The 130,543-nt window shown below is 40.1% G+C and overlaps 6 protein-coding genes across 8 annotated transcripts in view; 1 reads left to right on the forward strand and 5 right to left on the reverse strand.

Annotated features, from left to right (window-relative positions):
• Window positions 1-18,174, reverse strand: part of chd1 (chromodomain helicase DNA binding protein 1) — a 20,799-nt gene extending 2,625 nt beyond the window's left edge. The window contains exons 1-33 of the mRNA XM_070850203.1: window positions 17,831-18,174; window positions 16,062-16,180; window positions 14,520-14,727; window positions 14,162-14,293; window positions 13,789-13,985; window positions 13,335-13,609; window positions 12,785-13,010; window positions 11,373-11,473; window positions 11,087-11,265; window positions 10,774-10,898; window positions 10,324-10,540; window positions 10,041-10,130; window positions 9,710-9,900; window positions 8,447-8,635; window positions 7,869-8,028; window positions 6,941-7,093; window positions 6,768-6,839; window positions 6,525-6,674; window positions 5,514-5,662; window positions 5,110-5,206; window positions 4,923-5,018; window positions 4,627-4,803; window positions 4,325-4,485; window positions 4,183-4,224; window positions 3,962-4,095; window positions 2,431-2,569; window positions 2,154-2,304; window positions 1,653-1,775; window positions 1,379-1,522; window positions 968-1,273; window positions 658-792; window positions 231-409; window positions 1-83 (exon numbers count right to left, since the gene is read on the reverse strand). The exon at window positions 1-83 is cut by the window's left edge and continues 17 nt beyond it. Of these exons, the coding sequence (XP_070706304.1) occupies window positions 1-83; window positions 231-409; window positions 658-792; window positions 968-1,273; window positions 1,379-1,522; window positions 1,653-1,775; window positions 2,154-2,304; window positions 2,431-2,569; window positions 3,962-4,095; window positions 4,183-4,224; window positions 4,325-4,485; window positions 4,627-4,803; window positions 4,923-5,018; window positions 5,110-5,206; window positions 5,514-5,662; window positions 6,525-6,674; window positions 6,768-6,839; window positions 6,941-7,093; window positions 7,869-8,028; window positions 8,447-8,635; window positions 9,710-9,900; window positions 10,041-10,130; window positions 10,324-10,540; window positions 10,774-10,898; window positions 11,087-11,265; window positions 11,373-11,473; window positions 12,785-13,010; window positions 13,335-13,609; window positions 13,789-13,985; window positions 14,162-14,293; window positions 14,520-14,727; window positions 16,062-16,114 (4,834 nt within the window). The 5' untranslated portion in view covers window positions 16,115-16,180; window positions 17,831-18,174. The remainder of the gene's footprint in view (window positions 84-230; window positions 410-657; window positions 793-967; window positions 1,274-1,378; window positions 1,523-1,652; window positions 1,776-2,153; window positions 2,305-2,430; window positions 2,570-3,961; window positions 4,096-4,182; window positions 4,225-4,324; window positions 4,486-4,626; window positions 4,804-4,922; window positions 5,019-5,109; window positions 5,207-5,513; window positions 5,663-6,524; window positions 6,675-6,767; window positions 6,840-6,940; window positions 7,094-7,868; window positions 8,029-8,446; window positions 8,636-9,709; window positions 9,901-10,040; window positions 10,131-10,323; window positions 10,541-10,773; window positions 10,899-11,086; window positions 11,266-11,372; window positions 11,474-12,784; window positions 13,011-13,334; window positions 13,610-13,788; window positions 13,986-14,161; window positions 14,294-14,519; window positions 14,728-16,061; window positions 16,181-17,830) is intronic.
• Window positions 18,175-26,484: 8,310 nt separating this feature from the next.
• syk (spleen tyrosine kinase) lies at window positions 26,485-48,719 on the forward strand. Of its 2 annotated transcripts, XM_070850819.1 has the most exons (14): window positions 26,485-26,673; window positions 29,857-30,315; window positions 31,289-31,449; window positions 35,421-35,559; window positions 36,964-37,045; window positions 37,194-37,240; window positions 38,565-38,627; window positions 43,141-43,222; window positions 43,635-43,794; window positions 44,557-44,766; window positions 46,267-46,456; window positions 47,550-47,690; window positions 48,087-48,199; window positions 48,341-48,719. In XM_070850819.1, exons 2-14 carry the CDS (start codon window positions 29,914-29,916, stop codon window positions 48,411-48,413), a joined length of 1,863 nt encoding a protein of 620 aa, XP_070706920.1. In that variant the 5' UTR covers window positions 26,485-26,673; window positions 29,857-29,913; the 3' UTR covers window positions 48,414-48,719. The 2 variants fall into 2 exon arrangements, with proteins under 2 accessions (XP_070706920.1, XP_070706921.1); XM_070850820.1 differs by lacking the exon at window positions 38,565-38,627 and having other exon boundaries at window positions 48,341-48,718.
• Window positions 48,720-55,141: 6,422 nt separating this feature from the next.
• Window positions 55,142-63,837, reverse strand: auh (AU RNA binding protein/enoyl-CoA hydratase). The gene is made up of 10 exons (XM_070850903.1): window positions 63,595-63,837; window positions 62,310-62,377; window positions 61,624-61,711; window positions 61,323-61,409; window positions 61,002-61,094; window positions 60,452-60,508; window positions 59,787-59,974; window positions 59,498-59,548; window positions 57,641-57,688; window positions 55,142-57,028 (listed from the first exon to the last, which is right to left on the reverse strand). Exons 1-10 carry the CDS (start codon window positions 63,815-63,817, stop codon window positions 56,951-56,953), a joined length of 981 nt encoding a protein of 326 aa, XP_070707004.1. The 5' UTR covers window positions 63,818-63,837; the 3' UTR covers window positions 55,142-56,950.
• Window positions 63,838-66,617: 2,780 nt separating this feature from the next.
• On the reverse strand, window positions 66,618-73,252 carry nfil3 (nuclear factor, interleukin 3 regulated). Its single transcript, XM_070850600.1, has 2 exons — window positions 73,090-73,252; window positions 66,618-68,957 (listed from the first exon to the last, which is right to left on the reverse strand). Exon 2 carries the CDS (start codon window positions 68,846-68,848, stop codon window positions 67,475-67,477), a length of 1,374 nt encoding a protein of 457 aa, XP_070706701.1. The 5' UTR covers window positions 68,849-68,957; window positions 73,090-73,252; the 3' UTR covers window positions 66,618-67,474.
• Window positions 73,253-77,853: 4,601 nt separating this feature from the next.
• ror2 (receptor tyrosine kinase-like orphan receptor 2) lies at window positions 77,854-121,041 on the reverse strand. Its single transcript, XM_070850257.1, has 9 exons — window positions 120,778-121,041; window positions 100,531-100,602; window positions 91,955-92,242; window positions 91,547-91,577; window positions 83,836-83,957; window positions 83,366-83,680; window positions 82,497-82,751; window positions 81,421-81,626; window positions 77,854-80,365 (listed from the first exon to the last, which is right to left on the reverse strand). The coding sequence occupies exons 1-9, from the start codon at window positions 120,839-120,841 to the stop codon at window positions 78,908-78,910; spliced, it is 2,811 nt and encodes a 936-aa protein (XP_070706358.1). The 5' UTR covers window positions 120,842-121,041; the 3' UTR covers window positions 77,854-78,907.
• Window positions 121,042-124,957: 3,916 nt separating this feature from the next.
• Window positions 124,958-130,543, reverse strand: part of sptlc1 (serine palmitoyltransferase, long chain base subunit 1) — a 9,663-nt gene continuing 4,077 nt past the window's right edge. For both annotated transcript variants that reach the window (XM_070850445.1, XM_070850446.1), the window contains exons 7-15: window positions 130,539-130,543; window positions 130,372-130,461; window positions 129,167-129,274; window positions 128,890-128,985; window positions 128,053-128,149; window positions 127,793-127,847; window positions 126,181-126,298; window positions 125,813-125,886; window positions 124,958-125,232 (exon numbers count right to left, since the gene is read on the reverse strand). The exon at window positions 130,539-130,543 is cut by the window's right edge and continues 125 nt beyond it. In XM_070850445.1, coding sequence (XP_070706546.1) covers window positions 125,139-125,232; window positions 125,813-125,886; window positions 126,181-126,298; window positions 127,793-127,847; window positions 128,053-128,149; window positions 128,890-128,985; window positions 129,167-129,274; window positions 130,372-130,461; window positions 130,539-130,543 — 737 coding nt within the window. In that variant the 3' untranslated portion in view covers window positions 124,958-125,138. The remainder of the gene's footprint in view (window positions 125,233-125,812; window positions 125,887-126,180; window positions 126,299-127,792; window positions 127,848-128,052; window positions 128,150-128,889; window positions 128,986-129,166; window positions 129,275-130,371; window positions 130,462-130,538) is intronic.

Consider the following 130,543-nt stretch of genomic DNA (forward strand, 5'->3'; position numbering starts at 1 on the left):
TTTTCTTGATTGCATGCTTATACAGTTTATGTAGTTTCCTGGCATCAAATTCCGTGAATTTGGAAACGAATATCCATAGGTTTCTGTAAAAGACAAACCATCGTAACATATGGAGCATACAAACAAAGATCCAAGTCTTAAACCCCATTCAAACTGACACAGTGACCCAGGTCATCTGTGCAGTATAGAACTGATAAATGGAAGAGTATCAGGAGACAAAGTGTACTAACTTCCGCCACTGTTTGATCTGGTCAGGATTTGAATACTCCTTCAGACACTCAGTGATGTGGTCTCCGATCTTTATGAGACACTGCCTTGTGTGTTCAAGCTGCTCACGCTCTGACAGCCCTTTCTCTGGCCTGTCCAGCTGCTTCAGGGCTGCTTTCACTGGCCGCATCCTCTCTTTACACTGCAGGTTTCAAACAAAAAGTCAATTCCAGCACCTCCAATCCTCAACTTTATAAAACCTTCGGGATACAACATGTTGAACCTACTAGGATCTAATGTTAGTCTGTTTTAATGGTGCTGGCATTCCATCAGTCAGTGTCATAATATTAGACATGCTAAGACAATTTGAGCCAAACTTAATCACAGTATAACTTTACAATTTGACTATGCATTTTTTTATCTGAAGATGTATTTATCGCTTTAATTTACCACACTGAAGGTCCTCTGGTCCAGTTCCTCAGACTCCTCAGATACTGGTACATTCTCTCCACTTGCTGTTATATGGACCGGTACATCAGAGGCTTTCTTTGTTCGTTCTCGTACCTCAGTCTTTACTTCATTCTGCTGCAAAGGATTTCAGAATTAATTCCTAACCAAACAGTTTTTCTTTTATCCATTTACATTGCCAGCATAATTATCAATTAATGTTAATTGATTCCTTAATTGACTCCAATTAAGGAATCCAGACTGTGGTTGATCGCAATAAAAGAATGTGTTAGGTATAGAATTATTATTTCACCTTTTCCACGCTCTCCTCTTGTTTATGTACTGCCTCCAGGGGCTTGGTTTCTTTTTTATCTTTTGGCTCCTTTGTCTCTTTAATGTCCCAACTTTCCTCCTTCTTCTCCTTTTTGCCTTCTTTTTTTATCTCTTTTCCCTTGACCTCCCTCTCCCCTGATGAAGAAGCCTCCTCCTGCTCAGGCTCCTCATCGTCATCGTCGTCGTCGTCATCATCGTCGTCGTCATCGTCCTCCTCCTCCTCCTCCTTCACCACCACCCTGTCTGCTCGGCCCCGTCTGTTCAGTGCCTTTGCTGGTGCCACCACCTGAGGGTGTCAAAGTATGATACACAATCAACTCTCAGCTGAAAACCGGAAACTCTTACTTCATGCTGCAGCGAGCAGAACAGTACAGCTAGTATCTAAATGTACCTTTTCCTCCTCCATTTCATCCTCATCATCTGACCTCTTGTCTGATGAGGGATCTGAGGACGTGCTCTTCATCACTTCATCCGTCTTTGTTGGCTTCAGAGTTTTGCTCTTTTTACTTCTTGGTTTCCTCTTCCGTGAATTAGCCTACATATATACAGAGAGGCATGGTAGATACTGGTAGACAGACATGTTTAATCGTTCCATATCAAATTTGAAAGCATTCCGGTTGGCCATCCATAGGAAGCTTGACATGTAAAGTTACCCAAAGACTTACTGTCCCTGCTTGTTTCTGTGCTTCTTTTTTGGCCAGGTCCTTGCTCAGTAACTTGATGAGGTAGTCTGCTCTGGTCTGTAGCTGTTTGGCCTGTGGCTTCTTGTCAGGGTCGTCTGGTAGGAGCTGATCAACAATGGACACAGTACTTATGTGAAACACCATCTACATTTGTCAGTACTTACTAATTTTCATGGAAGAAGATGACAGTGCTGTGAGTGATTAAGGAGTAATAAGTAAAAAGTAAATAGTAAATGAGGCAATAATAAAGGCTGACAGATGTATTGTGTTGAGTTATAACAAATGAGGAGCTAAGAATTCATTTGTGGTGGTCAAAGCCCTGAAATCCAATATTTGAGTTGGCCGCAGCGTAACACAGAAGCTGCATTCATATTTTCTTATGTCATTCGCAGTATGGTGTACGTGTGCTATCAAAAACTAGACAATAGGACAACGTACATAATGCTCTGTAGATCACACAAAGAGATGAGCACCTGAACTCACCTTATGTGTGAGGTTGAGGTCTGGGTCCATCTTGATCATCTCCCAGCTGCCATAACCGTACTCATAGATTCCTATGAGGAGGCTGGAGTCATCCTCCTTCCCCCACTCAATGTCAAAGTGTGCTGCCTTCGAGTGGCATGGAATTATATACCTATTAAGAAGTAGACATACAAATATATTTGGGTATGTCATATATGGTCATGCTTGATACAGAAGAAATCAACTTATTGGATCTCACAAAAACCTATCATATCATATAGAGTATTGGGAGCCATACTTCTTTCTCTCCTCAGGATCAGCAGGAATGGCCTTATGGAGTGGAGCCAGCTCTTCCTCGTGGGAGATGACAAGCTTGGCATTCACCTGGACTCCGGAGATCCTGAATGTGGGGCCTTTCACCTTCCCTCTTCTGCCTCCTGATGATCAAACCAGTTGAAAAATAAGCGGTTTTAATTCATCTTCATGGTTTATTATAGTTCACATGTTCATGTTGCACTATTAGTGAGCAAATTACACTGCGTATTACGACCTATAGCCTTACCAGTATGAGTATGGAGAATATTTGATTTGCTGTCTGGAAAACTGGTTTCACTCATAGAACAGGAAGCAGTACTAGGGTGAGCACTCTATTTTCCCAAGCAGTATTTAAGTAATCTTTGAAAAAGGCCAAACTATTTCCTGGTTCCAGCTTCTTTAGGGTTTCCACTTTGTGGATTTTTTTTTGTTTTATATCATTGCCAGTTGAATGTTGGGGTTTTGGACTGTTGACTGAGTCAATTCTTGTGAAAATGTCATCTTGGGCTCTGAGAAATCGAATTGAATTTCCCACAATTATCTGACATTTAATAGATGGATGAATGGGAAATAATGCAAATAGAATCTAATAATATCTGTCACTAACATACAGTATAGCTTATGGGAACCTTATGACTCAATTTAAAAACAACATTCCACAACATTGGGCATTTGAAAAGTATGAGCATGTTATAATTTAACACATTATATAACCTATAAAGCTGAGTCTAGCCTGAATGTAGGTCGCTGCATTTGGGCTCAAAAGTTCACTGAGGCTGCAGTTCACTGTGAATGGGACCTGACAGTAGAACCCGGTGCCACCCGCTGAACTACAGAGACCCCAAAGGCACCCAAAACATCTCATTTTTATGATGAACGACAACAACAACAGGTACAACGTGAGATTCATAAAGGATGTTAGTGTGGTGCTGCTTGACTGTACTTTACTTGTACAGAGAAAATGCTAATATGCTTCTTAATAACAGGTTCTTCAGAGTGCTGAAGAAATCAATAATGTTAATAATGAGTATTACTGATAATTAATCAACTAATTGTTGCAGCTCTAATAAAAAATACAAGAATACAAAACTCATAACCAAGTATAGAAAAATGAAGAAAACAAAAAAGGGGGCTTTTGACAGTTTTGCAGTGAATGTGTTAACGGGGGGGTTCCATTTTTTTTTATAATATTGTACTTTCAACTGTGTTTATTATTATTATTATTATTTTTTTTTTAATTGTAAAAAGGAGACCCTTGGGCTACAAAATGATCATAGCATATGGTGTGCATTTGTACTCCCACATACACGGCTGCTCAGGTTTCTGCACTAGTGTCTTCATGGGCTAATTGTATGATTGTAAAGTTGCTCCAATTTCAAATGGGTCCTAGATTAAACATCATCATCATCATCATCATCTCCTCATTAATTAATTACACCTTTAACTGTATACCAATATGCAAAGACCAGTGTTTCCCCATCATGAGCTGAAGGAATGTTTTAATGTTTGGTTACCTGAGGTCTTCTCTGGTCCACAGGGGTTTTCTCGTAGTGTTCTCACGCAGCCATTGTGGACCGTCTCTGCTAAGCGTTTCAGGTCATGCTCAGATTTATCAACCAGTTCAGCATCACGAGCAATAGCATCCAACCTGAGTGAAGAAAACACATGTTGAGCAGACTGTGTGGCATGTTGTTGTCAATTGCTGAAAACAATAAGAAAATCTGAGGTGGCTTGCCTTTCCAGGGGTCCTCCAAATTTTTTGTAACTCTTGACAAACCTGTAAGTAGTTTACAGAGATGTTAACCAGAATATGTGAGGGATGGTAGATAAATATCAAAACTGAGTTAATATTAATATAAACTTGTTAATATTATCACCTTCGGATCTCAGCGTCGCTGAAGCCCTTGATATTTTCTCGTGGAATGGTCCGAGGCCGTCCTCGTTTCTTCGGCCGCTTTCGGTCTGAGGGGGAGTCGCTGTCGGACCCAGAGTACCTCCTGTTTCTGCTTTGCCGACCCTCACTAGCGTTAAAGCTTATCTGTTAACACGAAACCAACAAAAATCATCTGGAATAGTTAATTAAGAACCCCAAAACACTGAAAAGCATACAAATTCCATTACACATTTTTTCTGAAGACTAAAAACTTGATGAATTTATTTGGCATGACTGCTTGTGTACCTGTTTGGCACAATTCCTCATGCGTGGCAGCATATAAATTTCCTCCAGCTCCTTCTGTCTCTCCTCCTCTTCCATCCTCCTCCTCTGCTCCCCTGGAATGATATCGTCCCAACTCCGCTGACTGCGCTCAGAGTCTAAGTCTATTTCTTCATCCTCCATCATGGAAAAGTTGGCCACCTACACAGGTCAAGTCAAACAGACAACTGTAAATGTTAATTTGTTGAAAGTATATACAGAGCATGCCAATTTTAGACAGTGTTTAACCAGTTCCTGAAATAACAAACTGATTTTTTAACCTTGAACTGTGACAGTAGTTCTTCTCCCACTGTGGAAGGTCCAGGGTCGTTTTCCCTGGTCTCAGCTCTTTTAAGGATCTCATCAATGTCCATTTCCTACAGAGCAGAACAGGCCATGACATGCTACCCCAATATATTTCACAAAAAAAGTGATTATGTATGTACAACACAGTATATAACTTCATACCTGGGGCTCCTGCTCCTCGCCCTCTGGCTCTTTGAAAAGCTCCTCAGCACCAAACTTCAGGATGGCAGACAGCTCCTCCTTGTTGAATGGTGCTGAACTGTACGTAATAAAACACACAAGTGAGATAACATCAAATGGGGCCGCAACATTTAAGACTACATTACACTAGTGATGGAATCCTCGTTTCATTTTTTGGTTGAAAAAGTTTGAGGACAACAGAAAAGCTACATATTTTCTGTTGCAGACTGAAAATGGGTCTGTTCAGACTACACCTTAGCCCATGAATGTGAAAAAAGGTTTCTCTATCTCTTGATGTTTCCATGTGCAGAACTTGAAGCAGTTCATCTTATTTTGATGAAGTTGATGTACTTGGAGTCAGTAAAATAGCAGAATGTGTTGCTTGCCTGGAGGGAGCAGCACCGGTATGGAGAACCGTTTTCCCCGTGGTGTCCATCCTTTGAATGACAAGGTGGTCCAGCACCATTTTCTTTTTTGCCCTTTCAATGATGTCCTCTTCCACTGAGCCCTTTGTCACCAGACGGTAGATATTCACCTGTCCAAAGCAGTGAGATATAGAGTATACTGTGTATATCAACAGAAAAGCATTTAAACATGTTCTGGCTGTGCATAATTTATACACAAACATAATTTATGTCTCCTAGAGATGCTCTACAAAGTTTATCACATTGTCACAGTATCATTGTGGTAATTTGATAACCGAAGTGTTGCAATGTAATTAAGCACTTTGAGGGATTCCTTCTATGCTACTTTATACTTATATTATTCTATGTTTGCCAGCTATTCTGTTAGTTTACAGTTCCTTGTCATACAAACATGTCTCATTATCGCATAAATGTGATGCATTTTAGAGATGAAAATGTCCATCAAGTTAAAGTTTGATACATCTCAGCCAACTGAGATAGTGCACCAATAATAAAATAAACCTGAAATTGGACTTTGCATACTTAAAGCACGTTTTGTTTTCAAGATGGCTGTACTTTGAGGACACATTTTAAATGCAGGAGTTTTACGTGTAATCATTTTAAAACCCTGTATTGCTAATCTCACTTAAGGATCTATGGCCTTCCTCCACCAATGGATAATTGTCTATCATTGCTGTCGTCACCTCCTTTTTCCTGTAATCTTGACCAAATAATGATCTCTTTCAGTAATGAGGTAAAACTAACAGTAAAGATCTCACTTTTCTCAGCTGCTCCCAGTGAAGCTGCAGTATTTGTTAATGCCACTGTAATAGTTCTTGTTGCTGCTTTACAATTTCAGTGTTCCACTGGCCAATTATTCTAAGGCCTTTATTGTGAAGCAGCTATAGCCTATAGGTGACAGCTGTTTATTTGAGGCAAAATACATAATTCAAACAAAGAAATGGGTCAAGGGTTAAGACACTTGTTGCTTACCTGTCTTTTCTGTCCAATCCTGTGGGCCCTGGCCTGGGCTTGTAGATCGTTCTGTGGGTTCCAGTCTGAGTCAAAGATGACTACTGTGTCAGCTGATGCCAGATTGATACCCAGACCACCCGCACGAGTTGATAACAGGAAGCAGAAATCCTGGGCGCACGAGAGGAAGTTTACTCCATTTTACAGTCCTGGTTATTTCAAATTAAGCACAAACATTGACTAAATCCAGGGCATAAAACTTACCTCTGAGCCCTCAGCATTAAAATGATCCAGTGCTTGCTTCCTCATCTCCCCTTTGATGGAGCCATCTAATCTCTACACAAATTTGAAATTTAGAGAGTAATAAGACAAATGTAGATGGTGTTTCATCTTATGTATGTGCAGTACATGGTCATGTCAGAACAGCATGTACCAACCTGAAAGAGGAACTGTCGGCTCCTCAGGTATTCAGCCAGAATATCCAGCATCCGTACCATCTGGGAGAAGATGAGAACTCTGTGGCCTCGCTCCTTCAAACGCACCAGCAATTTGTCCAACAGAACCAACTTCCCACTGCTGCGAATTAGTTGCTGGAAGATAAAAACAGGGGGCAAACAGTTACTGGTCCATCCTCTCCAACTACTGTCATGAAATCAATGTTTAATCAAATATGTTCATCTGGTATAGTGGAAGTAACCGCATTCACCAAGTTATTCCCAACATACACCCACTTAACATACAATACATACATTGTGAGGCTCATAGTGATGAACCTGCAGCTCTTCTTGGCTTTATAGTGAGTATCAGCTCATTGTGGCCGGTTGCCTTTATGTTTTGATGTTTTAGTTCATTCTCAGAGTTGATTCTAGTCACAGAAGGCAGCTGTTTTCAGTGAGACTACAGACTAGTTGGTGAGCACAGTGGAGCGTTTAAGAGCTAGATATCACCCTCAGAAGTTGTGAGATACCAAAAACAGAGACATGGGCAGGTTTCATCTATTGAACCTGAGATTATCTTGCATGTGTTTTTGTACCTGTGATAGAGCAGTCCAAGGTGACTCATTGCCTGCCTTAAATTTACTTGACAGTCCTTTCACAAACCTTACTCAGTACATTCTTACCCTGGTTTTCACTATCATTTGGCATATTATTAGCTCATTCACATCCCTGTAAACAAGATGGTAATATATATGATATCTGGGTTTCTCGAATCCAGGCAAGTATGTTTACATGCGCTAACACATACTAGGCTAACTCCAAAATGATCCTAAGTGGAAATTATAAACTATAGCCTAAACCTAAAACAAACCTTTAACTGGGACCCTGATGTTGCAGTACAATGACAATGGCAGTAAAACAAACAGACCTGTAAAGCTTCAGCTCTGTTGAGGAACTCGTTGTCGTCTGGCTTGATAAGGTAACAGTGGTTACAACACTTCTTCAGCTCCATCATGATGTTCAGAAAGCCTGATGTGCTGCCTTTGGTACCTTTACTCAGAGCCTTGTAGTTTCTGGTCAGGATCCATCTGAAGGAACACACACACACTCTATAAATGATGTAAAAATGGCACATCCAAAGGCATTGGGCAAGGTAAGGCTGTGTTCGGACTCAATATCTCTGCGTCAAAAACTTCAGTAAGGCATTGAAAGTTGTGACTGAACAGGCTTCAACCTGGGCTTCCTGGTTAATACTTCATGTTCTCATCAGCTCCATATCCACACCACAAGTGCTTCAATGGGTAACTATTTTTGGTCTGATCATGGCCTTTACCCCCACCCCCAACTTGGCAAATATAAGATCCTCATGTCTTCATAATAAAAATGGTTATATACCAAAGTTGTCTACACAATGCTACTTGCCAGCCACCACACAGCACCAAATATCTACTGTACAGATATATATTTTTAATTTCCTCAATTTAAAAGGTAATGACCGGCACTTACTTGTAATACTGCTTCTGGATGGCACTCATCTCCACTCGGAGGATCTGCTCTACTTTGGCGGGAAGAGATTTCTCAACGTCCTTCTTGACTCTGCGCAGTAGAAAAGGTTCCAGCTCTTTGTGCAAGCTGGTGTAGCCCGAGTCCCTGCCTTTGCCATGCTCCTCCTCAAAAAGTTCCCAAGAGTGAAACCTTTAGATACCAGACATACAACACACATCAGTGGGGATGTAGAAATACAGTAAACTCATGGTAAGAGATACAGAAGAAAAATCCTTATTACCCATTAGAAGCAAAAAGTGCATTAACTGGTTGGGTTTCATTATTCTTACTTGGTACAGTCTTATTGGTTTGTTCATATCATTTAAGGTTGCATAATATCTTGTTATCCCAGTTTATCAGGACCTGCTTCCTGCGCTTTTTTGTCAAAAAGGCTTTGATATTTTGGAGTGTCCCCTTAAACTGAAGCAGTGTGTTTACTGGTGACCCCTGTATAATGTTGCATATGTCTAAGAGTTTCTCCATGGCTCTTCTTAGATTGCTTCATTTGAATTGCATCTTAAAGAATAAACCTATCCAATGTTTCACAGGAAATAAATAAAAGCTCTGCGATTTAAAGGCTTGTTAACAAGGCTTTTATTTGATTGGCCATTATCAGAGGACATTATCAAAGAGAAACTCAGTGTAGAAAGATAGGCAGGCTGGCTGGCAGCGCTGCAGCAGCCATGCCGACTGTGTTGGCACCGCAAGCACGCAAGCTGCAGCAGTTCAGTGAGGTAACCATCATGAACAGGGAGAGGTAGGCAGTGTGGCCCCAGCGTTATGCTAGTAACGAGTCATGTAGCCTCAACCAGAGAAGGAGCGAGCTACAGAGGTCTGGTAAGCTCACTTCCTTTTAACTCCACACCACCAGTCTGCCTCATTTGAGATGATTCACTAGACTTCATACATTTTATACAACTGTTTTCACAAATGCAGTGATGTTCCCCAAGATCTGCAGACATACTTTGATGTGTAAAATCAGTTGGATTCTTCTTAAATACCAAACTGACAAGCATTATTTCAATGACCTCTTCTGATAAAATTTCAAAGTCTAGTGCACAACATTACTGTTTGCTCTGATGAAAAGTGTGCCCACCTGCACATGTAACCACACCTGACAGTGTAATGAAGGAGTACTGAACATACTCAAAGAATACTTCTGAATCACTGCAGCGCGGAGAAAAATTAAGTTAGTCTTTGAGCGTAACAATTTACATGACCTACTTCTCTGGCATAATGAAGTGCAGCAAGGACCAGAGCTCTTTCAGGGAGTTCTGCAGTGGTGTTCCTGTGATCAGAAGTCTGTGATTGGATTTGAAGTCCATCATGGTCTTGTAGAGGAGGGAGTCATCATTCTTCAGTCTGTGCGCCTCATCCACACCAATGAAGGCCCAGTTAACATTGCCCAAAAATGACTGGAGAAATGCACATTTGTTAGATTTTGCATATGCTAACATCATAGTACACAGCTTTAGAACTGACTTTTATCATTTCTCTGTATCATACATAAAAGAGATAAAGTGAGCAAGACCATGACCCATGAATAGCCTCTGACCTTGTCTTTGAGGAGAATCTCATACGTTGTGAGGAGGATGTTAAATTTCATTCTCTTGCTATGGACATGCATCCACTCATGTGTCCGGATCTATTAAATGAAAACACAGAAGAAAAGGAAACATCTAAAATGTTAAGACAATCAGTAACAAACTGAAGTCCTTGCTGCTTGCATTCACACATCTTGAGCTTTAATTAGAGGAAATGGATCTTCATCATGTGATTATTTTTCTCAAATATGACCTGGTGCACAGCCACTGCCGCACTGTGTGCAGTGTGCTTACCATGTTCCTGCTGCCGATGTCTCCCAGATAGACCACAACATTCATCTGAGGAGCCCAGAGATGGATTTCTCTCTGCCAGGAGGTTAGTGTAGAGAGGGGTACCACCAGCAAGAAGGGCCCATATAGCTGGTGCTCATTAAACATGTAGTTGAGGAAGGAGATGGTCTGGATGGTCTTTCCTAAACCCATCTCATCAGCAAGGATGCAGCTGTTGCCTCTATGAATGACGACAGAGTAGAAGAGTGCAACAGCAAAAGATCAGATTGTGAGCCCACTACACACTACAGTAAGGGAACATCCAACATATCACATTTATATATTAGGGGCCATGATCACTTTGTAGGGACCCAGAGAAACCCTGAATTCTATGGTAACCCCCCCCCCCCCCCCCCATAAACAGAAAATGGACTTTTGGACAATCGTAGCATTTAAGGATTGTTTGAGTCATACTTGCACCAGGAGTGGGCCATCCAGTTCAAACTGTCCAACTGGTAGTCTCGGAGTTCCAGTCCATCACCTCCTATGTAAGCTGGCGCCTTTTTCATAGGCACAAACCTGGGTCTCTGCTTCAGCACCTATAGAACAGAACAACAGCTGGTGAGGTCAGTGTTTGACCCAAAACTCACAGTTGAGTTTATTTCAGATTGCAAACACATGAGAAATGACACCAAGCTGGCTGAAGGGCAGAACTCTACCACTCTACCAAGGTCTGACACATTACCAACATACAACCACTGCCAGTACAGACTTGGCCGTGAGTTACCTTGCAGTCCCTGGATGGAATGGTCTTGGACTGGTTTCTGCTCATGTAGTCATCGATGCATTTCTGGAACTTTTTACTAATCAGAGCACCATCTTCCCAGCTACACTCCGAGTATGGTAAACCCTGCCACTTACACAAGTAGTCTGGGTAACCAGCTGCTGACGTCTGGTTTGAATGCCCTGTTCAAAAGGAATTCAGAGACCAATTTAGTTACAAAAATGCAGGTGCAAATATATTTAAAGAAAACTGTTAGATACAAACTAGCTATTCACTGTAGAAAGTGTACCTATGATTCGCTCTACAAGCTGGTACTGGGAATGCAGGTCAGCCATCAATTCTTCCTGACAATTGAAATACTCTATATCCTCCGGTGATGCTGCCTTTAACCTGCAGAGACAAAAAAATCCATTAGAAAGTAAACATTAGCCTGTATTTCATTTCTATTCTGGGCCAAACCAAGATCTCTTTTTCAAAGTAAATGCTAGTAAATTAAATAAAATATATTGAATTTGACCATTTTTAATTTGCAGAAGATCATCAGGTTGAATCCCTGTAGAGACACTGACAGCACTGCAGCAAAGTATGACCCAGGGTAATGCTTTTGTCTCTCATTGCAATTTAACCAATGACAGTGGACAAACCCGTCATCAGTCACATGGGGCAGAAGTTAGCTGAAGACTACTCTAGAGTTACAGAGTGGTTTCATCTTGAGCAATGACAGTTAATTACACTATCGGTAATACGAAAGACAGGTTCTACTGGATGACACACAAATATACACAGGTCAGCAGCATAGGCCTTAAAGCTCGTCCCCTCAGTTAGAGGATGGGACATGAGCCAAACTAACTAAGTACACATCGAATACATTTTTCACAAAGATCTGCATTATATGCTATCTGGCGGGTGTATTTGAAGCCCTAGTCTGTGCAGTAATGATCGGGGACTGGATTCAAATGTCATGAGTGCAAGACTGCAGCAACTGTACCCGGATTATTTTATTTTCATTTTTGTATAATGGTAGGAAGTGGAGATGCATTGTCAATTTTTTTGTACAGTGTAAGAATATGAGAAATGGTAAATGGTCTAGCGCCTTTCTAGTCATTTCTATGACTGAAAGTGCTTTTACATCACACCCTCATTCACACATCAATCATTCAGGAGGAATCTGTTCTTTCACACACTTTCATACACACTGAAGCTATGCTTCAGGAGCAAGTTGGGGTTCAGAGTCTTGCCCAAGGACATTTCGAAATGCGACCAGGGATCGAACCGCCGATCTTCCGATTGATGGAGGAACCGCTCTACCTCGAAGCAAATACTATTTTTGCTTGAAATGCACTTCCGTTTTATGTCAATGAGCAATGAAAGGTTTAGGGGCTTAAGGGGTGAGCAATTGCAGTGACAGAGTAGGCCACATCAACTAGGACTGTGGTGAAGGCTATGGTGGAAAAACCCAGGAAACGAAAAATCTGAGATGGTTGGTACCCACATCTTTACAGAAAGCTGGCTTGACTGCAACACCCTGGATCAAGCCACTGTTCCAGACAGGTGTACTACCAGGCGCGCCAGGAAAAGGAAAATATTTTCAAAACAAGACGATAGTCCCATAAACTAATCAATTTTTCATTGTTTAATGACAATATTAAGAAAATCATGACCTATCCCTATTGTATTTGTCCTTGTAGAGTATTTTCTCACCATCTCTTTTTCTCCTGGTCCTTCTTCTTGAAATTGTCCAGTTTCTTCATGCCCTTGACATTCTGTAACTTGAGTGTCTCCTCTGTCTCCCAGGTGTTGTGGATATGGGCCCAGTTCTTCCACTTTATCAAATATTGTATTTCACCAGCCTCTTTATTGGGATTATAGGTGGCATTGGGGTCCCCATCTGCTTCTACAGCGTACACAGTGGTTACACTTCCTGTTGCTGTAAGGGGGAAAAAAATGAAGGTATGTGTAACATATTTCTTTATTCATGATTGGAACCAGGCTAAAATATTGTTTGTGTAGGTGAATAGAAGGAAGCAATATGAAGTTCATTCTGGTTTGGCCACACAGAAGTTACTTGTAACTGTGTCTTCTATGTTTCCCAGGTATCTCCTGGCTTCCCCTGAAAAACCATCCAGTTTCCTTCTTTTCCTTATTATTCTTAAAACTGAATAGTAATCCTGACATTTCAAACCTAGATAAATTCCTGTCAATAGTGGCAGTTAAATCACATTGGATTCCAATCTCAGTACAGCGTTCTTACCTCTTTTTCTTCCTATTCTGCTATCCATCACTCTCTCCAGTGTTTCAAACTCATCTTCCTCAGGCTGTGGTACATCTTCACCGAGAACTTCCACCAGGTCATCTGAGTCAGTCTTCAGCTCCTCGTCCTCCTTATAGCTGATGTTGACTGTGGCCTGCCGCCGTGGACCCGCAGACGCCACCTTCTTGTAGTTATCATCCTCGTCATCAGAAGAAGAACACTTCTGGGATTTCTTCCTCTGGGTGCTGCTCTTCTTCCCATTCCGAAAATTCATCCTGAGACAGTAGAAGAGCCAATGCATATGGTGAGTTATACTCAAACCACTCTTTGTATTCCTTTAAACATCATGGGACTTCTGATCAGTACCTAAACGGCTGTGGTGACTGACCACTCTAAAAATAAATATTTAAGAGAATAATGTAACCCTGCAGCCGTTGAGCAGCTGTACACTTACTTTGTTGGAGGTTTTCTGCTTTTGATTTTATGACTGGGCTCATAGTCTGATGCCGTTTCATCACTGTTGCCCTCTGCTGATGAGTCTGATCCAGAACCACTCCCAGATCCGGAACCTGATCCAGAGTTAGACGAGCCTGAATTTCTCCTTCTTTTGGATCCACTTGATGAGTCAGACTCATCGCTACTTGACGAGTCCTAAAAAAGATGATCAAAGGCAGAGTGTTCATGAATATTTAGTGAGTGCTAATTCATTGTGCACCTCCAATTACAGACGTTAAACTTAATCACATTATTGATATATCCAAATGGTGTTGATTAGTTCCCAGTCAAACAGCCTATAGAAAGTGTATTGGGGTCAGTTTAAAACAAACCTCATCAGATCCACTATTTGAGGAGCTTTGTCTCTGTTGTTGCTGTTGCTGTTGCTGCTGCTGCTGAAGCTGTTGTTTCCTGAGCATAGCAGATCTTTGCACTGCAAGGATACTTGGGTTGGACTTCCAGAACTGCAATCAATGAGTGCAGTGGAAGGTTAGCCAAAAATATGTGAAAAGGTTCAAAAGGTTTCATGTGACAGTCAACCACAATGCTAAACACCCAAAAAGACATAATGATAGAATATATTGTAAGAATAATTTCATTTTCTCCCCCTGTCCAGATGGAGTAACAAATAGGAGCCCATCTTTGATCATTTAAAAACATATACATAAAAAGAAAATCCCTTCTCTTTACCTCAGCTCCGTCGATATTTGACTTATTTGGCGGTTCCATCTTCTCCTTAGATTTCTCTGTGTCAGAATCTGACTGGCTGCCAGAGTCTGAGCCACTACCTGAGTCACTGCTCCCTGATTGGCTGCTGCTGCTGGAGGAACTGGAACTGGAGCCTGAGCCGGACCCTGATGCTGAGCCCGATCCAGAACCGGATTCATCATCAGAATTACTATCACATATGAGAAAAAAGAAAATCACAAAATACATATTTTTGCATTATCAATTCACATAGACATGTCAAACTCAAGGCCCGCGGACCACATCCGGCCTGCAATACAATTATATACAGCCCGCGAGATAATTTCATGTGACTATTAACAATGGCCTGTCGGTAAATAGCATTCCCCGATCAGCGGACCAATGCATTGGTCAGCGCTTTTATAACGACACTTAAGCTAGCCCCCAAAACAAATGGCTAAACAAAAAGAGGACTTTGAAAACAGGGACTTTCCCAGCAGGTGGGAAGCAGAGTTTTACCTGTTTGTCAATATCAGAGGTAAACCTGTGTTTGTGGAGCTAACCATAATTAAAGAATATAACATAAGATGGCACTATGAGACAAAACATCATGATAAGTACAAAAATGAAAAAAGAAAAACATTTTTTAATTCTATTTATTTTATTGAGGAAAAGTTGTTGAAGTTTGGCTGTTTAAATTCCTATTTCTGAATAAAATATATATTATTATATTATATACTATAATAAAATAGTCACTATTAGACTCTTCAATAAATGTTGAACCCGTTTGGCCCGCGACCGTGTTTTAAATTCTGGCTTCTTTGATTGAGTTTGACACCCCTGAATGAACAGATGAACCAACCACTAATCAATCATACTGGACTCATTCAAGGTATTTTTATACCAGTCGCACTCCAACAACAACTAATATAACAACTCTCTTTTCCAAGTAGCAACATGTTGTTCAAGATTTAAAAAATGAATTCTGGCCTACACAGACAAACATGATGCCATGCGGAAACAATGGCAGGGAAGCTGCTTATCATTGCACAACTTTTACCACATAACAATCCAGTGTCATCTGGTAATGCCATATGTTAGTCACTTAATACAAGCAAGTGTACATTTGAGTTGAATCATCATAATTAATCAGAAATCAATAATTAACTAATTATCACTACTATCACAACTTCCCTGAATTGTATTATCCAGCCTCAATGCAGTATATACTGCTGTGTAGTGTGAACAGACTTGTGCAAAAACATTGTAAACAATGGTGGCATGCCACTAGACATCGGTCTGCATTTTCATAAAATTACACATTCCAATATAAACAAACTGGAGATGACAGCGTCACAAAGACAGAAATGGCAGACAAGAGGTATTTTGCTCCAGTCTACTGTAAGAATAAGGTATCAGATATACACTTATTGTTATCAGTATATTATTGGTATCACCTGAAGCACAAATAAAAACAAAAGATGTTCATCACTATCAACAAAACTACTTTGACGTCCTTTCATGGGAGATGAGAAAATAATTTACCTTGATTCTCCACTGCTGTTGCTTACACTTTCATCCTCACTGCGTCCAGCCATGTTTAAGTCCAAAAATACAGACTTCCCCCCCTGACAACCTACAGTATTATGTTCCACGTGGTTAACCTGTAAGAGAAGACACACATTAACAACATTAGAAATACTGTAGAAATGCCTGGCCTGTGCCTTCAACAAAGATGACTAATTTCAGTAACATCATGAAATAAGACAGCTTTATTAATACAGAAGGGAGCAGAAGGGAAGGGAAGAGAATGCTGAAAAATTACAACATCAGAATAAAAGCAATAGAGTAATAATAAATGTTATAAGTTAAATGTTAACACCAGTGCCTAAAGGAATAATAATAAATAGATACATTTAGAAAAAATTGTTGATTTAAAAAGAAAAACAATATTGCAAACTGAAACTGTGCTTATTAAAATGTGACACAACATGGCAAAATTCTAAACTGCAGGTACAAATCCTCATGCTCGACACGGAAAACTCATCTGCAGCTCAGCACACCATCCCTGTCAACCAACGATAGAACTCCTGCATCAACATTTAGCCAATGAGCGGTCCCTGTGGAGCTGTCAGTACGGTTTCCCATGCGACTTTTCGTAAAAAATGTTAACATTTTAGAAGTAATGTATACTGGTCCGAGAAGAGTTAATTGTATCCATAGCGTCCCAAAACACTTATTTTTATTGACATCTTCAGTTAAGAGCAAAACAGATGGAGCTGTGCGGATGGCTGTGGCTACATAGAACTTAGCACCGAGGCCTATCAGGCCTGCGCAGCAACAGCAGCGTGTTTTCACATCCACACAAAGCTCCGTGGGCAATCTAAGAACTGGATAACCGCACTAACCTTAGCTAAGGCCATAGAAAAACTCTTTTAGTCTCATGCCAACCTTGGCGTCATCGATTCGGGGTGCCATTTAGACTTATGGTGGCTTCAGTTTAGCTTGTAGCCAACTAGCTCATACCGGCTAATGACGCCAACATTAGCTATTGGCGGGGTATGTTAGCAGTAATGTATGCAGACACAGCCAACGCGCCAGCCAGTTATTCATCTCCAAATCAATAAAGAGAACAATACCCCATAACAATCAGCATGATCGTAACTTAGTTAATGCTAGCCACATTACTGCTACACTATAATGACTGTCCACATTGTGTAGCCAATTATTGTTTGCTAGCTCTTAAATGTTATGCTAGTTTGATCATTTCTGGGTTTTGAAATCATAACACTTGTAAAACAATTAAAGCATCACATGGTGTTATAATTTTACTACGTGTGCCACAATTATGTGGGTTGAACGTTTAACGTTCAACGTGGGTTGAAGAAACATGAAGTGAGGGGGATGATACCCAGCGTTTACCGAGGTTGTCAAGGAACGTAGGGCTAGCTAACGTTGAGAAGCACGAGGCTAGCACAGGAGCTAACAAAAATGACAAAACTTTGCGCTAGTTCATCTTAGCATGGAACCGCTGGAATGTTCACTTTCCGGTTATAGCTGACACTCAGTGTTAAACAGTCAACGACATTTAACTATGCAAATATCTGTGCAAGTAGTGAACCACAGCAGTGCGCTAAAACTTATTTAGTATTCATCATTAAACCCACAAACCCAAATTAGCTAACCTAACTTCACACTCTTCCATCTTGTTTTCATTCGCCGCTCACTTCTCGCGGCTTTTACCACATCAACATGCAACGTTAGCTTACTTTCTCGCTGAACTAAGGGATAAGTAACTCCAAGCTGTATGTTACCTGGGTGTTGTTTTATGTTACCTGGGAAACTCCACTGAAACACTTGTCTAAATCCGCCGTTTCACTTCAGAGGTCCTTTCTTCTTTTATTTAACTAGTGAGCTAGCAGCCACTGATAGCTAACGCTACCTTATGCTAGCTAGCTATCTCCCAGTTAGGGAGAGCAGCCCCGAACGATTCAGTTCGATAAAATGTATATAATGTTGGTTTTCCTCTCCCTCGAAAAATCAGGTAAGTCCCCTTTCCCGTTTCGGATTTAAGCGAAGTTTAATGCTCGTCGGTCAACTGCGATTGTAGAAAGCTAGCATTTCAATCCAGGGTCTTCCGACAACCGGCCTCCGCCATGACGCCGTAGGGTTCACTTCTCTAGGAAACCCCGGACAGTGACGTAACGACTGTGCTCCTCTATACAGTGCAGGAGCAGCAAACATCTGGCAACGCATATTTTTAGACAAGACATTCTTCTTCTAGACAAATGCAGTTATCCGCCAATATATCAACTTCACCCGCGGTCCCAACAACGGTGCTGTGAAATGTGAGGGATTTGCACGAGTGCAGATGGAGGCGTCTTTTAGACCAGTGAATGTCTGAAGATGAAAGATTGGAATGAAGTATGATGGAAGAATAATCCAGCATGGAATATCACTGTGGGTCGGAAGCCCAGACAAAATGATAAAAACAGTTGAAAACTATGTTCATACGATAGTTAAGGACTCACATAGGGATATACTTAGTTTTCTTCTTTTACAGTTAATGTTACTAGTTATCTGATGAGCATATACTAATGTCACAACATTTTGAGTGTCCACCGCAATCCTGTTTTAATGTGCTATATATCAGTATGTGTTACACGATTCATTGCTCTTCAAATAGGCTAGTTGTCCTTTTCCTTAAAAAGTTCAAATTCAACTTTACTTGAGGGGGCTGATTTATTGTCGGGATGAAAACATTTACTGGGAACAAGCTTACTCAAATTGAAACGTCTAATCTTGTAATTGCGATAAGATAAGAGATACTTTATTTATCCCACACTGGGGAAATTCACTTGTTACGGCAACAGAAAGGATATATTAAAAAAAATGTAAATATATACAAATATAAAAATATGAGAAAAAAGATAAAACATTTACATGTGTGTATTGCACACGATCTTGCAAATATGGCACTGTAGTAATGATGGGTGATGGGGAACATAGTGCCGCTTATCAAGGTTGTGATGTGCAAAACAGAGCAAAAGAAATTCAAAGATATGAAGTGCCAGACAAAGTATGATATACTGACGCAGCAAAGCAAGTGTTTCAAGATAGGACAGCAAACCCGCATTCATTCACGTCAGACATTGATTCTGTATTCCAGAATTACCACAGGTGCAGAATTTGAGTCCCATGAAGTGTTCACATTAGTAAAAGTTGATTTCACTGTAGAAATGTTACATCAGATGCTAATTCACTGTAATAGCTTATTTTAATGTATTAGTGTGTGTGTATGTATTTCAATGTGATGGGTATCATGGTTTACCTCAGTTTAACAATAGAATACCATGAAGCTATATTGCCAATGGACAAGTTTAAGAAATGTACACAACAGTTAAATGATAAATCAAATATTTGCATCCAAGAGCCCTGGCAAGAGCAAGTGGTCTAGTCCACATCATTGGCAGTGACTATTATTCAACTGCCCTGAAGTTTGATATGAATGATGTGGTTCAGCTAGATGGAAATATGACATGGAATTTTGGTAAAGCTGATTGGCAAAATTGTACTTATTGCTGTGATTCTGAATTTGAAGGGATAGATAAGTCAGGACATATAGATTAAATAAATGACAATATTCATTCGCTCTGTAATAAAGGGGACATGTCAAACAAGCAACAATCTTGCTTTTGAGACTATGGAGAAGGTAGAGCCAAGAACTTTGTCTAAATCTTCAGATAATTTAAGTAAGATTAGAAGGCAGCAAATGTTTGATAGACATTCTAATCTATATGAGAAAACAAATGTGACTCAGAGTAATCCAGATGTACCTTCTACCATTCATGTGTTGAGAAGGGTCCTGAATGAGTGTGTAAAATAAAATTAAGATTATGTTTGCTATATAGTGTGGGAAAGGCCTTACCAGTACAGATAAGGATAGGACTGTAGCTTTAACATCACATATGCTCAAGACCAAGGAAATGTGACTTATTGTCACCATGATAGAGTGGAATTAGAAGAGGGCATGGTATAGGCCTATTGGTATGCCTAGAGTCTGACATCAGGAAAGCCCAAGCAAATTAGACAATGGATTTATAAGTTGGTAGGTCTATTCAAGTTCGTGGTCGGAATTCATTTTCAGAGTATCCAGTTGGAATAGAACTCAGTAGAACTCCTCAAGGTACTGTAATAGTCCTCTTTCATTTTTGATTATGATAGATTATGTATATAAACAAACTGGTCCAGATGTTGTTGAGTCACATATTGCAAATGATGGGGCAAATTAAAAAAGATAGAATAAGATAGAAGGACACAGATAGGCCTATTCCCATCTATTTGTGGTTTCTCAATTGAAAACAAAGCACAACAGGGGATTGTTTTAGATGATTACAATATAGTTTTTTTTGTCACTGACTCACTTCAAAACTTCAATATTTCTAAAAGCTTGTTGTAAGAATGGAGGAACTAATGACATGTATACCAACACTCAAACACACCTCTAAAGGCACCAAACTGATTGCAGTAGCAATCCAGATGTTATTATCTTTTTACTCAGCATCATGTGCACCTCTCTTTCAGTTCAAACCTAAAACTTTGAAACATGTAACCTGAGAAGTGAAGTGAAAAATGGAAAAGGGAAAAAGAGTCATATTATTCTATTCGTTTGTCTGCCGTCTGGAGCTCAGAGAGCTGAGGACTGGAGCGAAGTGTGCACCGCTCATCTCTGTACTCTGCACCGCTTCTGTGGCAGCGTCGCCATCTGCTGGGGAGTAGTATTTAACGCATAATATTCTAAATCTGATATTGTCTGATAAAAATGTCATATTCACGTGCCTTGACCACAGTGAATTCGTAATAAATAGATAACCACAGAAATACAAACAACAAACTAAATAGAGCATATTAAGCCTAGTTTAAATATTGCTCTTCACTGATTGGTCGGCTGGCTGAGCTGAGCTCGTTGTTTATAGTTATGGACCAATAGGAAGTGACGCCGGAGTGCTGGACTCCGGGCGGAAGCACTTACTGAGATAGGATGGTACCGCTGAGGCGTGAGGACACCCCCGGTGCTGATGGCAGCACAGACTCACACTCATGGGGCGTAAAGGACGTCAAAGTTCCAGGCTGGCTTTCTGATGAACAACAATGGGGTGACAGAGAGGACTGGCTGGGATAAAGAGACTGCACTCCGGAAGGGTGAGTATGTGACCGCTAGTGTCCCACAGCGCTCTGAGACACAGAGAGAGCATCCGGCAGATAGCGTTCATTCAGTGTTTTAGAGGAAAACAGAGACAGACAGTGTCAGGACATTTATAGAGAGAAATGAAATGACGTTCTTAATGCGGAGGAAATAATGAGAGAAAGCAGCGACCGCCACAGACATGATCCCACTGCTCTCTGTGCAGGTTACAACATACTGTGCATGTACACACAGATCTACACATGGAACAAATACAGTCTAATGCAGGAGCCCTGCAATATATTCCCCCCTCAGGAAGGTTGCAGTTTTTGCTGAAACTGCTTTATGGAGGTTCAGATTATACTGCAGGTGTTTCTATTATTTTGTCAAACCCATTTCTATCAATGAGGGTAGGCTAAACAACAGAAACACCTCTCTGTGTGCTGCATTACACTTCAATAGCACACAAACTCCCATCCTCCAGTGACCACAGAGTTGAAACAGTTTCAACACAAACTGAACACTATGACCTCAATGAAGGGAGGATTTATTGTGGGGCTGTTGCACTGAGCAGTCAAACTGTATTTCTCTCTTTAACCAGCAGTTACATGATTTTATTGGAACAGTTCAATGAATATGAGCTTGAAATTGTGTTGAATTAACCTGCTAGGGGCCCCAGGGGCATTACATATGAGGCATATGGTAAGAACTCTGCTGCTTTTAGGTATTAGATACAGAGAACAAAGCCGACTACACGCGACAGCTTCTAATGTGTCACATTGTTATTTTGCACCTGCAATATGTATGCTATACTCGGCTCCTGGTTTGGAAACTGATTGAACATATATCTTTTTTAAAAGTACAAGACAGGCCCTCAAGACCAGGTATAATGCAGGGGGGTAAGTGTAGGTAATTGCACTGTGATGTTTTATACCCACATCTGGTTCAGATGATTCAGATGGATGGCTGTAATTTTTGTGAAACCAGTAACAAGGAGTAGAAACTTGGATGCTATTGTCATTAAGTGGCAGAACAATACTTAAGCTTACAAATTAAATATTTGTTTTACTATTAAGTCGACTTATTTATTTATGCAGAAATGAAAGTGTCAGTGTACAGAATGTCACACACATACATACAGCATGCTCCTGGTTTGTCAGAGATAATTTGTAATGGTCCTACCCCTTAACATTGATTTACTCATTTATCTGCCTTTACCATTTCACACTTTTATTTCACACTTTCACCCCCCCCCACACTTTTCCATTTTGCTTTTTCACATAATTCACAGAGTTTGAATTGACCTTGATGTGTCAACATTTAAGAAGTAGAGACCGTCGACAAGAAGGCAAGTGGAAATATTCACAGTGCCTTTAATCATAAAACATATTTAGCAGTTTCAGTCTGATGCATGGTAATACATTAGCTTGTTATAACAGCAATGCTTTGCCATTCACTGTGTATATTGGTCTTTATGCACATGCCTGATGACATGCATCAGTTTAGTAATTGTCCAGCACTGTTTGTAAAGCAGAAGTGTGAGTTCAATAAAATGTGAACAGTGAAACTGATATTACTCGTCATTTGTCATTTTTAATTTTGTCACACTGATTACCTCTTTGTTTTTGTCTCTTTTCATGAAATATTTCATAAGTCCTAACAGGCTTATGAAATGTTGTGTCTTTTATGGCCTCTACAGCCTGTATGTTCTGTGCTTTGACATTTTTCATGTTTACAAAGAAATGAATTGCATATGTTTAGTGTTAAAGCCAGTTGATAAGATCATAGAATGAGTGAGAATAAAATCCTTCCCACTTTCTGCTCTTGAGCTGAAATGAAATATAAAATGTAATGCTGAATGATGATAATTTAAGAATGCAACAGGAAAGGAAAGATAACAAGGAAAAGATAAGATAATATATTACTTTAATCCCACGACGGGAAGACAAAAAACTATGTACAGTTTAGAAAGAGAGGAATTTCTATAAGGCATGCATCAAGACAACATTATGATGATTTTTTTGTCCAAAGTAATGATGTTTCTGTTTTTTGTGAACACACACCAATAACAGAACAAACAGGTCAGCATAACACTGGACTACAGTATCAGCATGAATAACATAGCAACAGTCAGATATATACAATAGAAAAAACATTAACAGTACAATGCATAGATGTTTTTTAAAACAAAAACCAAGATATGATAATAAAATATCAGATGACAAAGGGGGTATTACAATCCCAGTGTTATAAGCAAGGTACAAAAGGAGGTGTAATTAGTTAAGGAGAATACTTGCAAGTGCTGAAACCACTGTGGAATTGCAAAAATGCTGATGGAGTTCATATGTTCATGAAGTGTCCCTTTGAAGAAAGGCGGACAGGTCAAGTATTCAAGAGTAAAAGTCGTTCATTAATCCATTGCCATGAAGATGTTCCTCTTTATATGCAAGGTTGTCATAAAGTCTGCCAGGACTAGCACCAACAATTACATCTTGACTTTAGGAGCAAGAGCAAAGAGAAAGGGCTCATTATGCAAAACCACACCAAATGTTTTTTCCATAATGTGAATGCGGTATGCTTGGATTTTAGGATTGGACCACACAAAGGGAGTGTATGCCTTTATGGAGATTTTATATTTTGGGCACAAAGGTGAAGCTGGGGCTCTTTTTATACTTATATTACATTATCCATCCATTGTCTTTACAATGAGGGTACCTTGAGAGTGGCAGGGGGGCTGGAGCCAGTCCAAACTGACTGACTTTTTCAATCACAGAGCCAACTCACAAACACTGCATGTTTTTGGACTGTGGGAAGAAGCCGGAGAAAACCCATGCAAGCACGAGGAGAACATGCAAACACAGGAAGGTTCTAGGTGAAGCTCCACCAAGCGAACTAACATTTATTTGATCAAATTAAAATATTTCACTAAGAACTGATTATGGTAGGTCAGTTTATAATGAAAAGAAGAGAGCTTCTCTGCCCATGCTAACTGCGTGTCTACATGACGCTACATTGGTAGAAAACACACACACACACACACACACACACACACACACACACACACACAGGGACTGGAATTGCTTTAGATAGGTGATTGAATTCCCTGTAAGGTCATTTTTATACTAGCCATGACTATCCATCAGAACGTCAGCGGTTGACTGAAGATTATTTTCCTATTGATTGTGATAGTTCTGTTGTTCCACAAGATGGGGCTATAGATAGTACATTTGTGGGTAAACAAACTTTGCCAGTAGTGTAGTTTTTTTTAATCAGTGAAATTCTGATAACTTTTTGGGAAGTTTTGGAGTACAGAAATACGTACGCAACAAAAACCCCATCCCTTCAGTTCTTGCTGAAAGTAACACTAATCAAGATGTAAATCCGTCTTATGAGATCTGTGCATATGATGGGACTTATCAAAGTCCAATATTTGTACTAGCTGCTGTTGATTGTTCTAAATAAATAAATGTGACACAGATAATTGTTAAATTTTTTTTGAAAACTTGAGAAATACATAACCTTTGAAGGCGTTATTTCCACTGAAGTAAGAGCAGTTGATGAAGGCAGTTCACGTCTGAGGAGATGTCCAACATGGTTACAATGAGGTGACAGTACAAAGACCACAGAGTGTAAAGCAAACATCATATGGTGAGATTTTCCATTTCTCAGTGCATCAACTCCAAACAAACTTGAACCAACACACTTTGAAGATGAGCTAAAGTCTGCATGTAGTCTCTTTAGATTGAAATGTCACAGTATTGCACAATCTTATATGTTGTGCTGTAGATAGTGTATGTTGACAGTCAACTGTTCTCCTTTTCACTTTTACTCTGACACAGATGACTGCAGTAGGTTCGAGACTTGATTCAAACTTTTTTTTGTATTATTTGCTTGTTTAAAGAAAATACATTTTGATGGAGAAATAAGAGACTTAGAAGGATTTTCACATGTTAATAAAAAACAGAAAAAGCATGCTAAAATTAGAGAAGCATTAGAGAAGAAAATGTGTGTGATTGCTGTGCATATATATGCAGATTGATGTCTATTGGTTTAGTTATACAAGTATGAATGGGTGATTTAAAACAGTTATGCATTAGCCTTTATGTATGACCAGAGTGTAATATAGAAGATTTTGAGATTGGAATGGAGTTTGTTCTATACATGCTAGCTGAGATATAGATACAATATCTCAACAATTTTATATGGGATTGTTTCATAACTTAATGATTAAACAAAATTTAATTGATAAGTCAATAGAAAATTATACACAATTTGATGTATTTATTGTCTACCAATGAAATCATATAAGATGTGTGGCTTGAGACTCAATTTTTCAGGTGAAGCTAATATGGAAACAAATAAATAAAAGGTAAAATAAGTATTCAGGACAAGATAAGCGTGATCACACTAGTGTAGCGAATACATGTGTGAAATGTTGGTGCCGGAGAACTATAACTGCCAACCCCCTAACCCTAAACTAAACCACTGCAACTACCTAACCCAACCCTTAACCAACCCTTCAAGCCAGGGTTTAACCCCCCTCAAACAGCCCCTTGAGGAAGTGACACGTGGACAAAATGGCCTCACTTTCCAAACACAAGTTCTGAAAAATTAGTACACAACTGTCAATCAGCAAAAAGCTGCAGCTTCTGTGCATTTGTGTGAAACACAGCAAGTCAAGCTGGCACTTCCTGAGTGGTAAACATGTTGCTGCCCAACACACACACACATATGTATATATATATATGTGTGTGTGTATATATACATATATATATATATATAAATGCAATTTCAACAAAACATTTTTACTACTAAACAGATAAAAAAATTGAACGTTGAAAAACAGTGCATTAGAATAATCATAATGACTTATAGTTAGTAATAAAGTTCTAATAATTGAATAATCATACTAACATTTGATATCACAGGTCAGAGCTTTATCTTTAGAGAATAGAAATAAAGTTAGCTAAAACACAAAAAAGACAAACACAAGGTTCAGTTTCTAGCTTTCTCTGGAGCTCTTCACTGTTCTCACAGTCTTCTTCAGCAGATGGTTTTCTCTTTTATTTTTCTTGAGATATTTTTTTGCCCAACTACTGTTTCCAGTGTCCATACATGCCATTATTTAAGTCATTACCTATGTCACTGCAGTTGTCACATCATTTCCTGCATGCAGCGCACTCGTTGGTCAGTGTTCAGATAAAAAAAAGGAAGTGAAAGAATTAAATTCAAGGACGTTGAAATGAGGAAGCTTCACACCACCTCACAGTGTCAATTCACAGGCTGACTTTTCATTTGCTCTGGCTGGGATCGACTCTGAGTGACTGTTTTCATGTGGTTTTGACAGCAAATTTGTTTGCTCCGTCAGGAGCTGGCTATAAGATGACCTGTTCACATGCTGAAGGACTGATAGAACCCAACTAAAGGAGGATTAGCAACCTGGAGCTACTTGACCATACTGTATAGCCTACAGTAAGTGCAATATTAGCATTTTCTTTTTTCCCTGGTTAAGATTACAGCATAGAATCATTCAGAAGTATTAGCCCTGCTATTCTTTTATTACATTAGCCAACTAATAGAGTTTTCTGAAAAATAAAATCAATAGTTTAGGATTCAGAAAGATGTTATGCGTTTATGCAGTTTATGATGATTTAGCATAATCTTCCTCTGCAGATGGAATTGGCATGACATAATGACTGTTCACATATTCATTTTTCTGCATGTTGTTGGTTTTGGACAGTTGTTGTCCAGTTTAGAAACATCAAAGTGTTGAAGCCTATATGAATGTTATTTTTTTGTGTTTTTTATCATTTATGTTTTATAATCTAATTCATAAAAAACTGTGTGACTGCATCAAAACCTTGAGTGTAATCTGACTATGTTAAATTAAACGGTGAAGTGAAAAGACATATTGTGCTGCTCTCTACAATTAAATTAAGATGAATCTGATAGCATTACATTAAAATAAAGTGAAGATTTAATTATGTGGGCAGATGTGCAGCCCGGCTTAGATGCCAAGTCTGTTTGAATTTGTGTGTTGTGCATAGGTGAATGAGAGGCTCTGTTACGTGGTTTGTGCTTTTCTCACATTGAAAAGTTCTGTAAGTGTAATCCTTTTATCATTTTTGGCTAGACTGCAGCAAAGTGGGCCCAGCCCTGTAAACATGAAAGTCTGTCCCTGACTGAGTCAGTGAAGTTACACTATTGGTCAGTTGAGTGTTGGAGTTTCTCCACTGGCTCTTTTAAAATGAATATACACTTGAGTATGGACACTGGACAACGGAGGGGAGATTGAACATGGTGGGGGCCTTTCCCAGCAGTAGGTAACAAGACTATAGCAAGTAAAAACTACATTTTGGACTAATCCCCTGCACTTTACGTGGAAAGAATAACCCTCACAGTAGATAATGTATCAGACTTGGAGCACTTTATTAATCATATAGATATTGATCATGGACTCCACAGAAGCACATCCACTAAGAAAAAAACAAGATCCATCTACAGACACAGGGAATATACAAATGACAGAGAGCAAAGTTATTGTCCTGAAAAACCAAATTTTTCCCCTGTCGATTCACACGGGAAAAAAGTAGCTTGGAATTTACCTACAATCACACCGCATTCATCAAAAAAGTAAACAGCAGTAATCATCATTAAAACTCTAACCAAACAGACTGAAAACGTCACTAAAGAAACAAAATCGTGGACCAGCAAACTAGAAGAATGTGAGATGAATTCATCTTCTCCACTATTCCTGAAACTGCAGTAACAACCTTGAGACAAAGATTAAAGACCTCATGAAAATTCACCTTCACCTTTCACTGGTCACTTTAAACAACATAATGAGTTTCACTGTGCGCACTGTATCAGTGCAACGTGGACAACAGGAGAAGAGAAAAAACGAATTCATCATAAGCAAAGGCAATGAATTAAAAGGAACAAAACTCTGTCTTGATGACCAGTTTCTGCTTAAAGTAAATGAGCATCACAAAGAACTGAACCCCAACGCTAATTGATGAATGTGTAGTGCGATTTACACAGATTTACGCACTTTACGCAGTGCGGTCTGCAGTCCACAGAAGACAAGGAGTAGGCTATGGCTTCTCCAAATCACATCTCTCCAGTTCAGGCTGGAGCATCTGGTGCCACTCTCTCACCAACACTCACCAATTGTATGTGAAAGTAATTTCCACTGGCAAATGGGTCTTTACTCTACTCCCAGTATCGATGCTTTAAAATCTCAATCTCTGGGATTGAGCTCACACTGCTCTCGTTTTTGATGTCACTGATACAACCAAAGTGTTGATGGTAACCAACTGATGGCATCAACTGATGACAGGAGCTAAAAGTCGGGGAGGAGATGGCCTCAGAGTTTTATGGAATTTGAAGCAGAAGTCGGAAACTTGGAATCATAGAGAGCAGTTTTAGCACTAGACAAAGAGGAAGAGAGAACAGAGGACAGAGATTGGAAGTTGAGATGCTCTGCCAAGACTTTGCTTCTTCTCCATGTATGCTCAGCTACTCTCAAGCTACATTGCAGACTATAGTGAGTCAGGCAGCTGAGGTGCACATGGAGATGGCCTTGCAGGCCTGGAGATAAGTGGTCAGAGGTGGTCCAGCTATGGTATCTAGCAGATTCGGTGGGGGTGGGGGGGAAGGTCTCACAGGAGGGCAGAGATGACAAAACAAAGGAAGAAAGCGCAGCTGGGAGAAGAGAGTGCAGGTTTCAGTGAATAGAGATGTGTGGGTGGGTTGTGAGGAGACAGAGGAGAAGGTGCTGGAGAGGGACACAACGTGGTGATCAGAAAAACGATCAGAGTAGTCTGTGGGTCTGTAGTGGAGCAGTGTTAGGTCAGCCATGTGAGTGTTGGAAGAGGGGCATTAAGATTCAAACGTGACGCAGTGTTGAGGAAGTGTACCATGACACTTGTTTGTACCCAGGGGCTCACTGTCATTGCAAAAACAGATCAGTCCACTGGTAACAAATCAATGACACTTAATCCTTGAAAATGATCAAAATTAGTTGATTTGCATTGGAAACATTACATCATTGGCTGCAGTTCAGAGAAACAGGTGTGTGATCGGACCTTCAGGATGAAAGTAGAATAATTCTCATTAAACTATGCCCTCTAGCATGACATGTGAATGGACCTGCTAGCTGCGTAACAAATCGGACTGTAGTTGTACTGGGAGACCTCCAGCTGTGTGGATGAAGAGTGTAAGACCAAGTCATCTTGCTTTTGTAAAAACTGAACAGCAGCTGCTGCTGTTATGTGAATATGTCATGTGATCATCTCAGGATGATCAGCTGGTGATCAGTTGGTCTCTGGGCAGTGCGAATGTCATCATGTTCCTGTCTGGCCCTAAGCCCCATTTTCATTGGACACTGAGGAGTACACAAGTGTGAATGTGTATCTGTGTAAATGCCCTGTACACCATTTACTTCATTACACTAGTGGCAGGGTCTGATAAATTATCCAACACTTCCTCTCGATACTCAATATTTAGTGACTCCATTTGTCATTCTTTAGGATACATATTACTGATTTCTGTAAAATGCAAAAGAAATGTCAGGCAAGTCAGTTTTTTGTGATTGAGTATTTTTATAAAATAAATTAATCTTGATTTTTACTTGGTTCATCATTTGACTTTTAGGTTAATTGCATCCTGGTGACTGAACCTGTTGAGGGGAGCCATCATCCAGAAGCCAACATGGCTGACAAAGTGAACACATTGCCATTCTTCTATGGCAACATCACCAGGGAGGACGCAGAGGACTACCTGCGCCAGGCAGGCATGAGCAATGGCTCATACCTGCTACGGCAAAGCCGAAACTATCTCGGAGGCTTTGCACTGTCGGTGTTGTATTCAGGCCGCTGCTACCACTACACCATTGAAAGAGAACCCAATGATACATATGCTATCGCTGGTGGTAAGAGCCACAGGAACCCTGTGGATGTGATTGACTACCACTCCCAAGAGATGGACGGCCTTGTGTGTCTGCTAAAGAAGCCTTGCAACAGGCCCAAGAACATGCAGCCAAAAGTGGGGCCGTTTGAAGACCTGAAGGAAAAATTGATCCGGCAGTATGTAAAGCAGACCTGGAACCTGCAGGTTAGTTTCAGCTCTATGCTATAAGTATAAGGAAGGTAATTTAGAACATCTAAAATGTGAAGTCAGTAGATTAAGAATATCAGCATCAATCACAGTCAGACTGCTATTTTTCTTTAAAAGAAAGAAAAACAGCTTTATTTTTCAATCTCTGACCATTGGTCTATCAGTTATGATATCATTGTGCTCACTAAAATGGTTACTAAACATTGGTCAAATGGGGTCAGACTGGCTGCAAAACAAGCTGACAAAAGTTTGCCAGGTTATCAAAACTACTTTATTCAGAGGCAGTGCAGAAGTTGGAAGAGGAAAAAAGTTTAATAATAATTTTATATATATATATATATAATATTATATTTTTTGACCTACACATACGTAGACGAAAGGCTGCATTGTAGTGTTCATGTACCTGCCTACTTTGCGTGAATCTGGAGGATTTAAAAGTATTTCCTCTGGGGGGCAGATCAAGGCTGAATCCTGCTTTGAGGCAGAAAAAGTTCTATTAGTTTTCCTTAAAACCTTTTGCTAGTCAGGTGAGGTTTCACTCAAGAAACTACACCTGTTGATTTGTAACTAAACAATTTCACCGTTTACTAACCAGGTTATCACTGTCTTATTGGTCAAAATGGAAATTGAACACGTCAGCATCTAGCTGCTGGTTAAATGGTTAATACTGAATGTACAGACAAACACTGAGTGTTCGCTTTTACAAAGTGAGGTTGTCTGTCACCACTATTGTTGTGATTTGTGTAGAGGCTGCTGATCTTATTTAACTCCCTGGTATATGGCCACCACCATTCATCTGCTCAATTAAGCATCTTGCATGCACATGACCAATGCTCCCAAGAAAGGCAGCATACACCATCTTTGTAGCCAAAGTTAAAAGCCAATAGGTTGCTATCCAGCCACAGACCTGGCTCAGCATGCATATTCTTCTTATCATAGTCTTGGGCTCATAGCTAAGGTGTGTTTGCAGGGAGCAGCTCTGGAGCAGGCCATCATCAGCCAGAGGCCTCAGCTGGAGAAACTCATTGCCACCACTGCACATGAAAAAATGCCCTGGTTCCATGGAGCGATAACACGCGAAGACTCTGAACCCAGGCTTCAAAATGGCTCTCAAAAAAGTGGGAAATTCCTGTAAGTATTTCACAAGTGTCTCTGTATGGCTTTTGGCTGTGTTTATGGTAAATGGTATAGAATTATTTGTAACAAATACATCTAAATTTGACCACTTGTGTCACTGTTTGAGAGAATCTTGCAAAGTTCTTCAGAGCCTCAGAGCAGAATTAGTTTTACAATGATGAAAACATGATATAGCCTCTGATTGGATGCAATATAGTTATCCGTTGCAGATTAAGGCAAAATAAAGGTAAGTAGACCCACCTCCTAAACATTAAAGGCCTGATATGAACACAATGTCAGACTGAAAGTGAAAATGTAAAGAAATGGCAGTCAGTGTAAATATCAAGCTACGCACTAGAAACATGCTTTCATTTATATGTACAACTGACATTACATTACTCAATTACAACAAATGGAGCTGCATTGGAATGACTGACACTTCTGATCTTATCAGAAACTAACTCTAAATAACCAAAAGCAGTGCAGCTAAACACTGCATGCATGTTTGTTAGTAGAATACGTATTAAAGGTGTTCCTAGGACCTCAAATTATGAGGGAAGGGATGGAAATAGTGGTTGGTAGACAGACAACAATGGAAAAAGTAACTGAAGGAAGTACCAGGAATTTGCATCAGTTCTGAGCAGCAGGCACTTTTTCTTTTCCTTTTAAATTGTAGCACATAGAGAATGTAGTCAGAGGCAGCTCCACCCATTGGTGAGCCAAACAGCTACTTTTAGTTAATAATTAGCTTTTTGTGAGTTAATTCTTATTGACATACTTTATTGTTTGTCTTGACTGTTTTAGCTTTCTTTTCACAAAAATATAACTTTACATAATTTTATACTGTTATGTTTGTGCTGACGGCAGTGGATTCCTGTCTAGGGCCACAGAAACCTCTCAACTCTACCAGTACAGTGTCAGGTTCCCCCAGTGCTGTCACATAGATCTACTTTGTTACAGTGTCAGTTGGGAAATGGATGGAAATGCTGCAACTGCCTAAATCAACAATCACGTCAGCGCAACATTGCTTTATATTGTATTTATTTCAATATATTTAATGTTTAAAACGTTTCTTTTGCTTTGCTACATTTGAACAAAGTAAGTGTAGAGTATTTATAGCAGCTGAACGTTCAGTTGAGAGACAGCGGTCTCGACTAAAGAAACACAGAGGAACACACACATGCACACACTGTGGTTTCCGCTCTGGCAGTTTGCAAAGGACTTCCTGAAGTAGCCAAACAAGAGGAAGAATGACAGCAGGGCGAGATGTGACTATTCTGTCCCTTTTCTTCTGAAACGTCTTGAAAAGTGTTTCCACTGAAAAAGCCTTATCTTACAATTAGAACTTCAGATGATTTTTCATGAGTGCTGTGCTGACACTCTGGACCCATGGCTAGAGCATTCGGGAGTCACTTAAAGGTTTAGACTCTGGCTTCCAAGAGCTAACAAAACACCATTACATTGGTTATGCTATATAGATATTTTTTATTTTCTATGATGTTTGGGGATTTTGCACGTTATTTGAATATAGTTGTAAGGGACCAGTGCAGTTATAAATAATGTCATGCATGCAATCTATTTAAGTTCCTGTTTAGTTCCTGTAACTGAGCTTCCCTTTATTACTGTAATGTCAATGCTGGTTACAGTTGATTTAATGTTTGGTAAAAGGTGGGTTTAAAAACTATTAAAAGCTTTCCCTGGTGGCAAGTGGCAACAAGTAAAATAGAAAAATATGAAAAAATATCTGAATATTTGTTTCAAAGCATTGTTTCAAGGTGCTCTGCAGAATTATATTTAAATAGAAATAAATAAATATTTGAAATATTTCAAGACTAATGCAATAGGAGTAGACAAATACGATAAAAGCAAGAATTGAAGCATACGAGACAGATTATAAAGTATATCAAATTGCTCTGTTTAATTGTTCAAAAATATTTTTGAAGGTCTAAATGCAGCTTCAAATTCAGCTTATACTAAACTCCACTTTATAAAACTATGACAGGTTGAGACAGGTATAGATATTTAATACAAAAATACCAAAGTCACCCACCAATTAAGAGAGACCCAACGAGTCAAGAATTCAAAATTTAGGAATCAAGAATCCCCACATGAGCAAGCATCAGATATTGTATTAGACAACAGTGGCAGTTTGCCAAAGAAGCAAGAATGAATTCATTGAATCATCTACTACTCAGGAGACAAGACAACACACATATTTACATATACATCATATTTATTACAATACACACATACTCATTTATATCGAGCTTCACATTTTGTATGGCATGTGCTTGCCACATGACAAATAACCTTGTAAAAAAGCACATGTGACATTTATGATTTTACATGTTGAATATAAATATGATTTCATATGAGAAATGTCCAAAAACTACTTAGGCCATTACAGTGTGAGACATCGGCATATCACTGTGCTTATATGTTTCTATATATCTGTCTTACATGTTATATGTGATAATATCTTAAAATCACATGCAATTATACACTGTTGCCCATAAAGTTGGAATAATTGTTCAATACCCCCAATTTTGTTAAAGCCTGAATACACAGTTTGCAAAGGTTAATTGTGGTTTAAGTTTCACTGTGATAGGTTTGGAAGAGTTTGATCAATAACGTTGAGAAGATATACACTTTCTTTATCAAGAATAAATCACATTGTCACAATCATTTCATGAGAAGAGGTAAAAAATATTTTGTGCTGCTACTACTACCAACAATAATATATAACAACATGTACACTCAGAGTGAGAAGATGTATTATATAATACTAATAATACTACCACTACTACTACATTATTTATGGTCAACAGTGTATCAACACCTTTAATATGTTCCATTTGGCAATTTCACATGTGCTTTTTTGATATGTATTTGAAGTGTTATTATTACTTTGGATCATATTTTACTGTAAAAACATATATCTGACCTGACCATAAGTCTGTAACCATAAGTTTATCATTTTGCTCAGCCTTACTTGGTAAAACCTGGAAAGTTTGCATTTGACACATTTTTTGAAGTGATTATTAGCAAAATATTTGTAAAAAGATGAAGATAGAAAATACATAAATGACAAAATAAATGTATACCTGAATTATTTTTTAGCATTGTGTGACACAAAAACGTGCACAGAAATAGGATTTGTTAGAAAATGTAAGATGTGTTTAGGTTTGGTGTAAAGAAGAGTTAAATACATTAATTTAAAGTTTAAAATCTGCTCTTGCTGAGGGTCGTAGCCAATTCTGTGTATGTGTTCCAAAAAATAATTTGTAACAATATGAGGGAAAGCTGTTACTGAAAGCTGTCACTGCAAAGGTTAAAATAAAATCTTACATGGGTTCATTAAAACTATAAACTATATGCATTGATAAGCTGTACACAGGTTGTGAAGTCAGGAAAAAGAGGAGATATAAATAATGTTCTTCTTCAAAGTGACACTTACTACATGTATACCCTGCAAGCTCTTCAAATCAAGTAAAGCTTTTATTGTAACCTCAATTTATTTCCTGTATGGTTTGCTCTTGATAGTTCTGATGCAGCTGATCTGATGGATGACTGTTTTTAGAATGCATTGATCACTGTTCATCTTTCAGGAATGTGTTTGCCCTGGACAGAATAACACACACACAATAGCTGTAACTCAGGGCGTGTGGTAATAGCGTTGACACCTTCAGATGAAACTGTTGCATTGACGGATAGAAACACAGATCTCTAACTTGCAGTTTGCATTTCTCGCTGCTCAAAAAAACATCACTCACATCTATGAAAGTAGAGTATAGAATCTGTAGTGAACATAGAAGTACCATCTATACTATAGATGGTACTTCTATGTTCACTTCAGAGAGAAGAGATTTCACCACACTGGCTATGCAAGCAAAACAACAGCAAATGTCCTCTACTAACCAACATCCTCCTACTTTGTGACTTTTGTGCTGTTTCTTCTCTTCATTTTTCCTCTCTTGTGTGTGCAGGATCCGACAGAGAGATACGAAGGGATCCTATGCTCTGTGTTTACTACATGAAGGACAAGTCATGCATTATCGCATTGACAGGGACCGGGCCGGCAAGCTCTCTATTCCAGATGGCAAGAAATTTGATACCCTGTGGCAGGTTAGTACAATTACTTTCATACTTCTGGTTATTTTCATGTTGGTCTTTAACTATAACTCTCAGGAAAAGGTCGAGGTGTCCCAGCAGGTGTCAGAAGTGCTCTTCAGTAACTGTCTCCCATTTTATTCTTTCAGAAATAATATCAAAATGTATTTCGTGGTTGTTGTAGTTAGGCCTACGTAGACATCGCTCATGGACTCTTGGGCCAGAAAAGTAGAAACTCAGCAGACTAGATTCACCAAAAATCATTGATTTGTTTAACTGTTTAATTGTTTTTTTTTTAGTAAATGTTATCCCACCCACATTATAGCCTTAATGCTGTTTCAAAGCTTTCTTTACATTTCACGAATATACAGTATATCTGGTGGAGAAATACCAAGTCTATCATTTTACTAAATCATCAATTATTTTTGTCTAGAAATAGTCAAATGAAAAGATGCTAAAAAATAGAATAATCACAGTCTACTTTGAAAAGCACCACATGTGCATGTAAACCCCTCCTTAGACACTAAAAAGAATAGTAGTAACAATTTCTTGACAAATAATGGTGTATCCATCTGCCTAGAACATTAGTGCAGCATCTCTGGCTATAGGACAGGTAGCCACATAGGATGGATGACCACAGCGTTTGGTTTGGTCCCTGTACAGGAATGATGGTGATGATGGTACCACACATGGTAACCTAACTATACTGACAAAGATGCTGCAGTAGCCTTCTGAAGGTTTGGGTGGCTCTCTGAAGGACCCAGCTGCTGTTTCATCAAGAACTAGTTCCTAGCTCCCCCTGAAACCACAAATTGTCCTTCTTACATTTCAGTTAGTGTACATATTAAAGTGGGTGGCTCATAGGTAGAGTGGGTCGTCCATCAGTCGAAAGGTTGGTAGTTCGATCCCCGGCTCCTATGAGTCAGCGTGTGTCTTTGTCCTTGTGCGTCCTTGAGCAACCCCAACTTGACCCCCAACTTGCTCCTGAAGCAGCTTCAGTGTGTGAAAGAATAGTCTCCTCCAACTTAGATTCCTCCTGAATGAATGACATGTGAATGGGTGAATGAGGATGTAATGGAGTGGTTGAAATGACTAGAGAGGCGCTATACAAATACAGACCATTTAAACAAACAAGATACATATTAGTGAGCTTCAGGGGTGAGTTTGAGTTGACTTTGGAGAGACCTAAGCAAGTTGTTTTCCCAGCAGTCTTTATGCTAAGCTAAGCTAACTACATAATATTTCCTAAAATGGGGATCAGAGGACCTTTCCTCTGGGGTACAATGAACATTTTGGCATCTGAAGAATGTTTGAAAGACTTAAGACTCATACTCTTGCATGCTTATTGACATGTTTACAGTATATAGTCCTGAGCATTGTGATGAGTGTCTAACATGTGAACTTCTTTCTTTACCACAGCTGGTGGAGCACTACTCATACAAACCAGACGGCCTGCTGCGAGTGCTAACGGAGCCGTGTCCAAGACCTGACGGAGAAAGTGGTAAAAGTGCACACATGTAATCAAAACATATCTAAAGCAAGACTTTCAATCAAACTTGAGTCTCTTAGTAATTAATATCTAACAACCAAAGGAATATATTCAAACCTGATCTAAATTTTGTCATATGCTGTGTTCATGTGGCTGATAGGACGGCCTCTGCTCCCACGGGACCATCCTGGATTAAGTTCTGCTTTAGTAAGTTCTGTGTGTGTGTGTGTGTGTGTGTGTGTGTGTGCATTAGTGCATACAGTATGTGTGCGTGCATGTCGGTGTGCTGTTATTAATGCGTGTCTGTATCGTCATGGTCCTGTGTCTATGTCCAAAAAACAGGAAGTAAAACCTTCCACTTACTTACATGTCTCATCAGCTAAAGGAAATGAGGACGCTGCTAACCTGCCAACACTGATGTTATTTTATATCCTTAGATGTTTTGTTAATTAACAGCTTTGTGTTTGAAGTGGGTATAGATTATTCAATTGAAGTGATTTAATCATTAAAATTGTCTGAATTGAAACATGTCTGCTCACCCTCGTGCATATGGATGGTTATGACTTAAACCTCATTAAAAGAAAACATAACAAAACAAAAAAAAGTCCTTTTCTCACTTCCTTCTAGTGGTATCTATTTATGCACATGGGTTTGGTTTTGTTTGTCCAGCCTTTTAGACCATGAAGAAAAATAAAACTAATTTGTATGCACAAATTCATAAAGCATACAGGTATTGGAATTACTTTGTTTGACCTCTATCAATTATTATTTGTGCTTTTGAATCAATCATTCGTGCACACAAATTAAGAGAGTGTGACATTAGACGCTAGTTGATGCTTTAACACATTTAAGATAACACAACATTGTTTAACAGACTAAAGGTGGAGTCATTTGTATGCACTTATTATTACTTTGAGCACCCAAATTAGTCATTATTGCTAGCAAATGTATTAATTCATGCACACAAATTTTTTTTCCCTTCTCCAGTTTTTGTTCCGCACAATACAATGGAGGTGAATTTTTGTGGTGCTCAAAGTATTGATGACCATAGAATCATCGTGGTTATAGAATATAAATGGATACAAAAAGCAAGCTCTCTTTCCCAATTCTAGTACTCTGGGTTTTCCACATTTTTTTCAGTGGAACCACCAAAGAAATAGTTAGATATCTCAAATCCTAGGTGAATAAAGCCTACATGGATAGATACCACTAGAGGGGGTCCAGAAAATATGTTTTTTCATAATTTGGGTGAACCGACCCTTTTATTTTCGTCTTCCTCCTGACAAGCTTACTGTACAGTAAGAGATGAAATGTTGTATACTGTATGAACAAAGTGTCTTGCTACTTCCTGTAGTTTACAGTTGAATGAGCCAACAAGATGACTCAGTGTATGCTCTAAGAGATAAACTTGACACATCCCTATTTGGAGCTAACCTTTCCTCTGAATCTGTGTCTACTGTAATGAGCACATGCATGACCGTAACATCACCAGGTCACCCTCTGATAACCTCTCTGACATTTTGGTTTCTAGCAAAATGCGGCAGGTGGAATTCTCTCCAGACTCAGAACTGTTCCCATACCTGGCATAAAAAAGGTGCACTAACACTCCTCTTGCCTCCTCATAAAGCTACTGGTCACAGTAGTGTGCACCCTCCTCCCTTAACTCTTCCCCCTTGTTCAACTTCGCTACAGAGTGGATTGCTTCTTACTAACACACCTCAGAGTCTTCCCTGTGCTCACGATCCTTTGCTTTATTACATGCCTTCTCCATGTCTCTGACCGAAGCAGAGTGGTGGTAGCTTCACAGCTTCATCAGACTGCATGCACAAACTCTTTTTACAGTTTGTGTGGCATCCTACCAGTTGCCCTTGTGTTTACAAACTAACACCATCCAGAGGCTACTCGCTGCAATTACATCCTGAACCACAGCCAGCAGTTTTATGCTGTGTCCCATTCAGTGGCTCCCTCCTACCACTTGTGCACGTTAAGACCATGTCATAATGTCTGACCTGTTGCAGACATGTTCTTTTGACCGACACACAACTGGTGCATCCTTTTAAGACTCTTTTACCCCAATATCAACAATGCATTAGTCACTTGGTTTAGTTTAATTTGCTGGGAAAATGTTAATTTTATAATTTCTTGCTAATTCATGGTGAACTGTCTTGGAATGCCTTATCTAACTTGAAACTAATTATGAAGTGAATAGACACAGACAGTATGTATGCAGTATACAAGTCCCCATGTATTTGTTTTGAGTTTTTAACCATGCTAGTGGTGTGGGTTTAAGGGTGGTAACAGCCTGTCTGTGATCCCTGACTTTTCCGGCTACCAGCAGGTCATGGATTTTCCCTTCTCCAGTGAAATAGTTTTTCATCTGCAAGATTTCATAGTAGTTTAGCTTACAAACTTATGCTAAATCATGTACAAGCTGAACAAAGTAAACACACATTTAAACTCTACCTTGTTAATATATAAATATGTCTAAAAATATAGATGTAAAATGTAAAAGAATGTGAAGTAGTGCAATGATGCAGACTGCAAAGGTGCTGGAATAAATATGAAATAACTACGTATAGGTTCCGTTATATACATGAGGTGGGTAGGATATGGGTGTACACAGTATAGTAATAGTGCGCTGACCTGAACTGTTTTCTGTACATACAGTGTAACAGAATTATTGCATGGGGATTTGTTTCTGACACTGTGGTAGATTTAGTTCAATAGTGCAGTGGCCTGTGGGTAGACGCTGTTTTCGTGTCTAGTTGTTTTGGCGTGCAGTGACTTGGAACAGGTTGTGTCCAGGGCGTGATGGGTCTGAAGTGATGTTTGCTGCTCGTTTCCTGACTCTGGATGTGTATAAGTCCTGGGTGGAGGGCAGGTTGATGATTTCAGTCCTGCAGTCCTGACAGTCCTGTAGTCTGCTCCTGTCCTTCTGGGTGGCCGATCTAAACCAGACAGTGATGGAAGTACAGAGAGCAGACTGGAGGACTGCAGAGTAGAACTGGATCAGCAGCTCCCGAGGCAGGTTGAACTTCCTGAGCTGGAGGAAGTCTTTGATCCACTGGCTTCTAGGGTGATGGTGTTGAATGCCAAGCTGAAGTCCACAAACACGATCCTGGCACAATGACCCCACCAAGTCAAGGTGTTGCAGGATGTAGTTCAGTCCCACGTTGACTCCATCATCCACTGACCTGTTTGCTCGGTAGGCAGACTGAGTCCTTAGTGAGTCCTTCGGGTGTTTCAAGGGCGATGGGCTTGTAGTTATTTAATCGTGTGATGGAGGCTTTCTTGGGGTCCAGGATGATTGTGGAGTGTTTGAAGCAGGAGGGGACTTCACACAGCTCCAGTGATCTGTTGAAGATCTGCATGAAGATGGGGGCCAGCTGGTCAGTGCAGACTTTCAGACAGGAGGGGGACACAGTACTTCCAGCTTTGCCTCGTCGGTCCATCACAGGCTTTGTAGATTTTAGTTTCTGCCTGTAATTCTGGAGAAGAATAACCGGAAAGTGATCCCAAAGCTGCACGGGACACAGAGCGGTAGGTGTCCTTCCCTGTGGTGCAGAGGTGGTCCAGGGTGTTTGTATCTCTGGTTGTACACCTGATGTGCTGTTTGTATTATGGAAGTTCATGGCTGAGGTTTTTTCTGTTTCAGTCACCCAGAACAATGAGCAGGGAGTCTGGATGTTTTTGCTCCATGGTAGTTATCTGATCAGCCAAGAGCTGTAATGCCTCACAAACACAGGCCTTAGGAGGGATGTAAACAGCAACCAGAATAAATGAGGAGAACTCCCCTGGAGATTAAAAGGCTCTACACTCAGTGAAATGGGTTTCTAAATGAGGGCTGCATGCTTTCGTCAACACTGTGACATCTGTACACCAACCTTTGTTCATGAAAAAGCACAAGCCACCACCCCTCCTTAAGCCCGGCAGGTGAAGGATCACCAAGCCAGGTTTCTGTGAAGCACAGGGCGGCGAATCTGTTGAGGTCCGTGTTGGTTCTGTTTAAAAGAAGCAGCTCGTCCATCCTGGCCAGTGAGCGCACACTGGCCGGGTGGATAGACGGGGGCGCTCGGGGGTGACCTGTGACTGCTCCAGCTAAAAGTTCAGAAAAACTGTCTGGCTCGATGGAAAGCGGTGGAAAAATGTGTCCAGTGGTTATGCAGCGTAGCGTACCAGTCAAAAGTTGGGACACACCCTCTCATTCAGTGGTTTGCCCTTTATTTTTATTTTTACTATTTTCTACATTGTAGATTAATATTGAAGACATCAATTTTGTTTACTACATAATTCCATATTATTATTATTCCATGTTCCTTCATAGTTTTGATGTCTTCAATATTACTCTACAATGTAGAAAAAAACAACCATAAAGAAAAACCACTGAATGAGAAGGCGTGTCCAAACTTCTGACTGGTTCTGTAGTTGGGTGGATTTTATAAGCAGTTAATTGAAATGAGTGTGTTAGTGTGTGGCTAGAGATCACAGTTAGAAATTACAGGTCACAAGTGGCTGAGTGGTCGAAAAGACTGGACCAGTGTTGCACAAAAAAATGATAATCAGTGTCATCGCTTATCATTAATATATTCCACACTGTCATAAAAAAACACCCCCCAGTCTATTAAATATATAAAGTATATTAAAAATATCTAAATTATGATATAGTTTTTAATAGAAAATTGTGGTATCATCACAAAAACTGAAATGGTTAAAATTCTGAATATTCTGAATTCTGATAATTAGGACTGAAGTTGGTTAAAAGATTTAACTCTGTGAAAGTGGAAAACAATATAATATTTTCATGGCAGTCTTATTTAACATGGACACTCTTGTCCTTTAATAACATCAGTGCAACGTTTTCAAAAGTAAGGCACCAAGGTTTGGTCAAACAGTCTGGACCACTGGTGAATTTCGTTAGTACCAGATAATTCTAAACATGAGGAAATTGGTGAATTCTGTAAGTTCTATTAAGTCACTTACATGTGCCACTTATAAACCAATGTGTTTGTATGATTCTTGCACCATCGCCCATTGTTTCTGTCTGTTATTTACAGAAACCCTCCTACAAGGTTTCTACAAGGAACTGATATACAAATGTAATTTATTACTGGGACCAATAGTTTGTTAAGTTTGTTAAGGCTAACTGTTGACTGAGGGATACTGAGGGTATTTTAAGATGCATTGTTGTGTCCTGTTGGGCAAAAGAAGGGGACGATCCTCAGAGAGGCCTTTGGTTTTGAATAACCTTGTTAGCCTGATATGAGGTATTGGACCCTGACATGTGGAAATGAAAGGAGGGGCCCCTGTAGGGCCAGGTGGCTCTGGTGACTCACCTTCTTGTTGGCTGTGGTCTTTGAGGCAGCCCCTGAAATGAATTCTCCCTGACACTTGACTTTGTGATCTAGTTTTCTAACTCTGGAGCTTTTCGCACCTCCCTCCCCTCCTTTCTTTGTGTTCTGAGTTCAACATTTCCAACTTTTCTTTTATGCAACTGCTGAAATGTACTAATAGAATGATGAGTCTTGTAATGGTTGTGACTGTCAAGTCACTGATGCAAGGGATTCCAAACGGGTTCTTGGATGTGAACATGCATTGATATGTTCACATAATTTTTAAAGCAGGGGTATGGGACATGCTGCCTGTTTCAAAGTGGTCCGAAGAACATTTAGACAGTAAATCAGTAACTAAACATGTTCCATATCCCTCCTTTGAATGCATGTGAATAAAGATGAGAACCCCATACATTTATTCTCTTCCTCTAAAACCCTTGTATGGAAAATCATCCAACTCCTTTTATTATGGACACCATGTATTACCGTGATATGAACACATGGCTAATAGACACCTGATGGAAAAAAAAACACATTCCAGAAACCCAAATGTGCTAACCTTTTCCCAGTGGATTTTTTTTCGGAATGTCAAAGTCTGTCACTGTAATACAGGTTCCATATAGAGTGTGCTCCTGCTACATAAGAACGCTGAGTATTCAATTAATTCACTCATTGCAGATTACATTTGTGCGCTGCACCCTGTGAAAATGTGCTTCATGTGTGTTTTCACTCTGTATGCTCTAGCAAACATTATCTTCTCTGATAAACTGATAACAGGGCAGGGGATCTCGACACAACAACACAGATACTCTGAATCCTTATGAAACCAGGGTGCCCAATAATCAAGCAGCCAGCAAAGGTAAGCCATTTAAAATATAGACATGTACAAACACCTTGTGTTCAGCAGAAAGTTGAGTATTCTCTCTTTGTGTTCCACAATACAATGTTTCTTTGCTGTGTTGCAGTGGAGGGAGGGAAAAACAGGGAGTCATCTTTGAATTGAGGGAATGATTACAGAGAGAAAAATCTGTTTCACTGCTCATATGTTGAGACTTTAAAAGGACAGACATTAAAAATGTGAACATATCCTGTAACCTGAACAATGGCACATCAGAGAAAACTCATTGGGGCATGTTGAGAACTTGTTGAAAAAGAAAACAGATATCTATGTCTCAATTTGTTCATATACAAGTTCACATACTGTGAACATGCTGATGTGTCAATCACTCCATCACCATTCCTCTAATGTGACATGGTCATTTCTCCACCAGAGGCTATGCCAATGGACACAGAGGTATATGAGAGTCCGTACGCTGACCCAGATGAACTGAGGAGTTCCACAGTTGATCGCAACCAGCTCTACCTGGAGGACGGAGAACTGGGCTCTGGGAACTTCGGTACAGTCATGAAGGGCATCTACAAGATGAGGAAGTATGTTAAAGTCCATCACAACACATTACACCTGCATACAAACATTAGCTCTCTACCACTTTAATCACCCAATGCACACTTTACTGCCCTCATCAGAAATCAGACTTGTCACTTGCAGTAGTATTTTGAGCTTACTAGTAAAAAGGAGAAAAAACTACAATCTCCCAAGATCCTAAAATAAAAGATCCTAGTTCCAGAGATTCCATTTTTTTTTTTTAGAAAAGTCTTGCTTCCTAAACTGAACTGAAACCAAACATAAAAACCATTAACAACATGAGGAACTAACAAAGCACTCAAAATGCTATGCATGCTTCATAAAATGCAGAAAACAGTCTGACAGAATCAGTGGGTCATGTCTCTTTGCTGAGATTTAAACAGCTAGACTAGGATGGTCACCATGACTGTAGCTTCCATCAGAAAAAACTCAAATGTATCTGATATTACAACTTCATCACTCATCACAAAATGCCATTGATATACGCTGCAAAGTCAATAAAAAGTCTCCAAAGACTCAGGACTGTACCCCTCAAGAGAACAACTATAACCACTAAAAGATAGGTTCCCATTTAGATTTTTAAACTCACAAGCTACATACAGACACACAATGTCAATACTTCAATACACTATAAAATGTAAATCTGCTTAAATGAGCTTAAAGGTTACTTGCACCCACTGTACTTGTCTGGAATGTGCATTTGTGGTGAGTGTCAATACGAAGGAGGTGGCACAGTCAACCCAGTACTAACCATCCCTATGTATTAGGACAGAGAAGCCAGTTGCTGTCAAAATCCTGAAGAATGATGACAACAATCCGTCAGTGCGTGAGGAGATGCTGAGAGAAGCCAATGTCATGCAGCAACTGGACAATCCTTACATTGTCCGGATGATTGGTATCTGTGAGGCAGAGAACCTCATGCTGGTCATGGAGCTGGCCGAGCTGGGACCGCTCAACAAGTTCCTGCAGAAAAACAAGTATGTACAGCAGCTGGACCCTGGTCATTCTGTGGAATGAGACATTCTACTGACATTTGACATGAGTACTGGGGACATGATGATAGACACCATCATGTTAAATATGACCTATCCTACTTACAGATTTAGAATCTAAACTTTTTCTTAGCGTCCAACGATAACTGTGGTGATTTGAAATGTAAGAAATGTCAGCAGTTGCAAGATATGGTAAATGGTAAATGGCCTGTATTTGTATAGCGCCTTTCTAGTTATTTCAACTACTCAAAGCACTTTACATGACATCCTCATTCACCCATTCACACATCATTCATACAGGAGGGATCTAATTTGGAGGAGACTATTCTTTCATACTCATTCACACACTGAAGCCATGCTTCAGGAGCAAGTTGGGGTTCAGTGTCTTGCCCAAGGACACTTCAACATGTTGACCCATAGGAGCTGGGGATCAAACCCCCAACCTTCTGATTGAGGGACAACCCACTCTACCACTGAGCCACAGCCGCCCCAAGTAGTTCTGATCTCTGTTCTGTCTGTTTTTATTTTTGTTCTGAGCCCAGATAGAACTGTGCATGGTTCAGCCTACTGTGGTTCCAGTGTAGCGATGCGCTTTGGAAGTGGTTTAGCTGGTTAGCACATTTGCCTTACAGCAACAGGCGCTCTGGTCTCCTCCTATAGTCCTAAAGGCAGATCGAGTAAATCAGCAACTAGAAATGAGCTGTAGGTGGGAATGTGGGGGTCTCTCTATGCGTATTAGACCTGTTATAGACTGATGGCATATCCATGTCCAATGGACCCCTCAGCGGGTCAACGGCAGAGTTAGCAGTGACAACCTGGATGAGAACAAGGGAAACTCACAGAAATTGATTTTCAAAACATCCATCCATCCATCCATTTTCTATACCGCTTATCCGTCAGGGTCGCGGGGGGAGCTGGAGCCTATCCCAGCTGACTTCGGGCGAGAGGCGGGGTACACCCTGGACTGGTTGCCAGCCAATCGCAGGGCCACATACAGACAGACAACCACTCACTCTCACAGTCACACCTACGGGCAATTTAGAGTTACCAATTAACCTAATGTGCATGTCTTTGGATTGTGGGAGGAAGCCGGAGTACCCGGAGAGAACCCACGCTAGCATGGGGAGAACATGCAAACTCCACACAGAAAGACCCCGAGTTCAAACCGGGATTCGAACCCGGGACCTTCTTGCTGTGAGGCAACAGTGCTAACCACAGCACCACCATGCTGCCCTTTTCAAAACATGTTTGATCAAATTTTAGTTCAATTTAATGCAAATATTTGAACTATTATGTTATATTCTCACTTAACTGCAACTCATTTTTCCAGTTTAAAGGCTGATCATTGTGAAACATTGTTCAGTATTTAGAGCATCTTGATTGCTGATTGTTTATGATTAGACATCTATACCATAGAGGTTTGCAGTTAAAATAACTAGAAAAACAGTTACTGTCATAGTCAAATTAACATTTGATCATCTACAGGCAAACAACCATAAAGAACATCACAGAGCTGGTCCACCAGGTATCTATGGGGATGAAGTACCTTGAGGAGCATAACTTTGTCCACAGGGACCTTGCTGCAAGGAACGTGCTGCTGGTCACGCAGCACTATGCCAAGATCAGCGACTTCGGCCTCTCCAAAGCTGTCGCTGAGGACCAAAACTACTACAAGGTGAGTGCTGACAGGGACAAACAGTAATGGATACAGCTTATTTGTTGTAGATCAAGCATCCAGGCCCATGGTGCACAGGTGAAATGTGCATATTCCATGGCTGAAAATAAGCCATGCAATATGCAACTTTCACCATTCACAGAGAAATGGAGTGGGGCAATATGGCTCAAGAGTGTCACAATATACACTGTTGCCCATAAAGTTGGAATAATTGCTCAATACCCCCAATTTTGTTAAAGCCTGAATACACAGTTTGCAAAAGTTAATTGTGGTTTAAGTTTCACTGTGATATGTTTGGAAGAGTTTGATCAATAAAGTTGAGAAGATCTACACTTTATCTATCAAGAATAAATCACATTGTCACAATCATTCCATGAGAAGAGGTAAAAAACATTTTATTCCAACTTTATGGGCAAGAGTGTATATTATTATTTTTAATTTAATTAATATGAACCAGCATTATTTCATTCAAAATGTAAAGTTGTTTTGACAACGTTTTTGAAAAAAAGAATAAAAGTAAAAATGTATTGTCACAATAACCAGGTTCTGGCTAAAATGTCTCTGTAGCACTGCAGCATACTGCGTACACACATAACAAGCTGGTAAAGATCAGAACATGGAGCTCATCTCTGACCATGGTGTTTCCCAACGTGTTCTCTCATTCTCCAAGCACACTGACATTATGATTATTATGATTATGACTACTGCCGTGCCTGTAAACTGTATCTGCATCTCACATTGGTGATTTTTTAATGCTTTTAGGAAAAATTTTTATCATAAGAACTATATAAATCATCTGATAAAAAAAATAGAAGGCATGATGTGTTCTTGCCTTTGCAGAAACACTGAAACAATGAACCGATATATGAGTTTAGTTTCCAGTTTATTATAATCTTGGGGAAGATTAGATCAAACTCCTTTCACTCCAACACGACGTACACTAAAGGTCTTTCATTTGTGCATAAAAGTAAATAAATGTAATGAGGCAGACTGCAATGTGATGTTTCAAAATGACCAACAAAACATGAAATCACACCCGCTGATGTTTTGTGTGTGTGTGTGTGTGTGTGTGTGTGTGTGCGTCCTTCTCCAGGCCAAGGGTCATGGGAAGTGGCCAGTCAAATGGTACGCGCCTGAGTGTATAAACTACTTCAAATTCTCGTCCAAAAGTGATGTGTGGAGCTTCGGGGTGCTCATGTGGGAGGCCTACTCCTACGGCCAGAAACCATACAAGGTATGACCAATCTCTAAGCAACCTGAGACCTGCGATCTGTGAACACAGAATTTCACACATCAGTTCTTTCACGCAATCACTCAAGCACAAACGTATAGGTTGATGCATTACATCTTGTGCTATTTTGTAAAATCTTTCTCCTACTTAGACAACTTTGGTCCACAATTGTATTAACTTATTGTATCACAATGTGTCATAATCCTATAGCATGAGCTTGATTATCTCTCAAGGGGGAATATTATAAAACCAACTGCCACTATACTTACACTAATACTCACTATTTATATGAAAAATGTCAATGAAACTATTTTGTATCATTCTCAATTCCCTTCAGAGGTTCTGAGCAGTGTCTGCCTGGTGTTATCACCTTTAATCTGAACGTCTCGCTGTTCACAGGGGATGAAAGGAAATGATGTCATGCAGATGATTGAAGGTGGAAATCGTATGGAAGCCCCAGTGAACTGTCCACCGGAGATGTATGACCTCATGAGGAAATGCTGGACATACAAGTAGGTGGCAAGCTGTCTCTAAGTCATCACAACATAATGGAGGGTTCTTCACCCATGGGTCTTTACCCAGACAGGAATAATAAGGGCGGTGCTTATTAGGGGACCTTTTTGATATTGACGTGTTGTTTCCATGTCTTACAGGGGGGATGAAAGGCCTGGATTTTCCGTTGTTGAGCCAAGACTACGAGAGTATTATTATGACATTGCACAATGATTCTTCACATGGATGTTATGAGACTATGCAAACTATTAGTTGATGAGAAAAAAGGCATTTAATCATGTATGAATTTACTGGAGATGGTTATGAATGATCAATTGTTGCAAAATATTGACTTCAATTGTATTTAGATTTATTCTAACTTTTAAACATAAAGCATAAGTATGCAAATTACATTTATTTTATTACTTTTCTTTTTCCTTCCTAAATGTAAACCATATGAAAGTTGTAATAAATAGATACAAGTCTGCCTTATTCTATGGACAAACATTGTTGTTACAGCTAACAAACCACACAACTGATGAATTTGGTATATGTGTTTCATGCTGTAAGTTCATTATATGTGTATAATGGCTGCAGCACTGCAATGTCCTCATAGTTAAACCAAAAATCCTTAATTCTTTGAGTGAAGGTCTGATTGTTTCAGTGTAATAGAGAGACAGGCCTGAGTTTATCAGCAGTGGGGGCTTCTGTACTCACTGTGACTCATAATTCATGCTAGAACCTGGCAGTATAACACAATATATTGACAAAGTTAGTATCCAGCAGATCCACTGATATTCAAAACATATAATAGTAGAGTTACTTCAAAAAAGGAAAGAGGCATTGTTACGTTTCAGGCTTTTAGCTGTACTCATAAACCATCATCTTTAGCTTGAAGAGGTGTCAGGAAACATCAGCTAACGAAATGGATTCTTTCTTTTGCAACCCTCTGGGAACCTTTAGACGGACTGCTGACCAAAAAAATGGCAACCAAAATCCTAAAAAGATCTCTGTAAGAAATTAGGAAGAAGTTCATCTTAATGAGAATCCTCTTCAAAAATAGTTTTCTTTCAAAAATGTTCTCCTTTAAAAGTTTTGTAAAACATTGGCCAAAAGTAAAAAACACAAACATCTGTTTGTGTTGTTTGATATGAACTCTGTGGAGTAGTGTTTAAGATTGCCTATTCTAGTCTGATTTGATCCCGTTTTTGTGTATATTTTATTCTACCTTTACTTTTCCTCATTCATTGTACGCTGCCCTAGAGTGCAGAGAAAGGCGCCTTTAAATAAAATGTATTATGATTATTATTATTATTATTATTATTACCCCTCTTTGGATGTTTTAAAGATTCTAAACACTGTTCCAGAGAACTGCAGCAGGATGTAAGAATATATATATATATATATATATATATATATATATATATATATATATATATATATATTTTTTTTTTTTTTTTTTTTTTACCACATAACCCTTCTTCATTCAACTGTGAACTGAGATTTAAAAGTGTTCTGAATCCAGTTGTTGGGAGGTAATTTAGATAAAACCATATCCATGCGTGGTGTGGAAGAGTCTGATACCAGCAGATGGCAGCAGAGTCAAATAGTTTTCCCAAAATGAGTTTAATTGTCCACATACAGAAAAAGACCACACCTGCAGACTGATTTATTAATAGAAAAGTTATTGATATGCAATAATGAGAACAATGTCCCAGGACAGCCCCACAAGTTGTGCATTTTGGACTGAGTGTCTCATTAACATTCATCTACCTGTAAGGCAGGACTGTCACTGAGCCAATGGCTACAGCATGATGCCTACAAAAGGATTTAGAGCATGAAATGTTTTGATCCAACATGACAATGCCACAGAGATTTCCCACATACAAATGTATGTATATACAAATGCCTTTCCAAATGTACATCACCAAGTACAGAAGACCAAAACTATTTTGCTGCATGAAATGTGACATAATTCAAAACCTGTCTGATAGTCTTGTTGCTGCATGGTTTATTCTGAATATCACTATCTGCAATAACTGGGCTTCTAGAGCCAAAAATGTTTGTTTCAAAGTTTGTCCATGAGATTAAATTCCTTAAAAACCAAGGAAACCTATCCTGTTTTTTTTAAAGGTATATCGAATATGCCACAACAATGCTCCTATTTTTGTTTTGATCTACTTTAATCTATCCTGCTGTTAAACCATAACCATTAACAGTGACTTGTGTACATATGACATGTCCATGTTGTTCCAGACGTATCTTTGTGGGGTGTCATTTATATGCAATGGCTAAAAAGGATAAAAAGCTCTTTGAAAGTTAGCTATTTAACTTTAATGTCCACATAGCACCTTTTTTCGTAGCTTTTATTGAACATGAGAGTGGGCCTTAAGGTAAGGTAAGGTGTAACTTTTTACTTTTTGATTTTGTAATGACACGAAATATCCCTGTACATGAATATTCAGCTGACGTGCAAATTAAACTGTTGGCTCCATGTCTCTTAGTATTTGTGTGCTGATATAAAAGTTAGCTTTGGGAAAAGGAAAGAAAAATCATACATGTGGCTGCTGTTGTTCATGAGTTAGTCACCATGCAGTTGCACCTAGAATTATCCAACCCCCATTGCAAATTAGGTGTATTGGCAAAATGTACAAACTTTCAGCTGTGTTCAATGAACAACACTCACATCAATATTAAACTTTTAATGACTACTGCAGTCTCAAAATTATTCAACCTCCTGAATAGAATCCCTCATAAGAGACTCATTTGCAAATCAGCTGTTGTCTCAAGCACGGCTGATGTGACTAATCAAGGGCTTCATTAGTTGCATCAGGTGAGCTTGAGATAGAACACATCACATACTCAGACTGGCTAGAGGTTTGTTCACAGTGATGTTTGGTTGCATGTTACAAATATGGGTAAGTCAAGAGAATTGTCCAAAAGTTAAGAGAGGAGATCATTGTCTTGCACAAACAAGAATAGTTCACAAGTTCAAAGCTAAAGGAACACTGGCTGCACTACCTGGACGTGGCAGAAAGAGGAAGTTATCAACGACTGCCACCAGATTTCTGAGGAGGCAGTAGGACAAAAACCCTTGAGTGACCTGCAGCAAGACTTGGTGGCAGCAGGCACTGAGGTTTCAGTTTCTACAGTAAGGAGCACACTAAACACTGAAGGCCTCCATGACTGAACTCCAACACATTCACCACCACTGACCCAAAAGCACAAGACAAGTGGGCTCCAATATGCTAGAATCCATATAAATAAGCCACAGAAGTTTTGGGATTCTGTTCTGTGGAGCAGAGCAACAAAAGTGGAACTTTTCAGGTCTGTGGATCAGCAGTATGTCTGGAGGAGGAAGAATGAGGCAGACGCTGAAAAGAACATCCTGCTACAGTGAAGCATGGCGGTGGCTCAGTGATGCTCTGGGGCTGCTTTGCTTCTTCTGGCTCTGGAAACCTGCAGCGTTTGGAGGGCAAGATGGATTCAATCAAGTATCAGGAGATCGTAGAAGAAAATGTCAGGCCGTCTGTGAGGAAGCTGAAGCTTTGGTGTCATTGGACCTTCCAACAGGACAATGATCCCAAGCACACCTCACAGTCCATCAAGGCTGGGCTTCAGAAAAAGTCCTGGAAGATACTAGAGTGGCCGTCACAGTCACCTGACTTGAATCCCACAGAAAATCTCAGGTGGGATTTGAAGAAGGTGGTTGCAGCACACAAACCCAAGAGGTTTAGAGAGCTGGAGGCTGTTGTCCATGAGGAATGGACTCAGATTCTTCAGGATGTCAGAACCTGGTGTCTGGCTATGCATCACGTTTGCATCAGGTCATAACAGCGAAAGGGTGCTCTACTAAGAACTAAAGATGCTGATGTCAAGAAGGGGTTGAATCATTTTGAGATTAAGTGGCATCTTGAATTTGGAGAAACCACCTGTAATGTGTGTGTGTGTGTGTGTGTGTGTTGAGCTATTTCAGTTGTTCTTCTTAAAGTTGTTCATTGAACACAGCTTTGCAATTTTTTGTTGAATAGTGGCCCAAAACAAGATGTTAAAGAGAGTTTCATTGTAAACAAAAGGTATGTTTAGATTCCTTGTTTCTCACCAAAATCTATTGTGTGTGAGTGCATGTCCTTCCTCATAAAACATTTAGAAAGCCAATTTTTAGGTATGTTAAATCCAGCTTTTCATACATCCACGTACACACCTTGCAGTCTTTTCTGCATGATCTTTGGTGGCACACTGCTGCATATTGTGGTGTTACTGGCACCTGTTGCTCAGTGGAATAGTGTGACACTAATGATAAGACATGTACACCATGTGTGTCCTCATATGAGTGCATGACCCACTGACAGATACCCTGCTCCATGGTGCTACTAGAGGTCCAAAGCTGCACAGGAACTCTTAAATAGTAGGTTTGCACACTTTTAACCTGTGCCTTGAAGACAATCTCTGGATTACTCTAGTACTCTAGTAGCTGAGGATGTGGATCTTAAATCCTATGGAGTCAGTGTAAGACAAGAGTCCAACAGTTTATGAAATAAATCTATTAAAGCAATGATGAATGTTAGATATATTGTTGTCAGGATTTATTCATTGTACGTAACAGCTTTATGAAGGCTTAATTAGTCATTCACCAATGTTTATAGAATAGATACAAGATATCATTGTGAACAAAGTGGGGGTGCAAGGTTGGGAACCATCTCTCTAGCTGGTGTTAAATGTCCGTCATCCGTCATATTACCATCTATACTTTTTAAATAACGATTAGTTAACTTTTGCTGTTGATTTATTGTAGAATGACAGACTTTATTAATATTTTACTACCCTTTATTAATGTCTTTGGGCCGGCTGTGGCTCAGAGGTAGAGTGGGTCGTCCTGCAATCGGAAGGTCACTGAACTCCAACTTGCTGTTGTGTGAACCTGTGCTTCAACTTAGATACCTCCTGAATGAATGATGTGTGAATGGGTGAATGAGGATGTGATGTACAGTAAAAAGCACTTTGAGTGGTTGAACTAAACCATTTGTGCAGCAGTTTATTTCACCCAAACTTAAAAAATAATCTTACCTCCTTGTCATGTAATCAAAAACAGTGCAGATAGTGTGGATTTAGTCCGGGTGCTCTGCTTTCCTCCCACAGTCCAAACACATGCAAGATCAGGTTAATTAGCTTCTCTAAATTGCCTGTAGGTGTTTATGTGAGTGTGATAATGAGAGAGCCACTGCTGGTGTTAACAGTAACATTTTCGGTGAAGGGAATTGGGGGTGAAGAGATAGTTTGTACCACTGAACTGAAGCCAACATTACAACGTTTTTTTAACTGCCGTATACTGTAGACCTATATATGCTGTTGAAACAACCTCCAGTGGCATGTAAGGCTCAAAACCACCTGTTGAGAAACAGTTAAAAAAGAGACAGCCCCTGTGCACGACTAGGGAGGAAAAGCCATGTGTCCACTGACCTGTGGTGACAATAACTGTTCCTAAGAAAATAAAGACAAACTAAAAAATGCCTTGAAGGATGCTGTTATAGTTACCCCTTCAACGTTTCCCAGTAGAAGTGGCTGGGGCGCAGGCCTCCAGTATTGGGGAACCGGTCTTTCTTTACGCAACCTTATGTTGTGGTGGGATTCCCCCGGCTTATTGCTGGGACATCTGCCGGAAGGAGGCCAGCCACAGTGGGGATGTGCAGCCTGATGTCAGGCTCTGTGCAGCAGCATGAAGCCACAGGGCAGGTCTGCATGCAACCGCTGGCCAGGGCCTCAACAGTCTGTTCACAGGTTCTCACACAACTTATATCCTCATGATAACCCTGACCCTACCATCACCACTGCATGTGTAACTTCAGCTTGACACAATCCTGATTCTGCCCTGAACACTAAATGCTAAATCAGAGAGTGCCTCCATAATGTTACCTACAGGTCGACTGAGGATTGGATGCAGATATGCATAGATACATATACAATATATAAGCACACACTGAGACATTGAACCACATACACTCACTGAATCAAAACATTATGAATCAAAAAATAGAGCACGATGAATTATTCTGAAGTCAAAGTTAACTTAGCTCTTGGCCTTCATACTGTATCTCATGGTCAACCAAAACAATCTGCATGGTTAGATTTCACTAGTCTAGAGGGACTTAACTGATCCTTTAACTACTGAAACTGCAAAAGTGGCATAAATGTTGACACTAAAAACATGACCCAGTGGTGTTGATTTTAAAACTACATGCCACAACACTTAATACTTCTAACTGATTCCATTCATTTCAGACAATGCAAATGTAATTTGTTCTTTCTCATTTCATGGCGCTGATGAAGGCCACAAGCTGACACACTTTGGTCTGGCAATAAAGTTCTTCTGTATACTACAAATGTTGCTGTTTTAACCTCTTCAGACACTTGGAATTCTCCCCTCACTATGGAAGTAGGTGAAGTTACGCCGGAAACCTCCAATCTGCTTCTACTGTCTTTACATCATAATAGCAACTGACTCACTGCTCAGTTCAATGACACTAGCATTTTTTCTCCCTAAGTATACAATAGCCCCAATATTACAATTACAGTATGTAAATGTAATCCTCATCAGTTTCATGAAATGTTTCATGTTGTTTTGTGTACCATAACACTTTGCTTACATTCTATTAGAATTTATAAGCAGTGTATAATCAATAAATTTAGAACTGCTTCATAATAAATCATAGTCAGTCATTACTCACATTCCAAAAGTTCCAAAAATTAGACCTCTAGATTCTAAAATATAACAAGACTACTCAGTTCCTTTCTTTTTTGTTCCACCAGCTCTACCAGTACTAGAGCTCACTGCATGCAAGGACTCCAATCCTTTCTGAACATGGCCCAAATAATGTAACTGCCAGGCACCATAGCACTACAAGTGGAGACAGTATGACAACCTGATGTCATCAAGTAATTATGTGCACTTAAAACACTACAAATGGGGGCAAAGAAGCATTTCTGTGTGACAAGTTTTATTATTCACCTGCGTGACATGGTCTCATGCCTTGTGGCCTGTCCACTGTGAAGAAGGCTCACAGGCTCATTTCACTTACTAAAATAACACATCTTCACTGGGCCTGACTCATTCATCAACAGTTCCATAAAAGCAGTTTGAGGCTTGGTTTACAAAAAAGATTCTGACAGCTGAATCAACGAAGACACAAACACATGTAGTACAGAGGGAAAGGCAACTTGAAATGAATTGAAGTGCTTCCTAACTGATGACCGTTTCCATCTGTATGGATACAGCAATGACTGTACTCCAGGCCACCTCAGGGTGCCTGTGAGAGTCACTGCTGCGTGGTTAGAACATCTGACCAGGTGTGGAAAGGGGTCCCAAAAACACATTTCAATACATAAGGCATTGGGAAAATAAGTGCATGTTAAAATGTTATGCATGTTTACACTTTCTGGTGTCAATTTTTGTCATATAATGAAAAATACAGTCTCTTCAGTCCTAAAAGAGATTTTTTTTTAAATCTTGTGCACACAAATGTTAAAGTATATTGGGAGCTCTGTAGAAAAGATGTCTTTAAAAAATGAACTCGAGCTTTTTCCAGTGCCTTCATCAGTAGATAAAGCTTACTCTATATGAGCAAACTATCAATACAGTACCAGCTGAACAAGCACCTTCCACTGACTAAAACTTTTCCAAAGCTGAGAATGAACTTCCAATCTCAAAATAATGATTTTGCAAAATGGCAATATAATTAAAAACTATTTCCTTTTAAGAGGATGCAAACACGCGCCTCTGAAGCATCTTTTGAAGTGTATATCAAGTGTTTGTGGCGTCTTAGTCTTAGTGACAGTAGTGATGGGCACCTGGATGATTTTCAGCTCATAGTGAATGGCATCCCTCCGCATCTCCAGTGTTCAAGTCTGACATGTCTCATATCTAGTGTAAATTTAGTGTTACAGAATCACATTAAAAACCGCTAAGCAGGATGAGAATTAGCCTTTATTTCATTTAGAGCCACCACATGTAGAATGTTTCTGATTACAACATCTTTAAAATTATTCTGATTTAAGTTTGTGTTTGCAGTGTGTGTTGTTGTAGTGTTAACATTAATCCATTGGCATAAGCTCTGATTCGTAGAAAAATAAAACAATTCCGTTGATACATGGTTTAGCCTATGTGTTGTTCGTTTGGGTAACTGTCATTTTTGTTACTAATACAGGGAGGCAGAACCAGAATTCGTTAAATCCTACACATAGTAGCATTAAGAGTTGAATCCAAATGCCAACCATAGTTTCATGCAGAAACCTTGAGTTATTCATTGTTACGAAGACAGTGGTACATTTCTAACACAGTAAAAAAAACAATAAACCTTCTGATGCAGCATCCATGTGCAGAATTGACAGAACCTTGTGGAAATTTCAATGGCTCTCTGATTGGTTTCACAGTCCAAAGAGGCTACGGTTTGGGATCTGCCAATCACACTGCAGTACTTGATGTTATAGATTGCAGAAGTTTGAAGTATTGTAAGCAGTGGCTTGGTTAGTTTGCTTGGTTTCTCCGAATCCTAAAGTGTTAGTTGACACATCCAGCAAGTGCTTGACAGCTGAACAAGTCACTGGCAAAAACACCAGCCGGGATGGACCCTGATGTCCTGCAGTCAAACAGGCGTCCTCTGGGGACTGTACAGGTTAATGCGTTGACATGTACAGTTTCACCCATAAATATGTTGGAAGCAGTGGAACGGTAGGAGAGCTGAAGACAGAACTCTGTTGCTGGGAGGAGTGTGGCCTCATTCCCCCCTGAATTGAGGACGCCTCTTCTCCTTGAATGCAGCCAAACCCTCCAACCGATCTTTAGTTGGTATCACCTGGAAAACAAATGTCCACACTAAAATGCACCGTTTTACCTGTAGATATCTCAGGCCTATATATATTATCTCCATTAATCAATTTTCAGTGGGAGACTCTGCAGGGAGGTGTTTGTCATATTTCATCACCCCATTTTATAGAAGATATAAAAAGCAGTACTCTGTATAATCTAATTCAGCACCAGCACAAACTACAGCCTTTAAATTCAGCATGAAGCTGAAGCTTTCCAACAATATATCTGTAATCTCAGATATATGTAATATCTCAGATATGTAATATCTATAATCTGTTAGATTATATTATATTATGCACCATTCATGTCATATCATTTAGACCGTTACTACAAGCCATTGAGTTAGAAAAATGTTACAGTGAGCCACAATGTTGGAGTTGACAATATTTCCCACTTGGTCAGTATCAATAACAGGTGGGCATAATGTGTCGACCCCCACAAGTTGGAGTAAAACAAGGTTTTCCCGTTCATAAAGTCTGGCCGACAATTTATGAAAGCAGTACAAGTCTTAGCTTGGCTGACCTAATGAACTGCCAACCAAAGGTAGATTTCATACAGCAGGGTAAAAAATTGTGAATTGAATTGTTAAATTACTCACCTGGGCATAGCATGCCTCTTCAATTGCCAGACCTGTAGATAAATCGACCTGAAGAGGAAAGTGGCACATCTTAGTGCAGCTGAAAATGTCTACATTCTAATTTTCTTTATGATTGACTACGTTTGTCGGTTACACCGTGCGAAGAACAAGCAACTGCATTTAAATCCTCCGATAAGAACTTTCAGGTTCAGTCTTAGTAGGAAATATTTGCACAAGATGTGCAGGGCCCAGGACAGGAGGCAGCGGGTGCAGCTGGTGATCAAAGCCACCCAGAGCATCACTGGTACCCGTCTACAGAGCATCAGCTATATCAGTGAGGGGTCTGCACAGAGCCCAGAGGATGCTAAAAAAAAAAACCCACCCATTCCAGCACCAGTCTGTTCACCCAGCTGCAAGACACAGAAGTATCCACTGTCGTACACTACAGACTACAGAGCAGACTCCCCCCACCCCACTTCACCAGAAGTACAAGGGACTGCACATACTGTACATACTTTACTGCAGGTTATTGTTTTTACTTTATTTTATTCTAAATGTAATCATCTGTATATACTGTATGTTCTAGGGCAGCATGGTGGTGCTGTGGTTAGCACTGTTGCCTCACAGCAAGAAGGGTAAACTGGGATTGGCTCCAGCCCCCCCCGCGACCCTGACGGATAAGCGGTTGGATAGATGGATGGATGGATGGATGTTCTACGTGTGCAACACGAAAGGGCTACAACTTGCATTTCACATCAGCTATTAATTTGGTGAATACTAAAATAAAAGCGGAGGTGTGATATGTTGAAATTATCCTTTAACCATCAGCCAAAAATGTCAGAAATATTCTTGGCCCCAACTTTTTTTTTTCCTTTTTAACTATATGAGAGGCTGCTACATATACATACATATGTGAAAAACACATTCAGGAGTTTTGACTGCAAACAGAGTTGAGTTTTTTCTACTTATTTTGGAGTTGTCTGTATTCATTTTGCTAGAGGTCTTTCATTTGTTAACACTTAGCATATTTGTGAGAGCAGGTAGTGGACCACCAGACTCCTACAGATTTGCAGTATTTAGCTCTTTACATTAACAGTTTTGTAAACTGAAATTCTGTTGTAAAAACTGACCCAAAGAGCAGCTTCTTCCTTCTTTGCTCATCCTCTACACTCCCCCATAGAAAGCAGCTTTTTTATCCTCATGTAGCAACTGGGTCTAAAATGTACATGTCTTGCGCAACCCTGTATTGTAGAATGACAAATGAACCTTGTACCGTGTACCTTACGTTTAAGCATGAAAGGGTGTACCTATATACAAAGTGCAAAATCATTAATCACTAAATACAGTCGCATTTGGCAGTGTTCAGTTGTTATACTAGACATACAAACACTGGCTAGATGAAACACATTGCAGCATAACCTTGTTAAAAGTCACTGCCATGGTTGCAACATCACTTGACACAGAGAAGCAGTTGATGTGCAGGGACTGCTTGACACATGAATGCTTGTGTGCCTTTATTTCAAGCAATGGTGTTAAGGCCCAAGGTCCCACTCTGGAGCCATACAACTCTGCCTTTGCTGAACTTTCTTGATCGTCTGTATAACTGTTTTATGAATCACAAACATTATTTTTCAATGTCTGGGACAATGTACATTTCCATCATGTGTTGGCTGTATGAGACTGTAAGCCCACCGGCAGCCAATTAAAGAGTCAAGGCCAAGGATGAGGAATCATCCCAGTGCCAGTTGTGGAGATGACATTCTAAAAGGCTCAAAACATGTTAGGAGTTTTGCTAATTGAAACACTGTTGAGAACAATTGCACCAGAGCAATCATAAAATACTGTAAATGCAGCCCTGCACAGAACTTTAACACTTACCTCTATCCCCTGGTTGATCGCCAGTTTTGCCATCCTCACTGCAATTGGACCCTGTGGAGCCAAAAATCCCAGAGTGACTGCCTTTTTAAAAGGTGGTAAGGTTTCATCTGAGTGATATAAATTACTCTTGTAAGCAGTCATGAATAAATACAATAACATAAGGCAACTATTCATGGCCTGTTTATCTAGTTGTGACATTAATCACTCATTAACCTTTATGCTTTTCTCTCAGTGTACAATTTCCTGGATACACAGCTCCGTCTGCCTGTCAGTGAAACGCTCTTGTTACCTGAGGGTTGATCTCACGAGCAAGCTCCAGTGCCCGAAGGTAGGCAGCATCTCCACTCTTGTTCTGCTCCACACTGTGATTGACGAGACCTAGACGACACGCCTCTGCTCCATCCACCACCCGGGCAGCAAAGATCAGCTCCTTCGCAAGAGAGACCCCGATCACCCTGGGGAGACGCTGTGTACCACCTGCACAGTAGAGGTACATGGTTTTGGCCACAGACACCTATTGTCCCTCTCCAATAGAAGCAAAAATGCCTGAACAATACTTTTCAAAGAGACAAAGGAGAGTGCCTTTCATATGGTAAACTGGAGTTCCTGTAAGCTTGTAAATCAAGTGGTCTGAGTTGTCACAAAATCAGTATGGTAATTCAGCCAGGGACATTTTACACTCTAAAGGGGATTGCTAATATCTATAGCAGACCTCATGGCACAAAGCCATTCTCATAACTTGTTCTGCACCACACTGTTGGACAGATCAGTGCAATTTACCATTGTTCGCCTCTAAAGTAGCCATTAAGAACGACCACCTTACTGTGAAGTTTGCTCTTTTCATATAGAGTTCCCCAAGTGTTGCAGTCCCTTGAAGTGTAGACATGTGCAAACATAAAAATTTAACCGGAACTTATGAAATGAAAAAAAAAAAAAATAATAATCCAGCCTTACCTGCTCCAGGAATAATTGCCAGTTTGGTTTCCACTAGTCCCATTTTTGCAGTATTAGCTAGAGAGATCAAAGAGCAGTGTTACTGCTACACATATATACTACTACTACTACTGCTGCTACCACCACCGCTACCAATACAGCTGCATTTGACAAGATAAAATAAAAAGAAGTAAATATTATGTTCATTAATAACTAATACAAGTTCTAAAATCACTGGGTATACACTCACTGCTCAGTGACAGAAAAACACATATTCCATTCATTTTGTAGATTTAGAACTTTATTTCTAACTGGACTAATCAAATATGCCGCTGTGTTCCTAAAATACAAGGAAATACAAGTCGTTACACTGGCAAATTCAGCAATGAATTACTGCAAGTATTCCAGTTTGTACCGTAGAAAAAGGAGTTTGTCAATGTTTGTTATGAATCGGTTAATGATTCTACTGCTCTGTTAAACTTCAACCAAAACCTTTTGCACTGCTAATAAAAACTAGTGTTTCCCACATAGACCAGAGGCAGACTTATTTGTAACCTCAAAATAGTCTTACAGGCAATTCTGATGTCACATGAAAGGGCCATCTCCAAGCCTCCTCCTAAGGCAGCTCCATCAATGGCAGCAATCGTTGGTACCGGCAGGTTACCTGGAAAAGAAAAGACAACAAGGTACGAGTCAAGAGACACGTACAAAATGTACTTATTATGTACACATTAAATAAACTGCACTACTCAACTACAAATCAAACCACATTGTTGGAAACTGTTATTGCTTCACTTATTACGGAGTGACAGGAACTTCCGTGCCAGTACTTTCATTTAGAATATCGTGATCTAGAGAAACCATAAAGTCCATCATTTTTTACAGTCTTTACCCAGTTCTGTGATAAGGGCTCTTGCTTTGGACACAAACGGTCCCACTTCACTCTGATGCATCTTGGCCCTCTCCTTCAAGTCTGCACCTGCACACAGACACAAAACCTTGGTATCAAGCCAGAGACCCATGGCTTCCTGAAAAATACAGCAGGAGGACACTGTGGTCCATCACTCAGAGCTTTGGCACCTAACAAAGCTTCATTACCAAGATTTTGGAATATCATGCCGAATACAGAATGTTCTAGACATTCCAGACAGTCAAACATACCTCGATAACAACGATAACCAAGGAGACTGTACCTGCACAGAAGATCCCAGGAGCCAAACTGCATAAAATGACACTGCGCACTTTATTATTCTTCTTGATATCCTCCACAGTTTCAAACATCTGAAAGACAAAATAACGATGAAATATAAACCTAAAACATCTCTCAAAATGATCTAAATGTAAAACTCACTTGATATTACCCAACAAAAATAATAAAATGGAGCATATTTCAAGACAAACTCAGACATCAGAAATGATAAGAAAACTAAACCCGAGTGCTTGAAGCCAGTTAAGAGGTTCAGGAGCATCAGTATTTTTTAAAGATGCACTGACTACTTTCTATACACTGCCTAGTCATCATTGTTAAGCTGGAATGAGCCTTCTGAGGGTGCACATAAACGTTTCTGCAAATTCACTCATAAAGGTGGTAACCACAGGTTGCTGAGACTCCAGTGGAGCCGATGTGCACACCTTCCATAATTCAACAGTGTGCCATTCGGCTCTGCACATCAAGCAAGTTGATTAGTTGACTCAACTCGTGTCTGGAGGCGAGTTTCAGGGAAACAGCCACATGAACGTCTCTGAGAGACCTCCACGCACACAAGCCTGAGTGCAACCCACAGAAACAGAATTCCAGCTATACTTGTGTAACCAATCATTGGCTTAGTCATCTTTAATATGTTCAAATAAATATTAAAAGGGAAATAGCAATACATACCATTTTGACCAGATTTTTGCTTATGGCATTTTTGGCTTTTGGTCGATTGATCCCAACCACAACAATACCTGAAAGACAATCACATCATGCTGATCAGCAACAGCACACAGATATCTTTACTTTCACAAAGAGCAACGTGTTCGAATAGCACCAAGATTTCACAACTGGAGATCACAAGCACGTCCATCAAGACTGAACCATGAAAACTGAAATGATGAGTCCTGGTTACATCCTACATAAAGTAGATGTATAGAGGATCTACACCAATACTTACAATTTATCATACAATTTATATGAATAGGATATCATACAATATTTTGCAAGAGGTGTCAGACGTCAACCAAACTGACAGTTACAGGAAAATATTTTCACAGAAAAATTAAGTCTCTTTATTTTTCTGCGGCATTCCTTCAGCTGTTTCAGCTGCCATAATTCCTTTTTATTTCTTTCCAGCTGTGAGGAGCTCCTCCTTTTCCTTCGCCCATTGAAGGAGAATAACATTTATGAAAAGCACAGTCAAAAAAAACCTTAGTGTAAATACTTTCTTTTGTTACTTTAACAATGTGAACACACACGCCAAGAATCCATCCATCAATGACATGACATTTACGGTTTTCTTTCATTTAATCACAGCAGCTACCAACTCAGTTTTTAGAGCCCCAGGAATCCTTAACCTTGTACTTCCTGATATGAATGAGTTCCACGCTGTGAGGAATACAGATTTCCAGATTCTGAATTTGGGAAAGAGAGGACTAATATCAAATCAAGAGTCAGTATCAGCACGGATTCTGATGCCTAACAGTGGAACGAGTGTTTGATTAGTTAAGATGCGATTCAGCATTTGTTATTTTATTTCCTGCCTCCAGAGACATCTCCAAACCTGGGTGATTAAAACTACCTGCACGGAGACTTAAAGATTAAATGGTTGTTTTCATTAGCAGTTATTATATTAAACCATCTCTCAGATCTGCACCTTAGACCTGTCCATGAAGTCTGTGGTCTGCGCCTGTGCACAGGAACAAGGTGCTCTACTGTCAGGAAGTCTATTTCCCCACCGTGGTGGGGTCACGTAAGAAAATGACGTCAATGCGTAACTTCACTGTGGTGATGGGCGGGGCTTCTTTCCTGTTAGCACCTACAGTGGACTGTGCCTCTACACCACTGCACCTGTACAGCCAGCTCACGGTAGCTGGAATGCAAACAGGACTTCCTCAAAGAGAAACCGAACCAGTTTTCTATCCAAAAACTTGATTTTGAATTGGCGCCGGTTATGACCGGAACTTACCGGCGTCTTCTCCCTCTAGGTACCTCACGCGCAGGTCATCCTTAGAGTCGGAGCTGTAACGTCGTATAGCTGCGGCCCCGTGAGCGTTCAGACGAGGACAAGCCGAGGCGTTGGCGGTGAAAACATGGTGGCTGGAGCAAGAAGAGGCAGCTGCCAGCCCGCTGTCCGCTGTTAGCCCGCGGAAGGCTTGCCACAGGACTCTACGTCCCAGCAGGACCGCCATGCTGAGGAGCCGCAGTGCTGTTTGACTTTCAACTGTGAACCCAGTCACGTGCTGGCGTCACGTGATTTATATGCAGTCTGAACAGGAGCTGCGAGACAAATACTAGAATTCCAGGATCATCACTCAATTACGAAAAGTATCACATACATGTTACCCTGCACGTCCTTTTATTATGAATAACAATTGAAATCATTTCTAATGCACAAACTTTACAAAAGTGATGCTCCACTTCAAATTATGGAGTCAATGTGATGGAAAAAAGAGTCATTATAGTGAGAAACCTTCACGAAATGATGATTATGTATCTCGAGATAATGACTTAGTATGATTTAAGAACGTTCTTAAACTGTGCACAACTTAGGCTTGTGCAAAATTTGGAGAATTGTGAGATACCAAGTCATTATTTTGAGACACTAAGTCATTATTTCAAGAAAGGCTCATTACAATGACTTTCAGGATCTTTTGTTTTCACCACAATGGACTTCCATATTCGACAATGCTACAATGTTTGTTCATAAGGGAAAACTATGCCAAGATGTCTTCAGCTTATCTTGACAACAAACACAAAGTGTAATTTGTCTTTGTTTTACCATAATCTGCTGTTATGGTCCCATCAGGTTCCATAGATCTAAAGAGAAGTCATCATATCTGGTCAAAGTCGGTTCTGGTCAGCAGAGGCTATGTCATATTCACAAGTGCCTATAACAAGAGCACCGACACAACTTTGTTTCCAGTGTTTCTGAAGAAGTAGACAAGCACAAGAAGAGTCCTGAAACTGGACTCCAGGTTGGACCAGAGCCTTGGTTTTAATTATTAATCGTACCTGTATGTTTAATCCTATTGGAAGTCAAAATGTCAGCTGTAACAGAACTGTTTCAACAGCAGGCCCCAAATCAGCTCTTACAGACTATTTTGATTTAAGGGATCAGTTCACCCATATTGCTAGAAACTGTTTGCTGCAACTTGAATTAACAAGGTTAGGAGGTTTCTGCCTCTTTACAATTCCTCCACCACTGTAATCCAAAGAGGCTCAGTGGTCCTCCATTAACCTGGATGGATTTCATCAGTCCAATTCAACAACATAGGAGATGCATTTTAGATAAACATAAATCTCTTAACATTATATCACTGGGTTTAAATATCTACTTTTAAATCTCTAGGTCTCATGCCTCCCCTGGCTGTTTTAATTGATTGGGAAACAACTGGACAAAGCTTTAGACTTCAGACTTAAGTCGGTCAGACTTGGACTGTGAAAATGAGAACTTGAAATCCACTCTCGAAGACATGATTTCAAACTAAGACCAAAATGGATATCAGCCAAAATATCACTATTTTTGAGAAAAGCAATGTTTTCTCTGAGGTCACATTATCTTAAACTGTAGTTATTTTGCAGTTAAACTTATTTTTCTGGAAATCATGTTTAGATTTGTATAATATAAAAAAAGAAAAAAACCAAACATGATTCAGTGACAAGACTTTTATTGTAAACAAAAATTCACCATTACAATAAATCTTGAGAAAAGTGTTCAGATACAGGTAGTTGGACTTCAGACTGCTGTCAAAATGGAGTTATCACCACCATCAAGATATTCCAAGCTAGGACAACAAATGCTCACACCATTCTTTGAAATGAATTGCATAGTCACAATTCTCCAGCCAGTGTCACACACTTTCTCGGTTTAACCAGCGGTCTGGAGGGTTTAAATAATCAACAAAAATCCACAAAAAACAAACAAAAGCGAAGCCTATTTAAAAGTTACGCTAAACTTATGTTAAAGCCAAAATCTGTAACTTTCTGCTTTTTAAACTACAGCAGAGTCAAAGGAGCATGTCGCGTGGTGGCTGTGAAGTTGTTTCAACATGTACAAAAAATACAGCGTTGGTTGCTGCAGTGATGAAAGTAAGCAGCATTAACATAGTCAACAAGGACGAGAGAGAAATTATGTAAATTATGGTTTGAGAAATTATGTAAATTATGGTCTGTAATTTTCTCATAGATTCCAGTCAAATCAGTTTTCTGAAAAGAGCTATGTAATTGAGTATTGATTACAGTGAAACTAGGGATGTCCTATAAAAAAAGCTCAATTTAAACCCATGTAAACATCAATTTGCTATTTATTGTTGCAAAGTATTCTCCATCTATTGTCAAATATATATTTGTCTTTGGACAAATTTGACATTTTTGCATACTTAACTGACCTACTGTGCAATGAAAGAATCTCTGGGTTACAATTAGCATTTATCTAGAAGTATTTGGATGTGTACCAATTAAACATCTATTTTTCCCAGTGTTAGTACCAAATTACATAGTTCTCTCCAGGAAATGTCCTGGAAATTAGTGATAATCATTCAGAAAATCATTAAAATAAAGCACTACTGAACATTCCTCTAAAGCTGAAGTATGGACTGCGTCTCCAACTACTGTTATTCTGTCGTCACACCAAGATACAAATGGATATAATAACCATACATTAATGAAAAACCTTGTGGATTCCATTTGCTAGTGCCCCTGAGCCGAACATTTAACAACAATGGCAGCAGTGCAGGCTGGAGTCAGCCTTTACTACCTGGGGCTCCACGGCTCCACAGAATCAAGGCAGAACAGTAGTCAGTGACAGTAGGTCTATACTGATGGCCGGAGCCCAGTGACAGCAGTCATGAGTAATTTGGCAAAAGAAAAATAAAAGCTTCACACATAACAATGTCCTGTACATTAATGATGTCTGTCACACACCACTGACTAAAGAATTACTGTTAATTCAGTGTAACAGTGTCCAGAAATTCTTTATTTCCTCCAGCTCTACTGCAGCGAGAACAAGGTGTTTATTTGAAACAGGTTCATATAAAAGGGACAGGCATATTTCTGATCTCCTGTTTTACATTTGATCATACTTTATTAAAAAGCTTCACTGTCATCTGGATCTGCTCCTGTTTTAATTTGCCGTTAAACGCATGTTTACCTGTTAAACGTGGAGAAACGTTACACTTAACATGATACTGAATGAACTCAGTATAATGTACATTTCAGCACAAACTTGCTCAAGAGTCATGTCATACACACCACTCAATTTTTTTTCTGACAGAAATATTGTATTCAATCACCAATTATTCTAGTCCCTTTCCATTTCCATTTCTTTGATCCCTGATCAAGCTTCTGAAATGCAACATTTCCTGCAGATTTTCCACATTACAAGCCTTCAATCTTTCTTAAAGGACACATTTCTGCCAGTTGCTGGGGTGCTTTTAATTAAAAAATAATGCAAGACAACTTTCATTGATGGTGCCTTTACAGTGGTTAAAAAACACAGTAGAATTTCAAATTCTATTAATGAGTAAAGTTAAAAGTATTTGTGCAGCAGACTGGTGAGCGTAACATGACTCTGTTGTAGTGATGGAATTAATACTGTGGTATTGTACATTATACTGTAGTTACTATATGAACTATTACAATCCAGGTAATTCCGCCTCTTTTCAATGTTTTTAATTTGCCTCTATTAGGAAACAGCCTTTGTTCATGCTCCCACAGCTATTACTTGGGATTGCCACTATTTCAACATCTTTCATGTGAAAATTGACGGTAATCGAGACATTGTTTAACCCTAGTATCAACCACACAGTGCAACAGCAAATACAGTGGAACTGCAAAACATACAAAGGTCATTCAGAGGAACATCCTTTTGATAATGACTCATGATGATCAGTGGTGCTTTGGGGTGACTCTATCACAGACCCTTGTTGTGAAGTCATCAGTCTTTTCAGAGAGGCCACTTTTGCAGACAGGTCAGCAAGGCTCTGTTTAAGATACAAGTCCTCAGCATCTGAGTGTGCATTGGACAGTTCTTTTACATCCACACCTGCTTTGCTTGAGGCGGGGCTTGGGGTTAGCCTGCTACTCTTGCAGTCATTCTGCAGTACCTCTGTGCTGCTTTCATGCCACTGCTCAGACCGGTGGGTCCAGTCTTGCATGTTGGTGACCTGTAAAGACAAAGCGCATGGGGACGACTGGATGTACTCTGAAGTGTCCTGAGTGGTCTGGTAGCATCCTCCCTCTGAAACGCTGACGGGAGAGGAGGACTTTCCAGAAGACTCGTATTCTGGGTCAACGGCCTCCACTTTGATTTGGATGGTTCTGGCTTTGATCCGCAGTTTATGGGGCAAAGCTGAAGAACTGGCATCTGGCACTTTGTGTGTGGAGACGATGACGCTTCTTGGGTCAGCTACAGATGGCATTAACCCTTTTGGGACCTGCTGCTCATCCTCACCATCTGATGATTTGTTTACAGCACCATCATCTGAGCTCCTGGGGGAGTTACTGGTTGACCTGGTGATCTGCAGGAATGACGCAGGCTGGGAGTAGACTCCAGACAATGGGCTGGCCATGTAGTTCCTGTAGAGTTCATAGGGACTACTCCTCTCCTGTGCATAGCTGCCATTTTCGGCTGGTTCTTGCTTAACCTCTGCGGTCCTGCAGATTCCAAAACTACCTGAAGATGCAGTACATGTCTCGGGCATGTGAGGTGAATGCTTGATGACTGATATACAGCTGCTTTGCAGTCGAAGAGGCTCCAAATCCCTGTTGGACCCTTGGCCAGCACTGGGTGGAACAAACTCCTGGTAGAAGTTGCCAGTGCTGGAGCTGGATAACTTCTGAACTTCTTGGGCATATGCTGTTGAGCTCACAAGGCCAAACTTAAGCTTCAACGACAGCAGCTCAGCCTTGAGGGAGGCATTTTCTTCTCCAAGGGCCATAAGCTTGTTCTCAAGCACCATGTCATTTATGCGCCGCTTCTCCCTGGAGCGTTTGGCTGCCTCATTGTTCTTGCGACGCCTCTCCCAGTAAATGGTGTCTTTCTTCTCCTCTGGGATAAACTCCCTTTTCCTGCGACAGTTACTTTTAGCCTTGAATGGAATTGCAGAGATTTTGTGGCCTCTCAGGTCTTTGTTAGCCCCTTGCAAGGCCACAGCCAGGACCAGGGCATCCTCTCCACTGTAGGACTCACTGGAGTCAACCTCTTGCTTGATTGATTGCATATTATGACTGGTGGCTAATGTCAATACTCTCAAAGGTCTTTAACCATAATGTTCGCATGCAGCAGTAGTAACTGCCACATTTGCTCAATCCACTGAATGTTGAGGAAATCTGTAAAAAACAGACAATGAAAGGGTTAGTTGTACTGTAATTGTTTCTGATAAGTTTTATTGAAAGTACTGAAACTATAAAAAAAAAGGTAATGTTGTGTTAATGTAATTTAGTAAGTGTACAGTTATTGTCAATAATAAAAAAACGAGGCGTATGATGCAGAGACATGATGCTGATGAGCTCAGAAAGTTTGCCCTGAGCTAGATACTGTAACCATTAACGTTAACATTAAGTTAGCAAGCAATCTACTTCAGAGCATGGCTAAATTTAGCTACCTACCTTGTTATTGGTTAGTTAATGGTACCGACACTAGTTGAGTTCATCGTGTTGTACACTGCGATAGCTGTGGTTAAGCACCATAATGTATCATTTGTCCAAAATTTGGGTGCTTTCACAAATAAATCTCATATAAATCTCAATAAATCTCAGATTCATAAATCTATCTGCTGATTGAGAGCTGTTCAGGAAGTGATTGATCATAACTGATCTGTAGAAGCAATGCAGTCATTTGGTTTTTCTGTATCTGTATGTAGGTTGTTCATAGAAAAAGAAAAAGTTATCCTAGATTGTGTACCAATGACTTTTTTTGCTGTGGTATCAGAGAGGTATCGAAGATCATTTTTTAAATACTAGTATTGTATCACAGTTTAAAATTCTGGTATCATGACAACATTACTTTAGACAATTGAGCAGTCAACCTCCCACTTCTTTCATGCAGATATTTTTTCAGGAGGTGAATACAGTAGTAACATTTGGCTAGCCAGCTAACCACTACCCATAAACATAAACTAATCAATACATTGTATTTATGAACTACGAGCGAGTCAAAAGTTTTATTGTATTCATGGGATCTAACTAATGCACTCTCACCCACACAGCTCATTCAATGGTTACACTGATCAGGTATCAGATGAACTCTAGGATCGATGATTGTATGTGTGGAAATCGCCATAACTGTATTTCTTTGTTGCCTCAATGAGACTGAGAACAAAGGCTAATATTAGTGTTAGCTGCTGCGATCACAAGGACATAGGAGGCGGATCTGGGTGTGTTAAGAAAATCAGATGATGAGTGGCCATTTCCACTGACTGTTTACTGACCAGGTTGCACACACACACACACACAGTTACTATGAATGCATGTAAATGTAGCTGTTTCAGAACTGCTGAGATCACTAACTCTAGTTCAAAAGGAACTTAACCCTCCAGAGTCTTGGGGTAAAATGGCTGTTTTTTTACTACTTTTCATTTTACCTTTGTGTTTCCCATTAAAACTGTTTAGCTAGCTTTCTTTGTGTTTGTGTCTTTGACGCCGACGGGTGGTCCGAGACTCTGAAGAGTTAAAATGGAAGGATAGGAATATGACAGAATGAGTTCCTCTTTTAATCAAGTAGGTAAACCAGATGAGATTCTTAAAAAGTCAGACAAATCTTTTTTTGTCAAGATTAAAAAACACATCTTAAACGTCTTAACTTAAGGAATATTTGTTGAGTGATCTGGTGGAGACAGAATCTGTATCGGTATGGAATATTTTTGTTCAATCTCATGTTGCGTAATATTGACCAATACCACTTTTTTAAAATGCCTTACTGGCAAATACATTAGTGTATCGTACAACTGGTGTCGCTTAAAGGGTGTAATGTTAAGATGGGGCAAATGTGTTACATTTCTTGATTAATATATGCTTTGATGATTTATTTATCCTGTTTAAATGCCTGTACAAAAGGTCAAAAAAGCATGTGATGAATGTATATGTGTTTTAGAGCTGAAACAATTGTCAGTTCATTTGTTGATCTACAAAAAACTATTTTGATAATCAATCAATTGTTTATGTCAAAGCTTTTTCTTGTATTATACCACAGTAAACTGAACATCTTCAGTTTATTGATAAGTGGTCAGACAAATAACTCTTATTTATTTCAAGACACCTCGAGCTCTGGGAAACTTGTGATGGGCACTTTTACTATTTTTCACATTTTATGGATGATCAATGAATTGATTGATTGGTAAAATAATATAGATAAATCAATAATGAAAACAACAGATGAAGCCCCAGTGTGCTTAAAAGAAGCTTCAGTCGGCGGTATATGCTATGGGTAGGTATGCACTAAATGCCAAGGGGTGTCAAACATTAAGAGTTAGCAAATTCCAAACACTAAGCATCCATTCTGTTGTAAAGCAATTCCTTCTTCTTAAAGCTCCATTTAAGTGCTGATCTTGGTAGACAGATATTATTAAAGTGGTATTATTAAAGTGATAATTATTATAACTATAACCCACTATCACCTCATGAGTAACATCTGAGTAAAGATTTAATCTTTACGTGACTTATAGCTGTTACAAAATAATAGTTTGAATGCTGTATTATTTGAATAGCCTGTTTTGGGCTTCCAAGCTTCCATCCATCCATAGAGGAAGGAAGGAACAAAGGACTACAGACAGCTGTAATCATAGCACGTGGCCCGGCAGAGGCTCAAACACAGAAGCACACAGCCTGTAACCTGAGGCCTACATCACATCCAGTCATCCTAACACACTCACATAATTAATGTGATTTCTGACTGCTGCGGAAAGAGGTCAGTTCATAGAAATAAAGAGGGTCAGGGGTGTGGTAATTTCACAACAAATGTATCCCTTGACTTTGTGTCCTCACATTATCCTTAGCATTATCCTTAACATTTAGGAAGTACACGATAAAGGGAGAAACATGAATAATAAATGACTAATGTATAGCCGAGTGCCTTTGCTTTCCTCTGGAAGAAACTTGGGGGTTAATGAGATTTAATATGATGTGAAACAAGCCTAATGTCAGTAATTTGTACTCTACTTGCAATCCTGTGAATGGTTCATGCCTAATTGTATCATTTGAAACCATCCACATGGAGTAATCCACTCTAAAGATGTCTGTCTGTTTTCTGAGACCAGTGATGAAAAACGGTCAGGGTTATGCGGGGATGATCATTCCCTTTTGTCTTTTCTAACGAGGCAACATATGACATCGAGACTAAATTTGGATCACACGTGATAAAAATGGGTGGTAATATTACCGCAACATGAGCTCGGATGGGGGGGTCACCATCGGTTCAGGGCCGACGGACGTACAGTGGGACCGGCCGGGACCGGCCCGGCCCGCAGCGGCCCGTCAGACGTGCTATTGCCCCAGATTCCTTCATTGTGTCCGTATTACACAATAAACTTAACGCACCCCCCCCCCCACACACACACACACATGCCCCCCACCCCCCGCGGCCTCCGACTGCCAGCAATTTCTATGGCTGCAGACATTATGCAATACATAACAATACGGGCCTATATCTGTCCTGCTGTGTGTGTGCGTGCAATTAAAATCACTTAATACTAAATAACACATATGTTAGATTATGAAGGCTATATATATATATATATATATGTGTGTGTGTGTGTGTGTGTGTGTGTGTGTGTATATATAGATATATATTACATACATGTGTAACAGGCTGCGCTGAGACAATGTGGGCATTCACTCTGTTACATGACATCATTGCCTTGCTTACTCATGACACTGGCGGCTGAAGCGTGGGGTCTATCTACGCCCTGAAAGTAGTCTGCTATAACGCGAGCACAAACTACATCAAGTACACTATAGAAAACGTTGCTCTGTTAACATTACGTTAACGGATTAATAATTGACTGACTGAATACGGCTATACACCGACTGAAGCCGTTAAGGCTTTGACCAACGGTACTGCCAGCCACATCAAATTCAGAGTTAACGTAACGACACTGTGTCGCACTCCGTAAACTCCTGCTGCTGGTAGGCCATCGTACCTGTAACAGTTAAATACATGACTCTTACACCGGCCGCTCTACTTTTATACCTCTACCAGCTATGTAACATTACAAAAGAACTGCTAATACAGTGCAGTCGTATTTACCATATAGTACTTGCATTTCACACGCAATGTGAATCCTGACGTGGCTATTCTAAATTTGAAATGGTTTTACAAACACAGAGGTTAGTCACTTGGTGCATTAATATATAATATAGCTAGCTAGCTAACTGTTAAGCGCCGCTGTGATTCTGGGGCTGTAAACACAACACCACCCCGCACGGCTACGGTTGGCTTACTGTTAACATCAAATCAAAACTGTACCTTATCTAGCCCTTTGTTGGAGGACTTGCTCTGGTTTTCCACCGCGTATCAAACACAGGTAAGAAGTTCAGGTTTCCCATAGGCAAAGGAGGAAATTACTCAATAAAATCCTACAAGTTGCAAAGTACCTAGCTTTCCTCCCTTTGCTTTTTCCTCTCAAGGTTGCTACTGACTCACAGATCTGTGTTAGTAGGTCACTGGTTAAGTGTATTGGCAGCGTGAAATCAAATGACAGCTCCTGTAGCCAATCGGAATGCAGCATTTTCTAACTTTAGCCAATGACTCTTGGCCTCAGCTGAGAGCTCAAATCTCATATAAAGCGTATGTCGTCATCCACAGTGCGTGTGGGGCATTTAGGTGCGTCAGTTCAGTACAGTGTTTTACAATGAAATCTTCCACGCATATTTTATATACACTTTAACAGCAGCTTTCTAAACAAGGTAGCAAAGTGCTTCACAAAGCGCTTTACACAGTTTATACAGTGCAGCTATTGAATGAAAGCTCTTCGTTATATATTTATATATGTTTATTTGTAAGGCAAATCCAGATGTTTTATCATTTAAATCGAAAATGTCAAGTGCTGTTTGATCATTGTGTTAAATGAATAGACCAGCCAAAATACAAACTTAATGTGACAAATACTTATGTAGCTAGCTGTTACTGCTACCACTACTACTACCACTAATAACAACAATAATAATGATCATTCCAATTATCATGAGTATAAGTTAGATATAGTTTAACATATTGATATTAAATAAATACTTCATACAGATATTCAATGGAGGCAGAAGCATTCAGATTCTTTATTTAATTACTATTTAATCACCGTAATTACAAGTAATTACATAATCAAGTAAGTACATGTAAGTAAGTAATATCAATAGAATATATTCTAGCTTGAAATAGAATATTTTACCTGGTTTGATGAAATTTGAATGAAGACTATGAAAAATATAAAACGTGCAAGTGCTAAACAGAAACAAACTGAAAAAGAGCTCAAGACAAGAAATTAAGAGAATACTTATTGATAAAAAAAAGTTTCAATAATTTCGTCTTTCGTCTTACAATAATTTTATATACATTGCATCATAAATGGAACTATAAGTTTTAAATCTACTTTTTGTGCATTGTGTAACTTACATGGAGTGGTTAAAGGATCTGTTAGCGTTCACTGTGTGGTGTTGCGTCACTATATTTGCTCATACCGCTGAAGCCCTCTAGGGGTCCCTGTTGAACAGCTAGTGTAAATTTTGAACGCTGCTTGTACCTGGAGGTCCATAGTTAAGATGGCTGCTGCGTACCAGTTTCTACTCAAATATGTGTTCCTGAGAGGTTCACATGCCTGTTGGAATGTGAGCACCGTTTCTGAAGCTATTACTGTTCCATATTACACTTACACATAGCTAAAAACAATGCAAGCCATCATTATATGAGCTCATATAGGGGAATTAGCACTGGACTTAAAGAACAATTTGAAGGCTGCACACAGAACCGAATCAATATGGAGAGAAATGATAGAAACCAGAAAAAAATGTCAACCAGATGTAACAGACCAAAAGGGAGAGAGGTGAAACTTAACACTCTTAACCATCATTTTACTCCAATGGAGCTTAAAAATGATGATATTGGATGACAAAAACTGCATGTTTGAGGCTTTATTCAGACTCAGAAGATACTTTATCTACTTTACTAGATATTTTTATGGGCTTAGCCAGCCATTAAATGGGTATACGCTAGTCTTGTGCATCATTTTTTATAAATTTTTCCAAATTTCTGGTGGTGTATGTAGTATTTTGGTAAGTTTAGGATCTCAACTATAGAACAAAACACGGAGCTTTGTTATGGTAAGAGCTGAGCTAACTGTTTTAAAGGCCCCACGCTCCGTTTAGCTTTGGCACCCCTTATGATGTCACAAGGGGATCTGCAGATCATGTGACCTCCTCCAGCCCTTCAGCAGACGGACTATCCTTGGCCACAGAAAACCTCTTGAATCCATCTCATTATTTTTCTTCACTAACACCAGCTCCCAGAAACATGAAGGCTAGAGCAAAGCAGCTGATTGTTCCTGTTCTTCCATGTACCATGTAAACCTGTTCTGGTAGGACCTCTACCAGTATGAACTTCACAGTGTTCATCAAAGTTTGTTGTTTACTTTCTGATTGACTCTACAAGGCTCTTGATCTTACCAGAGAGTGTCCCATTACTGTGCACTGTATAGACTACATCTTATTAAAAAGACTGTCTGAACAAACAAACAAACAGAAAAGCTTTAATGTAGTATGTGACTGATATTTGTATCTTGGGCTTCAACGTTTTTCTGGTTGTGGCTGAACACCAAAATGACACTGAGTAGATAACCTTGGTAACTTGGTATTTCAATGTTTAAAGGATAAACAGTACAATATCTGTTTAAGATATCTGTGTTTAAAGAATGCTGATACACCAGTATTTGCTAGTGGCCAATACTAGCTTATCATAGACATACTGGTATTTGCCTGTATGACAAGTGACAAGAAATGTAAACACAGAAATACCAAAGATATGTTTGCAGTAGTTTTCTTCTTTTCCCTGAGGTTATGTAGATATATACAACTGTGCTTTAATATATTTCATGTCAGGGATAACGTACAGCAAGCCAGTCATTATTGCAAAACAAACCCAAACAGGGTAGTGCAGGCTCATCATGAAGCAAAGGAGAGAAAGGAAAGAAATACTAATATTGCATGTACACGTTATGCACATGTTACTGTGTTGTATGAAATATTAAAAGACAAAAACAATATAATATTTACTCTATATGCTTTATTTTCTCAAATATTGACCAGGGCCTATAACCCATGCTGCTGAGGGCATCAGGTCTTTATTTGAGGCAGGGCTATATTTCTTATTCTCTCTGTTTACTAGTAGTTGAAATTTCCCCATTGTGGGATAAATAAAGGAATATCTTATCTTATATTTGGTCTCTGTATATGCAGAGAAGAGATTGGGTGCATGGATTCCTCGTTGTTCCCACTGTTTAGGGGGTGGTATTGACATTTCTGATGTCTGGGCTCCAGTAGGTTGGGACTTTGTTTGTTTGTTTGTGATGCCTAAGGTTTTATTTGGTATTCAGCCAAGTGAAGAGTGTGTCCTGGGTCAAGGGAGTCCCTGAGAATGGCCTGTACTTTGTTCCTGCAGTGGTTGGTTTGTTATGCTTATGAGACGTGTGAAAGTTCTTTCTGCAATTTAGAATACTATGATGACCTCATGCTATGCTTCATTGCATTCTATACAAGATGCCGTGTCTGTTACATTCTGTCTGTCTGTCCTTCCTCTTAGCCATAGTTCCTGTTTTTCAGGCCTCTTCAGTGTGCATCTGTCCACCAGGGGCCCTCCAACTTTCAGCATCAGTCACCTTGTCACTACCTAGGTGTGTCCCTTCAAAGCCCCAGTCTTCTGGAGTGTAGAAGTTAATACTTGATCTTATTAGTTGTGGTTTGACAAAATGATCTAACTCATGGTCCAATTGCTAGCTTTTCTAGGGCTTCAATCACACACCTGGTCTTCCTCAGTCGACTGGAGTTGTACTTAGAGGAGTTACTCGAGCAACAGCCCTGAGTCACCCATCGCCCTTATTGTAGCTATCCTGTACATGGACCACAGTGAGCAAGACAAGGGGAGTCGGAGTCTGTGTTTACATCAATGATGCTTGATGCTCACGTTGATGGACAATGTTTCCCAGATGAAGACCATATTATTAACATTATCCTGTTGCTGCCGTTTACATTAGCCCAGTTGCAAATTCAATGCGTGTGTGTGCATGCATGCATGTATGTCCGTGCATAGTGTTTGTGTGTAAATACACTGTTGCCCATAAAGTTGGAATAAAATGTTTTTTACCTCTTATGAAATGACTGTGACAATGTGACTTATTCTTGATAAATAAAGTGTATATCTTCTCAACTTTATTGATCAAACTCTTCCAAACATATCACAGTGAAACTTAAACCACAATTAACTTTTGCAAACTGTGTATTCAGGCTTTAACAAAATTGGGGGTATTGAACAATTATTCCAACTTTATGGGCAACAGTGTATATAAAAATTTGATTGTAGATGTATGAAAATTACACAGTGGATATCAGAAATTTAAAGCCCAATACAAATGAATGGCAAAAATGACATCATTATTTTGAGGAAAAATGACAGTGTGGATATCTGAAAAGTTATTTTTTTTCTAGAAAAAACTGAATTATATCTGTAACAAATATCCAATCTAGCTATTAAATGTTAAAATGTGGACCTATAAAGAGCGCAAATCAGTGAGAAGGAGAATATGGAGAGGAAAGTACAGCAGGACACTGTGCAGCACTCTGGGCCAACGGGTAGGGCCAGTCCCAAAGTTCATCTTTGGACAAGGACAGAGGTCGCACTCATACATTTTTGCATGGTATGGAACAACTTAGTCAACTCCCTGAATTAAGCCAACAACCCTATTCTCTTATGAAGACTATAAAATGTGGTTGTGAAAAGTCCATGATATTTAATTAAATGAAAGTATAATCTGTACAAGCTAATATAATAAGTATTTGTAAATGTCAATATGAATCCCAAACTGAAAGGTACAGTAGGTACTCTCTTAGGTTCTTTTATTAGTATATTTTTGGCCTAATGTGACTTGACTGTGCAGTGTACCACATGTTTAACTTTCTGCACATCAAATAAAAGATGATGACAAAATCAAAGGAATCAAGGAATGGAATAGCACATGATTTACTACTCTTAAGAAGGGAAAATACACAATTTTATTCATATGACTTTATGTGGACATTATATGATAAGCAAAAAACTGCTTAAACAAAGCAAACATGGTGGGACACAGTATTAACATCAGACTTAGCACTCTTCACCAATAAAGAAAAGATATAAACAAATAAAATGTTCAAACCAATGTACATGTTGATGTTCAAAATATCAACCTTGTAAGAACAAGATGTTTTGTTCTTATTCTTTATATTGTTTGATGGACACAAGTTCAAAAATGCATCTCAGTGAGTATAATTATAAACAAAGTTACCCATAGACTGCGTCTTTCAAACTCCTACAACATTTCTATTCATCATACTTTTTATTCTATGATTGTGGCTTTCACAAACCATAGCTTAATAACCTCAAAAATAACATTACCTTGTCTTAGAGGGGGAGTAGAAGAGTTGTGAATAAACAAAACAGTTGTCTACCACTACAGAAACCTGGGTTCAGTTCTGGCTGGGTGGAAATACTTGGTCTTGCATTCCAACAAACACAATTGGGTTGTGTGGGTGAGAAAAGGGTGAGGGATCATCACTTTTTTCCAGTTTAGCAAATCCTAATGGTAGGCTGGGGTGCCTGTATAGAGGAGTGGGGCATTGGGGGAATAAATACCGCCCTTATTGCGGTAAGTAAGTAAAATGAAGTAGTACCACATGCATCAGAGAAGGCAAAAGTTCTGTCAAGGCGACCTCTAAAGTACTTGTGGATAAGAAAATGTGTTTGTGTTGCACAGCAACGGCAAGAACATAAATTCTTCTAAATGGCTACGTTATAAAAGCAATGTCTTTAGAGGTTTGCACAATTGATTTTGCGTGATCATTGACACAGGAGTTTGAGAGGTACACAAATGAGATACACTTGACATTCAAATGCATCAGTACTATCTAAGAAGCTCATACAAAAACAACCAGTCACTGTTCCGCAAAACTGCTCACTTCAACTTATGCTGCTTATTGATTTTTTGGCAAGCACAGGTCACAGAATATTTCAGCTGTTCTTCACTGTTCTCCAAACAGTCCCACACTTATGTGTCTGACATGTGCATCACCAGTTTGTCAGTCTGTGGAGGGTCATTGTCACCTAGCAATTCTGTTTCAGGCACTGACAAGTCCTTGTTTTGGTCTAGCTCTTCCTGGGATGTCCTGTCAGCCAAGTTGTCATCAATGGTCTTGGAGTCCTCATTAAGCAAAGCTACTCGCTCTGTGACAGAAGTGTTGGAAGGGGCAGTGGTGACATAGCCTGTAGATGTGGATCCACTGCCACTGTGGTGAGAACCAGCTTTGGGAATCATCTGTGGTGGATGGTGCATCTGCTGGTGGGGCATGGGCATTGGTATTTGCATGGAGTAAAAGTTCTGCAGATATGGGTAAGCTGGCATGGGGTGATATCCATTGACAGGGATGTAAAGCTGTGGGGGCACCATTGGCCGATGGATTTGACCTTTCATGGGCACGAACTGGGGCTGATGGAATGGTGAGCTCTTTTTAGGACTAGTGTAGCGTGATGCATTTGCTGTGCTCATGCTGATGTTGCTCACAGGGCTGGTGCTGAGCGAGCTAGTCTGGGTAGTATTGCTGGTGCCAGAAGTCTGAGCCGAGCTGTTATAGTTGGACAGGCTCTCCCAGGAGCGCAGACGTGTGTGGATGTCCTTGAAGCGAGGCCTTCTTGCTGGGAATTCACTCCAACACTCCAGCATAAGGGTGTAAATCCAGGCCGGGCAATCATCTGGACAAGGCAGTAGCTGGTGGCTGCGCACCATCTCAATCACATCCTGATTGGAATAACCACAATATGGCTGCAGACCATAACTGAAAGTCTCCCACAGCAAGACACCATAAGACCAGATATCAGAATCAGTGGAGAACTTGCCATACATAATAGCTTCTGGCGACATCCAACGAATTGGAAAAGGGCTTGTGCCCATGAGATTGTAGTAATCAGCAGAGTAGACATCTCTGAACAGACCCAGCTCCAGGATTTTGATGCTGAGTTTGTCAAAGACCAGAATATTTCGTGCAGCCAGGTCTTTGCTGACTATTTGCTGGCTGGACAGGTACTCCATTCCAGCAGCAATCTGGGTGATAATGTGAAGGAAATCTGCCTGCTCAAGTGTGGATTTGACGGTCTTGTCATCATCTGAGCTGCCAACATCTGAGTTGGGGGAACGCATCACCAGATATTCATGCAGGTCACCGAGGCTGGAGTAGGTGAATATCATGCTCATTGGATTCTCTTTGGTTACCACACCCAGCAAACAAACAATATTTTGGTGCTGTAGGTGGGAGCGGAGCATGGCTTCGTGGCGGAATTCTTCACAAAGAGTTGCATCAACCTTGTCTTTTAATGTCTTGATGGCCACCACCTGGGTCTGCTCACCAGGTGCTGTACCATACAGGTGGCCCTTGTAAACCTTGCCAAATCGATCCTCGCCGAGCTCCTCCATAAATCGTACTGCTGACATGTTAATCTCCCGCAGCTTGGCCTGCAGCCACAGAGCAATAAATATAAATATATGTTATCAAAGTGTATGGCCAACAATAAAAGCAACTGTAATACTATAGCACTGGAATGCAACAGTTCAAATGCAACAGTTCACCTGAATGGAATGCATTCAGGTGCACAGAACTCTCTTTCTTTCTTATTACTTAGTGTTCAGAACAAAACCAGCACTGCATTAAAAAAAAGGAGAAGCATCTGTGTTGGTGGAGATATGCTGCTTCAGGCACCAATAAATTAATGTAAGAGGACCCAGGAATTGGAGTTTTAGTAATAGATAACGTTTTTTTCCCTTATATTTAATAGAGACGGAGAGAGGCAGACAGAAAATAGGGGAGAGAGAGGGTTACGACATGCAACAAAGGTCGCTGTCTAGAATCAAACTGGCGATGGTTGCGGTTGACCGTGCGATCATATCGCATATAACAACTCAGCTACCAAGGCACTCCTTGTCCATGAGTTCTAAGGTTTAGCAAACACCAAAACACTGCATAGTGGCTTATAATGCTACGAAAAAGGATTTTTACAACTTATCACAGCAGCAGTCATTTTATACTCCTATTTGTTTTACAAGTAGCCCCGAATGTATGCTTGCATGTATTTGACTGACAAATAAAATGCAAATGATCACTATGTGCTTTGTTGTAATGTAAAACTTTGTTTGGTTATTAGAATTGGCTTTAGTATGGGTACACACTTTAAGTATCTGTACATTTACATGCTGTATGTACCACTGAAGGCTCAGCAATGCACTGATATAACCAGGGCCTTCAGTTGACACCTGCATTATTAAATAATCTTGATGCCCCATAGAGCGGGCCCAAGTTTAAGAGCCTTTATTATTTCAATTTATCATGTGCTTTTCCTTTTGTGTGAATTTGTGCTTTGTCATATATTTTAGCAGAATCCTCAGTTAAAATGAATGAGGGGTTGTCTTTTCTATTCAGTGCTAATGTTGGTCTGAACACGGCCATGCATCAGAAAGAATGGAAATAAAATACACCTACATCAGTGAGCCCTGGTACAGTGTGTGTACTTTACCTGGTGCTTTTGTTGATTGAGAAGAGACAGCTCCATGTCTTGGCTTGGAGAGCCGCTGAGCTGACAGCGAGGTGGGGTGTCAATCGATTCTTTTTGCTTATTGCGACACATGCAAACCAGAAAAAAGAGGCAAGCAATGACCAATGGGATGGCAATTGCAGGGATTAGAATGAACAGGATCTCCTTCCTGGGGCTTTCCGGAGGCTCTGAAAATAGCAAGATAATAGAGATAGTAGCAAGTGAAGTTTTCTGATTTGTAATGCATAAATACACAAAACATTTTCAGAATGTTATGTTTTTGTCATACGAAGTTTGTCCAACAGGCTAATCCTGCAATGATTGCTTTACATTCTTACTATCTTTTCTTTAGTCTTTTTCAGAGATAGAGTCTGTAACACTCCTGGCTTTATTTACCTGTATCTGTTAAAATAATAGCAAGGCATCTCTTACGTAAACAGCCACAATGCTCTGTGATATTTCTCATCTCTTTCACAGAGGGAGCGGCGTCACAGCTGACACAGCAGTGTTTTCTGTTCTCTCACAAGCTGCATCACTAATGGATTTTGGAGTAACTATTTTTGGTCTGAAATACTGATTAATGTAGTAATGATTCGTGAATATGGGGGATCCCCTCAACAGCGAATATTTAAATAAGATTTCTTTTTAATTCCCTATTTATTAAAGACTTTTTTTTTAAGTCCAACCATACACATTGGATGGATTGCCATGAAATTTGGTTCAGACATCAGTCATGAGACTGACACGTAAAACTGCTATCCCATGTCTATGAGAGGTTCATGTCTGTAAGAGGCTTAATTGTTACTCCAAACATACATTGTGGTGCTGACATATAACACTAAAATGAGACTGGTCATTGATATATGCCAGTGGAGGATGGTATCTGTAAGTGGAAAACGTGTCACATATACAATATATTCCAGGCAAAAGGTATGTACACCAATTTGGATCATTTGTCTAACCCCTTTCATTTCAACATGTGTTATCTTAGAATAACCTGTAAATGCTAACAATCCAAGTAAAAATGAACAGTGCAGTTATCATATTCTAGTACTTACTGCAGGGCTGAATGTCACACAGGTCGACCCTGACATGAGGGTCCAGGGTGAAGCACCAAGGTGCCTGCATCTGGCCTCCTGGGTTACGACAGAAGTTGTTACTTCCCCAGAGCTCGGGGTATTCCTGGGACAGGTGGTGACTGTGAGGGTACTGAGCACTCCATGGCTGGCAGTGATGACCAGATTTAGTGATGCTGACTGTGCCCCTGTAGTCAGCCCCACTTCCATTGTAGCAGCTGTGGTCTGGAGGGGAATCTGTAGAGCAGACAGTGATTCAGTATGAATGCTCCTACAAACAAGTCACAGGTGACATTTGCGCGTTTACATAATGACTGCATATCCAGTACTGTGTTATTAACATGTCAGGTTAAAACCCTGTGGTTACGTTGGCATGGCCAACATGGTCTCAAATTTTAACGGATTTGTTCTAATGCTGTTTATTATATTCTGTTATGTTGTTTTCATATTTCACATTTTAGAGCTTAATGTACGGAACAATAATTACTACTTTGCATGGAATAATACAGTTTGGGAAATATAGTTATATTCTTTCTTTCTGGGAGTGACATGAGAAGTGAGGACGTACGCAGGGTAAAAGGCTAGCCTGGCTCTTTGCAGCTTATCCACAACAGTGTATCAGTGTCAGGTGGAATCACTCAACACAAAAGCTGAGAACATACTTTTACAGACTTGTAATGATTTGATGTGATTCCTTCATACTTTTAAGTGAATTCAACTGAAAAACTAAATTTTTCGTTTATCCATCCACTTATTATTACAGTGTTATACTTATGGCTGTAGATTTTTTTAATCATTTTTTTCAATTGTTTCATGAGCAGAGTGGTTTTACATCAATAGCTTCTACCTACATGGACCCAGTTTTTCTGGAGGCACTCCTATCCTCATACAGGAAGCAGCATCAGGCGTGCCCGGCCGTGGCAGCAGGTGGCAGCTAGGGAGCTCCAGCTGCATAAGGATTATGGGATTGGATCGGGCGACGCTGTACTCGGTGTGGCACAGGTCGTTCTCCAGGGCCTCGCATTCATCTCGACAGAGCTGACGCCGCCGAGGGGCCCGAGAGCTCTCGTCACATAGAGGGAAGACGTAGTAGCAGAAAGAGGGAATGGCAAACGTGGAGCACTGATCCGATAGGTGGATGGAGGTGCCGATCATAGTGAAGGCAGCTTGGAGGGAGGAAAAAAAGAGACACGTGTGTGAATTGTTTCTCATATGTGTATGTCATATGTGTAATCAGATATTTTAGTGGTTACAATTGTACCCAGTTGTATATTGATAATAGTGTAATAGGTCAGCTAAGGATTGCTAAGGATTTTCTTACCTGTGATGCTGTTTTCACTCTCCCCCTGCATCTGCAGTGACTCAACATAGATGCTCTGGTTGCCGATAAAGCGAGCACAGGCAATACCTCTGTATGGCTGGCAGAAACCTTTTTCACGTGAGCTAATGGGGAAAAAAATGATGATTTAGGTACAAATGTTTAAAAAGAAAGAAGATAAGAAGAAGAAGGAGCACAAACAAGAGAAAACAAATAAGCTAAGCCACTTTATTGATTCCAGGAGGTAGGCTATCATAGCTATGCACTGTAATGCTGACCGGGCTAATATACAATGGGCTAAGTTTTGCTTATTGCAGACAATTAATTGAAATTTCAGTTCAGAAATTTGAACATTTTTTTCAAAGTCATTTCAAAAAACCCTTTACTAGTTTATCCACCATATGATTTGTTAGAGTTGTTAGTGGGCAGTGTAGTCTCTGCCCTCTGTGCAGTGGATGTGTCCATTCTCCTCAAAGATCCTGTCAGTGCTCACAGCAGATGGGACATAACAACTTCAATATTGGTATGGATTTAGGGGGCTGCTGGGGGTATGGAATCATGGGGTCATGGGGCAGAGGCCCACATGCTCTTGGTAGTCCAGCCCTGGGTCCACAAGAATCACAAGTTTATTTTTAAACTACAATAACCTGCTTAGTAAAAATCTTGGTCTAAGGGAACTTTGTTAACCGTAGAACACTAACCAAACAGTTAGTAACACCATCACTAACGTCGGGTCTATTTTACCCGATATAATATACCCGATAAAAAAATACTCATCAAATTGCAGTACTCCCTTTCCCATTTCCCCTATACAACATCTCATAAAACGAAAAAAAAGGTATCATGGGGGGAGCCTTAAAAAAGGCTCTAAAATGAGTGATAAATTAGGGAATCGTTAAGGAAAAATTCCTTTAAAAAACACAATGAAACACAATGAAAGCCAGTAAGGACAATAACACTCAAATGTTTTGGAGGACGCACATGTGATGGGAAAGCTTTCACTGTAATGAACAAGCCACCATATTTGGATTTCTCAACCATTTGTTTGAAACATCCCGGTCTGCAACTCATCTAGCACACACACACTGATGTCAACAGTTCCTGACTGGTTGATTGCATATGACTAGTTGGATCAGCCCTTCCTGGAAAAGATTAAATCGATTTTTTTCCTTTTACTCCTCATATCTCATTATAAGGACTTCAAAACATTATGTAATGGAAAAGTCATTACCAAAAACTGACCTCTAGCATTCCTTCTATGAAGAGAGGAAGGTCCCCTGGAAGTGATAGGCTTACTGTAGAGCTCTGCGTGTACTGCATTTAACTTACTAAGGGACTGTTACTAGAAATGTTGAATGAGTGAAGAACCAATGGATGATTTAAACGGCCAAAGATAATTTTTGGGAACACTACTATGAAAAATAATCTTAACTCAAGGTCAATTTATTAGCTAATCTATTAGTCCACTTGCAAACCACTACTAAAGATCAGTGGTGAGGACACTCTTACACCAAACACACCTTATCGGTGAGGAGAAGGACAGAGAGAGGGAGGTGCAGCAGATCTAGTGGATCCAGTGGATGCAATGGATCCACCAACCCCAGACCGGGACAGACACTGCACAATCAACTGGGACCGCCAGAATCATCCCAGTGGCACTCCCTGACCTGCCTGGACTTCTATCCAGAGTGTCAAGGAGCCAGCATCTACAACAAACACCTTAAGATTTCTGCTGGAACATCCTAACGACAGGCCAGGGGAAAGTTGCCTTGGGTACCAACTGTGCTTTGTCTGACCCCAATCAGACACCCCGATGTCTGATGCTGGCAAAAGAGACCAGAGGGTCAAAATAGAACTATTTAAACAATTTAAAGCAATATAAGACAATAATATCTCTCTGTGAACCAGAGAGTATATATTTGGGCATTAGTAAGATAATATTGTTATTCTACTGCTAACATGGCAACAACATGACATTTTCATCTAAATGTAAAATGTGATGAATACATGGATACAAGAGAAACACGGGTTCAGATTTGATTCAGATTGGGTGTTTTGCCTGAATACTCTGAATGATTAGTAGACCCTGTGCAGAATTTGACCCCCATTATAACCCCTCTAGTTTCTCAGTACAAAAAACATGCATTGTGCAGTTACAACACAGCCTGAGTAAATCAAATACTTTCATGTAACAAGTAAATTACTTCCATTGATTGTTGCTTCATATCATTATACAGCCTGCAGCACTAAAAGATAACTGTCATTAGACATGGTTGTATACTGAAAAGGAAGACAGAATATAGGTCAACTATTACATTTTATGTGAACTAACATCTCTGGCACACAGAAGAAAATGTGTATGTTGATCACTGGGCACTAGAGATCCAGTACCCTGTTCATTTTCTCACAGCATGTGTTGAGCTGCCTGGTCAGAGTTGGTGCTGTACAGGAAGTTGTGTTAGTTCAACCAACTGATGTGAACATGTTTTCAAACCTGGCTCTTTGCTAAGGTCATTCTTGTGTTATGTTTGTGCTGGGCTTAGTCTCCCCGGCCGTCTTAATCTTAGTCGCGGCAGTCTTAATCCACAAAACAAACAGTGGGGGATATAGGCACGGTAAAAACCAGCATGCTCACTAAAATTAGACTCTCACTCAAAGCTGGATGATGGCAGATGATGTGCTTGTTGCCATGCCGTGTTCTGCGAACCCAGGATACTGGATGGCTTTTGCTTTTGATTACCTACAATCAGATTTACACAGCACAGGTAATTTCATTGAGCTGCTAAGTGTGGGAAGAAACACTGACAATGACTCGTGTTGTCCACACAGTTCTATTCCTACCAGCAGAGTACTATTTGAATTCACACTTCACACTAGTGATACAGAATAATCCTATTGGTGCTTTTGATCCACCACATCTTATTGCATACCACCACTTACTAATAAATGAAGGTAGCCCATGTTGTACTTATTTTAAGTATCAGGCTCTGATCCCTTCCTTTCCTGTCCAAACAGGTCTGGAGAGGAGCTGGAAACGTGTTCAATGTGTTCTTGTCACTTAGCTCCAATAATTGTAGACCACAGCCACCAAAATATATGATATCAGTGCCCTACCCAGATCACATGATGAACCTGGAATGACACTAGGAATGTTTTTAAATAGGATATATGCTGACTCCTTAAGTTCTATTGTAATAGTCAAAAGTACAGGTTTGTGGGTATTTAGACAACATTGCATTAAAATAATGCAAGGGGCTGTGTTGGTGGGGGCATGTTGTTTCAGGTACTGGACTGCATTTATATAGTGTCTGAAAATCTTAGTCACACACACACTTACACACCAATAGCACAAATACGGAATCAATTTGGGGTTCAGAGGAGCTGAAGATTGAGTCACCAGTCTTCCCAATAGTGAACAAGCCTCTCTACCTATGAAGCCACAGCCGCTCCAGCCCAGGTAAATTAAACGACATCCAGGAGTAGCAGATCCATGAGTGGTTTATAATATGCAGAGACAGGATTTTAATAACTATTTTCAGCAGAAATACAGCATTCATGCCAACAGGTCATCTAGCAGGAATGTGTCTGGTTGTGTTTTCTCTAATAGGGCTCATTTCTGTCTTCACATGACCTTACAGCTGTATCAAAATGAAGTGAACCATTTTGACAGAATTTGGAATTTTAATAAATAACTGCTGCAGTAGCAGGTATAGTCCGCTCTATATATCAGCACGGCCAAGGCTTCATTAAAAACTAATGGCAAAACGGAAAACTACCCAGGATCCCCAGGGATCACTAAAGTCCTAGGTTCACTGTGTTTTGAGGTTTTGGTCATTAATTAGAAAGAAGTGTGAGGCTCTGTTTTACAGGCGGGGGGGGCTTGTGTGAAAATATAATTTTAAGACATTAATTATTTCAGCTTATAGTCTCCACAAGGTTGCATATTCATTGATAAGGTTGCATTTAATCAAATAACTGATGAATAAAAAATCTATTATATGTATTGATCATCTTGGCTACCTTACTCTATACGTGCTGCCAACACAACTAAAATCCGGGACGGGTGGATTGAGGCTTGGATTGGCTCTGTGCCCTCCCAAGAGGTTGCCCACTGGCTATTACTCAGTTTGAGCACCATGGAAGTAAGTGACAGAATTCCTGAAAAATGGGTACAGAGGTTAAAAAAGTTCACAGTGTTCAGAATTTTAGAATGTGATGGTGACCTCAGTACATGAAGCTGTTCTTTGGCAGCTGACCAGTGTCTCTCTCAGTGCTCAGCAGTGTGGTCGTCCTTAGTGTTGTATGACCGTTTCTACTCTCCACTGGAGTTAAACTGGAAAAACACAGTCTGCCTTGACAATGAGCTGGCAGAGTAATGGCCTCATTTCTGCTTCTCTTCTTATATGGACTTTCTCCTATTTCTCAGTGTGTGAGTCGCTCTGTGAGAGAACACAGCAAATATGTGTTCATACACGCTATAATTAACCTATAGAGTGTGTATCAGTACTGTGTGCTAGCTGCATGTTTCTTTCCCATCCCCTTATATCGACAGCATGCATCAATCTGTGTACTAGTGTATGACATAACATTTTTGCAGCTTTTGCCATAATAAACTTTTCGCGAACAAAAAATAAACTTTGAACACATAAACGTTTGAAGCAAATAGTGTAGTAATATACCATGATGGATCTTATGAAGCTCTCTGTTAATGTAAAAGTGCCAGATAGCATATGTAATCTTTGGTTTGTTGTTTTGGACACTGAAAATCCAAGGATCCAGAGGGTTTGCAACATGAAACCTACCCCTCAAAAATCTTTCTCTTTTTTCTGTAATAGTCACTTGTGTGCACACAACACAGAGTGATTTTAACCTTTCCAAGGTTCTAGCCTGGTAAACAACAAGGAGGCTTAACAGAGGATGATAGACACCTCATTCAAGCAAGACCTCTGCATGATCTTAACCAGAATGAGCCCTTTGTATGTGAAAAAGGGGTCCCATCAGGAACACTCACCACAGCCTACGACTACTGCTTAAGTCTCTTTGTTCCTTCTCTCTGCATGTACATGTGTAGTGTGTTTGCACATTATGTTTCTGATGTTTGTCCATATTAAGGGTTTCTTTCTACAACGGTGTTATATTGTGTGGTTATATGAAAAATGTGTACAGATAATCTACTAGCTGCCTTATGGTGTTTACAGTGTATAGCTCATAGTTGATAATTATCATGCGCCTGTCACTTTTATGTGTAGCAATAAAGTAGAGCTTATTTGGTAAGCTTTTAAACAAAAACGTCAAACATTTCCTGGTTCCAGATTCTCAAAAGTGGTGAGTTGTTGCTTTTCTCTGTCTATGCATGATAAAAAAAAATGAATATCTGATTCATATTTTTTTTTTTCACCACACAAAGCTAGATACCTGAAGACATCGCCGAGAGCTTTGGCCTTTTTTTTTTTTACTATTTTCTGACATTTTATAGATAAAACCACTGATTGATTAATAATCTTTAGTTGTAGCCCTAAGCACAACAACAACAGTCGGTCTACTACTTACTTTTAAAGGGTCTTAATAATTTTCCTGTTACAAAGGACAACTATAGTCTCATGCTGATGTCATGACACACTAAAACGACCTAATCCTTGTATTTTGACTTTTCTGGTTAACTAACACTAACAAGAAATGTAAATGTGTACTAACTATAGCTTAAATAGACCAAAACGTCTTCATCTCCTCCCCAGTGGCCCCCAAAATGAACACTCCCCCGTCCCCCAGCTCTAGATAAAGGGCATTAAAGGAGTCATATTGTTGGCTGATGAGATAAGTTCCTTGGAGGAGGCATTCAGAAACAGTTGGTCTGACTGAGGACATGAATCAGCATTCTTTCCAGTTCAGAATAGGCCTGTCCAAACCACCGGCTAGTGTCTGACTGCTGGTCCAGGAATCTATTCTGAGCCCCGTCCTGGTGAGTCAAACCCACAAGAGAGAGAGAGAGAGAGAGAGAGAGAGAGAGAGGGAAGAAAAGCTGCGTGTCCTGCTACCCTCCTGGTTTGGTTGCATCAATCAGTGCAGCATAGCACAAAGTCTTCATCATTTCTAATAGCCAGTCAAAGCCATGGCGGAAAGAGTGCTAGCTGACATGTCTTTGCACGCCCGTTTTAGCTTTGGGCAGGCACTCCTAACACCACAAACTCATACATTTGCACTTTTACACTTCTGAGAATATTTATTAACTACAGACATTTCCTAAATACCAACCTTTGAATCCATTGTACAAACCTTTAGTTAGTCTAAGGGGTTGTTAGCTGTGGTCATTTCTAAATCTAATCTGAACTTTAATCCTTAGTGATGTTTGGACCATACTGTCGTCGGCACATTAGCTTCCCCTCAGAAGTTAAGAAGAGAAAACTGGAGTTAAGAGCAGCAGAGGTAAGAATTTATCAGATTCCAAAGGAACAACCATGACTCCTTATGTTACTACTACAACTACTACTCTTCCAAGTGCTAGTGCAATCACCACTGCTGTATGTACTATTATTTTCTATTATTTGGATCCACAATTATACTGTCACGATCATTACAACTATAACTACAACTACAGCTACAGCAGTGTTGCTGATATCAGTATATTGTGTTTCTTGTGGTAATTTTAAGCCCTCTGGTATTTGTAAAAGTGACTAAACAGAACAATATAGCACACCGAGTTTCCAACACGTCACTAGGGGTTTAAAGAGCTACTTTAGTTTATGTTTTGTGCTGTGTTTATCGATAATTATCGATAAATACCAAGTAGTCACAGTCCAGAACATAAAAATGTGGTCTGTGGATCGCTTTGGTATACTAACATTTGATCACCAATAAAGAAGATCGATCAAAAAGCAGGGACCAACTATGTTTGGTTATGGTTGGTTTTGATTATTCAACTCCCATTGCAAATTAGGTGTATTGGCAAACTTTACAAACTTTCAGCTGTGTTCAATGAGCAACTCAAAGAAGAACAATTGAAATAGCTTCTACAAATTTATTTAATATTAATTTAATATGCTACTTTTAATGACTACTGCAGTCTCAAAATTATTCACCCTCTTCTTGACAAACAAATCTTTTGTTTGCATTTTGTGTTGAATTCGGAGAAACCACCTGCAATATTATCTAAAGCTATCTAAAATGTTCTTGTTTGAGTTGTTCATGGGGGTTGAATAATTATGAGTGCAACTGTATCAAAGGTGAAGCAAAAGTCATGGAGGTGAAGCAGTCAGTCCAAAGATTCTGTCTTTTGTGGTCATAGTGGACTTGAGTAAGGACAGAACCAGATTCACTAGGTCATACCTGCTCCGTTCTCCATTGTGACCTTTTGTGAACTATTTGGCTTCAGTGTCGCACTGACATATTCTGTTCCTTGATTCTGAGAGAAGCAGCATGACTAGGCTTATTTTAACTAAAGTCACGGATGGGTAGTGGAGAAGTGGGTTACACAGCAGTGGTGGTTTGAGTAGTTTCACATTTGAAAACTAATTACACTGAAATGCATTCTTACTGCTGTCAAGCTGACCGGGTGCTATTCTCTGAAGTGGAGCTACAAATACTTCACGGACAACTTTTTATAGTTTTTACTTTCATAGCCACATTTAAGGCTTACATGGTACGAGTGGTCTTTTCTTTCTGTCTGATTTACTCACATGCATTCAAACACACTAATACATAGAGGACATTCACTTACGGTTCATCTGGGCCATGTGTGGGCATCTGTCCTGTGAATGCAAAATAAAAGCATCAATAAAATATTACAAACCGTGTTATCAAGCACATAAAGTGTACCTAATAATGTCTATAGCTGTATGACTCTGTGAACTACATGCATTCAGGATGAAATGAGAAGTTTTCATTTGCGTACTGGTCTGGTGATGCCAGACGGCATGACATCATTTGTCAAAAGAAAAAGCATCCTCTTGGCACGTTACTGATCTCACTGACACTTTGTTGACAAATGTTGATCAAAATACTATAAATATAAATTATAGTATAAATTATAAACTTGACATTCAAAATTCCATATGATTCCATAAAGTCCATATAGTTTAGGACTAAATAACTTAAGTCAGTGTGTGAATATAAATGCGAACCCTACCTAGTTTGACGTACAAGACGCCTGTGGCAGAGATAACCTTGAGTGAGTTGGAGGCAACACACTGATAATAACCAGTGTCTGTTGTGTCCAGATCCTGGATGCGGAGCTTGGATCCTGCCTCCGTCTTCCGGATCGTTATACGTCCCTGCTCCTGGACCACAGGGGCATCGTTCTTCAGCCAGCGGATGGTCGGTCGTGGGTTTCCTGCCACTTTGCAATGTAGTGTGGCTGTCTGCCCCTGGAAGTGAGTGATGTTGTTGACTGGCTCTTGGAACTCCAGAAAATAACCTTTAGGAGATGAAACGCAGAGGGTTAAAGGTTAAGGAAGCATTAAAACTGACAAACAGGCTAAATGGGATCTATGGGAACAACAATGTTCACTACTGCAACTGCCTTTATCACCTCCAGCTATCCTTATGTGCTATACTGTTGGTACTGTTGATTTAACTAAGAACTAATGTTCATGTTGTTGAGGGGTGATTAGTTTGTTGATTCTTTGAGAGCTCCCTCAAAGAACAGAACCTTTTTCACCAAATCATAAGTCAGAGTCATTGCTTAGCCAGAAATGTGCAGTTTATAATGTCCACCAAACAAAAGACAATGCAGTCTAATACAAAATTACTGCAAAAATCCTCCTTTTGTGAAGATTAGAATTGACAAATGGAAAGGGATTTTGTGGGATCATAGTCTGGTGTATGATAAACCAAATATACCAAACAAGTGCTAATGATCATCAATGTCATATGTAGGTGGAAACACAGTCATTAACTGAAACAGAAAGAAAGGAACAGCCAACCTCTGCTACCAAGGTGAGGCTGTGGAAGACAGTTTCATGTCACAGGTCAAACACCATGACTGAGCACAGCGACAAGAGACAAGGTGGTTCTAATGCATCAGCAAGGTCTCTGCCAGCCAAAGATTTGATGGAAACATGGCCAAGTGGCTCAACTATGCACGAAAACAGGAACTGGGGTGAATTAAATAAATTGTTTTCCTAAAACAGGAAACTATTTGTGGGGGTTTTTAAAGATGAAGATTGTGCTAAGAGACGGACTAACACATTGTCGGCTACAGAGTTTTCATGGCATTTTTGACAATTAACAGAAACTGAATATATCTCATCATTTAGTCCTTCTTTTTTTTATCATAGTTGCTCACTGTTACTCTGTAACAAAACTTTTACAAGAGTCGAAATCTATTTATGGACACAAAGGCATACAGTATAGTTATAGGCTGCATCTGTGCTTGGGCTTGCCTTGTCCTATTTATCATGGTGTCCGTCTCATATATTTAAAGTTACTATTAATGTTATTGTTGGAACTCTGACATTGACTTCCAGTTTCTCTCCCAGTTTCTCTTGAACTTCTCGTGTAGATTTATTACCATGTAGTGAGCTCATTAAAGTCGGAATTAAAAAGCAGATTGTGAGTCCTCCTTCAGATTTCTTTATTCTATTTCCCATTCCCTTACCGTCTATGTTCTCTGCATGAGAACACAGAAATAAACGAGGACTGACTGTCCAAGACCGAACGCACATTTATCTTTGGGGGTCAAGGAGTGTGGATTATGGAAAGCAGACATCCATGATGAAACAGTTTTCTTCCTGTTTCCCTCATGACCAGAGATTTTGTCTGGTTTGGAAAAACTGATGGTAAAGAATGTTTGTTTGAATCCAGTAGGACCTAAGACACTGGAAGGCAGTGCTCCCTGTCTGCAGTGGCAGCGTAGTGCCTTTCAGGTGGTGCACGCATTGGATTGTTGAAATATGTACATCACACACTTGAAAGGCAGCATCAGGATAATGTCTGCCGCTGTGCTGGCTGTTGGATGTTATGTCGTATCTAGATCGCTCACACATGTGCAGTGTGGTCTGTGCATACAATCTGTGTAGTCATAGATTATGTGGCCATGAGCAGATGTCTGTGTTAACCCTCACAGACATACAGTAAGCAGATCACAACTCTGTGAGGTGAGCTTAACGTTAGTTTGTTTTTTTAGTAGTGATATGTGCTTAATCACTGCAGGGAACAGGGGATTATACACTGCAGAATGGAAATTACTCAAAATGCACTATATAGTGTTCAGTTAGCTCCCTTTGTATGTTGGTGTTCATGTAAACTAGAAACGCAACAGCTGTGCATGTGGCTCAGGAGAGAGAGGGAGACAGAGAGAGAGAGAGAGAGAGAGACAGACAGAGAGAGAGACAAAGACAGACAGAGAGAGAGACATATAGAGAGAGACAGACAGACAGACAGAGAGAGAGAGAGAGAAACAGATGGAGAGAGAGAGAGAGAGGGAGAGAGAGAGAAACAGAGACAGAGAGACAGACAGACAGAGAAAGAGAGACAGACAGACAGACAGACAGACAGACAGAGAGAAACAGACAGAAAGAGAGAGAGAGACAGAGAGAGAGAGAGAGAGAGAGAGAGAGAGAGAGAGAGAGAGAGAGAGAGAAACAGAGAGACAGAGACCCCATTACAATAATTGCGTCCTAAGGGATCCAACAAAATCTCAACAACTAGATCCGTCCCCACCCCTGCACCCTTACAGGAAAAAGGAAAGGAAAAGAAATGATAGGAATAATTTCACATCAACACATATTTGAACATTAAATCTTAATAGTCAACACAAAAACTATGCTTTGCACAGTGCCGAATGGATGTACCAGAGCCACACCAAAACTGATTAGACACCACACGCTTTAGTTGTGCAGTAAGAGGATAGACTCCAAGTGTGGCTGAGAGCAGATGAAATAAAGCTGCATAAATGGCCTTTGGTCATGGAAAGAAAAAGTCAAGGGCAGAGGAATAAAAAAAACAAAGGTAAACGAGGACAAAAGCAAAAACATTAGCAGGATAGTATGAGCAGGCTGTGAGCCATTCAGATTCCAGTTGAAAAACGACTCCTGCACTGTTTCCTGTTTCTGGAGGTCTGAGAGGTTGCTGGCTGCTCACCAACTGTTGATTCAAACAATTCTGCCTTTAACAGCCTTGCAGGCAGACAGATACAGGGTTCTTGTTATTTTCAAAACACTGGCAATCCTTTTGTTTCTCATTTAGACTGATGATGAGCAGAGGTGTGACAGGGAGGAGCAACTTTACCAAAATGGAGCAATGGGTTTGGTTATGTTTATTTTGCATTTAAAGCAGGATTCAATTATGGCAGAACCACTGTATGTGCACACAGCTACAGTCAGTGCAGTAGGTCATTGCCGAAGTGGATCTGCAAAATGTGCATATTATTGTGCAAATGTGCTATAAAAGTTATTATTAAGGGGCGTAACAAATTTTTTCATGTTTTCGGTGCAGCGTGAAAAAAGACACAAAACATTAAATCTTTTTCTCCCTTTTTAAAAGATGAATCAGTGGTTTACTGACCAAATTATGGCTCCTCCTTAGATTAAAAACAAAAAAAGTACTGCTGCGACCAGCTGCAACGAACAAATAACAAAACTAAATTTACTTAAAAATCATTCAAAATAAACATTCTCTTCAATATATAGACATTATAATAAAATAAATATCAATTACAATGCATTTAGCAGCTTAAGTGTAATGTAGCTCAGTTGTATTAACTTTAGTGGCTTTCAGCCTCACAACAGGACTCAGTCTCAGCTTAACTGAGATTCATTGTATTTTCATGTTTTTGTGCCAAAGGCAGTACATGAGCAGAGTTCTACTTCCTTTTTGGTAAACTATTTGCCAAATTGTTTCCCTATAAAGTCTTCTGTTGAGCCAGTGTGACAGTGTGGGATAGTCAGTGAGACGTGAGCTTTGAATGAGGCTTGCCGAAGACGCTTAAAGCAGCTCGGCGATCAGCCAAACTAAACATCAGAGTTAAATGCCAGTGTCACTTTTAAGAATGACATACTGGGATCCACCAAACATAATGAATGCAGTGGACTCTTCAGTCAGTCAGAGTCACAGTGCTGATCAAAGTGTTTCGACAGGACCTCACCTTGTTAGTTAGTTAGTTAGACAGGATCCTTGTTAGTTATGCATATTACTGTATAAGGAAAGAAAAAGGAATGGTTGGCTGCAGACACACTGATAAACACACACACTCAGAAGTTCTCTGGCTCTTAGTACCATCTGCATTTTGAGTTTACGCAATGGAAAAACACAGACGTGTGTCCAGCTTCCCATTCTGGCCACAGCAGAGCTCTCCACAGAGCAGGCTACAGATGAGTGATGTCACCACCCAGCTCTTTAATTATAGCGTACTCACCCATTATTTAAGGATGTGCTGCAACTCTACATGAATGAATTAGAGTGTGAGGCAGGGCATTGGTGTGTGAGGGCAGGAAAGAGGAGACAGCTGACATGCAGGTCCAAAACGGCTTGAATGTTTCTTGTAGTGGTGATTGAAAGGCTCAAAACAAACATTGTGGTCTGACCCCTCCGACCTTCGCTAATCACTGATGCTTTGCATTTAGGCAATGTCATGATAGTATGACCACAAAAAATGAACAGAGGTTGTGAGGATGAACTGTGTTGTATGCTGTGCAGATTCTAAAGCCCTTTGAGGCAAATTTGAGATATAAATTGACATTACTAAATGTGGCATTCCACAGCCTTGAATGACTTGGCTGTTCCTCTGTCAGGCGAACACCTAATGTGTAAAAATGGACGTTCAACTTCTGATTAAAAAGAATGGTGTTATTTATATATAAAGTTAGAATCAGTAGCTAATTTAGTAACAAGCAGAGCTCATGCCACAAGGATGAACCTGAAATCATTTCAATACGGACGAGAGGTACACATCAGTAGCTATTGCAATATTTATTTATTTATATTTCTTTAGACATTACCTTTGTGGTGTACTGTAGAGAGAATTGTTCACCAAGCTAATAGATATAGATGCTGCTGAGGTTGCCTGTGGATATGTGCTACTATTTTCAGGCATGTTAACACCCGAGCAATGACATTATTGGCATCACACAGCCTACATTGCTCTTATTTTAATATCTGAATTCTGAGAAACAAAAAAAAAAAACGTGCTGTTGCGAGGACATTTTTCTTCTGTGCCCTCTTCCTTTCTTTTATCTCTCTGTCCCTCTGTTTGTTTGTCCCACAATCACATCTCTCTCTCTCTCTCTCTCTCTCTCTCTCTCTCTCTCTCTCTCTATGTTTTTTCCTTGCTGTGTGCTGAACTCTTGTCTTCTGAGTCTCTTCCAGGTCTCCGTGGTGCAGAGGTCATATGCTCAGATCTGATCTGTTCGGTGACACCTGAATTAGCTCGACATCCTCGCGGATCTATTCTTCATATTAAGATTCTACAATTCCATATTTAATGTTTTAGATTGAGAGGGGTCCCACCTCTGTTCCTTTTCCTCTGGTTTCTCTCGTCTTTTCCCAAAGGAAATTTTTCTTTTAGTTTTTCCTTATCTGAATAGGGGGTCCAAGGATTGAGGGTGTCATATATGCTGAACAGACTGTGATGCCCCTTGAGGCAAGTTTGTGATTTGTGATATTGGGCTATATAAATAAAATTGACCTCACTTACTTAATCTACTCTGTTTATGCTCTTATGCATGTGATATTTGAGAACTGTGGCGTATTTTAAAAATGTAAAAAACCTTAAAAAGTAAACATGTTTATTTTCTTCAGAGTGAGGTATTAGAAAAAGCATGAGAAGTGCAGAGGTAAGAGCCAGGATGCCATCATTATCTTCCATCTATCCATACTCTACATCCTCATTATAATCGAGTGTACTTGAGAAGACAGACTGCATTACAAACCTCTTTGAACACCCACTAGTTAACTGAGTGACATATAAGTTGTGCACATTGAAACTACACCTAAATAATGATTATAACAAGGAAAGAACAATTACATAGAAAGGTCTGCAGAGCTTCTTTTCTGTTCTAAAGAATGACTCCAAAATGTTGATGAAAACTATTACTGCTCAGTGTTCCCTCCGGTCCCTGGAGATCTGACGGTCAGTGCAAACAGTCCTCACATTGTACCATTCCATTTCCCTACCCTGGTATTAAACAGACCCTGCTGCAGCAGTGCTGAAGCTTCCCCTGAAATTATAACATGATTGATGGTCACAGGCCAGGAGGCCGCACTGAACACCCACCATGCAGCATGACAGAGCTAAGGGGCTTAACATCCAGAAGGCACAAGCATTAACAAAGCTGTTTCTACTCATTAATGAACTCTTTAGTACAGCAGAGGGGCCTGGTTGTTGCCACAAGTTCACTAAATCTGACTTCTGGAGGAGGACTGGCTTTGAAAATAGTAACAACTGAAACTTGTCTGACTGAATGTTGAATGGTGCTAATTCCAGATCTCTAAACCCTCAATTACACAAATAAGACTGTATTTGTAATGCCCCAGAATTACATTTGAACGCATAAGACTGGTGTTATTCTTTTACTGTGAACAAAAAAGACCAAAACCAGCTATATATTTTGCCAGGTTCAGATTACACAATATTGTGTCTGTCACTGTGCCAGATGAGGTGATTATAGAGTCATAAATTCTTACCAGCACTCAGCCAAGAAACACTAAAGACCACACGTTGGTCCCCAACCAATCCCAGCCTGGCAGCTTTCACAACCACAATTTAAACAAACTACAGCATCAGATGCAGTGTGTATGATACTAGCTGTCTTGTGTTTGGAAAAGCCTTAAAAAAATGACCGTGACCTTACTCTGTCTCACAGTTTCACCTCACAGTACAAACAACATCATTCCTCTTGGCTTTGACATATTTACTGTCGTGCTCTGTGCTCCGACTGGTCAACGTCATTGCCTACGTTGTGGTATTTGTCATACTAGATGAGAGAAAACAAAAGAATTCGGACACGCTGTCCATAATGATACACTACACGAGACTAAATGATCAATTGTTGTTCCTTACACCCCATGTCTGTCAGGGGGTGCTACTATCGGGCTGATGTTGTGTCGTCTGAATATGGCATTGGTCTCTCAGATTCTCAACACTTTCTTACTTCCCCACACTGTCTGTGGCCCATGAGCTCCTACTGGAAACATAACACCACCTAAGATTAAGTCGGTTTGAGGTATCCAATAGGAACTGACAAGACAGACGCTGATAGCCATGATACAAGAGGGTTCTCCCTCAAGAGGGAAACTTCATCTGGAAGAGCAGAACATCTAGGCAACAACTAGTATTTATCCCCCCTGACAACACATACAAATAAATACAATCTTTGCAGTTTTATAAACTGTTCTAATATAAACTGTTAATGCTTTACTATTTAGGAAGCATGTTAATACTCACATGTTAATATTTCGTCATGTGTGGACTGTTAGTACAATACATGAGTGTTTGCCATCATTAATGGCAAAATAATGTTAACAGTTCCTACAGTTAATGAACTAAAATAATTTATTCAGATTAGCAGTGGAAACTCCACAGCAGCAGACACTATAAACAGCAACTCACAGACACCTGTAGGATTTACACTGGCAACAGTAGGGCATGCGATCTGCACATCCCTACAGTCACATCATATTTAACCACAATCTGCATGTACAAAAATGGGCACATCTCTTAAACAAAGAGAAATTAATGAGGTGTGTGAAGATTATACCATAAACAGCTTGATAAGACTGTGTTAAACATGAAAAGCCTGGTTAAAGACAAATGAACCACATCCATGTTCTAATGATGTTGTCCCTGGCCCGGCCTAGTATTTTCACCTCTGGTTAACCTGAGCAGCAGCCATCATGGCTTAACAGTCATAAATAGTTGTCATGAATCCAAAAGCCACATTGTTTCGCAATGGGCAGTCTCCGGGGAGACCAGTAAGACCTCAAACATGGTTCATGCAAGTATGGAAATGCAAATGACAGTGCCTGGCCCAGACGGCACGAATCTGTGACCCACAGTGCACATACTCAACGTACGCTGCAGCCGAGGAATATTAGACCACACCATCAAAATCCTTGGCCGCTGGTCATCACAAGCTTACCACATCTACACTCAGAGCAACCTTAACACTGTCTGGGTTTGCATACTTGCATGGACCATGTTTGGGGCCTAAGGTATAACTACAGAACCGGAGCTGGGAGGTGGTTAGCTTAGCTTAGCATTAACACTGAAAACAGGGGAAACAGTTGGCCTGGTTGGTTGAATATGTCTGCCAACTAATATACACAATGTATCTGATTTGCTTAATCTATATATATATACACACACAAATGTAAAATCATGTGTAAAAATGTAAAAATTTTTTGGGTTGAACACCAGTTTATCCATCCACCCAGTTCGTCTGAGCACCGTCTCCAGCTATAGTGCTGCCTGTCAGATACCGCTGATGAGCACAGATTTGTGTTTTGGCCTCTGTAAAAGCATAAAAGTGCCAAACCTGGCAACCTCAGTGTGATGACAAGAACTCCACGACAGCTAACATATTCAGTATTCAGTTTGGATATAGTTCTAGCATGTAGCTCCCTCTAAAATATTTCTTCATCTTTGTTTTTGTATGGATTAAACAACCAAGATTGAACATTTTGATTGGTGAGCTTTAGAGGTGCTGGTAGGTGATTTTTTTTTTTGGACTGATTGCACACACTGATAACAAGAAGTATTTATCTTACCTTCAGCTGTGGGTGCAGCTCCACTCTGAGCTTCAGCCATGCCATCTGTATCCACTGACAGACCTAGATCAGCTGCAGAAATAGAGAGGATACAAAAGTTATAACTTAAGCCAAAATAAAACAAGACAGATCCAACTCAATGGTGGTGGTCCGTAGAGGCTGCAGAGTTTATTATAAACAATATAAAAAAACGTTGGACAAAAGGAACTACATGAGGAACTAGTCATAGAGGCTTGGCAGTAGTGAAACTAAAAAATGTTGCCCTGAGGATGATGCTTGAAATGGCTACTGTGACATTATTATTAAGAGTTCATCCTCTTGGGAGCAGAAATGAGCTCAATAATATTCAGTACTAACTCTCTTTTGTTTTGAGACTTTAGTGTGCTTCATGGTGAACTTTACTTTCAGTTTTTTTGTTTCAAGGGCTGCTTTACCCATATTTGGTTGTTTTAGCCATATTACCAAAGTAACATTTTGTTTGTTTATTTGAAGCATCCTGAGACCTTTAGGTCACCCCACTGACAAAAATACAAAGAACAAGTACAGGCAATAATGCAGCAACAGAAGAAAACAAAAGACATAAACTGGCTGAAATCATATTTACTGGATGCTTTTATTATGACACTTTATTGTCTTTAGAGGATACTAGCCACTTTACTACAATAGTGGAACAATGGCAATCATTGGAAAGTCTGAATATTTCAATATTCACAGCCACTTCTCTCAGTTTAGCTGTAAGGCAAACAGTTTTTTCTCTAATATACACAATACATATGTTTGTTTTTTATGTGGAATATGTGTAATGGATACTCTGTCTGCTGTGTATGATTGGGCCTGGCTCTCCCTTACAGCTAATCAGGATCAGGTGCATGTGAGCAGACACAACGTATGGTTCCGTTATTAGCTCGACTTGACTTGGCATTGGCTCCTGCCTTCCCTCTGATACAGAGCATGTGCTTGACAGATGTGGGTGGTGGAGGAAATTAGTGGTTGCCGAGGACTTCGGCGAACAAAACCATACAGCATTCTTTTGAGGAGCCACACTCCCTCGATAGATAGTTCAATCCAGCCATGGATGTAGGGACACATGGAGCTGACTCCAGGATGACAAGGAAGGCTTGTTTAGCACAATATTTTTCCATCAGATGCAGATGCTTTTATTAACTCTGTCTTTGTCATGCCCTGGAGATCATTTCTAGTCTTTTTATCTAGCCAAGACATGTCACATGTCCTCTGAACTACTAGGGAAAATATATGTACGTGGGACCAACCTTAATTTTTTAGATATTCTTGCAATGTCTTTTAAACATTATAGCAGTTATGATCGCAGTATAAGGACGAAGCACAAGCATCAACGTGAAATGCTAGTCTTTGTTTGATATTTCCCTTGATCATACACAGCCTTCTGCTCCCATCTGTTACGGATCTACTGCAGAAGTCACCAACGAAAAAACTAATGGAAACAAGAGAGGGTGATTTCTTTTTGAAAGAACAAGCAATAACAGTGAGAACAGCTAAACACTCTCACTAACTTGTCTGGGTAAACTTGTGATACAGGCAAACTACCGAGGTTCAGATATTTAAGGTGCACTCCACTGATTCAGTATTGCATCTTCATAAAGTTGGGGGACTGGTGAGAGAGAAATTTAAAAAAGAATTGTCATGAAGCAGCAGAAGCTGAGATATCCTGACATTTAGTCTTTAGTGTGAGTCAAGTTTGAAAAAACGCAAGATACTACATTTCCCACAATGCACTAAATAGCATCTTTTCTTTAAATCTGGTGAACGCCCACATTTGTCCAGACCTCTGTTATCAATTTGTACAGAGCCCAAGCTCGGAAAACTCTGTCAGGGTTGGGTTCAATAGTATGTTTTATTTTGGATCCCGTTGCTGGGCGATAAAATATATTAATATTATAAATATATTGCCAATGCTCACAGAATCTCTCCCCAGATCTTTTGTCTCACCTTGGTCTTTTTTTCATTAACAATGTACAAGACGTTATGGCAAGAAGGCTCCTAATTTTCAGCCAGCGTTATATAATACATTCAATACATGATCCATAATGGATTCAGATTAAATAAGATTTGAAACTAGATTTAGACTCAATAAAATACTACCAAAGCACCGAGCCTGAAGAAGCTCCTCGCAAGACAAACACTATGCAAACGTGTTTGTATGTTAGTGTGCAAGACTAAGCTACATAAGATAAATGTACATTTTAGATATAACATATATAATATGGATGTCCAAATAAACTCATCTTAATGTGTAAAATGTGTACCTTTGACAGACCTTTTGTACCTGTAACAGAAATATTCACAAAACACCAGTTATAGTCCAGTTTGAGAACTGTTCTGAATTGCCGTATTGTTCCTCTCTGGAGACAAATAATACAGTACAACCACACCCATCAGGATTATTTGGCCTGGAAATCTACTTTTTCATTTATAGCAGCATGATCGCAGCAGTTGAGGTAACAATATGAGATTCCCTCCTCAGTCCTAACTTCCCTTGGGACCGCACAGTATCTTGACCTTGGACAGAATCTTGACACAGCTCATGTTGTGTGAGCTCTCTTCATAATTCTCATGGTCCAGTTCTGCTTTTAAATGATCTGTGTCATAATGGGCCCCAGGTGCATCTTGTTAGAGATGTTAGAGACAGGCCACTGCAATTACAACGTAACACACGTTGCTTCTCATTAGTTAAATCATTGTTATGATAAATGTGGAAGTTAGTAAAAGTTAGACAACCAGTCCTATGGTGCACAGAGCACGTTTTAATCACAACCGTCCAGGATGAACCTGACATCTGGGTGTTATTGACAGGAAGCCAACAGAAGCAGACCTTTTCATCATTGTGTATGCATTCATAGTTACACTGAGACACCAGTGTCAGCATCATAATTCTCTGTCACTTGCATTTAGCACAGTGTCAATAAACTGTAATGCTCTAACATACCATGGGACTTCAGGGGCCGTACACATATGTTAGTGAAAAACATTAGAAAAACAATGCGTTTTACTATCATAACATTTGTAAAATAGTTTAGGAATACCAGGAAGTTGAGTATTTAATTGAATAAAACAAATGAATTAGACAGGGTGTAGTCCTGGGTCACTAAAGACAGTCTGCATTTAAAGGTTAATGAAATTGTTATAACTTCTAGAGCCACCCTCAGCACTAAATCTAAATATAACACCCACCACTGTTATGATGCCCATACACAAATACAATTATATGTTTCCTCTGACAATCCTGTAATGAACACTAAAGCCTCTAGGGGCCACTTGTGGGGTTTTAGTCTTGTTAAGTAGCTGCTGCCAGATGCCATCAGGCAGTGGCTGTGATTGATTACATGTATCCACATCCTTGGAAAATGAGGGATTGGGGGCAGTAGGATGCTTTTCCATCCAGAGCTGAATAAGACTGCTGGCTGCTGCATTCCAACAGCCTGCTGCCTCCCCCATGAAAGGGCCCTTTGAGAGCTGAGAGGCCAGGCCACGGCTCCATCTACTGGGGTTTTGACTGAGGGCCTTCTGGCACACCTCAACACTTTCCTTCCCTCTCCTGTTTAAACTGCTTGAGTGTGTGTGTGTGTGTGTGTGTGTGCATGTATCCCTCTGCCTCTCAGTCCTCTAATCTTTGTTTCTGTTGCTCCCCATCCTCCACCCCTCTACATTTTCTGCCCTTACTTCCAGCCTTTCCTTGAGTTTTTGGCGAGAGGCGTTTTAACAGTTCACGGAGAGCACTGGAGTTATACAAACATTTCTTGACGGCAGAGCTACTTTAGATACAGAAATGATGCTGCTGGTTGAGTTAAACCTCAATGGATGGTAGCAAATAACCACAGTGTCAAAGTAGGAAAACAAGACTGAAGATTCAACCACTGCTTTTCTTCTCTCCAAGAATGTGAGTGGTCAGCGCAGTGTTATGAGGCTGCAAGCAGCCATGATGTTTTTTTTTCCAGTCAATGTATCTGTACGGGCTATGTGGTTTAGTAACATAGCTAATGAAGCACGTCCTGCTTAGCAACTGAAAACTGTTGATCAGCTTGGTATGATCACTCTAATACATGATATATTCCTGTTGGTATTCATGTGACCTCATATCATAAAAAGAATGACTACAACTGTAATCACCTTTGAACTACTGCATCCGTTTGGAGCAAAACAACCAATACTGGGGGGAGTGCTTGGTAGACAAACCAACATATTCAGACCCCTCATTAGTGTTTGATGAGGGGAAGTCATTCAGTGGGAGTTGTAGTCATCGGTTACAAATCAAAAGGTGGACCAGGAGCATACAATACAATAAGAAAAGGTGCAGGGAAAGAAGTAAATGGATATGATATGGACATAACAAATAGTAGCTGGTCCTAGTGAACCTGTAAAATACAGCAGAAACACACACAGAACCGTGTATCAAATCTTCATAAGGGGCCAGTTCAGGTTATGGGAAGCTCCAGGTAGAACTGTTAATGTGAGTGTAGAATTTTGAGAAAAAGCTGCATTTTGACAATTAAACCCATTAAAGTAATTTCATTTGCTTTCATTACAAAATTTTACATGGTTTGCACAATTATTAAGCCTCTACAACACTAGCTTGTGTCATGTGTAAGACTGCCTTTATTCATTTCAAAGTGCTTTTACTTGTATTCCTGCTCTAAAAGCATTAGCACAACCAATTGCATTCTATCTGTTAATCTGGCACTTGACCTGCTGCGGTTCAGATTCGTATACATTGCTATGGTCCCGGTGTAGCTAGAAGGGCACACATTATCTCCCAAGTCTAAATAAGTCAAGTCGTGGTCAAACTCTCTTTTATAGATATCCAATTCAGACCACACTGTGTGCCTCCTCTGTCTCGCTCACCCCGGTCAGCCTCTCAGTTTCCTGTCATGGGAATTATGCAGAGGCTCCTCAGTTACAGAGATAAGTGCTGTCTAAGAAAGAAAACTCACACTGCTGTTAGGAGGATTTATATGAACGAGATCATTGCATACCCACAATGCTAGATTGTTCTCAATATAGTCTTTTTTTTTATTTCATGCAGATATGGTTATGTTTGTCTCTATGTAGTTTAAATACAAACGTTATATTTATATATCACATTTATTTATGGACATGTAGAGCCCCACTGGCACTAAACCTTACGCTATAAAGCTTGTTAAATTAAGTTCAAGAAAGATGGGTTAAGCCGCCTTCGAGCAAGCAAATGCAAAAGAGATCATCCTCTGGGAAGCGTAACTGTGTTAAGCAGATGTAAAAGCAATATGGTGACTACTCCATAAATTTTCATTGATACAAGTTCAGGATGGACAGCCAACAACTACAACAAACTGGCGCAAGTATGTGCTGCTGCTTGGAAACCAACCCTTCAAAAGAGCTTCTAAATCTCTGCCCTGATAGAGTGGGATGAAGCAGAACTCTTCTGAAATTAGATAACTGCACCATGTGGGTTGAGCCTACCCTCCTCACTCTGTTACTGGCTTTAACAGGAATGGCAGATGTAGGTCCAGCAGGAGACAGAAATGGTGAACTACCCTTCCATAAACTTAATGACAGGCTAATTTTGCAGAGAAGCCATTTAAGCACCACCACAAGCAATGTCCTGTCTGGTGGACTGAGCTATCAGGGAGAGCGAGCAGAATGAGACCAAATACACACACAGAAATGACAGCGGAAATCCTAAATTATTACTCTCCCAAGCCAGTTAAGAGTGGGATGGAAAGTTTGAATGAAACGTGTTGGAATGTGTTAGTGGTATTTCAACAAATCACTTAATTTGTCCAAATCACACACCTTCTCTAGGAGACACAGAAGATGCCCTGAAATTATGACCCCTAATAAAAGCTAAGGCCAGTGTAGCTGATGAAGGAACCTCGGGTGAAAACGAGCCAAACTGCCCTGAAGCTACATACCATGCTCTCACTCACGGCTCTTTGTTACGCTCCTTCAACAGAAAGCAGGTCAGATACTAGAGATCATCTTGTGATGGGATCACACCAGCCATGACGTGACATTGGTGTGTGTGGTGCAGTCAAACACATGATATGACATGCAAAACAGATGAACTGTGCCAGATTTATTCAACATGCCTAAAAATGTAAAAATCTCAGTGGATAAGAACATGCAAGTTAAGGTTTAATGCACCTTCTCCTAAAATGTAATCATTGCTAATGGATGTTTGCACAAAATACTGTGTTAGTACGTGTAGATTGAATAATATGTATCATCTTATAGTTGCTGTTTCATTGTTACAATGAAGTTTGAATTTAGATTGCGCGAGGTCAGTGGACGGGAATGACTGATGATTAAAACTGGGATACAGTGATCCATGGCTTCAAACAAATGTGGACCAGGAGCATAAAGTGGGGGAAGGGTCGGGGGGGGGGGGGTGGGGGTAAACTGCTGGTAACAATCCTACAAATACACAACCACCATCATTATATAGTATCATTCATTCTTATGAAGTTATCATGGCTAAACTCTTAGCAATGAAATGTCACGGACACATCCAGCAGACACAGAGCAACATTAACATTCATCTGAAGTCATGGCTGACTCTCCTTCTCGCTCTCCTGAGAAAAACATTACTGTTCTTTAGCTTCCCATGTGCACACTAACAATAAAGGCTTGTCTCTAATATTGGAGCCTGTTTTTGGTTGAGTGTTTGTCATTATAATTAGATTGGAAACTGTCACTGCTTTAGCTATGTTGATTCAGGGTGTTAACAATGGAGCAGTTAAACCAGGTATCAATGCTGACCGCCTGCGACCCCTGTTAAGTCAGAGTATGTCTGTGAATATTAACAGATAGAACGCAGGGTAATCTCCGCTGGCTTTAGCTAAGCCATGGTATGAACTTTTTCTGATGCAACATTTTCCCCAGTATATCCATTTTGAAACATCAGTATTGTCTTTTTTAAATGGGTCAGCTGACGAAGTGAAAGGGTCTGCTTGTAGTGTAGGTTAGCAAACAAATGGGATTAAATGATCATTAATATAAGTTTGGACCTACGTATGTTTTAGCTTTAAGTTACATTGTTTTGTACCATTTGGGGTAATACATGCTTGTCCTCCACGTAAATTGTCATGTCATAGGGTGCCATAGTGTTTCTCTCAATTGGGAAATGTCCAAGTGCTGTTTGGACTGTCCAATAGCTTCTGAGACCTCCCTCCTCCATACTATTCTGACATACTAAGGGGGCATGCTCACAGGAATGAGGCCTACTGCACATGACATACGTAATTTTGCATTTTAAACTGCAATTATCAGTAATGTGAATACATAAAAATGCTGATTTCCACATACTGAAAACTAAACATACTTTTTTCCAGATAAATTGTAAGCATTCTTGAGACGGCAGCACCAGGTTCCATACAAAAATGCAATGGTGGTGAAGTTCCTCTCAAATGCAAACCATGTCCAGATGTGACTGCTTTTGTCACACCGCCTCCATCACTTTTATCAACTAGACATAAACACACATTTAAAACAAGTTTACAGTCTTTCTGCCATAATGACTGTATCATGGCACTCTCTGGATTGTCAGATTATATCACTTGACTGCAAAGGAATTTCCACTTTGCTGGCTCTGATGCTATCTTCCCACCCTGCGAGCCCTCATCACAGAGGCAACTCACACAAGGGTAACTCCATCCCCCTGACTGAGTTAAAACAACAATAGCCATCTCATAAAAAAACAGGCACTTCCCTTCAAATATTTAGCCATTTGGAGGCTCAAAGACAAGACAATAAAAGAGACTGGGAAGGTTGTGATGGGGGACGAGCTCAGTCATTTGCATTTTATTGGCTCTCTGATAAGCGTGTGCATACCAAGCTGGGTCTGGAAAATTAGGGTAGGCTGTGAAAAAGAAAGCTTTTGGATGCATGTAAAACAAAGCGCTAGTGTCAATTGTTTATCTTTCTCCAAACCAACTCTTAGTCAGTCTTTCCTTCACCCAAGCAGTGTGAGGGAAGAGCAGGAATTTGGGGCTGAGAGGTACTACGCAGCAGAATATTACAGAGATTTAGTTGTGAACAAATGAGAAAACTCTGCTTTCCTCAAAGCTCTTCCCCCCGTCTCTGAACTATGATTAACAAAGCATCTGCTGTAGGAGGTGGGACATGCTATTAGTTTGACAAGCCTGCTGTTAACATATTTCCACAGTCCCGTGGCAGACTGTAAAGGCCAACCACCGCTTACTGAGGACTTTCAGCATGTTTTACTCGTCTGTCTCCATGAACAACTATGCCTCAGTTTGAATACCTCACAAACACAACTCAACAAACACTCACAAAATGTTTCCCAACTTTTTTTTCAGCAATTCTTTTGTCTAATTTTATTGTATTGTCTTCTTCTTTGTCTTGCAGGCCTACTTAAATACAAAAATTATAAAACTACAATATGACCATAAAGCATTTCTGGTTATTGATTAATAACAATCCCAACCATGATCTAAAACAAATGCAGATATTAAAGAGAAAGCAAGCGCAAATGGTATGACAAATATGTGTCGACACATGGTCTATATTGTCATGTCACCCAAATCTAATTATCTAATTTAGTCCTATCCTATTCCATCTTACATTTCCCTTTTTATTGACTAAACAAAATATTCAACTCCAACAATCCATGGTTTTATTGTGTCCATCAGTAGGAAACACGTTTAAGTGCATCATGGTGTCCTCTTTTGCCCAAAATGTTAGTTTTAGCAGGAATCCCACATGAGTTTGTAAAGATGGGATTAAGTCACATTGGTATGTGGGACTTCTATGGACCACTTTTCTATTGTGGTCCTAATACTTAAACATAAGGAAATGATTTTAATAATTTTCCTCTGAGGTGCAACACTCACAAAGCCTCTTGAATAAGAGGAATTTTTACTATACAAGGCAAATTAAAGAGCCTTTAACTCAATAACAGTACATATATTGTGCTTTTACAGACAACACTATGAGCAAATCCTTGATTGCTATACATATGCAGGGGTTAGGGGGTTGGGGAACATGGATGAGCCATTCTTTGTTTATCAATTGTTAATTAAAGGTAACAATGAAACCTGGTATCTCCATATTTGGTGATCTTCATGCTTTCACGTCATCTGTTTGGCTCATGAAACACTTTTCTAAATGCTTTTATATGAAAAGTGCATCACAATCAGGCTGAAACACATCTGTTTTTCTTTTTTCCTAAAAGGTCCGCATTGTGGAGCTAATCGTTTTACACCATTATCAACAATTAGCTTCTCTTCAGAATCTAACAAAAACTGTGCAGAGCTACACGTTTGTTTCTGTTCATCGAGTTAAAGAGGACTGTGCGAGGGATCCGCAGACAAGTATAGGTTACATCGATACAAAAAAGCCTCTCTGAAGACAGTTACACAGGTAGAGAAGTATGTACAATAAAACATGAGAGCACATCCTGGGACACTTTAACAGGATAATTATGAACAGACTCAACAACACTGCCTGTGGCTCTTAATATATTCTGATCCAAAAAGACAATTGCGCAGCACATGTTGGAATTCAGCGAAATAAAAAAAAGCCATAATGTATTCTTCTACTGGGAAACACAGATTAGAAAATAGATTTTTCAGTTAAGATACCGACAGCCTGGCTACTTCACAAGTGCGTCAGTTGAACTTTGACCTTTAAGTGTGTGTAGAAGGGTGGGAAGGGGTGGGGCTCTCTCTCACTTAACAGACTATACAATTTATGTAACAGTTCAAGAGGTAATGCAGCCTACTTCCTAAGCAAACAACTGATAAAACCTCCCAACACTCTGACAGGAGTGTAATCTATGACACGTTTCTACATCTGTCCTTCTATGAATGTGCAGCCAGACTAATTCGCGAAGACATGTTCTACCTCCTCAAGTCCCAACACTATAAATTTACCCTATTGGCCAGTTAGGGACACTGGGGGAAAATCCACTCTGCACAGGAAGTAACAAATTTACTTTCCAGTTAAAAGTTCCTCCCTAGACAGCCAGGAGTGATAACTCTGATGTCAGCTGAACCTCTTCACCACCTCCACCCCCACCAGTGAGTAAAGGCCATTATATACTCCAAAAGAAGTAGTGGTGGGAGACCCCCTCATCAGCCTGAAAGGAGCTTTTCACTGCTTTGAGACTGTCTGAATACCTCTTCTTTAGAGTATTTACTGCATTTGCCTTTAGAGGGGGCTGTATCGTGACAAACTGACAGTCACACCCACTTCCTGCACTAAATAGTCGCGTTAGAAAAAAACGGACACAGTGTTTTTGTCAGACAACCAATAGGACTGTGTTTAAAGAACACACTCAAGTCTTGTATGGGCATCAAAATATGAACCAGGAAGCCCACTGAAAAGGCTATCAGCACCAAAATGTTACCATGGGGCTTCAGCTGCCAGTATGCTTCAACAGAGGTGCTTGCCGGAACTTTGAGCAGCTTTGGAAACCCCCTCCCCCCAATTACATTTCTAACATCAGGAAAGTTGTTGTTGTTAAAAGTCATTAGTGAAGACGGACATTTTTTATCTCCTATTGCTATTTCAATGACACTGAAAGAATGCGGAGGGCTGCATTTCAAAATAAAGCAGACCTCAGCAGCAACAACAACAAACCAAAATTATACATTTGATAGATATACAGGTGGCATATGGTCAAATTATACATGATTTCAACCACAGATCATATAAGCCAGTGACTTCTTCCTCATTGTCTCCCCTGCTTTTTTTGAGTATATGTCAAACTCTGACTTCTTCACCAAACTGATCCCTACCTGTGAGCTGGCCATTTCTACATTTAAGCAGACAAATTCCAAAACATATCCTTTTCTTTATCTGCTACCTCTCCAACGGCTTCACATCATTCACTGCCCCTCTGGGCTGTTGAGTACCTCAAGGCTCTGTCTCTCTCACTTGACTGTGTAATACATAATCATAATCTTCAATCTTTAGCTTTCTCTGACTTGGAAAACTGATTTATGCTTTGATGGTTTCCCGAACTAATTACTGTAACTGTGTTCCAACTCTGAGCTTTCCTAACAGAGTTGCTCTTAGCGCGACTTCTCAACTTCACATTGTGTATTAAAAGTTCTCTGCTTTTGTCAGTTTTCTTCAGAAATTGTTCCATTTTCTTTCAGTTCAGTTCTTCAGCGCTGACTCATACTCTGATGCAAAATGTCCTGTTTACACTCAGCACATGAAAGCATAAACATACACAGAAGGTTGCAGCAACACAATGAAGCATTAGAGGAACAGAGGGTTCTATGGTCAACTCATGTCATACTGCCTTTCCTCCTACAAAAACCTGTAGACCTCCTCTTTTGTTTCTGCTAACCAGCTCCAGTAATTAGCAGCATATGTGAGCATTATGCCTCTATGGTTCCTTTTCAAAATACAATCAAGATAAATCTGTCATGATATGATTGCACATTGTAATCAAACATAGTCTAGTTATATCAAAACCCTGTTCTAGGATTATTTAAACAGCTGACCAGTTAAACAGGACATTTGCCCAAAAAGCCAATAAACTAATGTCTTAAACACAACTTTTGTTACTAACAGAGTCCATCCTGCCTACAAGTCAACCCACACTGAGCCCTTTCCATGGGAATGTCTTCATCGCTCTAATTAGTCCCAGATACAGGATTATAATTAGTACCAGACCTAAGACATACCAGCATACAGCAATGCGCTCTCTGTCAGTCATTTCTCTCTGTGTTGTCACCTAACATCAACAAATGCAAGAAAGAGTTAAAAAGCTCTTCAGTGTTATTTCCAGCTGATTATTGTAGCCAGAGACCTTCTTGCCATCGCAGTTCTCACATTTCCTCTCCTGCCATGGTCCACGTGCACTCATGAACTGCGTGGATGGCCTCTGTGTTGGCAGCAATAAAAGGCACTCTGCTTTCACAAAGGGACTCGAGACAGTAAATTCTCGACACCCTATGTGATACCCCCTTAGTGCTGGGCAATATCCTCAATGTTCACTAGTCATCTGTGATAATTTAGGTAGACATCTTAAATGGGCTGTTGTCAATATTGTCAATATTAAAGTTATTATAATGGTTTTTTCTGCACATTTAGTCAGTAACTTGTTTGATTTTATGCATAAAGACACATGTACAGTAGAGTACTATAGATCAGTGGCTCCCAATTGGGCCATGGACTGCTACTGGGCCATAAACATTTTCCTCTGGCCACTAATATTTAATTCTGCAAAATATATCTGAATAATAATCACATATTGGTATAGCATATTTTAAACTATTTTGCTGTATTTTACTTGTACTTTGAACTGACATATGTTCCCGTGACACCTTCAACAAAAAAGTATTGATGTTTAACTAAACTAGGTCATCAGTATGCTGGTAACCAGTCCAGCACCAAGGCTTATTTGCGTGTAGGGACGGTGAATGCCTGTACCAAAGCTGGCATTATTTGTGAGCATGAATGCAAACTTAATTTACTTTGTTCTGTTTGATTTAAATTGTAACTCAAAGTCATAATCTAATAAAAAAGATGTTGATGTGAAAATCAAATCTGATTTCAAGGCAAAACTGTCCTAGTTATGTGGCTGGCGCTGATACAACCCCTCCATTAAGTTAGTTTAACAAAATATGAGAGATGATTCAAGTGGATGTGAAGTAGATTTAAAACTATACATGTTTTACAATAAGTTTGTCCACTGTGCATCTTGTTTTTAGGAATTTGTACATTGTGGTCTGCGCTCACCATGACTTGATAGGATCTCTGGTTAATATGGGTGCCTTTGCACTCAGTTGCTCGCACAAATAGTGAAATAAGAGAGCTAGAGAGAGTTCAGTTGTTTTCTATAGACCACTATTATAAAGAAGCTGTCTGTAAAACTCTCGACAGAACACCTAAGACTCTGCAGGTCAATTATTCATTTCTTTTATGAGGTCTTAAACCATGGAGGTTTTTCAATGTGTGAAAAATTGCACTGTGTAGCATTTAGTGACATTTAGCAGTGAGGCCGCCAACAAGAACCAACTGAATACCCCTCGCCTCATCCCATGTATGTCAGAGCAGCCATGGTGTGTGGGGAATATAGTATTTGTGACGAATATAGTGTTTCTATTCCAAGTGCCTTATGATGTGTGGAGATCATATTGTTATTATTCATAGTGCCTTATTTTGTACCTTATTCACTGCTTTGTATTTACAGGGACAGACACTTAAATGTATTGCTATAGAGTTGGCCAACTTCATAATGTTAAAGACTGGATACAAGCACTGACCCCAGGTTCTGAAGGGTTAGACACATGAGAGCAAAGAGAAGTCTGGCAAGAGGGTACACAGCTTACATGCACCACACTAACAACTCCATATAAGGGAGCTCCAAGGACAAGAGGTGCTCTCTCTGAGTGCCACTATTGTAGAAATTAGACAAGATAGACACAATAGGGATGGGTTGCACTGAAGGATGATCATGCATGAGACTAGAATAGGGAGGGTACCTTTTCCAGATTCGGCTTTACCGGATTGGGGGTCGTGATGCCAAGAGGCTGGGACCAGCCTGTGCACCAACAAGGGAGAGCTAAGTCTAAACCATGGTCTCCCCCCACCTAATCTAAACCAATCACAATTCTATCCACAATATCTGAATGTACAAATTGATGCATTATACAGAACCCGGGGCTCACTCTGCTATCTGTTGGCTACAGAGTAACAGCTTGCTGACTGTGGTTTTCTGAGAACAGACTAAGTCCATGGCCATGCTTATGTTCTATTCTTACAAACATTAAAACACCTTAAATGAGAGAAGTTGCCTGTCTTCGTTCAAAAAAACAAACATGACAGGTGTCTAGTGAAGATTCCTGTTCCCTTGCGTTTTATTGTATTAAATAACAAGTATGAGGTTCCATTAGTCAAAATTTGGGTTCCCCAACTTCTCACAACACCTCCTTTACAACACTTCCTCCTCTTTCACCTTCTTAGTCTTCCAACAGGTGCATTTGAGGCATCAAATTCAAGCTGCCACTTAAACATAAAATGGCAGACTCCATGAAGAGGAACCACTCCCCTTGTAGATGACAGGAGCTCATTCTTAGCTAATAAAAACATAACCACTCTTAATTTCAGGTGATTATATCCTACTGAAAATGTAATCATAACTATTATATTCCATTTCTGCCAATGGATCCCACTAAATCCTACGCACACAGCAAGTTTTCTTTCTTATGTTTATCCCATTTCACATTATGTAGTAGTATTGGAGTTGAAATTCACCTTGGATGACCACATTATGGATATGATCAAAGAATGCACCTGGAAATGTATAAATCCTGCATCTCTCTGAGGCTCTGTCTGTATGTTGAAGCACAGCTCTGTGTATATCAACACAATGGCAGCCTGCAGCCTTCCTTGAGCAGTTTCACACTCTTTGAGTACTTGTCACCAGCCAGCAATTAGTTGCAACCTAGAACAAAGCCACCACTGTTGTGCAGTCAGGATGACTTGGCACCAGCTCTGATGGAAGAAGGTCGGCTATGAAACCCTGTGATGATGAGGCGGCTGAAAAGGCTCAAATCCTACAGGTGCAATTTGAGGGGGAAACAATTACATACTGTAAATAATAAAAGGAGGGAGGGGCAGTGCAGATGTTACAGATTTTGTAATACACTCTGAAAATAAACAGATCACTCATTAATCCCAATGCATAAAGGACAAAGCAAAAGACAACAAATCAGTGCTGGAGAGTAACTTTCTACGTTAACTACTATACTTGGGACCCGTGCTTAAGTACTTCTTACTTTACCTGAGTGTTTCCATTTCATATTAGTTAGTAATTCTCCTCCTCTATATTTTAGAGGGAAATGTACTTTTTACACCACTCTGTTCATGTAATGCTAGAGTTACTAGTTATTTTCAGACTGATATTTTACACACAAAATGTGATCAGTATATCAAACATGGATCATTGCTGCAAATGAACAACTGAAGAATATATTAAGTATTTAAAATCAGCCTCCCCTCTAACGGCAATATTAAAATGCTGCTCATGCATAAATGCAATCTAAGGAATTATTTTTCTGCATAATGAGTACTTTTACTTTTGATCCTCTGAGTGCACTTTGCTTTAGTAAAAGATCTTTTAGATACTTCTTCCACAACTTGCTTTTGATGACTGTTTATTAGTTATTCAATAGTCAGAAAATGAATCAGCAAATGTTTGGATAATTGATAAATCATTTACATGTTTTTTTAAACAACAACATTTAAGATTGACTGGTTTCAGCATGTCACACTAGAGGATTTGCTGTTTTTTCCAGTTCACAATTATTATAAATTTGGGTTTTGGACTGTTGGTTGGACAAAGTATGTCATTTGATTACTTCAACTTGGGCTTTAGGAAATTGTGATGGGCAATTTTCACTAATTTCTGACATTTTATAGACCAAACAGTTAATAAATGAATTGAAAAATCACAAGTTTAATAGAGAACCAAGCCTAGCTGCCAATTGGTCCAATTGGTCCACCCGTACTACTGCAACATCAAATCTCTCTCTCTTCTTACATAAAACATGTGAGTCTCTTCTTGTCCCTGACAGACAACCACTCTGACTTCCCTCCTATTTAAATCAACATGTGATATACTGTACATGGCTCCAACTCAAATGTCTCACTGTTGGTCCAAAGTAAAGTTTTCACATCTTAACTAAGAACTAAGTTTCTTACTCTAAAAACTGAGGGAAAACACTTCCCTTCCCTCCTTCTTCCCTCACATTTCCACAAACTCCAGATTAATGGGGTGACCTCTGGCTAACTCTTCTGGCTTGTCCAGTGCTGCTACGCATTGCTTCACTTCACAGCTAGATGAGGAAGGGGAAAGAGGAGGTAAACCTGAGTGTAATAGAGTAGATGGTGTGGGCAATAAAACTAGGTGAAAAACTTGTGATGTGTGTGCCATGCAACAGTTAATCATCCCTCCATATGTTTGTGAGTCACATCAGTGCCTGGCCTGTAGCTAAATAACAAAGCCATTAGTTCATGACGTACATCAAACCACAGACAGGTTCTGCCCTGCAGTGGCACACATATATATACGATACTTCATCTAAACTAATGGTGGGGCACCTGATTACAACAGCAGGAATAGTTTGTTTTCCCTAACTAAGAATGAGACTCCACATGAATCACTCTCACCTGCTGTTTTATGTCTGCTTCATAAAACCATTTTAGGAAAGCAGTGTATTAACAACCCTCAAAAAATAAACAGGTTGGAATGGTTTCGCCTGCTATGAAGCAACAAGTTGTATTGTGAACGGAAAAGCGAGCGATAGCTAAGATCTCTAAATACGGCTACATCACTAAAAACAAATGCATGTATGGCCATTTTATTTGGGAGAAAGTAAGGAGATAATCCTTTATTGCAAAGGAAACCATCTGCATACAAGTGCAGTAAACACATGAGGTCAGAAGCAGGAAGCGGTTCTGTAAACTAGGATGGATGTTTCTGACACAATTTGGGCAAAAATTTTACCATTAACAAAATACTGCAGTGTTGTCCGGCAGAAAAGTGTCGTCGGGCTCAACTTTTGCTGCAACACAATGGGACATCACCCAGCAAGATCCTGCACTGACCAACCAAATACATGCAAGTGCACACTCCTTTAGGTTGTGGACACTGCAATCCCACTGTTTACAAAGGATAATAATATAACAGTGAGTATTACACACTGTTGTTCAGTGTTTTGTCATCTGATAAACCTTTAAATGCATTGATCTCTTACTCTGGAGTCACAACTGGACTTCTCCTCATATTTCATGGAATCCTAAACAACTCGTCACTGCTCACTTTGGTGACTACAATACGCAATAGGACCAATGGTAAGAGTTACGAATGCCTGTTGTTTCGTGATATGCTTTTCCATTGTCTAGCAAGTCATACTCTTAATGGAAATATTTTTCGTCATTTGGATGATGCCTGCCTTAAATATGCATTAGGGCAACACAAACAATCATGCACAAGAGTGAACGTGACACAGAACTGGGTAATTCAGAACGGGAGAAGGACATCGACCAGCCAAGACAAAACAAGGAGCTTGCAGCCCTATTATGAACCGTAGTTTAACATAATAGAGGAAAATGGAAAATCTGTTACAAAACACTGGAGTTGTTACACCAGTGTACCATGCTTCTAATCTTTCCTTTAAACTTGACTAAACCCACATCTAAGACTTTGTCCAAACACATTTAAAGGTGGTGTCACCAATTCTTATCCTTTATACTTTTAGTGAAATTCAGCAAATATCTCCTCATGTTCCACCAGCTGCCCATTCTCTGCATGCACTGAAAAAAAATCTGGTTTTCATACACAGCCCTGGTTCTGTAAATGGGAAACAAACAGGCCGGGCCACTCAATATTATTCTAGCCAATCAGCAACAGGAGCCGCTTGTGCTTGTGCACAGGAAAGGGGGAAGGGAGGATGGGCAGAATCCTTTCTGCAGTGGGGGTAAGAGGGATGGTTAATCTAGTGCATGCTAACTGACTAAATATCAACTTTCTTTCTCCAGAACCAATGACGCCACCTTTACTGTAAAAGTGTTTATGGCTGTTGTGGAAGGCAACACGTGAAGGCAGCGTGAAAACCCTGCTGCTATAGAGACACGGTCATTGTTCAATGGGGATTGCGTCACATGTTCAGAATCTCTCCTTGAAGACATTGCATGGTGTGGCAGTCAGTTGTATCAGGCAGAAGAAAAAGGCTCTATCGGTTTGTGAATAAAGTCATTTAGGTAGCAGAAATATGTCTGTAACACTGAGTAGCAAAAATGGTCAAAAACCAATTCTTCATTTGTTTTTGACTCATTCTTTATCAGATAGTCCCTGAATAAGATGTGGTCAGTTGAGTTTTCAAGCAGCTGCTTTTGTTTAGACAGAGCTTAATGTTTGGTTTCTTTGCTAAATGAGCAGCAGTACACAGTACGATGCCTCTGGGGTAGTTTTTCAGTATCGCCGATCAGAGGGATGACAGAGCTCTCCTTAAGCACCCCCCCACAGCCCCATGGCCTCATTTCCACCTATCTACTCTAATCCAACATGGTTTCTGGTGCCTCCTCAATATGGTGCTCTCACATCATTGCAGCTTATTAACTTGTTATTCGAATCATTCTTACAGATACTTTCAATGCTCATCGCTTGACTGGCATGTTGAGTCAGTTGGTATCATCCTAGTAAATCAGTGTTTTCATCCAGTAACTTCTGTCTTTTATTGTCCTCTTCCACAAGCTAGGAAAACAGCCACTACAAAACAAAAGATGAAAGACTCACTCTCAGTTTGATTTGCTGGCTCATGAAAACTGATAAAGATTGATTTCATTCAATACATTTGCACTGGTGTGAAATTGGTTGGCAATTTCTCTTTCCAATATATTTGTTGCATTGGAGCACAGACTACTTACTAATTGTCTCCACTCATGCAGTTGCAGCTCATATGTGCATGTGGTTGTCGGTGACGTCATCTTGGTGTCGGAGGCCTAAAATATTTCGAGACTGTGTTTTCTACCAGCCATTAGTTTCCATTCATTTCAGTACAGTAGGAAAACTAACATGTAGAAACTTTAAACAATAAAAGCAGCCAAGATGTTTGCTGCTATAAATGACTTTACTCAAACCTGTTTCAAGGTTTTACAAGTTGATTTTTATAGTTCAATGAATGGAAGCCAATGGCTGCCTCAGGGGCAGGAAAACTAAGCATATAACACCAAAACCATATAGTAAGAGTATGCAGTGACAAACTGTTGGCAGTACTGTAACCTAAAGTACACTATGATTAAAACTAATTGTTTATCAACCAAGGAACAAGTTGTATTTCACAACTTTGTACACTGTATTTGCCATGTTGTAATGTCTGTATGTGTTTATCATGTATGGGAGACCATTTCACACTTTCAGGTCAGCTTCAGGTATTTTCTGTGTGAAAAGTTGGAACCTCACGTTAAAACAAATAAGTCACAATTTATCACAGGTGAAAACAGAATTTCACATTTGACAAATTTGCATATAGAGATTTGAATTTAGTTCTTTCAAAAAATATTTTACAAGTGTGATACACATATTGCATGTGATTTTTTTTAAATTAATTAATTAACAGCAATGTTTTCCAGTATAGGAAAACATTTCTTGGTTTTGTCACATTGGTTTTAACCATATAGATCTTTAGCCTTAAACAAGTGTATACACTGGAATGTCCTCTAAGGACAAAATGATGGACACAATTACTGGTGTATGAATTTCAAATTAGCTACCACATAAAGACAAGTCTCTTTTTCTTTTGAAGCACAGACTAATCTGGCCTTCTTCAGTCCTCACTGAGGTCACAATAGGAAGAAATGCTGCTTGCAGAGCCAAAAAGAGGGGGGGAAGGTGCTAATCATCTGCGCCCCACCTCCTCCTGCGCTCCTTTCACTTCGTACCAAATGGTAAGTCCGCAGAGCCGGAGCTGAAAACACAAATCCCCACAGCTCTCATCTCCCGCAGGGGGAGTAAATGAATTAGCATGACTGACAAAGACGAGATCACCTCGAGCCATGCATTCAATTAACATGACAACGACACAGTGGCCCTTTGAGTCTGGGACAAGCACCTTTTTTTATGAAGACTCGGAGCTGCAAGGAACACATGTCAACAAGCTGAAAGAGGACAAAGAGTTTAAGTGATCACAGACACTTATGGAGGGGAGGGGTGTGTGTGGGGGGGGGGGATGGGGAGCCCCTACACCCCACCCGTTTCTCCTTAAACCATTTTCAGCGATAAGGTGAACTGTGCATTAAACAAATCCGCTTTAGTTACGTTCAAGACAATTAACGAGGAAACCCAACGTGTTCCTCAGTGTGTGTGTGTGTGTGTGTGTGTGTGTCTTTTAAACTCTTAACGCAGCCTTTTAACACCAACTTCCACTTCAAAGTGCGGGACTCACTGTTAAGGGATGAGATGTGACCTCCGGCTCCAAGCAGGACAATCTCAACTCTCTGAGCTTTTACTTTAACTGCAACATGAAAAAGTGAACATGAAAAAAAAAAAAAAAAGAAAGAAAGAAAGAAAGAAGAAGAAGAAAGCTCCAACTATTGTGCAAGATCATGTGAACGCATGAAGCAGACGCAGGAAAGCCAAAAGCTCGTCGCCAAGTTTCCCCAGATAACTGTGAGGGAAGGTGATGTTAAATAAGCAGTAGCCTCTGGTGTTGTGCAGCATCTCTTCTCTCTTTAGTGCTTTACACTCACCGTCACATCTCAGAGTTGGAAACAAGAGAAGCATCCAGAGCAGACTCCTCAGGAAGGGGGCCATAGCGGCGCTTCTCTCTCACGAAGGTGCGCAGGGGGGGAATCAAAATGACACTGAAGGTACTTTCATCCAGTTTTAGGAGCGGGCGCAGCGTTCTTCTGCCGGATCTTCTCCTCTTGTTTTCCCCAAGTCAGCAGCGGAGAAAGCGCACTTCCCGGGTCGCGGAGGAGTCAGACATGAAGGTGCGGGACAGATGCGGGTTCACAGAGGAAAACAAAGCAGCGTTCATCCCGCGGAGCTTGAGTCCAGAGCCACGCGGCTCAGTCAGGGCTGGTGATCCCACAGTGGCCTGCGTCCTGCCCCGTCCCAGTCCTGTCCCGGGAACAAGCACGCTTGGAATACTGAGGCGGACGCCACGGTAAGGTTTTTGCAGAGGGCCCCATCTAGAGACGGAACAGAGGCAGCCCACCAGTCAGCCCCCTGCAACTACTGTTTCTAAGGTCAAGAATCAACATTCGAGCTCAGCATCAACTTACAGACAAGACTTTAATTTATGGAGTTGTGGACTACCAAGAAGATTTTTGATCATTTGGATCTCTAAAATATTGTATTTGTTCAGTTAACTGTTATATTAATTGGGATATATCTATCTACATCTATATATATATATATATATATATATATATATATATATATATATATATATATATATATATATATATATATATATATATATATATATATATATATATAGATAGATACAGATAGATATATCTATATAGATATAGATATAGATATAGATATATCTAGATCTTTTTTGTTATACACAGCCTCCCAGCTAAATAATTTCGAACAAGTGAGCTTGTACAGCCAGAGTGACAATAAACCAATGTACAATGTTTCCCTGTTTCCCAGCTCAGACCAGTCCGTAGCTGTGCCAGTTCACCTCCAGGACACTGCTGAGATGCCTCTGAGTCAGGCATCAACCCCCCCACTAACTGTGATATATGGTAGCCCCATCGCTCGAACACCATTAATGCATGTCTATAGGTTCTGTGTCTGTGAACACCTGTAAACAAAGAAAATAACAAAGGAGTGTAAAAATGAATCTCCCTGAGGGGACTTATTACAGAACCTTATCAGCAGCTGTGTCCCTCCTCCAGCTAATCTGAAATCGTCCAATCAGAGTAGAAACTCTCAGGGCAGAAAAGTTAATCATCTGCTATCATGTCAAAAAACATCCCATTTAGCACATGAAACACACACAGTCAGGTCAGATGCCTTTACACCTCCTACATACTGCTTTTCATCTTTCTCCATCTTTGCAGTCTGCATGTCTACCATCACAGTCTATGCCACCATCAAAGGAATCTCTCCACTGTTTCTGTCCTGTCAAAAATGTCTCTTATTTAGTGGATTTACATTTCACTTTTATTTATTCATTGATATTGTATTACAGTTGGCCTTTTGTGGAAAATAGTTCCCATGTCCCTTTGTATACTTATTTTGATTTAATTCCTTTCTGTAATTGTGTATACTGCTTCAACTTTTGTATTTGTATTCTGGTAAAATATATTTCCTTCGGGATGAATAAAGCTGATCTGATCTTATCTTAAATTACTTGGTCCGAAAGCCATGATCCACGGGAAGCCCAACCTCCTGAAGAATCTCTCCTACAGTCTGGGGGAGGTTGACACATTGAATTCGAATGGGCCATGTTCAAAGCCTCCATGGTGGAATGGCTGCTGGGAGTTGAGGTCAGATCGTGGTTGGTGCCCGTAGCAGCAGCAACAAGTGGTGAAATAGGCCTTTTGGGCTAGTTGGCAGCAGACAGGTACTGTAAGGACAGAAGGGCTGCAGCTTCAGTGGTCACAGAAGCAAACATCCATGTATCGGATGAGTTCCAGGAGGCTATGGAGAAATCGTTAGGATGGCTCCAGAGTCGATGGCTCCGGAAGGGAAAGCAGAGTCTCTTTCCCTCAGTTCAGATGAGATGAGAGTGACTGGTTTGGTGTCCTCTGTATTACATCTCTGCTCTTTGCGTCTTCAGACCACGACCCTCAGCATGCACTGGGGCTGTTAGTAGTCGAGTGTGAAGTGGTTAGGACAAAGGGTCAGCTCTCCCAAGTCCGAGGCCGTGGTTCTCTGCTGGAAAATGGTGTATTGCTCCTTCCAGCTTGGGAGTGAGTTGCTACCCCGAGCGAAGAAGTACAAGTAGTTCATGGTGTTGCTCATGGAGGAACATATAACTGCAACGCAGGAGATGGATTGGTGTGGCATTAGCAGTAATGCAGGCATTGGTCCAGACTGTTGTGGTGAAGAGGGAGCTGACCCAGAAGGAAAAGCTTTCAATTTACCAGACAGTCGATCTACATTCCAACCCTGACCTATGGTCATGAGGTTTAGGTAGTGACAGAATGAGACTGTGAACACAAGTGGCTGAAATGAGTTTCTTCTGTTGGGTGGATGGGCTCAGACTTAGAGAGAGGCTGAGGAGCTCAGACATCTGGAGAGAGCCTGGAGTACAGCTGCCGCTCCTTTGCATTGTAAGGAGCCAGCTGAGGTGGTTCAGCATCTGAACAGGTAGACCAAGAACACACTGGGACCAAAATATATAACCCCAGGACGCCTGGATGACTTTGCGTAGCCTGCTGCCACAGCCCAGATAAGCAGCTGAAAATGGATGGACAGATTGATATAAAAATTAAGTATGTATGTAAAATTAAATACATATAAACCAGCAGATGGAATGTTGTCATCCATCTGCTGGCTTATATGTCCCCACATTTATAGTGATAAAATACAGCTAAAATTGCTGCATCTACTGTACTACCAGTCCATAAATAAACCCATTCATGTAGACTACCTTTGGACACACTTGCACGCCGGTGCACAGTCAAATGTGTGGCCAACAAACCCGTCTGCACTAAGGATTAATCAACTATATACAGAGACGACCTAAAACTCACAGGGATTGAGCAGATTTTTACCTACCTCCAATCAAAATTACAATTGGTGGTGAAAAGAAGCAAAGTACTAATGTGCAATACTCGTGTACAATTGAGTATTTCTCATTTTTAGGATTCTAAAAGTGATCATAAATCCAGCCCCCAGAAAAACCAGAAATTACGCCCATCACTCTTCAACTTCCTTGCGCACTAGCAGCACACTCAAAATTATGTCTGGCTGGTTTGAATATACTCACTTTTTCAGTACAAACACATTACATGCTCAAAACCTGCTTAATATTGTGTGAGCTACCCATCTGGGGCGCTTTTACCAGACAAAGAGTGGCTACTGAAAAGATGCTTTGGATCAATACTAGAAATTAAAAGTCAGAATCTCTGAGCCTCTGCTGCACTAAGTTTGACCATTTTTTATTTAATCAGTCTCTTCTGAGACCAGAATGACTGTTTAATTAGCTCTTTGTCCTTGTATTGACAGTGTGTGTATTTTATATCAAAATGGAACAGAAGCCTATTGGGAACATTTAGTAATGTGCTGCTTAAATGAGACTGGTCTGCAAACAGGTAAGCCTCTACATTTGCATCATTAGCACTCCTCTCAGGTCTCTTGTCATTGTGAAAAAAAACAAAACACAGCTTGGTGGTCTTGTCAAAATATGAACCGGTTAAAGAGCTTGAACTCAAGAAATCATCGAACCAAAAACAGTATGTATTATCACAAAAAAGCAAAACTCGCACCATGACCCACTTTAAATCAGATATATATTTACATCATGAAAGAGGTCAGAAATGCAATGACCACTAACAAACCACAAGTAACATCGACTAAAAAAGAAAAAAAAAGAAAAAGCCAGGTGTAAAACTCAGAGTCGATTTGCATTAAAACAATCCTTGTGTACAGTTCATGTGCTAGTAGAATACAAACACATTAAATAAAACAATGAGCACAGTGTCTCCTCTTTGGCCAGAACATAAAAAACATAAAAAGTCATTTGGTCTGTGGAGAAGTCAAGTCAAGCTCTCACTGCAGTTGTTTCTCTTTGTTGGTGACAGGAGGCCGTTATGGGTCACGGCAGAGAGACAACAGTCCTGCTGAAGGCCCACACTTACATTCATAACATTATACAACATGTACTACATGTTGCATGATTATGACACGTGCTAAACGAGAGCAAAGGCAAATTATTAAGAGACAAAAAACAATCAAGGCAAGGAGATATAACGTGTGTTTATCAGCAAAGATCCTTCCGACACGTTCATTGTGCAAGACTCACAGTCTGTGAATGAGAGCGTCTGCTTGGGAGTGTTCTCCCCACAGTGATGTCCTCCACCGAGTGGACTCCTGCAGAGGCTCCGGTGTTGTCTGCTTAGTTTCAGCAGTGACGAACACTACATCATTTGAGGACGACTGAAGCGGACTCTTTGATACAGGACACAACCTTCTCGATGTCCTGCTCCGTCTGTTCAACGGTGACCACCACTCTGATGCTGAGGACACAGGTGGAGCAGTCAGACGGTGGCAGGGCTTAATGGCGTCTACAAAAATGGCTCCACTGAAACATTTTGACACTTATGTCCATAGGTAAACTCTTCTGCATGTTCTGCATATGATTAAGAAGCTTTCACAAGAGTTGAATATGGTAGGTCTTTCTCATGTTTCCAATTTATTCTTTAAGTGGAAAGTTTCCACCATCTCTTCACACAGATATTCATTTACACCTCTCTGTTCTTTCTGACCTTCTACCTTTTCCATTGGATGTAAAAAGGAGCATGTTGCGCAGTGTCGCTCAGCTCACTGACTCCTTTTTAATAGTTCTTAGACAGCAATGCACCTCTGTGGGTCATAAGCTGAGTGAGTAATAAGCTGTATCTGGCCTATAACACAGAAAAACCACTACTGGTGCAGCCAGTTGGGATCAAGTGTATATCACACAGGGGTGAGGGGTAAGGATTAGTGTTCCACACAGGAAAAGTGCAACACACATGCAAGAATGCACTAGAGGAGACTCAACACAATTACACATTTTGATACACTGTAGCAACTGCACAGTAAGCTAGAGTCCCTTACCTGGGTGGGGGGAGGAAACGCTCCTCTTTTTCCAGATAACGAGCGAGGGTCAGAGCCACGTGTCTTTCCAAACACTGATACAAAAAACATGGAAAGTGCTATCAGGCACTTAAGTATACTATCAGTCTTTAAACTCTAAATTATATCACCATTTTCATCTAAAGTTGCAGGAGAATTTTGAAGTCTGGTCCAAAAATAAAAAGCAAATATATTTATAAGGTTTCATTTTGGTTGTGTATTTACTTTTAACCTTTAGGGCACAAACATGTACCAAAGCTGAGGTTGTTATGAAGAGCCAAGTGAAAATGTGCTTCATCATCATCCAATAGCTGCAATTGACGTAATGAGCTGGAACAGGGAGGACTTACATAATCAACAATGGTGCGAAGAAGCTGCATGTCAGAGTCTCTGGAGCCTGAACTTTTCTCCAGCTGCAGGTGAAGAGCGGGAGCGATCGGCTCTCCTACCAACTTCAGACCTGGAGTTCTGTCATTTGCGAAATAAGCAGGCAAAACAGAAATCACGACATCACAGTGGGGAAAACAAGACTGGAAGTCTGTCGATCATTTCAATGTAAAATGCAATGCGTCCTCCTCTCTGCTAACTCCCTGCTGGCATGGATATGTATTTCCTCTGACGCACAGGCAGCTGCCACATGCTTTCACTCTCCCCTGCCAGCAGTGAGCTTCATTGTGTGGTTATTATCTGTGTGGAGGGTCACTTATGTGCTTGATCAGAATAATGATGCTGCAGCAAAAGAGCAAGTGGAGAGTCTCTCCCACTCTGCAGCTGCACAAGTGGAATGAGCGAGCCCCATCACGAAGGAACTGCGAGACCACCTACAGGACATCATATGCGACATTTTCTTCTAATGTTTCATGGATACTTGTGAAATAATTCTCTCAGTGAGTGTACTTTGTGGAAGACTTTGTGTAAAACTCAGAATCTTGGGTATCAAAAGAGCTGAAGAAAAAGAAGACTCAATCATTAAGACTAAAGACTAATATGGCAAAAGTCAGTGTGCTGATTGACTTCTGACCAATAGCCATTACTTCTGTCCTTTGTAAATCCATGGAGACAGTTATAAGCTAGTCATCTAACTTCCTCTGTAGCCAAGCACTTGGATCCACTTCAGTTTGCTCACAAAGCTGCAGAGGTAGAGCTGATGTGCTGCAGAGTATGCTTAACATCATTACTAAACATCTCACACTAAAGGATATGCCAGAGTTTTAGTTGTGAATTTTTGTTCAGCTGTTGACTCTAAGGAGGAGGATTTTACATTTTACACTCACTGATCATCTTCCAGTGACGACATGCTTGTGCTCTTCAACACGTTCTTTCTCCTGCACTCCTTGTACCCAAATATATTTTTGATCAGAGTAGGGTTTTTGTTTGTAGATGAAGTTTCAGTACTGGTTGATGAGAAAACTTTAGTTGTGTGTTCATCCCATAAGAGGTGGCCTATTCAATTCTTTAAAGTATTATTGTGTGCTTTAATCCTAACACAACGGAGCTGGTGTGAGCCACTAACACTTAAGAGAAACAAGCAGGAGGCGCTTAAGGAAACAGAAAGGTAAAATCATGTGAAGAATAAGTGGCTGCCGTGCATGTAGTGAAATGATTAACGTTCTCCAGCATGTGCTGTAGACTTTGCAGTTGCTTTTCTCTGTGGTGATAAATCGGCTGCAGTGGCTGTTTATATGAATTTCCGTTCCTTTCTCCATACCAATGTGTAAACCGCGACGCACAATATTCAGTGCCACTTTTCTTACCGATGTCCTTTCGTAACTAAGGAAAATAGGAAACAGCCATAATTGCACCAGCAGCAGTCCGACTCTTCTAAACTTCTAGATACATTCGCACATAAATAGAGATCTTTATTCAACCTACAGGGACAGACTGCAATCAAAAAACCCCTGAAGCAAACTGATTCATGATTTTGGGCAATAGAAATAAAATGTGACTGACAGATGGACTTACCCCTGTAACGCCTTGTAGACATGTTTGGACTTATCCCTCAGGACAGTGAAAATATCTGCAAAACAGTAGAAGGTAAATGGGTGAGAACAGATCAGCCTCTTCTTAAAACAAAATTTGTTTTGTTGCAAACGAGAAATGGAAAGCCTTCTCTTCGATAACAGCTTGGATCAAACAAAGACCTCTTTACATTTGAGGTAGAGAAATGCCCCCAAGACTGAAAGGTGCAGAGCAGAGAAAGCAATTAACGACAGAGCCTATACCTGGATCCTCCTCCATGATGTTGAGGGCTTCGATGGCAGCAGCAGCCAGCATGGGAGGCAGGGAGGCAGAGAAACAGTAGCCCTGGCCCGACAGACGCTACAAAACACAGGAGGGAGTTATCTTACCTTTTACTGAATTACAGTGGATGTCGTTAGGACTAGTATTTTGACACTGAACACATTTTAATATGCAAGGAAAGAACACTAACTATATATAAGAAGGAAACAGTCAAAATAACTGTCTGCTTTTGATTTCACCACCTTCAACATTCAACAACCGTGTAGCTCTGGCTTTACAGACTTGGTTAGTGCTGAACCAAATACAGCAACAGATCTGGGCATCATCCAGGGACAACATGTCCATGCAGAAAGACATTCCAAGCAGTATTTTAGAAAACCATTAGGACGAGTATAGCATCATTAACACACTTTAGACTACTCAGCATCAACTTTTTTTACAATAACTTGTGACAGAATGGTCAAAAACTGATTACAACAGAATAATGAACAGGCCATCAGATAAACCTGCAACAAGATATAGATTATTTCAAATATTCAATGCTGCAATGGACTCTTATAGTGAACATGTGACATGCTCACTTGGAAGGAGCCTCACTAATGTTATCAGTTACACTCTTGCTTGTCTTTCTCTGGGATAATACCGTGGATCTGCATTGTTTAAGGACAGAAACTGACTGTGTCCAAGCTTTATGTCAATCAGTGATACAGTGCATCAGCTTGGTTGCCAGTTTTAATCAAAACTTCGCTCAGCCCTAATGCACAGACGTCTTTACAGCCTTCTTCAACATGTATCAGTAAAACTGGTGTCGTATTTACCTGGTGGTCAATGACAAAGGAACGTCCGCAGCAGAAGCCTCCGATGGAGGCTACAGCGTTCTCCATGTTAGCACTGATCAGGTCAATGTCGTCTATCTGCATGGTGCAGAAATGGTACCATGTTACTATTACACTGATGAGAAACATGTAACTCTGGAACGCAGTGCCTTTTTGTGCATCATCTTATTTCTGTTCATTATAAAAGTTTATTTAATAAATCTATTAAGAACATTGTTGCAATAATGAATTCAACTCATTTAAAGTTGGGTGTACTCACATTAACCCCAAAGTGTTCTGTGACTCCTCGGCCATGGTCTCCCAATACACCAAAAGACATGCTCTCCTCCAGAAAGATCCGCACCTTGTACTTGTACTTCAGCTTCACCTGGAGGTCACACAAACAAGATAACTGGGCAACAGTACAGAGACATGTAGAAATACAACAGCCCTGGATTAGTGATGTCAGATTAGATACATTTGTTTGCAAGTGATGCAGCAGCAGTTCGGGTATCGACCCTCTAGAATCTACAGTGTGCTCTGTGCTCACTGTGACTGTTGGCTGACTGACCTCTGTCAAGCTGACACATACTGGCGATTGTTCACACGAGGAGCTGCTTTTGTAATTAATGAGTAATTAGTGACCAACAGTAATGGATACTTGAACTTATGGAGCAACACTGGCAAACACGTAATTAAGCAATGTGGAAGGAGGGTGTAGAACTACTCCAAAAAGGACTGAGGCATTTCTGCCATTTGTAAGCTAGAAAATCAACACTGCTCAGTGCTGTCAGCACAGCATGTGAACACCTGAGGTCCCTTCACTGCTTGTTCCTGCTGGCGTTCTTTAGATCAGCTATATATCAGTTTGGATGTGTTATGCAACGTTAACTGTTTATGCGCATTACTTGGAAATAAGCAAAGTTGAAATTTGCCTGTAATTAGTGTTATCTAATATCTCTGAGACCAAACACAGGAGAGCTGTGGTTACAACACCCAACAGTGGTTACTGCCAGAATAATAGTAACTGCAGTCGCAAAAATGATTGCTGAGTTATATCAACAAAACGAATGTTTTCTTTTCCCTGAGTCAAAGCATTTGTTGTTGAAATGTTGTGCAGGCACTTTTAGTCTTTTGTGCACATTTTTACCGAGCACTTTCAAAGATTTTAACAGCACCTACTGAGGGATAATGAGCCTCGCCAGTCTCTGAATCAAGGAGATAAGGTTTATTGTGGAGAATAATTGGCAGCCTTTGAGGTCCATTATCAATCAATCAATCAATCAATCAATCAATCAATCTTTATTTATATAGCGCCAATTCACAACAGCGTTATCTCAAGACGCTTTACATAAAGAGCAGGTCTAGACCAAACTCTTTAATTAGAGAGAGAGCCAACTATTCAGGAATTCAACATTAAGGATTCAAGAATTCCCACATGAGCAAGCATCAGATATTATATTGAGCAACAAGTTTCCTATTTACCAGTTCAGGGAGAGGACAGATGTCTGCAGTGTTGATGTACAGCCCCTCCACTACAATGAACTTCCGGGTCACTCGAGCCTTACGAGGATTCTACAACAGAAACAAAGTATGTTCGAATTTGACAGTTTGACAAAAATGACAGTAGAAGACAAAACAACCCGTATTACCTTCT

The sequence above is a fragment of the Pempheris klunzingeri genome, chromosome 19 (genome assembly GCF_042242105.1).
Source record: "Pempheris klunzingeri isolate RE-2024b chromosome 19, fPemKlu1.hap1, whole genome shotgun sequence".
Classification (NCBI taxonomy): Eukaryota; Metazoa; Chordata; class Actinopteri; order Acropomatiformes; family Pempheridae; genus Pempheris; species Pempheris klunzingeri.

Coding starts and splice junctions, on each gene's coding strand:
- syk (XM_070850819.1), top strand. CDS start 29,914: ATGGCTGACAAAGTGAACACATTGCCATTCTTCTATGGCAACATCACC. Junction 38,628..43,140: donor CCATACCTGGCATAAAAAAG/GTGCACTAACAC, acceptor AACTGATAACAG/GGCAGGGGATCTCGACACAA. Junction 48,200..48,340: donor AGGAAATGCTGGACATACAA/GTAGGTGGCAAG, acceptor CATGTCTTACAG/GGGGGATGAAAGGCCTGGAT.
- nfil3 (XM_070850600.1), bottom strand. CDS start 68,848: ATGCAATCAATCAAGCAAGAGGTTGACTCCAGTGAGTCCTACAGTGGA.
- ror2 (XM_070850257.1), bottom strand. CDS start 120,841: ATGGCCCCCTTCCTGAGGAGTCTGCTCTGGATGCTTCTCTTGTTTCCA. Junction 92,243..100,530: donor AGCTGCACCCACAGCTGAAG/GTAAGATAAATA, acceptor CATCTCCTAAAG/GTTATTTTCTGGAGTTCCAA. Junction 83,681..83,835: donor GAGTGAAAACAGCATCACAG/GTAAGAAAATCC, acceptor CCTCCCTCCAAG/CTGCCTTCACTATGATCGGC.
- auh (XM_070850903.1), bottom strand. CDS start 63,817: ATGGCGGTCCTGCTGGGACGTAGAGTCCTGTGGCAAGCCTTCCGCGGG. Junction 62,378..63,594: donor CCTAGAGGGAGAAGACGCCG/GTAAGTTCCGGT, acceptor ATTGTCTTTCAG/GTATTGTTGTGGTTGGGATC. Junction 59,975..60,451: donor GGCAATTATTCCTGGAGCAG/GTAAGGCTGGAT, acceptor TCTACTGTGCAG/GTGGTACACAGCGTCTCCCC.